The 144,179-nt window shown below is 40.7% G+C and overlaps 2 protein-coding genes across 4 annotated transcripts; one reads left to right on the forward strand and one right to left on the reverse strand.

Moving 5' to 3' along the window:
- Positions 1 to 8,647: 8,647 nt before the first annotated feature.
- On the forward strand, positions 8,648 to 79,325 carry ROS1 (ROS proto-oncogene 1, receptor tyrosine kinase). Its single transcript, XM_088052940.1, has 44 exons — positions 8,648 to 8,829; positions 10,506 to 10,559; positions 12,416 to 12,475; positions 13,152 to 13,178; positions 15,961 to 16,021; positions 16,616 to 16,764; positions 18,005 to 18,143; positions 18,642 to 18,843; positions 19,551 to 19,627; positions 21,940 to 22,062; positions 23,023 to 23,207; positions 24,321 to 24,418; positions 24,954 to 25,465; positions 26,059 to 26,271; positions 27,131 to 27,241; positions 27,731 to 27,912; positions 28,850 to 29,041; positions 33,536 to 33,636; positions 35,196 to 35,410; positions 35,786 to 35,943; positions 36,521 to 36,683; positions 37,436 to 37,698; positions 38,508 to 38,571; positions 39,216 to 39,418; positions 39,897 to 40,108; positions 40,615 to 40,901; positions 41,814 to 41,990; positions 43,832 to 44,049; positions 44,460 to 44,601; positions 50,040 to 50,272; positions 51,090 to 51,266; positions 52,270 to 52,444; positions 52,909 to 53,026; positions 55,055 to 55,242; positions 55,879 to 55,968; positions 56,635 to 56,770; positions 57,192 to 57,354; positions 57,612 to 57,676; positions 60,353 to 60,482; positions 61,483 to 61,580; positions 62,190 to 62,393; positions 63,464 to 63,598; positions 68,700 to 68,863; positions 78,804 to 79,325. Exons 1-44 carry the CDS (start codon positions 8,707 to 8,709, stop codon positions 78,947 to 78,949), a joined length of 6,933 nt encoding a protein of 2,310 aa, XP_087909066.1. The 5' UTR covers positions 8,648 to 8,706; the 3' UTR covers positions 78,950 to 79,325.
- A 9,250-nt stretch (positions 79,326 to 88,575) lies between these two features.
- On the reverse strand, positions 88,576 to 97,967 carry VGLL2 (vestigial like family member 2). 3 transcript variants are annotated; one of them, XM_005518302.3, is made up of 4 exons: positions 97,802 to 97,967; positions 95,317 to 95,608; positions 93,092 to 93,607; positions 88,576 to 92,010 (listed from the first exon to the last, which is right to left on the reverse strand). In XM_005518302.3, the coding sequence occupies exons 1-4, from the start codon at positions 97,880 to 97,882 to the stop codon at positions 91,970 to 91,972; spliced, it is 930 nt and encodes a 309-aa protein (XP_005518359.1). In that variant the 5' UTR covers positions 97,883 to 97,967; the 3' UTR covers positions 88,576 to 91,969. The 3 variants fall into 3 exon arrangements, with proteins under 3 accessions (XP_005518359.1, XP_014119136.1, XP_014119137.1); XM_014263661.2 differs by having other exon boundaries at positions 88,576 to 92,172; XM_014263662.2 differs by lacking the exon at positions 97,802 to 97,967 and adding an exon at positions 96,261 to 96,327 and having other exon boundaries at positions 88,576 to 92,172.
- Between the last annotated feature and the right edge of the window lie 46,212 nt (positions 97,968 to 144,179).

Raw genomic sequence — 144,179 nt, forward strand, 5'->3', positions numbered from 1 at the left:
CACTCGGGAGCACATGTAGGTAATTTCACATTGCTTTCTGCTGGTTGCAGCCTGGATTTGGTGGACCAGGAACCTTCACTTACTTCCTTGCATCTTATGCCCAGTATTTTTTCTTGATGTTCCTTGTTCTATGTTACTGTCCCATATTAGAATATTTTTTGTTGTTGTTGTTGTTGTTGCTTTGATCTGTAGAATTTCATTAATGAAATAAAATGGCAAACACTGAAGCAAAGGAAACAAAAACAGCATGACAGAGATACCATAGTCAGAAAATAATATTTGCAGACAGCCATTCTACCAAGTGAAGGCTAACTTGTTGCTGCATAAAGGAAATATTTGTAGCTGTTTTGTTTTATTAATCTTATAAAGACATACCTAAAGAGAATTCCTCATATGTATTATATTTATCTGAAAAATTCATGTGAAAATGCAGTAAACTATTTTTTCTGGCATACAGACATTGAAGTGTACCTGCCTGGGCAGTCAGTCTGTGCACTTTGAATCTCCACTAAATTAAACATTACTGCTTAGTAGTCCTGTTTGGGCAGAGTCTCTTTCTTCAGTTTAGTTCTTGGACCTAATCTAAGATACCTTGAAATTACTGGGGGAACCTCTGTTGATAGCAGTGCCAAGTGCTCCTTTGGGCCCATGCTTTCTAGATTCTGATGCTGTAATATATTAAGATGTTGCTGTATCCAGCTCTTCACTCTCCTCAACTTCTGCAGCTTGCAGAGCAATGGAAGACAGCATGTGTCTGCACCTCATTTAAATTGCTGTTAGGATGGGTATCCACCAGTACACTGGACTGAGAACACAAATGCCCAGGGAGGTTGAAGGATATGGTCTTAATCTGTGGATTACTACAAAAGGGCACATTAATCTTTTTTCAGAGAATAGTTTTTCTCTGGTTTGTAATTTAGTAGAAATCCAAAACATGTCTGGAAAGTAATTTTTTTTAAAAAAACAACAGATAAAAACCCCAACCAAGCCAGAAGAATCTCAGAAATAATCTTAGTTATTGATTTAAAATAATTCATTCTCTCATTTTTGGTATAGAGATATTCTGGTTTTAGTACATCCCTTTCTTCTTTGAGCTCCACGGAGTCCTTTCAGCCTTAGGAAAGGCATATCATTGTGCTTGTGCATGTAAGTAATAATGGAAAAATAATGTACTTTTTATAAACCAATCTTTATTGGTTTAAATTTAATTTTAATTTCTTTAATTAAATCTTTAATCTTGGGAGCATAAACATATGAACATGTATGACATTCCTTGTTTAATGTTTCTCCTGTCTTAGCTTGCTCTACATTGAGGTAGTGTTTGTCATTACAGCTTAAGCATGTCATTGTTCTGCAAATCTTTTAGGAGTCCAGATGCACTCACAATTAAAGGCCACCTCTTACTATTTGTGTTATCATAATGCAGAGAGAGGTCACTGCTCTGTTGTGCAAGATCACATTCAAACATGTCATGAGCAGCAGACCCTGCTCCCCAGGCTTCCCTCTGTTAAGGGACAATGATGTATCAGACCTAAATTTAGTTAACAATAGCAGCTGTTAGAGTGAAGGCTCAAACCAGCTGGGTCAAAGGGTTCCTTTCTTTGCCTTACTTCCCCTCTTCCTGGAGCTCACCTGATGTTGTGTACAATTGAGTTGGGTACAATTTGCTGAGGTAGCAGAACATCTTGACCACAAGGTGAATGGCCTTCCGCTGTGCTGCGGACCTGAATTAGCTCATTAGAGGATCAAAACAGCACCAGAGCTGCTGCAAGGGGGAGGCAGGGATCACACTGCTAGGACAGGGCAGGAAAACAGATCTGGGACCATGACAGGGAATGTCAGGGCTGATGTCCTTCATGGGTGATAAATCCTCTCGGCATCGGGGTGCCCCTTCACTGGCAGTGTGCGGGTGTAGCTCTGCGTGCCTGTCCCCTCCTTGCTCTGGCATCTGCCCTACTTCTCAGTAAAGAAAACTTCCTGAGGAAGGAAACTTCCCTCAGCTGGAAGGAAATTTCCTCAGCAGAAGAAAATAAAAAAGCTGGTTTAACACCCAAACCACCATCTTGCTGTGATTCTGTCAGCATGTCTGTGCCAGCTCGAGGGTCAGCACATATGGCTCTGGGCAGATAATACTTAGGCTGTTTAAAAGCATTGCAATTAATTTAAAATCAATACATCTAAATCCAAATGACTGCTGCTGTAGTCAATGGAGTTGGCAGACTCAGTTCAGTGGCCTTTTGAGATTCTTAGATGATCCCTCTGGTTCTCAGCTACTGGTCCAGAAGGGCAGGGGTTCCTCCTGGGGGGGTGACACTTGCCAGCCAGGGTCTGAGGGCACACTTGGGATGCCCAGGCCTTCCCCTGCACCCAGAAGGGCAAGGAGCAGACTTGTGTTAAGTCATGGCAGCTGTTGGTGTTCCAGAGGAGTTTGAAACCCTTGGAGGATAAAACCTGTAGTTGACTGGGTTGCCTGTGGTTTTGGTGCATTTTAGCGAGCCGAGACAAAGTGTTGTCTTATCCACAGCATTTACCTTTTTAACTGTTCTTGCAGGTGGAAAGGATGTGCTGGATTACCATCCCCAGGATTTCTCCTGATGGTAGATCCCAGCTAATTATGGTCTTTCCAGGGAATGTTTCCCTCTCCTTCAGAAAAGAAGGGATCAGATATATCTCCAGCTGTTTGCAACAAGCCTGTGTTTTAGATAACATCCTTAATTTTTTTCCTGCTACTATGAGGAGATTTGCTCTTGCTTGTGTGGAGAGGACCAGTGTCAGTGCTTGTACCCAGAGATACTGCCCAGTCAAGGCAGGGAATTTAGGGAGGGAGAAGGACTGGGACTCTAGATACCTACCAAAAGGTTAGTGAGCAGTGCATCCAAACAACGGTCCAGCAACACACTTTCTCAGGCTGGAGACTGAAATGGTCAAATCCAGTCCCAGTTAATTCCTGTCTCCATGGTGGGCACTGTTGCTTCTCAGTTTGTAAGGAACTCAAGGCAGATGGGCTCACTTCTGGGTTGCTGGATAAGCAATTCCTTTTTATGGAACTACTGGGAAATGAAATGTTCAGGTATTTGGGAATGCCATGGAAACCAGGAGGCGTTAGAGGTAGAGATTTTATGGGAGATGTGTATGCAAACTGAACGTCTGACTGTTCTGAAGATCTTTACAAAGATCATGTAATCTGCACTACTGCTTCTGCACCTTTTGTCTTTTTCTCCTAATCTTGATTTTATACCTTACACACTGATCTACATGCCCAGAACCATAAGTCACTCCCTCTGTGGTATGCAATCTTATTTCCTTCTGTTTCTCTCTAAAACCCTTTGCACATCTTTTTCATGCAATCCTCTTCAGACATCCTGCATCAGGCCATTTTACACTCACACTCTTGCACTGCCTGCCACTAGTGTATGTTGAAATTTAGTTTTCTTCAAATTTCAGGCAACACATTTGATTGGTAATAGTCAGGAGATTTCTAATAGATAACACAGTTGAACAAATCACTAAATAGCTTTGCAAATACCTTGCCAACTCATCCTCTTTGAAGCACTATAAAAAGAAGTGCAAGATTTACCTACTTAACAGTGAGCTTTTTTTCATTGTCTCTCCTAATGTTGTGTATGATGATCACACTAATAGTTTTATAAGCCCTAATATATTATTTTTCTTTTAGATTTGAATTTTTTAGCAATATATTTATAGATCCATGTTGCCCTTTAGCATGCCTTATATTTTCTATCCTGGCCTAGCTTTTACATCTCTTCCTGTTAATCTCCACAGCTCAAATTTGCCTGGTCTGAAATCCATCATTGTGCATCGTTTAATGAGACATTTCTCCAGTCATCATTACTGCAGATCAATAGAAGCAAATCCCTGTCTCCTGACTGGTTTAGCTAAGGATCTCATGCATGACTGTCTTTCCAATTTGATCCAGTTTAACAGTCTGTTTCTCCCCCCCTTCCCAACCCCACTTCTTTAATCTGCAGAGATAGATATAAATCTTGAGCCAGACTACAGGGGGTTTCTCTTGTATGGCCTTCCCTCTGTTTGTGCACAGCACTCCCTGACCGACTGGCTGCTATTGCCAGACAAACAGCTGTCTTCGCAGTTGCACCAACAAATAAAAGGGGAAGGAGGGAGGAGTGGGCAGTGGAGGGAAGCTTTTTGTCCTAAGGGTCCTTGTTCACTTACTTGACTAAGAAATTAAAAATCTAATGGGGGCCCATTGCCAGAGGGAAAATGAGAATAATCTATGATCTTTGCAAAAGAGTGAATATCCATCATCACTTAGTGAGTGCTTCACATCAGCATATCTTTTCAGGATGACCTCCCCAAGATGAAGAAGGTAGCAACTGATAAGTAAAAGCTGAGATTTTCCTTTTGCTTGCTCTGCCCTGTAGGCTGGTTGAGGGATTGACAGTCTCTGCTTTCTCACCTCTCCCAGCTTCCCTTCCCATCAAGATAGGACTCATGAATGGTAGTCTATCTTCAAGGAAATTTTGGTGCTGTGTGACTGGACACAAACAGCTCAGACTGGACACAAACATCGGTGGGCTTTGGGTGTCCCCCTGTCTGTCTCAGCCATCCCGTGTTCAGTTTTTGTTGTCCTGCCGACTCCTGCTGTGTGCTGCTGTATTGTGAAACTGTGCACAGATTGTTTAAGTGGCAGCACATAGACAATTATTTCATTTGATGAGATTTTAGGTACCTGACTCGAATGTGTGAGGAGATTAAAATTAGTTTGCTGGAGTGGGAATTACGTTGAGTAGTTTGGTTTGCCTTTGTGGTGGAGATTGCTGTCACAGGGGCAGGAATGATGGCACAACTCCAGGACTGGGTCATCTGGGAGCTGACCATTTGAGAGCTTTTGTCCTGTACTATTTAAATAAGCTGAAGCTGCCATCGGTTTATGTTAATGTGTTGAGCTGTAACCTTCTGGCAGCCCAGGAGGTGTTTTCCACCTGATCTTTCTGGCTGTATGTGCAGCAGCCTGTGACTGTGCACTGAGGTGAATGGTAGAGGAGGCTACCAACCCACCTTGAGCCAATAGTTTTAATCTTCTGCTGTAAGTGCAGCAAAGCACTAAAGCTCAGTGTCTTCGATCCTCAGTCTGCTTACATTAACCATTCATGTATATGTATGCACAGTCATGTGCATGCACATGTACAGGAAAGGTTTGTCTTTATGGATCATGGTAATTTCAGGTATAAAGAAGCTGTTAGTTACTCACTTTACTAGCAGTAATAATTTACATATTTCTCCTCAAGGTATGATAACCCTTATTCATTGCTATCAGGGCTGACCATTTGTCTGTACATAGTTCTATTTCTCTTAAAAGAGACTCAAAAGAACTTGAAAGATGAATCCATGGTTTGTAAAGAGCTCTGATATGTACTTCTGTCTAGGTAGGGAATTGTGATCAAGTTTTCTTTTCTCTGATTTTCTCTTCATTCTCAGTCTTCTCCTTTGCAGATGTGCTGGTCAACAAACACACCTTCCTTTAGCTGGTCTTTGTGATAAGGGAAATTATATTCTGTAAGGAGATTTATAATATAAAGGACAAGGTTTATTAATGATATCTCACAAGATTTGGATCCCTAGTTCCATGTCAGGGCACAGTGTTATGGAAGGGATGTACTTATAAATTACGCTTAATGCTTTGTCATTTACAGATATTGCAAACAGTCCTTTTAAAGTTTGGCTTCTAAAGCCCATAAGTACTCTCTTCTTATAGAAATTCTGAAATTCAGGTTAAAAATCCAAAGAGTCAAGTGACTGTTACTATTTGTTCTCTCAATGTGTTCAGAGGAAAATAAACAAGAAAGGAGATATTTCAGTGCTTTTTTCCATTGAAAGTCGTGGTTTATGGGATGTTAGAGTGACACCTGGTGGAAAACGGTGTTTGTTTAAGAAAAAATTCTGCACCATTTGAGTAGTTCGTTTGAATATTGTGTTTAATATTTCTATTTTATTAGCTAGCTGTAAGAGGTAGAGCCCATTTGTGTGAGGCATGTGTGCACTACTTCTATGTGAGTGTGCAAAGACTCACTGACAAGAATTATCCCTATCAGTAGCAGCCAAGCTTTCCAGCTACAAGGGGTTCCTTATGTGTATTTGATAGTAACCAAATTTCCTTGTCTGAAAAGCCAAATACTGTTTTGTTATTATTATGGTGGTGTGGGCTTTTTCTTCAGACTTTAAGATGCACCACCTGGATTACATTCCTCACCAGGTTCTTAATTTGGTGGAGTCACTGTCCCTGGAAGCATTTAAGAAACTAAGAAACTCCTGGACATGGCATTTAGTGTTGTTATTATTATTATTATTATTATTATTATTATTATTATTATTACTGCTATGGTGGTGTGCAGTCAAAGGCTGAACTCAGTGATCTTGGAAGTCTTTTCCAACTATAATGATTCTATGGTTCTGTGTTTCTCATCTCCCAATGCTTCTCCCTATACATGCTGAAAAAACACCCTAGGTATCCTAACAAGCAAAAAGTTCCTTAAAAAAAAATGAAAACAAATTAAAAACCTATGTTGACTATTTAAATGCCATTGAAAGATTTTTTAGAAAAAGTTATAATTTAGGCATATTTTTTTACCTGCACTACACCTAAGTTAGTAAGTTAAATCCATGCTAGCCAGCATTCTTAATCCTGAGTGACCATGTAGATCAGCTGTTGAACTCTGCCTGATTTTGATCCACATCAGCATAGCTCAAATAATATCCAGGAGCAGTTTGAGATATAGTAAATCTAAGACCCATTGCCCACAAGTATTTCACTCCTCTCTTGGATTATGAGAGATTTTTCAAGTGTAGATGTGATGTGGGTTATCCCATGCCACTTGCTAGGTTACTGATGTTTATATTGAATTTAGTAGTAGATCTACAAGACCTAGAGGCCAAATCCCAAAGGTCCTAAATGTACTAACTATCCAAAGCTAAAGTTCTTTGCCTCAGGAAGAAATTGCAGCCTTCATCTGCCTGTCACCAGCTTCTACTTTATGTTGCTGGTCATGTGAGCTCTGATGAAACTTCTTCAGCCAAGATGAGCTGGATTAGCAGAGACCTACTATTTAAGCAGTAAGACTAAACTGGCTTATTTTGGCTGGATCTAAGGAGCTCCTTCTTGAACAGCTTTGCTTATGGGCTGGAGTGGGGGCAGAATCCTTCTGGAGTGGGGAAGTGAGAAGCAAACTGGGCAGTAATTCCCCCACACCTGCATAGCTGAAAGCAAATCTCACCCTAGATGAGCCTTCCTCTCATCTGGAAGTTCCCTTGAGTAGTGGTGAGGAGACTGAGATAATGCACAAGGAAAGCCCCCAAAGCTTTCCAGGACAACTGAAGGAAAAGGAAGGAATCTGGTCCTAAAAGCCTTCCCTGCCTTGGACCACTTTGAGCGAAATGCTTCCCGACATACATTGTCTGTCTCCAGCCAGTCTTTCCCTTTCCTCATGCCTTAGTGCATTTACTCCTTTCACTGCACGGACAGAACAACACAGGGGATTGTACTAGAGCCCAAGTCAGAAAAAACCAGTATCAGGTTAATGCCAGCAAATTCACCTCTGCTGTTGCTGGATTAGTGTTAACCAGGTTCTCAGCCTGTTTCATTGCAGAAATGTTTCATTGGCAATTGAATGGGGCTTGGAAAGGTATGGTGGAAAAACAGGTACCCTTTCTAAGCAGCAATCACAGGATGTGCTAGCCTCAACTGATCATCAGAATGCTGTATTATTTATAAAGTAGCACATTTGATTTATAGTGAGTAATACACATGCACAAAATGGCATAACATTTGTATACATACATATATACATGTGTATGTAAGCTGATTTTCTACTGCAGAATTACTCTGGTACAGCTCAGATGTGCCATAGACCAGGACCTGGATGTGTCTTAAGCTTGACTTTCCATGGACCTCTTTAACATGAATCTTCAACTTTAGGTAAGACTCTTCACCACTGTTCAAATCAGACACATGATTTATCAGTCACCTTCATTTTTCTTCCATGATAAGGATGCAAATTTACTTTGTTTTGTATGTACAAAGTTGTGCCTCCTCATCTAGAGAACCCCTAGCAAATTGGCTCTGGTTAGTTTGTGTCTAGGTTGCATCTGAAGGCAGACACAGGTCTGTTCTGCATGGAATTTTGGTGTGGAAATGGAACATTTAGAAATAGTCATTCAAAAAAAGTTTAATTAAAATTTTTGCCATGTCTGATATGACCAATGGTGTTCTAACAAAGTTATTCATCATCATCAAAAAATTTTAGTTGCATCCACATAAAAATATTTAGAAATAGCTTAATCTAGTCAAAATTAACATTAGGCTATTTTTTTCCCACCATTTCCCTGTTTCTGTGTGCTTTGGAGCACCTGATTAAAAGCATTGCACTTAGTTTCCTTTTTACGTTAATGATATTTGTGTAAGTAGACACACTGACTTTCATTGGTCAACCCTTTTGTTTCAGTGGTTTAATAAGAAACTATGAAATAGAGGTTGCGTAAATTCAAGACAAGTGCTCCAGGAAGCTGGGAAGTTGTTGAAGGAGCAGAGTGTAAACAAGGATTCAAAAAGTATTTTAATGATCTGACATGCAGAAATGTCACAGTTGCATCTCCATCACCTAGACTAAAAGGAGTTTGTATGGCCAAGTCAAGGGAAGTGTCAGATTAATAGATGAAATTGTTTGAGTTATGAAGAACACTTGCCTGTGGGATTTCCTGCTGAGAAGTCCTGTTGCTTTTTACTGTCTATGGATTTCTGCAGTGTACTGTGCTTTCTCAAGGAATTGTCAGAACTTATGTACAAGTAACCTGGTAAGTTTTCAAAATCATTTTAAGTACAGATTGTTGTTAGCACTACAGGAACTTCGTATTATGTATCAAAATTACTCTACAGAATGTGCTTTACTAAGAGCAGAATTTGAGAATTAATGTTTACCATTTGAATTTATGAAATCTGATAAGGAACAAATCCCACTACTCTGACTCCATGCAATTACTATAAATGATAGACCCTTCCCAGACCCTGGAGGGTGGGGAAGATAAACTTTTATTCTTTCAGTTTATTCACTTATTCATTTCAGTCTAGTCCAGGGCTTTTTTTATATAATTGAGGAAAACTGTAAAGTCACAAGAAGTTTCCTTTCTGTGACACACAGAGCCGTCCTGAAATTAGTTGCAGCTTAATTTTTAAGTTAGCTGGTTTTAATTGTGGCTAATTCTGTAAGTATTAAAATTAGTGATAAGATCCTTAGTTTTATACTTTCTTAATATTCGTTGGAATATTGTGCAAGACATTCTAAGAATGCAAGACAAAGATAAACAAAACCTCTGAAATCTAGACAATTTTTCTGCCTTCAGTAGTTGCCTTCATGTTTTTATTTGCCAGAAATATTGATGTGTTTTAGAATACTGTGTATATTTGCTTTGTAAAAAGGACATTTTGTGCCTTGGTGCTAATTGTGGAAACCTGCTGCAGAGAACTATCACCTGATCTATTTTATTTCATATACTTGCTTGACAGTTCCTTTGAAACTATTTGGAGCTCTTGCACCAGTGAAAGAGTTAATTGCTTTCTGATGGAAGTCTATCATGCAATGATAACTTTAATGGGGATCCTTTGATTTGAGTTTAAATTAATTCAGAATAAGAAATAAGTTGCTCTTCTTTTCAGCTTTGAAAGACAGGGAAATCACATTTATGTTCAGTGAATGTATTGATTCAGGTGTAAAAAATATAATCTTTGAGTCTGAGAGTTGTAAATCTTATTTTTCTCCTCTGGTCTACTTGTGTTCGATTTTTTTTGGTGACAGCTTTGATCCTCACTATTGTCATGCTGTATGCAGTGTGCTGAAAATTTCTTCCTGAGAATTGTTTTATTAAGGCTGCTCTTACCTGGTTTCAGGTCAAAAATTTAAGAGCTGCTATTCAGCTTCCCTAAGGTTGCTGCATACATCCTCAAATCATTTGCACTTCAGTGACAGTGATAGGTTTTGCACACTCTGAATGATGTGAAAAAACAATTTGCTGGAGAGCACTTTTGGTAGGAGAGGAAGGGTGGTGGTGATCACCATATGGCTGGGTAAAACTCCTTCAAGGTGGCCAGACAAAAGGCATTTAGCTTGAAGGAAGGTCCTTCATCTCCCAAGAGGTCAAAGCCACTTGGCTTTGTCATTTAAGCCCAACATATTTGTGAAGCATTTGTTATTGACTCAGTGAACCAGAATGGGGAGGTAAGAGCCAAATTCCTACCTCAGACAAATTGATTCACACCATCTGATTCTGCCAAAGTCTTTGAAGGTATCTCTGAAATTAATCTTGAGTGAGAAGCTACTGGTGGTTCAACAATAAATTTCTCCAGATGAGGAAACATCAGCCGAAGAAAATTTGGTTTACAAGGAGCCAATAATTTAATGTGTTTTAATCAAAGAATTTTGGGGAAATATTTTGATTCTCTTAAATGATTAAAAAAATGATATATTTTCCTATAGGGAGGAGAACTTGGAATTACTAACCTTTGCAATGTTAGTGACATCACTGGAGCGGTGAGTAATGGTTTACTTTGTTAATTACCAACATTTTATGTTCCTGCTATTTGAATACAATGGATACAATTCTATTTTCAAAGACTCCATGAAAATGTGCACAGTTGCCTGTCTAGCATAAGTCACTAAGCTGAGTGGGTAGATTTGGTTCAAATTATTAGAGACATGGCTACATATTTTTTATTTAAAGAAAATGTGTAAAGGATGATGATCTCTGCTGTGAGTTATGTTCACATTTGTGATATACAAAGTTCAAAACCTTTCATTTTTGAGACAATGAGTCAAAGCTAGTGTCGCCTCCAACATGCAAATCATTGAGACTGTCTTATTCAGTTACCTCTGTACAGTTAAGTAGTTTATTTTATTTTCTCAGTGATTCAATGTAAGAAAACTTTTAACTGTTGAACATTTAGAGTTCTCTAGGATTTCAAATGGTTGTGTCTCTCATGGGGGCTTAATGTGAGTTTTCCATAGGAGCATTCTTGGAGGATTTCAGCTGATGTCCTAGTTCATATTGCAGATGCAATTCAAGCTGGTGGTGATGAATGACACAGAGAATAAAAATTTTCAGCTCCCCTGAAGCTGCTGAATAGAGCTTAAAGACTAAGTGGCAAAAAGAAAATATAAAAGTATGTAAAGGTATGCATGCAGGATGATAAGCATGGCTGGAACCAGTGGAGAAGCAGATAAAGAGGACTACAGTGGGGTTTTTGCAAGTTATGTAGCAAGAAGCAACATCACATGGCCAGAGAAAAAGTTCAAGGAAAGGTCACCTTTAATATTGAAGCATTCACTGAATATGGCCACCAGAGACCCCTCTTGATAAACCTTCAGGACCATAACAGGACTTCCAGTAGGAGGCAGATACATGAAAATTAGTTCTAGGAAAGTGATGTTAATGTATTAGATGAGAAACACATTTTAATGAATATGTATGATTATAGTGGATAAATACTTTGTTGTAAAGTCTCACAATACACACAAAAGTATGGAAATGTCCTTCTGAGTGTCCTGCACAGATAAAGAATTCTGGGTTTCTAATGGCTCAGATTGTGTTAGAAAGTTTTTCCTGCCAATTTCAGTATCAGTGATGAAGAGTAGTGGGGAATTCAGTCTTCAGTATTTTCCACACAGACTAGTGGCAAGCAGCCTCTCAGCACCTCATATCTAGTGAGGCTGGGCAATTTATGATGCTGGGGCCATAAAAGTCTGCGTTGTCATGACAATACATAGCAAGGTTGACTCACCTGTTTAAGTTTCTGAGTATCTTTGCTCAGTGTTATCAAATCTTCGCTATATTTTTCATGAGGCTTTGCAACACTCAGTATTAGTCTTCTGCTTGTAAAGTTGTTTCAGCTTCCCTTTAAAACGAAAAACCTTCACAACCACTAAGAAGTAGATGGGACAGCATAAACAAGAAAGGTCCAACATCAAAACTGAATGACATAATATTTATTACTTCTCTGTAAACTCATGGATGGTTTTAAAGCCAATGCCTATTGGCGAGCACATGTGGGACGGCTTGTGCTGAACAGCTTTCCTCTGTGCTCTGCTGTCCTGCACACTGCATGTCTGCTGCTTCTGCACAGAGAACAAGTGGTGAAATAAAACTGGGAGGATGGGAGTGCTGGCCACATCATAGCCAGCTGAGTAAACTCATTCCCAGAACAAGACTGAGTTTGTTTTCCTTTGTATTTGGTTTTGCATTAAGAAGGGCACTATATAACATAATTCTTTTACTGTAGGATCTGACCCTTATAACACCCATATCTTTCTTTAAGGTAAGATGATTCTGGAGTATCCCTTTAGAATTCTGCTTTCAAAGTCATTTTTAAAGCCATCCTCTGTCTTTGCAGTGTACACAAGGATGTCAGTTTTGGAATGCAACCGTGCAAGCCGACTGTCCACTGAAATGTGTGAGTATTACCTGAGCTTTGGCTCTATAGCATTTGTTTCCAGCCTGTTGAGTATCTTATCCAATGGCAGACATTCAAAATCCAATCACAGCAGTGTTGCTACCAAAAGATGTAATGTCTACATTTTTTCTCAGTTCCTTATAAATTCTGATTTGGGAAATTAGTAATTCTTATTATGCAAGTTGCCTGTAATCTCAAAGGTTTTCATTGAGTTTGTCAGAATATATGTATTTTATGGTTCATTAAGCTCAACACAGATTTTTAGACAGTGAGAATGCACTAGTGCTTTTCAGGATTTTACTCTACTGGGGCTGTTTCAGAGTTTCATGCAGATGTAAATGAAGCACATGGCCCTCAATAGATTGATTTCTTGTTTTTACTAAACCAGTTGGATGAGAACTACCATTGGTTTGGGACAACTGCCATGACAACTTTTAAACTTCTCATTTTTCTGCATCTCTTGAATATCTGAATCTCATTCAACCTTAGCATCATGCTAATGCTGACTTTCTGTTTTTTCAAGTGTGGGTTTTCCTTCTTTCATTATTTGACAGTGATAAGGTTTTGTAATGTACTTTCACTGTAAGAAATTCTAATAAATTGGTATTATCAATTTGAAATACTCTGTGATTATATTTATGCTAACCCCACATTTTATTAATTTGTTTCTTGGCAGAATGAGACATACACTAGAGCATGTGAGGTAAGTCAAATACCATCAGAGCAATACAAAAAAAAAAAAAAATCACTATTTCCACAGTTGCTATATCCACACAGTGGTAGGAAATGCAATGTAGATACACACACTTATCAATTCAGATCTAATTGTTTTGTACTCCCTAAAGCTGAAGAATTAATTATGTACCTTTTCAGCATGGTGAGCAAGGCCAGGTTTGCATTAAAAACTGCTGTGTGACAAAGAACGTAGCTGTAAAGAAAGAAGACTTATCTCGGTATTATGAAACAGGACAGACCTATGCAAACCATGTTCTGCACTCTCACAGAGTGTTGTCCATCCAGTTTTTCATTAATTCCATCAAAGACTGTCCAGAGAGAATGCTTGTTAAGGCTGGTATGATACCAGCTTGGTGAAAAGTGGGAACAAAGAGTGGGAGCTAGAAGACAAAACTCTTGACTGGATAGAGAGTCTAAATTAAATAAAACACAATGTAGTAAGGGGCAACACAAGGCCCTTTAGAAAGAGATCTCAAGTGGGGAGTGCTGTAGATGGACTGGGGTTCACAGTGATGAATATGGGTCAACCAAGTGCTGGTAAAGAGATGGGCCCTTTCAGCATGAACAGAGTGCAGGACAGGAGGGTGGGGATGAGATGATTGAAAGATTGTATTTGACACTATTGAGACCAGGATGAAGGTTGCTCCCAGATGGAAGCAACACATTTCAAGGAGGTGATGGAGGAGTTGGAGAGAGTCACAAGTAGAACACAAACCCATTGGCAACCTGGAAATTTGATTGAAAGGATTTTTTTTTTTTAATGCTTTTTTTAGTCTATCAAATTGTGATGATGACAAGGGTTTGCTAATGCACTAAATGGCAGTTTTGGAGTGTAGGAACAGTCCAAGAGGTAACCAAATTACTTTTGTAGAAATATAAAATGAGTGTGGGATTTTGGTGTTTTTGTGTTGGGGGATTTTTTTGCCTCTTTGGTCATGCAATATGCCATTTAAATGTTCTGACTCTGCAGGGGATTTTTTAGGATTACTTTTCCACTGGATCTGACTGACTGACTTGACTACCCACATGTCAGGCATGCACTATGTCACTGCATCCAGAGGATTAGGTCATTGCAGCCTGAAGAGCAAAGGAGTGGGAGTAAAAGTCGGACTTTTTTCTTTGGCATCAGCTCAATTCTGTGGTCTGAATGCACCTTGGGACTGAAATCTAGTAGTATTTCTCCTTCCACCTAGGAACAGGGGATTGCCATTGAATTTCATGGGAATAATCACAAGAAAAGACATCAGACTGTGGCTTATATAGTAACGTTGATGATGGATGGATAAAATATGAGGATTTATTGTTTTCAAGTAGAGCAGCTGGCAAATTTCCCTCAAAATTTAAGGTTAGGAGCTTTAGCAATCCTCTTACCTCAAGCAAAAATTTGATTTATGGTTCAGATTCAGAACAAAAATCAGAAGGTATAACACAACAAAAAACAGATGTTCAGAAATACATGTGTTAAATGAGGCCGAAAGTGTGCAATCTGGGGACACTGCCCCTTAAAACAAATAAATATTAGTCATAAATTAAAGCTCCAGTGTAGATAATTTATATGTGCAAATACCTGAATTTTCACCTGCTAAAAATGGTGATAGTTTAACTGAAAACATTTTATTTCTCTGAATATGAAAATATTGGAAAAACATTATAAGTGCTTGCACTTTGCACTGAATGTCTAGATGTGATATAATGTATATAGGAATATACAGCTAAGCAAGTTTTCAAATCTGTCTTGGTTGCAACTGTGTTGTCTGAAATAACATGTCTTATCAGTTTCCATAGGGTGCTGGAAGTGTGTTTCCTCAAATCATAGGAAGAGCAATTAAAACTTTCCTCACTTGCTATAATGAATTGCTTCTGAATGATCTAAAGTTTGATTATCACTTGAAAGCTCTCTGCTGTATGGAGAAAACTTCAAGACTTTAAAGTCTGAATGAACTTGAAGAATAAAACGAGCCCAAATAAACATCCTGCCTAGAAAAGCTCAAATCACCACTTCTCAAAAGTTTTGGATTTCCAGGAGACTCGATCTTGCATATAATTTTAAAGCTACTGAGACCCACCTAGAACATGTTTCTATTTCTTCTTAAGTTCTTTACATAAAAAGCAGAATGACACATCTTCCCTACCTGAACTGAAAACTTGGGAATTTTCTGTTTTTAGCACATCAGTGTGGAGCTCACTGCCCTGGGGTATTTGTTATGTTTTCAGCCTGTAGGCACAACTGTAACAGAAGGAGTAGCTGCTGAAAAGGAAGGGTGGTTTAGCATGGCTGCTCTTAAAAATTGGTAATTTCAGCTATTTTGAAAATTCACTGGAAATACATTGTAAGAATGTGCCTCATTCATAGGGAATACGTGAAGCAGGAAAGGGTGAAATGTAACATGTGGAATATATTACTAACTAGTCAAAACCTTGTCTTCCTAACTCCATGGTCATCTAAAGTCTATTTCCAACTTTAATGTAGCCCCATGTTCATGCTTTCTACAATGGGACAGTGTGTAAGGAGGAAACCTTTAATTCATGGCCCAGTAAATTGATGAAAAGGCTCTCAAGAAAATCTTTGGAGTGAGTTCATGGTAGTGATATTTTTTAGATTTAATAAAAATATTTCCACAGGGTTTGTGTATCTGCAAAATGTCCACAGAAATTTTATGTTTAAAATGTGTCTGTGTATGTTTAAAACGATTCTGGAAGGAAGTTTGCCTTTACACAAAGCTAACCAGTGGGTTCTGTACCCTACACAGGCAGTTTCCTGTAAGTTTGGCTGTAGCTGTGCAGAGGATGCATATGGAGTTGAAGCATTAAGTAAGTCTGAATAGAGTCCTGTATCCAATTGACAGTCTGATAAATTCATAGTCTTGTTCTATGATCTGGATTTATTTAAAAAACAGGAATGTCTTGAGTATTTTCACTAATCAGAAAACTACCACTCTCTTTTAACAAATACACTGAAGTTCATTTTGGAGTAAAACATTTTTCCCTCTTTCAAGGACATGAGACTTTTTGAATCCAGTCTTAACTGTTTAAGATGATACCTTGGGCCAGTACAGTAATATTGAAACAGTCCCCTTGAAAACCTTTTCAGAAGTCTCTCATGCCTTCTCTACGTTTTTATTCAGAAAAAATTTTACTAAGTAGCTGTAACTAAAAATGTACTTACACAAGTATGGGTTTGTAGTCACAACTGCTTACATTGAACCTGGCCTGTTTCTGTCTGACTTATCAAACTGCCTTTAAAATGCCATGCAAGTTACTCAGCAGCATTTTAATATATTCTTCTATGTGTTTTTATGGGCTTTGCAGCTTTTAGGTGTGTGAGGTAAAAGGTTTATACCTTTGAGATGCAGGGATTACCATGAAATATTTTTTTCTTACTGTTATATTGTATTTTCCCCTCAGACTACTTGAACAAACCTAGTGCACCATTTGCATCTGTCATTGGAAACCACAGTGTCACATTAGGGTGGAAGGAAGCTAACATCTCTGGGGTGAAATATATTATCCAGTGGAAGTTCAACAAGCTCCCTGGTGACTGGAGGTACACAGAGGTAAGGGAGGATACCTCCTTTTACTTTGTAAGGAAATTGGCTTGTCTCTGTTTTTAGGTGTTTTTATTTTTTTTGTTCTGTTTTTGTTGGTTTGTTTGTTTAGAAAAATATTTTTAGGTATATTATGTATATCTATTTCCTGTATATTTCATGTACCTAAGGTGTTAGGTACATGAAAGGTATTTTCAAGATCGTGAGTGGCATGGGGAAGCTGAGAAGGAGTGGATTATTCCCCATTTCTTCAACTTTCAATAAGAACTAGGGACCTTGATGGAAACTAGCAGGTAGCAGGTTCAAAACTAGCAAAATGTATTTTCTCACTGAATGGGTAGTTGAAATTTTCAGTGCTTCCTGGCATGTGTGGATGGTAAATTGCTAAAATTAAACTCCTGAATATTAAAATTGCTAAAATTACTAAATGGGGTTTGAAAAGTGACTGGAAAAATTAGCAGAAGAAAAAATTGAGTTCTACTAAATGCAAATATTCCCATTGTTTCATGTTGAGCCATGCTTGTGAAATGCCAGTGAGAGTATTCAGAAGAAGAATGGCTGTAGGCTTTCTTTTTTTTTTTTTTCCTAATACTTCTCCCTAGAGAATTTTTTTTTTTTGCTTCTTGTCAAAGCACAGTACTTGGCTAGAAAGACCTTTGTTCTGACTCAGTAGAGTTATTCTCATAATTTGTTCTTTTGCGTCATCTGTACACTTGTTATCTTGCCATCATCTCTATCGGATCAATTTACAGGGCATGACAAGTTGGTGCCACAAATCAAAGGTAAAGATAATTTGCTAAGCAGGGAGTTACTCTGAATGAATCATTGATGAAATAATAGGAAGCAATTACTTCAGGCAATAAATATTTCAGTGTAACCAGGATCCTTTGTATCTGAAACTTGCAGTATATATTTAAAATACATAGCTTGTAATATTCTACTATTTTAGTTTGGTTTTTTTTTCTTTTTTCTTAAAATTTACTATTGCATCAATCCCCCTGCTCATTGTTGAGATTTGGTGCCATGTTCTGAAGAAAGAGAAGAGAAAATGTTCTAAAGAGATGGAAAATCAAAGTCTATGCTGCAAATAACTTTCAGAATTTCCTCTTAATTAAATTTGGAATGCTGCCCTTTTTTATCCTGAAATATGTATGTTGTTGTATGAGGCCTCTTTTGCCTTCATAAGATCCTACATAGTAGCTGCAGCTGGAGGAAGGAAAAGCTCAATTGTGTTTGTAAATTAATCTAGGTAGTATCTGAAACTTCATATACCGTCAAAGACCTGCAGGCCTTCACAGAATACGTGTTTCAAGTAGTTTGGATCATTACATCTCAGCTGCAGCTCCATTCTCCACCTAGTCCCAGCTACCGGACACGTGCTTTTGGAGGTAATGAGTTGCACTATTAATTCCATCTTCCAGGACCTTAATAGAAACATTTGGGTTTCATTGCTGTTTCTTTGGCAGAAAACATCGGTGCCTAATCTTCAGACCCATGTGTATGTCGTCTCTTGGGTAGCTGCAGAAGACCAAACTAAAAAACTATAGGTTCTTTTTGTTTGACCTAGAAGATTTAGGGCTTCTCCCTGGTTTTGGTTTTAAAAGCAAGCACAGAAAATTACTTGGTCAAAATAGTGCAGGCACATGGGGTACTTTTGGACATAATTATGCATATATTTGATTGAAACACAGTCCTGTTTTCCTGGACATTAAAAAAAACCCTGAAATGTTGCTGAAATGTTAACTGTCCCTAATAATATTTATTGTATAATAATAAATTTATATGTATAAATGAATTTGCATGTGTAAAACCTAAAAATATATTTAAAAATGAAAAACAGTTAATGTATTCATCAAATCCTGGACTCAGATATCTCTGTCTTGCAGTTCCTGCAACAGCTCCTGTCATTAAAGACATACAGAGTTCAAGTCCAAACACTGTTGAAGTTAGCTGGTCTCCACCACTTTTTCCGAACGGATTGATTAGTGGATATAACTTACTCCTGACCAGTGAAAATCATGAATTGTTGAGAGCCTCAAGAGGGCACAGCTTTCAGTTCTACTCCACCTTCCCAAACACCACTTACAGGTACAAAAAGAAAAGATAGCCAACGTGGCCAGGTATGAGGTCACACTTCTTGCCCAAGTAGCCCCGAGTATGCCTTAATACCTGCATTACCTGCCTTAATAATTCTGCACAATTATGCTATTTTCTTACATTCTTGCCAAAAGCAAGGACACCTTCCTTGAGGTAACAGAGTTCTCCTGGGTAACTTGGCTGCTTTTGCAGAAGTCAGATGGTGAGGAAGGAAAAATAACTTGATATGGGGCTGGGAGGCTGAATTTTCTTAGCTGTTATTTTTAATTCTTCTAGGCTTGTGTGGCATGTTTTTAGTATAGCAGGAGAAAGATAGAGCAATCTTCTGTAGTCCTTTAAGCATCTGGAAAAATTATTTAATTTTTATTAACCACAAAGGTCTGCATTCTACTTGCACTGGTAAATACAGATCTTCCTTGAAGATTTAATTTCATTTTGAAATGAAGTTGAGTTGTTCTTCTGAGTCTGAAAATTTATTTTGAATTGCAACTTAGAAGATTCTGTTGTTCTGCCTTTGGGAAATTCAGACTTTGGTTGGTTTTGTTTTTATTCTAAATTTTCCCAGAGCATCATAGTTAAACAGGCATTTTCTGAAAGTCAAGCACTTCTATAGCAGCTTCCCTACTTGATAAAATGTTTTTAGGTAATCTTTCAAAAGAAACCCACCAACCAAAGCCTGTCTCTTTGGTGTACCCTAGGTTCAGTATTGTGGCTGTCAATGAGGCTGGTGCTGGACCCCCTGCCGAAGCCAACATCACAACACCCGCATCCAAAGGTACAAGAGTAGCAGAGTCCTTATCACCGCCTGTTCCTGGGGACAAGCTCGTGTTCCTTGGCCTGGCCCCTACCTGGCAGAGGACACAAATATTTAGACTGTGAAGGTGTCAAGGAGTTGGGCACTGAGGGGTCAGTAGCACATCAGAGAGGGTCCTGTTCTTCAGCTGTGGACATGTTAAGGCAGCACAACTGGTAGGCCCAAACAGGTCCACATTACAAATGAAAAACACCACAGTGGTCTGAGGCAGCGACTGGAAAAAACATAATTCCATTTTCTAGATGAGATTTTAACAGCCATCTGACAAATACATTTCTTCTAATATAAGACACTTAACATGAAACTCTTTTGTCAAAAATTCTCAATTATCTCAAGCCATATATGTGAAATCATACCAATTTATTTTGCTCCTTCATGGAGGCATTTATTTTACTATATCAACTAATTAATATTGAAGGTAATGATGCACTATAGCTATTGCTCAAATAATTGCAGAATTATTAATTAATTGGCAGAGAAAGATACACGTTGAGACAGAACACAAATAAGAGTGAAATCGATGTTATGGAAATGTTCTTTTAGGAAACAAAATAAGACTTCCCTTCTTGTGAAAAGATTCAGTTGTCAAACACCTGGAAATGCTTCAGTTTTATGAAAACACTCCAAGACTGTCTCTGAATTGCCAGTTTTCTGCTATTGGTTAGAGAAACTGAACTTGCTTCTCTAGTGCTTTCTAAAATATTACTATTTTTTTGTGTGTGTGTGTGTATTAGCTCAGACACACTGATATTTCCTTACTTGACAACTCCACAGAGGTTTGCTCTAGGGTTGGCTGACCCTGAGTCATAAGCATTTGTGCCATTTTTGAAAAGCTCAGACTGTGTTCATTACATCTATCCAATGGCCAAGCAATTAATTTAAGGTAGAAAACAAATGAACAAACAAACCCTATCACCCCCCAAACTCCACCCTATGGGGGTGGGGAACCACCAAACCCCCCTTATTAGTCACCACATAAAATTTCAGTTGTTTTCCCCTAAATTGCACAGGCACATGCTTTCTCTCTTTGCTAACGTGAGCGGGGGCAGCCCTTCCTCATGCACCATGTCCAGAGGTGGTGTTACTGCATCAGGCACTGAGCTGTGTAGGTCTGAGCCCCGAGAAGAGTCAGGGAAAGAATCTGATTGCTGCTGTAGATTGCAAGAAATGTTACTTGAAAAGAGATAAAGAGGCAATATTGGCCTCTTGTACTCCGCTCTGAAGGCATCATTATTGAAATTACTCACAGTGTGTGCATCATGTGAGAAATACATGCAGTTCAATCTATGCAGATTATCTGGAAATAAATTAAGACAGCATTTGATCACAGTTTTGTGATATCCATATGAGGAAATGATATCTGATTGCAGACAGCTGCTTAAACTGGAGAGGATTAAAAAAAGGGAAGGATTGTTTGCCAATGGAAATTAGCCAAAATCATGCTCAAAATAATACATCATCTTTAAGAGTGAAGGTAACAATCAATTTAGCGGGGTGTGTGCTAGATTTCCAAGGATTTGAGATTCAGAAGTGAGGCAAGTTATCTTACCCAGGGCTATGTATAGGCCAGACAGAAGGTACAGATTTACTGTTTGCAGAGGTTTTGATGTAAATTACTTGGGCCTTTATAAGCATGAAGTTAATGTGACTAAACTATCCTTGTTGACTTTAAATTCTGTGACTTTATTAGAAAAAAAAAATTAGTAAGTTTATCACATTTGAAGTAGATGATATTATCCCATTATCATCTTTATCTGTAATAAGTACTCGTTTTTTGAATAAATCACTAATCATTACAACAAAACACATGACATACATGGACTTGCCTTACTTTTCTCCCTCCAGCTGTGGGATAATATTCTAGTTGGACTGGGGTTTTCAAAGAAGTTCAGAGGGGTTAAATATCCTGTTTCTGCTGGATCTTGAAGTCATGTGTGCCTTCATTTCCTCGAGTCAGTAAGGCTTCATTTGCTTCAGTTTACTTTCCCACGCTAGGGAACTGACTATTGTTGCAGGAATGATGACGTGAAATTCACGTGGTGTGTTCCCACTCTCTGTGAGGAGCCAGAATCAACTGCTATGGTGAATAATTCCGTATACTTTCAACACTCAAAGAGTTTAAGTTTTGGTCTGTCACTGCTAATGTAAAAATATATTCATAGGTACATACATACAGACGTTTGGGTACATGTGCATATGCATGTCTGTTACTGAAGTATCTAAGTTAGCAACATGCTGCTGTCATCTAAATTCTGAATTTTTCTGTTTGCTAGTTAAAGAAAAAGCAGTGTGGCTCTTTCTGTCCAGAAAAGAGTCTTTAAGGAAGAGATACACAGAACACTTCCTCGAAGCTGCTCAGTGCCTGCCAAATGGTGCTATACTCCACAACATCACAGGTAAAATCAGATTGGGCTCTCTCCTTTTCTGTCAAGTGCAACCAAGACCTCTTTTCACCAAGGACAGAATTCACCTCACATAGCTTGAGACAGTATCTAGTCTCCCTTTATAGTCAATCAGGAGAAATAGGAACTTTCAGGGCCTGATTTGATGTATTTGAAGTGACAGGCATTAGGAAGAGAAAAATCGTTCCTCCCAGTGCAAATTTTTCTTCACTGTATCTAGGCAGCTGGTTAATTTTTTACATTGTAGGTATCTAAATTGAGGTAATATGAATCCATCTTTCCCTGCAATTAATATCTACTTTTTCTCAACAGGAATATGGGGAAATGAAGTGGTTCAAACTTCTGAATAAAATAATGCCAAGTGTTAAAAGAGAATGCTATTGTGTTAGCATACTGATGAGGCATTTAGTAGACAAAGTCACCAGATAACCAGATTATCTCAAATTACTCACCACTCTAACGTTTCTTATCTACACTGTCCTTGGTGACACTGTGGAAATCTGAGTTTATCTACCAAATTTCACAGAGCCACAAAGGCTCTAGAGAAAGAATGTTGCCACTGACTAAATAGCCTTTGATAGTGCAGAGGTGGCACAGATTATCTCGAGATTGAATTCTAGAGTGAAAGGTGCTTTGTGAGGTGCCAGTTGCATCTGTTTGACCTGTAGAGGGGCAATCAGTGTCGGTTTGCATATTACATGTCCTCTCATTGTCTGATTACCTTTCTGAAGGGCAATTCTCCATAATAATGTCACTTACATAGCACGTGGGAATGTTTCCTTATTATCTGAAAGAAGACTAGAAGTGAGGAGAAAAAACAGTTAACTTTTCTCTGACAAAGACGATGTTGGGTTGCAGACTGAAAAGTACATATTTTTAAGGCAAGTAGAATAATTAACTGATAACTGAAACTTTTTTTGTATTATCTATGTGCACATATCTTTCTGTTTTTAGGAATTTCTGTGAATATTTATCAGCAAGTTGTCTATTTTTCTGAAGGGAATTCTATCTGGGAGAAAGGAGTTGCAAATATGTCTGATGTATCTGACCTAAAGCTCTTTTATGCTGGCTGGGGAAATATTGTATCCATCTCAGTAGACTGGCTTTACCAGAAGATATACTTTGTCATGAATGAAAAGGTAAAAGTCTAGCACTTAATTAATTTCTTGCTTAATTTGAACAATTACATGATTAATTTTACATGAGAAAATACGATTTATGTATAGATATGTATGCACAAATTATAATTACAAAAATATATTTTAATATAACATTAATATTCACATATTTTATAATTTGAAAAAGAAGAAAGGCTTAACTATCAGGTCATATTTAAAGTAAATACCCTATGTGGAACTCTGGCTCCTGGCCTTATTTTTCTCCTTAGGATAGAACTGTTTTGTTTTTAATTTGTTTTTGAGACTGACTTCACACCCTCCTCTTATTCAGTATAGGCACACTGTTTCTCTTGGTTACCCATCTACTTTGCTCATTCATCCACTCTGCCTCAGGAAGGTGGTCAGATAATTAGATAGTGATTTTATTGTCTGTCATAATTGACAAAATATGTTAAGTGTTTCATACAATGGCAGCAGCTCAGATTGTATCTGCTTCAGTTTGAAGTAAAAACGGAGATGGCAACCCTGCACTGGATTTCTTACTCGTAAAACATCAGTTACACTAAGTCAGATTTTGCAGGTACCCATGTAATCCTCTAATGTACAGAGGACTAGAAACTCGCCCATAATGGTTAGTGGGGGATTTTTTTTTTTTAATCCTCTTGCCATGTCTGAGTTTTTACTTACTGCACAGGGAACAGGGAGCAGGAAAAGCAGTAGTGATAGAAAGATACAAATGAGCTGTAGATGAGCAGACCAATGGCAGAGATTTCTGAATTCCAAGGTATTGCTTCCAGGATCAGAAGAGCACTTCCCTTCCCTGCCAGATGATTTTCAAAGTACGGTTTGCCTATAATCCTCCAAATTGAGTACAGGCAGTTGGATATGCAATTTTCCCTCCAGCTTAGAGATATGACTGACAGCTGCAGGGTAAGCTGTCATGGCTTTGTGCTGTCGTGGCTTTGTGTACACGGTTATACGTGGCTGACTGAACACTCAGGAGCCCAGAAGGACCTAGGACTGTGAGCGAGGTGTTTCGCTCTCTCCATCCCCTGAAGCAATCTCGGGTCAGCTTGTCTGCTCATTAGCCAACACCCTATGAATGCATCACCTGCTTTTCTTCTCATTCCCCAGATACATGTCTGCCATTTAGAGAACTGCACGGTAGCTGAAGACATCACTCCTCTTTTCGTGACATCCCCTAGGAAGGTTATAGCTGATCCCTATAATGGGTAAGTGAACTCTTTTGAGTGCTTGGTGACAAAGATGCTATAAAGCTCCTCTCTAATTTTCTCCACTTCATTAGTCATCTAGGTTTCTGTTTCAAGCACTTAAGTTAACAAAATAAAAGTGCAATTGGCAACAAATAGCAAGCTACAAAACAATTGGAACAAGAAAGGTGCCATGCAGTATTGTTTCCTGCATTTTCTTCTTTACGGCGTTAGCAGAAGAGATAAAGATTTTTCAATACAGAAATTTGAGTTTCAGAAATTTCATGCTTTTATGAATATGAAGTTATATGAGTTTTAAATGTTCATGCTTAGCATTTAAGGTATTATAGAAGAATATTCTCCAATAATCTGCTATGCAAATTTCCAAAAGGTAAAAACTGATGTGTCTGCTCCCCCAGCGTATATATACTAATAGTACCAAAAGCATTTTTTTATTGTGCATAAAGACAGGCACATGTCTTAAATGCTAAAATATTTGTGGCTTGTCTACAGACTTGCACTGTAGTTATTTGAGTTTATTTTGGTCTATGGCCAGTTATATTTTCTGTCTCCTGGAGGATGGAATATACAGAGCGAACCTTCCACTCTTTCCTGGCGCTGCCTCCACAGCTTCACCAGTGGTGAGATCCAGTGTTCTGAGAACCTTCACAATCAACTTCCAATCTAAGAGACTCATTTTCTTCAACAAAACAGAACAGGCCTTTGTGTCAGGTTTTCTTGATGGTTCAGAGTTTCACACGCTGCGGTCACACGTGCCATTTAATGACATGGAGAGCTTTGTTTATGAGGATAACACATTTACAGTCACAGATAGCTCGGCAGTTTTCCATGAGGAGGTCTCTCCAGCGGGAGGTTCTAGCTTCAATGAGTACATTGTGGATTGCAATTTGGTGTACCCAGAGTACTTTGGCTTTGGCAACTTGGTTTTCTATGGGCCACCAACTCAGCCCTTTCCTTTACCAACTGCTCCTCGTCTTGTCACGGCTCTGTTTGGATGGGACCAAGCTGTGATCAGCTGGAGGCCACCTGAACCTGCCATTGGAACCAGTAAGTTCAGCTGATTTCCCTAGTGATCCACTCCTTTCTAGAGAAGTAACTTTCTAGCTTCCTTTTTCTTGATTTGGGCTTTAGTGACTTCAACAGCAGATCCTGATGGAAGTTATGGAGTTACCTCTGAAAAATTTAGCCCATAATTTGCCAGTAAAATAGCTAAATTGTCTGTCTAAATCAATAGAAGTTTGTGTTGGCAACTAATCTGTTCCCTGCAAGGATTTTAAGCAAAGCTTGATCTTAAGTATGTTATGGAGTAGCAGTAATGCTGGATACTGATATCACACAGGAGATGCATGGCAGAGATGTAATGACTTTTGATCAGTGACTGACTGTGCTATGGTTTCTACCCTCTGTGCATGTGTCTTTGAATAGGAAAAAATTACTTGGCCAGGGAAAATTTTTTGTTCTGATTGCATTCTTCTTGGGGGATTGAAGCATGGGGGCAGAGGGGAAGAGTGTAGATTTTCTTAATTCCACTGATATTGGCATTTTTAAGAGGAGTCTCCAATATACATCTTTCTCAAAGGATGTGTATCACCAGTTACAGCCATTTACTCTGTAATAACACGATTATTTGCTTCACACAGGTTTATCTGCTTGGCAGAACTGGACCTACGATGTGAAAGTGTCACCCCAGCACTCATTTGAAGAGGAATGGGTTGTCTCAAATATTAGTAACACGAGGCTTACAGTGAAAGGAATGGCCAGCTTCACAGCATATGAGGCGTCAGTCAGAGCTGTGTCTCCTGCTGGTGCAGGGCCATGGTCAGAGTCATTTAGAGGTACAACTTTAGAAGAAGGTGAGAATTGCTTTGTCACACAGGAAAAATGAAGAACAAAGTGTGTATAAATCTTTCCACCCAGTGAGGCACACACTTTGGGCAAAGACTGCAAAATGAAGGGCACAAAAAAGAGATTTTCTTAGAAATATTAAAGAATACAGGATAAGTAAATTTGCTTTTAGTTAAAGCAGTAAGATTCTCCAACTAGAATAATGATATTAAATTTTATTTATGCATTATTACTGGTACTTATCTACATTTTTCTAATGCAAATACTCTATCAAAAACATTATTTGATATGGTAAAAGAGGTGTTATCCCTTTCCATTGCTCTATAAAGAACTTCTTGTGATGAAGTGGTTTGTGCAGTGCCCTGAGTGTCAGTGGCAATTTGTGGAAAAGTGCAGCTCACCAAATGCTGAAAATTCTTGGTTTGAGCATAGATTATCAGAGGATATGGATTTGTGCAAAATGTCTGAGATTTCCATGTCTTTGGAATGTTTTTTTAAACCTAGTCCACCCAAATTAATGTGTGTCTGAGGGGAAAATAGCTTCCCGTTTAGGGCACTGGACTGACTTAGGGGTGACTTTTACCTGACTTTGATAAGGACAGGTCCAAACCCACAATGTTTTTTTCAGCATCTAATACAATTCCAAATTGCCTTATAGCTCCTTATCTGAACCTACCCTGAATGTCTGAGTTTCTCAAATTATGACATTTTCATGCATTTCTTCTTTGTCCTTTATTCCTCAGGACAGGGGCAGTTTTAAAGGCACTTTTGTAACTTTCCAGAAACAGGAACCACTGCTATTGAAATAGAAATACTATACATAAATTGCTTGTTGGTGTGCACAACTGCAGTTTTCTTCCTTTGCAGCTGAAGAGGAGCCCTATATGTTGGCTGTGGGGCCTGAAGGTCTCTGGAAGCAGCGACTGGACAGCTACAGGCCAGGAGAACTCCTCTATCCTCATATAAGAAATGTTTCAGGTACATGCTAAACAAATCGCATGCTGCTGCTACAGGCTTTTTTGGCATTTATTAGCTCTCCATAAATTTCAAGTGTTCTCTAGACTTGAATGTGCAGGGCAGTACAGCAGCTTTACTGAGCTGACCCTTTGGGTTCATCCCCTTTCTTCTATTTTATCAGTCAAATTAGTCCTTACTGAAACACTTCTGACATGACCACAGTTACAGCAGAGCTAAAATCAACCCTCTGAACTAAATAGCTCTGTCTCCAGCATCCTAACATATGCCATGCATTTATAGTAATCCAGGCTATATATGTACAATACATGTACATTATGTCCTATAAAGAAGCATCTACCTTCACATTAGCTGAGACTAACTGTGCATTTGTATTGATTTTTAAAAAGCTGAAGTGCCTGACTGATTTTTATTCTTTAAAATAATGAGTATGTTTTTTTTTATTATTTGCATGTTTGCGTAATGCTTAACATTTTCCTTTTTTTCTTCAAGACCTCGATTGGTATAATGACACTCTTTATTGGATTAATTCCATGGGGGAAGTTCAGACCTGGACATTGAACAAAAGAAAGGGTACCACAGAGAACACTTACGTATCTGACGTCAGAAATGCAAGGATGTTGGCCTTTGACTGGTTGGGTCAGTGCTTGTATTGGGCTGGCAAAGCAAATACGGTAGGTATAGCTGCATTCTTAAAAGAAAAAAAATCCCTTAAGTCAATAATAAAGACTGTAAGGCAGTATTTGGGAAAATAATGCCTACTTCTTGCAACCTGAGATACATTTGGACCTTTGCTATTATAGTGTAGAACAAGGAGATCTTTATTTCCTTAAGTTATTTTCCACAGTTATACAAAAGTTTGGGTAAAATATTCACTAACATGCAATTCACCAGGTGCAAATCAAACATGCTATCAACAGTTCTGTTGGATTCAACATTGTAAAAATAAATGAAGATAATGAAAATGGAGGCTGCCCTGTTGATCTCATCCAAGAAGTAGATGGACTTTATTTTAATCAAATATGGCGATATTTGTTTACACAGAGATTTTCAAGGTTGACCTCTGCTCTGTGATTTTTTGCAGATCACTGCAGTTAAAAAATAATTACAATTACACTTTGTACACTCTCATATCAGGAACACTGACATGTGAATTATTTAAAAGGTATCTGACTTCAAAATTGTAGTGCTAATTTATGCAGTGCTGTCAAATTATGCTTTTCATTTCTTGTAAGTGCAAAGTCAGAAGCTGTTTTAAAAACTGGAGCTAGGAGGCCAGATTTCACACTGCCTTGCACCCTCATTTACACTTGTGAATAGTGAATATGAAGTGGGTGAGAAATTCTGTCAGACAGAAGGCTGCCAAAACTGGGAAAGCGAAGGGAAAAAGCTATTTCAGCTTTTTCCTTTTGTTACTTTCTGGCAAAAATGAACTAATAATTTTGCATTATTCTTCATCCTTTTACTTTGAATGCAAAAGGTTTAGGCTTTGAAAGCTGAAGGCTTGCACAGTCTTTTGATAAACAGCTGTGGAAAAGTCACTAATGTACACTCAGCTGATCATAGCTGATGATTTAGATGTGATGCTAAAGTCAATTCTTTTGTCCCTAGATCTATAGAAAATCACTGTGGGGAGGCCATATAGATGTTGTAGCTCATGTTGTCTTCTCAGTGAAGGATCTAGTTGTGGATTCAGTAAATGGCTATTTGTACTGGGCCACAATGTATTCGGTGGAGACCACAAGATTGAATGGAGAGGAGTATCTCATGTTACAAGAGCAGCAACAGTTTTCTGATAAACAGGTGACTGATTTTTTTACTTTTCTTTCTTTTTGTGAGAGATGGGGTGGAGGGGTGGTGTGTGTTTTAGTATTTAGAACTGTTGAAAATAGTCAGTGTTCACAGCTGTCAAAATTGTGCTTGTAACGCTGCTTCTTCCCACATGTGAAAGGTTCTTTTTTCCCAAACAATTTGTCTAATGGTCACTTCTGGCTTTCACATCAAAATGTGGAACCAGAGCTTCATAGCATCCTGCCTCTTTTGTGATGTTTCCCCAGCTTGCAGGACCTGTCAAGGCCAGTTTTGAGGCTTAGCACTTGCCAGGGATACTAGGGTTGCATTTCAGGCTGCAAAGGTGTGTTCCAGAAGCAGGTTTTACCTGTGGTGATGAGAGAGGGGGAAAGGCATCTGCCCCTGCTGCAGCCTGGCACAGCTTGTTGCTGCTGCTGCTGCCACAGTGCAGCTGCAGGTGCCACATCTGCCACTGACACTCTCCATCTTTCCTGATCCTGTCCCTCATGTGGTGGCAGGAACAGCAAGTTCAACACCCTGAGGCTTGTCAAGGCTCTCCTTCCCCAACTCACCCCTTCCCTTCCCCATCCTCTCTTCATCCCTTGCCCAAACCAGACACAGGCCCGGTCCCAGCTTGGTCCCCCCCTTGCTTTGCCCCAGGCTCACAAGGAGCTCCAGAAGGCTGTGAGGGGCTGGTGCTGAGCAGAGCAGCTCCTCAGAGAGAAGGGGCCTTCTTGCAAGAGTGAGTAAAGACACTGGGCAGCATAGGTGGGGAAAAAGGGATGGGGGATTGCTGTTTTAGCTGTATTAGGGTGGAGAATGGGTCCCATGCAGAAGTAGAAAGAGAGGGAAAATAAAGATGCTGTTTCCACCAGTAGCTAGCTCACCAAAGATCCTGTAGTATGTGGAAGCTCATTAGCTCCCTTTTCCTACCTGAAGACATTTTGTTATGCTCTGAGGCCTGCACAGATAACCTCCATATCTCTGTTGACCTTTCCCCTGTCTTTCTTCTACATTCACTTCTCTCTGAGGTCCTGTCAAGTCTCCCAAAATCTTGGTTCGCTGTTGGCTCCTCACAGGTCATTGTGGTCTTCTCTAAATCCATCCTGCCTCTGCCACCATGTGAGATTTGACTTCATTCTTGATAGGAGGATTGGTGTTGCCAACACAATGGAAGAACTCCAAGTCTGAGTATTCCCATGAAAAAATCTGTCAGGGTCTTAGCATCTTCCTTCCCTCCTTCCCTCCTTCCTTCCTTCACTCCCTCCTTCCCTCCTCACAGCCCTTGCTAAAGAAGTCTTTTCTTTTAGCCAGGTTGTCCATTAAAGACCCTTTCCAGTTTTAGTGTTACTTCCAGTTTTATCTTTCTTAGTTAGCTTTGTATCATTCCCCAGAACATTTCGCTTTCCTTTCCCAAAATAAAAGAATCTGGTGTTTCTCTGATTATTTAAAAAAAAACAAAAAACAAACCTGGCCTAGTTTAGTCCATGAAAGGCCAGCTAATCTCCTGTGAGATTTTACTCCTGTGATCTTTTACTTTCATGAGAGCTTGGGAAGAAGGAAGGCAGGTTCTGGTGTGCCACCTACTATACTTGTAATCCTGCATACAGAAGAATGTTAAAACTTTTGTACATGAGAGACAAGTCTGTGTCACAAAGGACCTATCTGTCTTCCAGTGCTTCCCTACCTCTGTGGAAGCTGGCTGGTGTGAACTGTCTCCGTGGAAAGATATATATTGTCCAAGTTCAGTGGCACACTTGGACTTAGCATACATCTTCTGGATGATCTGTGGCAAAGGACCAACAAGCTCCAGTTTATTCTGAGTGTCAAACCTCAACTTCCTTGCCCTTCTCTTTTGAATCACTACTTGCTTCTCTGGATCACCTCATGCTAACCTCAAATTTCTTGTTCTTGCTTTCAAGAACCTTGGCAGCAATATGACTACTTGTCTGGTCCTGTCAATTTTTATTTTTTTTTTCTGCACCTTTCTCTATGTCAGTGATACCAGCCTTCAACCATTCACTTATTCACACCTCCTACAAGCAAACATCTCCTCTTCTGCTTCTCTGCTGCCCTAATCTATGCACTGACTTCCTGAACTCAGCCTCCTGCTGTGATGCACACAGGCAAAAAGCCAAGTGAAAGTGTCTAGATTGAGAAGTGACCAGTTATAGCTGACAGGTGTTTCTTTATTAAAATAAAACTCAATAAAACTCTCAGAAATAAAAGGACAGCACAACGTTTTTTAATGGTGAAATTGTTGAGCTGGTTGTTATCGTCTCAATATCAAGAGGCAAATATATGTTTGCACAGGTACTAATATGTATTTTCCTTGCACAATGAAATCCTTTACCTGAGAAGAGCATGTCTTACCTCAGTATTAAAACACAGATGCAATAGTTAATTGCTGTTATCCGACAGTTAAAGTGTGTTCTCCACACAGTGGAGTGGTTCGTACTGGTATTCACCATCTGTTTTTCTAATAAAGAATTGCTGTTCAGCTGGATCTTCAGCAGTTTGTAGCTGTACTTCCTTTTAGCTTGAAATCTGAATGCTAGGAATAGGAATAGAAGAGCCTACTGTGAAAATGGCAGGTTTCCTACACAAACACAAAGGCAGAGCTTTGAAAGTGTAATTTCTTTGGCAGGAACTAGATCCTTTTATGGCAATTATTTTATTTTCTGATCAGTTGTTTAGCTCAGCTGGCATGTATTGGCAGAGCTTGATTGATTTTAGCAGAGCTACTCTGATTTATTTTGACTTAGGATCTGGCATAGAATTTCTAAACCACTTAGTTGTTTACACTGTACAACATGACTAGAGCAAAAGTAATTTATAGGGGAGCAGCAAAGTGCATTATATGGAAGTGGGCCCAGGACCCTTTAGGTGTCATTTCAATATTTTTAGTCAAAAGATATTTCAAATAGCTAAGTTCATCCTGCATCTCATGATGTTCAGTTTCATTGCACCACCACAAATTCATGTCATGCCCAGAGACTAATACCTCTCATGAACTGGGAAATGTTTGCCTCTGTTTGAAGCATAACAGAAGGGAGGTGTTAAACTGCTGCCTAACTCCTGAAAATGAATAGTACAAATATTTATCTGCCTTTTAATAATGGTGATACAGGGATCAGGATAAAGAAGATGGACACATTTATAGGAAAATGTAATAGCTGTAGGGGAAAAAAAAATGGGGTGGGGTAGGGTAGAAGGACCTAAATGTTCAAAAAAGCAACATAAATTCAGGAACTTGTCTTTTGGTGTTGAGCATTGGAGGGAGAATAGGTAAATGGGATAAAATATAGCACGGCTGACTAAATATACACTTGGGCACATACACACTGTGAGATATTTTTAACAGGACAACCTACAGGAGCAATCATTCAAACCTTGATTTTCTGACATACAATGTCAACAGAAATATGTCAAGAATGTGATTACATAAGGAGCAACAGACAACCAAGTGATATAGCATTTGCTTTCCTGTCATCATCTTCTGCAGTTTATTAATGAAGAGTTAGGAAAAAAAAGGCTGTTCCACTTACATACATAATGGAAATTTAAGCTTGTAAAAGAATAGTTACAACTAATGTTTGCATGAGAAGTTTGAGAGCTGCTGGAAAACATGTTCAGAGAGGCCCCAAACAACTTGTAAGCTGTGCTAATGATATAAAATAGACTAAACTTGATAACATTTAGCAGACTAACTTATGGAAGCAAATTCTTTTTTATTCACAGAACGGATTATTAAATGTCTGATTCTTATTACTGTTGCATATGGTATTGAATCTGTTGTTTACTGCAGAAACAAGAGAACTCTATTTTGAATATTAGATCCTATTAAAAAGAAACAACAAATCTTTCACCTCCCTTAAAGGAAAATGAAACATTGAAGTAAAGAACAGGAAGATTGTTTAATTTCCTTCCCCCTTTATTTAATGATAAATTATTTACAAAAAAATTAAATATTCAAATTTCCTGCTCAATCAAATAAATGAATTAATATTTTGCATCTATTTTCCATAAGTAATGCAACACTTTAAACTGTTTCTGTATAAAATCAAAGCTGGAAAACAAAGACAAAAGACCTGAAATACTTTTTTCAAAAGGTGATTCTGACTTTCAGACTGGATATCACCCACCTCTTTCAGACAAAGAATGCTAAAATACGAGAGGTATTTTGATAGGTAGTTCCACTAATCTCTTGATATGCTATTGCCATCACATCTGAGGTACTCAGATACTCCAGGGATGAACACTGTGACAGGTGTTAAAAAAATGTTATCTAGAAATCATCAGCTGCTATAAATAGGTGTCCACCAGGGACCTGATTATTTTCTAGTGCTATCTCTTTTTGTGTTAGAATAAACATTCATGGTAGTAATGCTGTTTTTGCCAATGAAGAGCTACTCATGATGTTGTCCAGACAACTATTATGCCTAAGGGCTCTTACCTCAGAAGTGAAGGTGTGTTCAAATTGCTATTTGGACTGTTTTCTCTTAGGTGGTTGGTGTAACTTTGGATCTCACCTGTGGTTTTCTTTACTGGCTTGTGCAAGATAGTCTATGTCTAAACCTATACAGAGCTTCTCTCCGCAAAGAAGGGTAAGTAAATGTATAGCAGAGGTAAGAAAGTCTGTATTTTCTAGTTTTTGTCATACTCTTTAAGAAAAAAATGCCATCCAGTGCACACTATTTACTAATTTAGCAATAAACAAAAAGAAGAGCTAGTGGTCATGGCTAGCTGGTGGCAAACTACATGTGATGGTTGGTAACACAGGTTTACAGCGAGAGAAACATGGTATGGAACCTCAGCTGAACTGAGGTCATGCTTATCAATTTTTAGACTTAGCTTTAGGAAATAATTGCTGCTTATTTTCTATTTTATCTTGGCATTTACAACTCTTGACAGTTTCCAAGTGCCTGGAGCTCTGTAACCTGCTCATCTTTCACGAATCTCAGGACTTGAACTGACACCACTGTCTCACCTGAGCAAACAGCACTCAGCAGGCTTTCCTCTCAATCATCATGAACGTGAAATGGCTGCATTACTCCAGAGAGACAGAAAGTTTAATAAGACAAAACATAACAAACAGTGTTTATGGGTTAGCTTGATTATATACTAAAACCTTGAGAAAAGTGGTGGTTTGTTCTCTAAGTGCAAAGTGTATAATACAAAGTAGTTTGTGAAGCTATGTTTTTCCTCTCTTCCATGTGGGGAATGTGATTATTTTAATTTTCTTTCAAGCATCAGATTAAGCTGCTTAAACTTAATTGAGCAGCATATGTATTTACATGTGCCCATAATGTTGCAGGCTGGCTTTGTGTGGAATCAGATGAATTTTCTGACTGATTTTAGACTTGCTATGATTAATAGTAAACACTTAAATAATCAAAATATGTTGATTAGTTTTAGCTGGAACATGCAGCTCCATTATGAACCAATTGGCAGCCATAAATCATTGTTCCTGGCATGCCAGAATACAGAGATTAGAAGTGATCCATCCTAATGGACCTGATGGCGTGTCAAAGCTTTTCCAAATTTGTTTTGGATGGCATGTGTCTAAGCTCAAAGACATTTCTGAGATGGCAAAATCATGCCTCTTACAACATATTTAATCTCTTGCCAAGATAAATTTGGGCCTAAAAAAGCCTGTTAGTTTTGACATAGAATATACAAGTCGGATTAAATCACCAGTGATCCCAGTGAAGAAAAATGTTAATAGATCTTAATAAATAATGGAAGAAAACTAGCAGGGTCAAATAAATCTGGGTTCCTGATGTAGTGAAGTAGAATGAATCTCATGCTCTGCAGCAGACTTCACTGTTTCAGTGGAATTGTTGAGAGAATGTAGGCTGCCTTTTCAAATTTTTCTGCATCTATGCAGCAGGATCTTAAACCATTTCATAATTGTTTTCCAATGAAATAAAGGGAATGAAGGCCTTTTTGTTCTTTCTGCAATGTTTCATATGCTGAAAAATGTTCTGCTTTAAAGAGCTAAAAGAAAAAAATTTTGATTTCCTGCCTCCTACATTTTAGAATTTGAATTATAAGTATTAAGAACTTGAATTATAAAAAACTTAACAATGTGTCAAACATTGCATAAATCTGTTCCCTCTACATGTGTGCTATCAGTTTGCTAATTTCATACATATTTCCACAGTTGTGCTAAGGTCATTGTCACGGAATTTGCAGCATGGAGTACTTCAGAAGTATCTCAGGGTGCACTGGAATACTACAGTGGTCGTCTGTTCTGGATTGATAGGCTTCAGTTTATTACAGTCCAGGAAGTCAATCAGAGCATTAGCATTCCCTTCTCACAACCAGCAGGGTTTACAGCCTTTACCCTTGTTCAGGTGTCACTTAAACCTTTGCCAGGTACATTTTTTTCTTTATCTAAACTCCTCAATAAAAGTATTCACTGTCAGCCTGCAATTCTTCATTCTTGAAATTCTTTAGTCATTTGACAAAAGATGAGAAAGATGAGGACAAGAGCAACTTATTAATAAATATAACAGGACACACATGATATATATATATACACACCACCTGATAAATATGTCAGGCTGATGTGCAATTATAAAAGCTGAATGTATATGTATGGATAAAAAGAATACATGTTGTTGTTGTTGTTTATTGTTTCTATTTAATGCTGGCTTACAGGATTTACTTTAATGTTTTAAATCACATTTGAATAGTCTACCTTTTCCTCACATTCTTTAGATTATTATTATTTCTTCTGTTTATGGACAGGAAATTTTTCTTCTACACCAAAAGTGATTCCAAATTCAGTGCCAGAGTCTTCTTTCAGAATTACAGGAAATTCCTCAAGTTTCCACATCACTTGGAGTCCCTCCACAAAGGTGGAATGGGGAACTGTCTTTTACTGCGTGGGATCAAAAGCTCTACAAGTGAGGATCTTGATGCAATCCCTCCCTATTATCTACATGTATTACTGCACATACTTGCTGATACATCTATCTTTAAAAAGAAATAGAGTTTGTTTCTTCTCCAGCATTTACAAATTGGTCAAGATCCAAACTAAATTGTAAACAGAGTGCGAGTTGTCCAGTTTCTCTGGCACTGCAGCCAGCAGTGGCTCTGGACCAGTGGCTGTGATGTGAAGAGCCAGTCAAGGAGATCACAGTGATCAAAAATTAATGACAAAGCCTCTCACAGTAACTCAGAGACAGAAGTGTCCTCTGAGGTGACAGTGGGACAGCCTTTGCCTGAATGTGGAATCCAGCCTTCATCCCCTCTTTAGCACATATGGTAAACTTTACTTTAAATTCAAAGGGCAGATTGCTGGCACATCGCTACACATCACTACAGTGCCACAGGAGCTGGTGAAACAATGACCACTCACAGGAAGAGAAGCTGTGTTTTCATTTAGTTGACCAGTTTGGTGAGGGAATTTTGGAAAACTGAAGGCCTTTTGAGTAGGAAAAAAGTCTTGCTTTATTTTCTCCTGTTTAATTTCATTTGCAGTCTCTGGAGAGTGAAGGATGCCTTCACCCCCATAATCTGACAGTGCCATCCTACAGAGTAGACTGGCTGGAACCATTTGCACTCTTTGATTTTACTGTCACTCCATACACATACTGGGGCAAGGCACCAATGACATCTGTATCCCTTCGAGCCCCTGAAGGAGGTACTAAAATTTCACATCCTCTTCCTCTCATGTAATGGGTACTGGAAGCAGCTCAATGTCAGCAAGTGAAACCTGGCAAAGGATGAGCAGCTTTCAGAGCTAATCAGCTGCAGGCAGAGTTAAAAGGACATGTTTCTGAGTATTTTTGGCAATCATCTATTGCATACATAAATGCAGACAATTGAAGTAATTGAATTCAGAACAGAAAATGCAGGACAATATGTCTATGACTATGAGCAGGAAAGAGAAACTGAATCCATTATAATGAACACCAAAGGCTGCATGCAATATCTTGACTACTTAGTAGATTTTTAATAAATGTTATGCATATTTTACTCTTGCTTCAGTGTTTATTTTTGCTCTTATGCATGTCAAAATTAAGTTAGCTAAAATATAGTGTAGAGTGACTGAAGCACTGAGAAAGCTTATGAGATGCAGTAGATTTTGAAATGAATAGGAGAGGAGATAGAATATGCCCTATGTTGTGAAAATTTTTACAGCCTCATAGTTACATACACGACTTGGCTAAATAGATATGTCTCAATCTCAGTGCAGGAGTTCATTTTTTTCCTTATACAGCTCTTTCTTTTGGCTAGGTAAGTTAAAACCAGATAGCCTCACATCAGTGAAAACCAGAAAGGAATTACCTTTAAGTTTTAGATAATCTTCTGTAGAGTTAGTTATGAGGTAGGGTTTGTGTTTTAGCAGGAGTATTTTGTTCTGTGCATTTTATCTTTATGTTTTTTATACAGTTCCTTCAGCCCCTAGGAACCCTAGAATATATGTGGTACAAAAGAACTTACATGAAAGTGAAGGGAAAGTCCTTATGGAGTTCAGGTGGGACAGACCTGAAAGAGACAATGGAATATTAATGCAGTTCAGGGTTTACTATCAGCTGTTGAATCAGAGCAGCACTGCTGGCACTTTCATGGAGTGGACTGAAATCAATGTTAAACCCACCCAGATGCAGTTTTCTCTCAAGGATGTCCTTCCCAACCTCACAGTGAGGTTTCAGGTATGAAAAATTACTAAGCTTGTCTCATGTTAGTTGGTAGATGTTATCTGTGCAGTCTGACATGTTTGCCTGGGAGATGTTCTTTTGGCTTGGGGCAAGAGCTTGTGGTTTCTGCTTGTAGAACTGCTGATTTGCTGACTCACCCATGGATACCTGGCTTAACCTCTCTGTGTATCATGTTGTTCACTAAACGGTGAAGCCCAAAAGAAACTTTGCTAGAGGCTTCCCCACGCCTCTACTGAAAACTGCAAGTTGAACACCAATTCAGCTGATCTGGCAGAGAGTGACAGGCCTTTTGAACTGAGCCAGAGTTTGAGAAATGCAAAGACTCATGGTTTCCATGGAAAGTGACTTCCAATTCAGAACTTGTCAAGAAGTAGTATTTTCACTGGGATAAAAGTTTTGGAACAGACAGGACGTGTGCTTGAAAGACAAGTCAAAAGCATGAGAGTGTGTAATAGACCAGATACTAATAAGAGAGAACACCATGTTGGTTGCAAGGTCAACAAACAGTAGGGATTGTTCCAGGCTGGGAAAGGAAACAAAAAGACTGTCTGGGATACTTTGAGCTCTAACTGTTAGATGCAACATGGATTGTCAATCTCTGTGGCACTGCTTAAAATTCTCTTCATAGCCACAGTCCCAACTTGAATGCAACCTTTGAACTGACCAGCACAGCCTTATGTCAAACAGAGCACATACATTCCTTGATGAGCAGACAGGGGTTTTCTCTCTGTTGACTGTACAGACTCTTATATGCAGACATTTATGCTGTTACTTAACGTAAGTATCAATCTCCTGTCCCACAGGTACAGGCCTTCACCTCTGTAGGTCCAGGACCTTTGTCTGATATGGCAGAGAGGAATTCTTCAGGTATGGATGATTTAGCTGCTGTCTCATGGTTTGTGTGCAATAGCTGCTGAAAATGACAGTACAAGCTTGGCAATCTGATAAATAGCCTCCAACATTTTATGTGACATACAGCAGACACAACAGAGGAAATGGTTACATCCTCTGATACGAAAGATTAACACATTCCTTATCAGTAGACTAAATTTTTGGGAATTTCATGCCTTTCCTCAAAACTATGCTAAGTTAGCTTTTTTGTGCAACTCCAGGCTAGTATGGAACAGTAGGTTTTCACCTGCAATCTGCATACTGCTAGAGATCCTTATACATTTCTAATTAGGCTGTCAAAGTTAACTAGGAAAGTTAGAGCACCACTATAGATCATAGGCTATTTCTAGTTTGGCTGTTAAAGGGAATTAAATGAGAAAATCTGATTTACTATGCTTATATTTGTTAGGTAAGCATTCAAAATAACACTGAAAATATCTCAGTAGTTTGATTGTGATGACAAGAGGGCATCTCATTATTTATTGACTGTGGCATACAACTAAATACAATAAGTTCAGGCCCATCATTTATTTTTATCTCATACTTCCTTTCCTTATGAACAACTGTGATTATCTAGGATTTTTTTTTTTGTTAATTCTGCTGTGCCCTTTTTCCTCCAGAACTTTTCCCTGCCCCAACTCTAATAACTATTTCTGCCAACAAGTTGTTTCTTACCGACATAGACAGTAGTCATACCATATGGGAACTTTCAGCAAAGACTAATGTAAAGGACATCTGTTACACTGCTGATGATGACAAAGCATACCATATCACTGAAGATTCTCTTTTTATTCTCAATATACAGAATGCTTCAATGTTTCAGGTATTCTTTTATTCACTCCTTTACTTGAGAGAATCTACTTTCGTACATGGCCATTATTGCCATTATTTTATGGCCAACTATGCTTTTGAAAAAGTAAAAATGACCAGAGTATGCCATTGTTAAAGTTGTGCTATTAATTAGAAATGGTTTTACTGACATCTGCTTTGTTGATAAGATATATTATCAGATGTTTAATTTCAAACTCATACTAGTAAATACAAGAAGTTTGTATTTTGTATCACACTTAATTATTTCAATTTAATTTAATTCATTCTAATTTCAAGAGTATGTAAGCAACAATTGATATTTTTGAAACAGTAGTTTTGATTTGTCTAAAAAAATTGCCAATCTATGACACATCTTTGTATTTTGACTTCTACTTCCCAAGTAGACATTTTTCTTTTGAAATCAAATTGATTTTCATAATGTCTTAACAACAGGTTGGAAAATTCCGACCTTTTAATTTTTTTTTCTTAAGTTTTTCAAAGATGCGCATCTTCACAATGTCACAGCCATCACAGTTGACTGGATTGCAAGGCATCTCTTTGTTGCACTGAAAACACCACAGAATGAAACTCAAATATTTGTTATTGATCTTGAGCTCAAGAAAAAATCTCTAAAATCCTTGAACTTGCAGCTGGGCAAAAGTAATTCAACTGTATCATCTCTATTGTCATATCCTTTCTTAAGGTAAGGCACATGTTATTAATAACTATTTTAGAGCAAATTTTAGATATGATTTTCATTAAAACTTGAACTGTTAGAGTCTGAAATGGATTTTTTATTGTAGATGAGTTTTGGCATTATGTAAATCTCAGAAATTTTTGGATGTAGTACTACTTTAGAACTGCTAGATGAGCATGGATATATCTAATTTCAAAAAGATGTCTGTGAGCAAAGATTTCAAATTACGCTTAAATACTGATAGGTTCTTCTATATGAATAATGCAAATGAAAGTCAGCACCAGATAACAATTTTTTATAGTAGCCATTTTGTCCAAAATAGTAAGTTATTATAGCCTTCTATACAAAAATAATAATTTGGCACTTGGAATCACTTTGTGATTATGCTGCTGTAGTTAACTGGCTTTAAATGTTTGGGAGATTTGTGACAAGTTATTTACCCAGGCTAGGGTTGCATTTAGATTGGTCAGGTTGGAGTTTTTCTCCTGAAAGCAATACATTTTCTTTGATAGTCGCTTGTACTGGATGGAAGAGCTTGATAATGGCAGCCACATGTTTTATTATGATATTCTGAACAACACCGTGCACCACATCTTGGGACAAGGATTGGTAGAAAAACAGATGAGGAACCACTGTACCTGCAATGTCACAGAAGTGGAGCTAGGAAGACCTATGTGTATAGATTTGTCTGACTCCAAAAACCCCCAGCTGCTTTTTATCAGAGGAAGAGATGAAATATGGGTCTCAGATGTGGATGGTTGCCACTGCTGGAGAACTATCAAAATACCAAGTATTCAAGGTCTGAGAGTCTTTTATTTTTCTAAGTAATTTGTGATTCTTGCTGTCTCTTACTTCAATCAACATTCATTTCAGAAAATAGCATTCATGAAACACTTAGTTTCTAAAACTAAGTCTATAAGTCAATATGAACAAAATATTTGTGTTCTGTGTTTCCAGTTGTGTACTGTGTACAAACTAGGAGAAGGAGCAGTGTGTAGATGTTTACTGATGCAAGTGTGTATTCTAGTAAGATGTAAAAGAAATGCTACGGCCTCAAGTGCTACTTGTCAATAGATTTCACTTAGGATATAAACACATTATTTTGCTAGGGTTTCATATTAGCTACACCTATTGCAGTTTATCTCAGTGAAAAGGTGCGACAACCATTTATGCCTGAAAATGGCATTGCAGACTTCATCATGTGGGGAAGGTACTTTATGCACGTAGGGTCTTGTGTGACAAATTATCCATGTTTACTTCCATAACAGTTACTCTTGGCTGCTCAGTTTTCAGCTCAGTTCTAGAGGCATGCTGGTAAAACTGCACTGTTACCAGAGGAGCTGTCTTAGTGGTTCCTGAGAGATGGCAGATCATGGTGGTCCTCATCTTGCAAAAAAGAGCAAAGTTTCTTTAGACAGCTCTTGCTTTCGTGTTTTATTTCTTGTGTTTGTTAATGGAATAGCAGTTCTCATAATTATGGGTAATTAAACATCTTCAAATCTACACCTGTAAGCTGGAATAACAGTGTCTCAGCATCATGAGACCGACTGGAAAATATCAGAAATCTTTTCTCAAGGGGAGGTCTTTGAGGATACGGTATGGCCAAGATACCTATATTGACTCACTGAGAATACAAGCACCTGCCTGCTCTTGTAAAAATCATGTGCTCAGGGTTGACTATAAAACTTACTTATGCAATGTTTTCCTACAGGTAATAAAATTAGCAGCTTGACTGCAGATAAGAAATTTATATACTGGACCACTGAAACAAAGGAATACGCTGAAATTTGGCTAGCAAATAAAGAAAGCAGAAGACTCGTTCTTCACAAGAACACAAACCATGCACTGAAAATCTTAGCTTACAGCTCAGCAGCACAATCATATCCAGGTAGAGGGGATTTGGTTGTTTTGTGAATGTAACTAATTTCTTTCAGAGCATATATTTAAGTTGCAGATTGTGCTATGTGTATTTATGTAAAGTATGCTTCATGGATTCAGGTGCCTTCTACAGACAAACAATTTGCACATTTTTAAAAGGATGAATATAAGGGCTGGCCTTGTGTTGGATATAATGGAAGGTCATGATGATGAGTATTGTCCTTGTTTCTTAATGCCAAATTATGCCTATTTTCAAAGCTGTGTCAGACCCAGAGATTTAGGAAAGGTGGTGCATGTTACAGCGCAGAAAAAGCGTAAATATGTTCCACAGTGCTGTAGCAAGAGTTTGATAGTGATCCCTGTCATGACACAGATTTCTGAGTTTGTTCAAAAGTATGTAAAACTCAAAAAAAGGTCTGTCCTTCCAAAGACAAAGAGATAAGAACTCTGCCTAATAAAGTGATTTATAATGAAGTATGCAAGAGACAATTACAGGTTACATTACAGTAGACCCAGGCTTCAGTTAAAACTCCTAATATTTTAAACAAAACATTGTAGAATGATAATGAAAGAAATAAAATGTTAGTTTTAATAGAAAATTAGGGTTCAATGTACCTATAGGGATTATCTTTGTAAATGCAGAGGTTTAGAACAGCTACCAACATGATGAATATACTCAAAATAATTATTGAACTCCAGTTTTGCATAAAAAACCTGGAAAATATACAAATTAATATTTTAATGAGATAAACTTCAGAACAAAATCATTTCACATTCTTTTGGGTATTTGGTATAGTCATGCCTGCCTGCAGCTGCTCTGACCAATGCTCAGGCTATTCTTGCCAACACTTTGGGCATGTTTGTTCTCATGAGATCTGTGTGGGCTTGGCATTGGTGCTGCAGCCTGGTTTGGCCCTGGTACAGAATGTGCCAATCCCTCTCCCCAGGGACAGGGTTTCCTGCAAGAGCCCCAGGCGTAGCTGGAGCAGAAAGGGAAGAACCAAATTTCGGTCCAAATGGATTATTTCTACCCAGAGATCCCCACAGAGATTTTCTAATTTACACTGAGTGCTGCAAATACATTTGAAGGAATACGCAGGAGCCTGACTTTTGTAGGCATGGCAGGTTGCTCACTTTGGGAGGGAAGATCTTGACTATGAGGTCAGTTGTGACCTAAGGGCAAGCATTGGTCCTTGTACTTTCTTCCTTGTGCACATGCCTAAATTTCTTCCCTCTTAGCAGGAAGTCCATTTAATATATTTTTATTTTGTTTTTCAAAGTATATCAAGTGATGAGGAACTTTCTTTTGTTACTTTTTATTAACTGTCAGTATAGTTTTCTATTGTTTTCTCCCTCTAGACTCCTTTTCTACCTCCTAAATTTGGCTCTCACTATTTGTTGTCACATTACACATGGAAAGCTGTTTGGAAGGAGTAGTAGATAACACTTAATTGCTAGAGAAAGGCAATGTCTATTCAGTATATATCTTTCCTGTAACAGGCAAGTTTGGGCTCATCACTATGTACTGCCCTGACAACACAGCAACTACAAGTTGCATTTCCATCTTCAAGATGCATTTCCATCTTCTTCTTCAAGAAGAACCTAAATTCTTTATTAAAGTTGTATCTTATTAAAGATAAATGAGAGTTTATTTGAGGACCACTGTTTTAGTGTCCATGAAAGTAAACAAATAAAGTACTTTCAGGTGGAACTTTCTTCTGTTTCTCTTTGTGAGAGCAGTAAGAATGCTTTGTAGTTACGCTTCCTCATATGAATGGTGGTAGAATCCTATGCAAGTTTGGATTGGTCCAGCCATTATTTCAATTTTTAATCTTTTGATGTCTTTTCTAGATAAAAGGTGCTTGATTCTCTTGCCAGACACTGAGAAACCTACCATCCTTGCTACGACTAACACCAGTTTTACACTAAGCTTGCCATCTGTCACACCACAGCAGCTATGCCCTGGCATTTCCCAGCCTACACCAACGTACCTGGTATTTTCCAGACACATGACAAACATCTGCAGGAACTCAATACACTGTGTGTCTGCTCCACAGCAAAAAACATTGGTATGGCTACTTCACACAGAAATGCTATCATCTATAAACAGGCAATGTGATATCACTTCTAGTGATTTTATGAACCATTCTGTAGCTTTCTAGCTTTGTAGTCAGCAAGTTTTTCCATTTCTCTCTCCCAAGGGTAATTGTCCTTTCTCTAGGACAATTTTACAACAGTAATTGTCTTTTCTCTAGGTATTTGGTAAGTGATAGATTTCTTAGTTTCCCTAGTTTTCCTTTGTGCAAGTACCTCCACCCCTATTTTTGGCTTGTTTTTTGATATGTGCTTTCTTTTCTGTAGGGACCTATACTGAAACTGTGATTCTAACATTCTTTTTTTTAAACATGAAATATGATTGGATTGACATATGACTCTTTTTTCTAAGAATGCATGTTTATTATCTGATTTTGACTTACAGGAATATCAGGGTCCTATTGCTGTCTTAGAAAACCTACAGCCATTTTCGAGTTATGCCATACAAGTTGCCGTGAAAAACTACTATTCAGATGAGGAAGTGCTGCCTGTGGGAGAAGGCATAGTTGGCACAACTCTATATGGAGGTTTGTTTCATATTTTATTCCGATTCTGAACTGAGTTCTCATCTCAGTTAGAGAAAGGTTTATGCAAATTTGGGTTGCAAATCAGAAAGTGGACAAATAGACTTCTTAAAAGTACAACCAGTGTAGATCTTTGCAAGGTTTTGGCAATAAGACAAAATGAATTTGTAGGATTTATTCAATATATTTATTCTTTATTCTATATATATATATATGTGTGTATATATATATATTATATGTATATATTTATATATTCTTAATGCTTTGGCTTACTGGCTTCCTGAGGAAAGATAAATTATGGTTAAAAGTGACTAAACAGTTGCAGTTTTTGCCTTGAACCACAACTTTAACTAAATTGTATTTGAATGTAAGTGTGGTTATATATGTTTAAGTATCTGTGTTATGTATTCATTTCACTTTAAGATTTTTTTCCCTTAGCTTGATGTCATTCTCACAATTCCTGTTTTTAGGGGTAATGCAGATTTGTTTTGTTGTGAACCAGGCTGAAAAGACAACGCTTCATTTTTACTTTTGGACTGAATGAAAACAGCTCATTTTCAGTTGATTTCAAGAATTTTGTTGTGCCCTTTCAGTCCTTGTTCTTTGAGAATACTACGATCTGAGCTAGATGCTTCCCGTGCTTGTCAATACCTCAGTTAGGGCAGAAAGGTGCTTCTACTCATTTCCTGCTTCACTCTACCTGTTTGCAGTGGTGGGGCAGCTACTGTGCCAGTTTCCTTGAAGCTCTTGACCTCTTCCAGAAAGAGAAGAATCATGCCAAATGTGCATGTTATGCTTTTGCACGTGTTGCAACCCAGCCCAGTAGAACTACCTTGCTCCTCACTTTTTCTTGTTTTGTGTGTGTAATTTTGTACATGCACATTTGTCATTATGAGGAGCTGCCTTTGTACTCCTCTTCAGGTAACTTTCACAACGCTTCTGCTGAACTCCCTTGCTGAAAACGTGGAATAGCCATTGTGCTATTCCCCATAGAATATGTAGGGCTTGCTCTTCTGTTGTGTCAGTTTTGCTCTGTTGCAGCTGGTATCACCAGCCAGTGTGAGCCTGATCCACACAAACTCTTCCCTTGCAAATCCATCAGGCACCTCTGTTAATTCCTAAGTCAGAGAGTCAGAACTGTAGCCAGGTCTGCATGACAGTGTATCTATGTGTCGTGGTTTTAAACCAATAACTAAGAAAATTACTTATTTCTTGCTGTGAGATATGGATTAGAACAAGAGCAAAACAGGCATAAAACTTAAAAGGAAAAGAAAGTTTATTGACAAACTACAATAATAAGAACACCAGAATAAACTTCCAGAAAAACCTTTTCATCCCCAGTCTACCCACTATTCCCTTGTTCACATGATAAAAGAGACAAAAACTTTGGAACTTTGATGGTTAAAACAGTCCCAATTCTTGCTACAGTCTTTTCACCAGTCTTTGTAGAGAAACAGAAGTTTCTTCCTGTTAATTTATGGAGTTTCTCACAAGAAAAACTATTTTTGTTATAGTTTTCCATTGCCCTAATGTTAGCTGCCCAGAGCTGCTGTTATTAGAGCCCACTCCTCCCATTTTCACATCACTCTGAAGTGTGTATGGGCCATGAGTCTAGGGATGGGATTTTTAAGGATAAGTTATTCAAAGGCAAAAAGTCTTCTTCATCTGTTTCTGTGAGCTCCACTAGAAAACAGTTTTCTCATTGCCTCTCAAGGCTTCAAATCTTCCAGCACTTCACTGTACCATAATTACTCTACTTTTTACTCAAAATTTACACTTTGAACATTCTATTCCTCCCTATATACTGTCATGAATTAAAGGAGTGTTTTCAAGACCTTATTGTCCATTTCCATAGTTTTAACAGAAAGATATTTCAGCTTAATTAAAGCATCTTCTTAATTCTCTACCTTTTCTGAGGCTTCTTTTCTTTCCTGTCACTGGTAGTTTATAAAGTCTCTTTTCATGTTGATCACTCTCTTTTTCTCTCTCTGGATAAAAAGCATAATCCGCAAGTCTCATCTGGGTAATGAAAGAATTAAAATCTTGCCCAGGCTGTTGTAGGTAGTTCTGTGGCCTCGGCCGGTGCAGGAGCTGGAGCCGTCTGCGATGGAAAGTTCCTCACGGCTGCTCTGGAGAGTGTAGTCGCCGCGCCCAGCCCGCTGCAGGTCTAGAGCCTCTCTTTCTTCACTCAGCAGTTTCTAGTGAATTTAGTTACAGCAAAAAACCTGCAGCCGAGCCAGAGATCGGCTCGGCCCGGCCCGGCCGGAGCCCGGAGAAAACTTTTTCCGCAGGGCCCGCATCTCCCGGCCGGGAGACGCTGGGCCCAGCCCGGTCCCTGCCCGGCCGCATGGCCTGGGCAGGGAACGGGAGGCCTGGAGCTCTGCCACCCTTCCCAGCCAGGAAACAAAGAGAGCCAAGAGAGCTCTGGTTTTACACTTTAAGGTAGGGTTCACAAGTTGATCCCACTTTTCAATGGCCTAAACTGCTGTCAATTCTCAGCAATGACCGATAATTGGTCAGGAGAAAAGACTCCAGGCAGTTCCCAGCAACTTAAACTTTCTTAAAGGTAAAGTAACTCCATGACACTATGTTTTGCTGAAAGCCTGGAGAGATGGTACCTAGGGATACTTGGTATTGAACTGGGATGTGGGAATGCTGTGGCCCCCATCTTCAGTAATCTTCTTGTCTGAGTCTTGTCCTGCAGAGTTGGAGCAGTTCTTTTTTGAGAGAGGCTAAGGGAGTGAAACTGAGAGGCACAGCAGCCTCTGGCCCTTGGGCACTGGCTCCCTTCGCCCGGCTGCATCAGGGCTGGCTGTGGCTGGTACAGAGCCGTGCAGGCTGCACAGCTGTGCATGTGGACAGCTCTGACATGCAGTGAGGGAGCCACCACAGGACTGCCAACGTTTTCCCTTACCTCTTTTTACCTCTCCTTGGATTTTGGCTGCTTCAGCAGCTGATAAAATCACTGGCATTAAAGTACAGACAGCCACCACTGTGTTTTTCTTACTTTCCTCAATGTCTCTTTCCCCTAGTGATCAACTGTGCCCAAGAAAACATTTTACTCAGAACACCTGACAACAAGTACACGCCAGGAGTCCTGATTTTCTTTCTTCTTTCATTAGGGATTGACTCTGTGGTTTCTTTAAAGGCTCATTCGTAGAATAATCAGCCTCTCTTTTTGCCACCATTGTCCAGAGGAGACCTGTGAGCCACCAGTAGCTTCTCTTATGCACAGACCATTCCCTGTTTTTTGTCCTGGGAGCAGTCACATTTTACCCGTAAAAAACTTCTGTTTAAGCTGAACTTCTTTTCATCTTTTAAATGAAAGTGAAACAAGAGGTGCAGGCATATTGCCACCCTTCTCATGGAATCCAGACTTTGGAAGTTCTCTAGTTCAACTGTGCTGGATTTGTTTCTCTTAACAGTCAGATCCCTTAGCATCTGCCTCATCAAGCAAATAGGCTCCCATCCTATGTGGATCTCTGAATATTGTCAGCCAGTCTCTTCTAACAATCCTGCAGTGAGAGGGCTGGAGGCAGTGGCCTTTATCTTATCTGAGATGGGAGATTCAGCTTCAATATCAGAAAAAATGTTTACACTGTTTGGGTGGTCAGGAATAAGTTTCCCAGGGAGGTGGTGGAGTCACCATCCCTAGAGGTGTTTAAGAGGTACCTGGTGTTGCGTGATGTGGTTTAGGGGTTACAGGGGTAGTGCTGGTTGACAGCTGGACTTAATGATCTGAAAGGTCTCTTCCAACCTTGATTCTACCTTCCTATGGAGTGTCTATGGAGAAAAACAAACAAACAAAACCCCTCCAAAACACCCAACAATTCTAGCCTTCTATCAGTAGACTTCAATTCTTTGCATGGGATTCCACATCTGTAATATAAATTTGTGTGACATGTTGATTGAATAACATTAAATACTATTGGGATGTGGCAAGAATTTGCACAATTACTTTTTTGTGTGGTAAACTGTGCCATCCTGCAGCAATGTACACCCTTTCTGTGAAGAAACACAAAGGTAGCGTATGAAGTGGGAGACTGGATTGCTCCACTCAAATGGAATTTTTTAGTCTCATGTTAAAATGAAACATGAAACTCAGAACAGGCTTCTCTAGTTGGGACAAAATGAAAAACCTGGATGAAAATCAAGTCTTGAACGAAAAGCAAACCAAACCAACAAAAAACCCTCACCCCACCCCAGCCTACAAACCCTGAGTATTTTGAATAGGTATTTGTATCAGCATTCAGAGCTTTACACAATTTGTTGAAAAACTTCCAGCCAGCTGTAAATAGAAGGTATATGTGTCCTGACACTTATGCTCTCAATTTCATGAATGTAACTGCCAGTTTAAATTGTAATCAGATGCTGCTAGAGCCTCTTGAAGTGTGTGCACTATTTAACACCTCTGAAGCTGTGTGAATTCCCTCTGCCTTTTTCTCAATTCTCTAATGAAGTGAAAGAAGCTTGGAATAATTTATGCTTTCCATCAAATAGCAAGACAGAGGGAATGTAAAAAAGAGGAAGCCAATTAATGCATTGCTCTTGCCACAGAGTGTCACTCTTACTCCACATATGTTTTAGCTAGACAAATGAGAAATTTGTCTTCTTTCTTCGTGTAGTTTCTGTATATTTGATTAAATAATTTGTAGTCTTGATACTAGGATATGAATTAAAACATATGGACTCATAATTTTGATATGTTTGGAACATAAATAGTGTAATGACTTGTTAAATTTTTACCTATCTGGACACTTCAATAAGAAAGAAAGCTTTTTTGTGCAGAGTAGGGACATGCCATATACTATTACAAAGTCTGTGATCTTAGCTTCAAAGGAAGGGTTGATTTTCCCAGAACAATTAGTGAGTAACCAGCTGGTAATGACATCTGACCAGCAACCCAGTTTCTTCCTTACACAGCTCAGCTAGACTCTGTATTTCTAAGGAAAATTGTAAATGATGGGAAATAATGCTTAGTTTTGGATTTTTGGATTTTCTTCCCTCATAAGTTTCTGTTCAAGAAAAGTCTTTTCAGTTGGAATAGCGCACAGGAATATTTTTTTGTGTGCATATTCAAGTAAGCACCATATTAAACTTTCATCTGAGACCCTGATTAGGAAATTAAGAGAGAGTAGGGATTCAGTGATATGACTACAAATGTAGATGTATAGGACAGCAGCTGTTTTCCTGTTGTTGTTCAGCTTTTTTGGGTTTTTTGTCTTCTTGTTTATTAGGACAGCCAAGAAGATACTAAGAGTCCATCAAAATATTTTGAACTTGTCTGCAGCTGACTGACTATACCAGAATATGAGTTTTACGTGTGTACAGTTTCAGTCCTGTGAATGAATCATATTAATACACTTATACCCTTCTTTTCTTTCCTTGGTGACATTTCTTGACTTCTCTGAAAGGGAGATTAATTTTTCTTTCTGTTTCAGTACCAGAGGCAGTTGACACTATTAAAACATTAGTTTTGTCTGACACCACCATCAACATATCTTGGAGTGAACCTTTGAAGCCAAATGGACCTCTTGAATCCATCCGCTATCAAATCTCTGTCAATTTATTGCCTCCTGTCCCAGCAACACCTTTGTCAAAAAGTGAATTTTCAAATGGGATGCTTGCCTGGTCTGTCAGTGGGCTCCAACCTGGAACAAATAATTCATTCAAGGTATAATTGCAAGTAGTTTTACTGGTTTGTTCGACCTGCAAATCTTTAGACTGCTCTCCTGTTAAGTAGACAAAAGTATGTATGCAATGTGGATTCATAAGAACAAAATGTAATGCTTCCCCTTTACAGATGAAGGCTTAAAAAAAATAGTCAATTATGCATCTGGACAGAAGGTCTATGATCAGAGTGACATTTTCAAAAGTAACCAAGTAAACATGTCTGTAGAATGTGCACTGGGTATCACAATTAGAGTGATTTAACACAGTTGGGAGAACATTCAGATGGTGGCAGGAGGGGATCTGTGGGTCCTAATTTGATTCTGGGCTTTTGTTAATGATTTGGATAATATAATGGGGAATATATATATACACACAGATATACCTAAATACCTGTATGTGTGTATGCAAGTATGCATCCCTAGGAGGTCATATTTGCCTGTGGCTTAGTGAAAAGCAATGTGCTAAGTCACTTCTTGACTTTGTGTTTCTGTGGTTCTAAAACACTGCCTAATATGTGATGTGACATCATGCATGTCTGTGTAAGAGTGAGTGGCATTTCAGAAAGATCTAGAAAGTGAAGTGACTTGGTAGAAATCTGAGATGAGAAACTAAGATGATTCTCTGAGGAACTGGACATGAATTTCAGCCTGAAGTTATATGACCTTGCAGCTGTGAAGTGCAGAATCTTTCTACACCTATATCTCTATTGCCTGAATAATGTCTTTGAAACATTAGTCTTCAAAACACTTGGCATTGCTAAAGCAAAGCTGGCTTTCCAACTGCTCTGGTATTGTACAGTTCATCCATTGCTTTACTAGGTTCTTGCTTTTCATCCTGATGAGAACTGGTTTTCTGAAAGTGTCCCTGTCATTGCAAAAACTTTTGAGACTCCAGCTGCACCTATCAACATAGTCCCCAGAAATACCAGTTTCCAGCTAGAATGGAGAGCTCCTCTGCACATCAATGAAACCAGCTTCTGGTTTGAGCTGTGTAAGGTAAAAATACCTTTAAGTTTTGGGGTGGGTTTTTTTCAGAGAGACAATTTAACCTACTCTGTCCTGGTAAGCAGGACAGGGTGGGTGGCAGGAAGTATATGAAGAGTCTCAGTGGATAATTTGGGCATGGTGATGTCAGTCTTAGCTGCTCAGCAGGGGCAGGATGGAGTCAGCATTTGCCAGGAACAAGGAGGAGTGCAGCTGTAGCATTTAGTATTCCATAGTGCCAAAGGACATCCTGGATGACCTCACCAGAATTTCTTCTGAGTCTCCTGTTTCAGCAGTCCTATCCCTGTTTCCTCACTGCCCTGCCCCAACTGAGTTTGCAGTTGCAAATCCTATGTCTGCCCTGCACAAGAAAATGAAGAAAAGAAGCAATAAATATTAGCTACAATCTAGTATCTGGATTTTTTTTTCCTGTGGTAGAGATTGATAGGAGAAAATGCCAGAGAAAAGACCAGATCCAGGGAGTAAGAAGTAAGCACTTGCAGTGAGAGCAGCATGCATGGAAATTTCAGACTTCAACACCTGAACCACTGGACACAGAAAATGTCCAAACTGGATCATGCGAATTCTTTACTATAGAGGATCAGACTCAATAGACCTACACCAAACATTTCCCTGCCCCAAAATAAATGTCACATCACAATTCCACTAACCCACCTCCTTTCAGTTGCATCATGGCAAACTGAACTCATGGGCACGTCACAATGATCCAGAAATATAAGGGGAAAGGCTCCTTTTGGCTGTGTAAAGCAGGCACTTAATCTGCTGTTCTTTGTTACTGCCAAGACTTGTAGGTCTCCAGAAAACAAAGAAGAAAATTAGGGTTTGTGTCCTTGGTCTCTGAGAGGACAAAGTCCCATGGTCGAAAGAGCACCTGTGTCATATTTCCACTATGATATTAAGAGGTGGCAAAGTAGTTAATCTACCCAGGAATAGAACTGTGACACACTTTCAGCAGAGCAAGAAAGTTGACCATAATGATATTTTATTTCTCTAGTGGCCAACAAAAAGTGACTGGTTTTCTCCTGTGAACACGACATGCACAGGAAATCTTATTTACACGTGCAACCTCACAGGAACTCTTCCTTGGACCAACTATTTTGTAAGAGTAACAGTAGTTTATGTTACAGGAGTGAAAAGCACTTCATCTTCAACAAGCTTTAAAACTACAGGTAAGCACTTAAAGCAGGATAACAAGATTTTAAGACTCTTTGCAGGATCTGAATATTAAATGTAGTATTTTCAAAAATTTAGCAGACAATTTTCTACTAAGGCCCAATAGTTCTGTGTGTTTGAAAAATGAATAACACAATACCATACCTTCAGAAGTAATAGGGGGAAAGAAATGAGGTTCATTTCCAAGTGGAAAGAGTGAGGGGAACTGAAATGAAATGCCTATAATGCAAGTGAACTCGTTAGTGGTAAAAGCCTGCATGTGAGTAAAAATCTTGGAATTTATCCATTACAAAGAGAAGGCCAAGGATTCATTCCCTATGAGGATTATTAATATACATCCCCCTTCCTTTTGTATATCTAAACACCCTTGTGTGCATCAGATTTTTCTCTGTGCCTTTAGCCCTTTGTCATGCTACAAACACATTTTAAGGGTTCTGTTTCTTCCCCCGTTTGACTTAAGCTGGTGTTCCCAGTAAGCCAGGAATTCCTAAAAGAGCAGAAGACACCAAAAACTCTCTACAGTGGGAAAAGGCTGATGACAATGGAAGCAAACTGACCTACTACATCTTAGAAAGCAGGTAAGCTATGCATGAGGCACTCTTCCCATAGGTAGCAGCCCAGAACAAATCTGGGTGTGCAGGGCTTTTCAGGCTGGCTCCAGTGGGAAGAATGAAATACATAAGATGCAAAAGGCCTTTCCCATTGGGATCTCTTTCTTAGATAAACCAAGACCCATAATTTCCAGAAATTCTGGAAAGCACAGAAGGAAAATAAACACTAACAGTATTTTCAAAGCAATCTTGAAATACAATCATATAGTTGGATCTATGTCAGTGAATTAGAAGATTTGAGATAATTTCAAATCATAAATCTCAACTAACATGTAGTATGTATTTTTGGCTAAAATATATATATAAATATATTAATGCTCAGAGGACTCAAAGAAGGTGTTGTAATATGGCCAGAAATAAAGTATTCCCACCCATGTGGGATGACTTTATCGTTTTTAAAGTGCTCTGTCATCAAATACCGATTGCCTGGGCTATTGATATCACACTAGAGTGCCAGCTCACTCTTATTTCTGCACTGGCATTGGAAGGGCTGATTGGGCAGGTTAGAGTATTTTGCTGTGGGCAGTGACTTTGAACTTCTAATTTTTTGACCATGACTCTGGAGAGATTTCTTTAAAGCCGTCAGTTTAAAGTAGTCAGCAGTCAGTCAAAGTTTAATTAATGCATTATTTTAAAATTAGGAGAGTCCATCTTCTGAAATAGTCCAGTGATTGTTTGAAGTCATTACTGATGAAGGAAAGCAGTTTTCCAAACTCAGCCATTATTTCATTCTCTGTGTTTATGAAAGCTAAGGACTGACAGCACTCTGGAGCTGTAAATGCTTTACCTATATAAATTTTCACCCAGACATGTTTTTCTGGTGCTGTAAGCTTCCTACAGTTTTCATTGCACTGACTTGCATGCTCTGAGAAAACAACTTTGATATACCAGGAGACAATCTGTACCTGACTTGCTGCAGATGGGAAAGGAAAGGTCGGTCTGTCTGTGCCACAGCTGTGCATTAACTGCTTTGTTCTCCAGACTCCAGCTTCTTATTCATCTCTGGAATCATAATGCATCTCTGAGGTGGTCCTCTAACGAAATAAGATTTTCTCTTGCAGTTTGAATGTACACATGCTGATGTTTTTGACTGAATTTCGCATCAGGGAGAAAAATAGGTCAGCTGCATAGCATTCTAGAAAATGTTTGCCTAGCCCTTTTAAGCAACCTCTATTTTTCCTACAGCCCTGGTGTCAGCACATACACACCAAGGGCATGAATATTTAGTTTTTCCAACTCCTAACTTTCTGGTTTAGGAGTGTTTGGCCTTTTTCCTTCATTAAAGTGTGTTGGGAGAATGAGTGACTTGCTCATGAAGTCATTTCACATGATGTATTACGGTGTTGTGTGACATGAAATGATATTTCAGATATGGCCTTTCAAGTTTAAGTACGTGGTCTTCTTTTGGTTGGTGAATAATCAGCTCTGAATTTATTGTGAGCAATCAATCTCAGTCCAATGGGGAAAGGAAGAAATACACCCAGCAGTCAGCAGATACTATGGGAAAGTGGCTAGCTAAAGAATGGTATCTTCACTGCCAATGATTTGTATCCTATTTAGCTTCTGAAACCTGATGCACAAGAGACACTGAATTACTCTGGGTCTGGAAGGGTAAAAAAGTTCTAGCACAGTAGAAATTTTTATTTTTTTTTTTCCCCAGAAAGCTAAATTAGAACATTTTAAAATCTTGGATGTGAGGCATATACTGAAACAGGTGAATCAGGCATATACTGAACAGCTTTTTGCATCTAAAGTGTTCCAGTATTTCATTTCCAGTGCCAAGATAAAGATGTTTGGTTCCTAGCACTGCTGAAATAGCGCAGCACAATTTTCTTCTCTGTAGCCAAAATCCCATGACCAGGTTGTGCTTTTTTTGCAGGCAGAAAGATGCTGCAAAAACCATGAAACTCAAAGCAAAGGATGGGGTGGGGGTGAAGCAGTAAACTGCCCTCATGGCATTAATGATATTCCTGTGCTGTGCTGTGCATGTTTCAGGAAACAGTCTGGCAACAGCAGCGATGTGAAGTCCACATGGGAGGTGGTTTACAATGGCTCCTGTGGCAGTGTTTGCACATGGAAGGCCGAGAACTTAGAAGGAATTTTCCAGTTCAGAGCAGCAGCTGCAAATATGCTGGGACTTGGTGAATACAGTGACATTAGCTTGGATATAATCTTGAGTGAAGGTATGTCTTGTATTTCTGTATTCTGTTGATCTCTTTTTTGTTATTCTAAATAGTCATACCAATTTAGGAACAATATATTCAATAACAATATTCCTGCAAAGGTAAAGTAATATCTCTGATGGGTAATAAATGATGCTTTTTGTATGGTGACCCCTACTGCTAGTGCTCATCCAGGCTCTTTTGCTCAGAACAGGGGGCCTGAAAAGTACTTCTGCTGATTTATACCACTTTGTCTCTGTGAGTCTGCCACTCTGCTTTATGACGTGATTCTTGAAAAAAGGCAAGTTTGCACACTGGGTAAAGACATCAGAATTACTTCTTGCCTTCAGCCAGAATGTTAGATTTACAGTTTGTGGGTGCTTTTGGAAATCACACCTTGAGTTTGACCTTGAACCAAACAGTTCAGCATTTTCTATTTCTGCATATACATTAAGTCACAGGAATGGCCCAAGTCTGGGGGAGAAGGATTAGTCTGACCAAATGCACATCCACATACAGCCTACAAGAGAGCTTTGTGCAATGGAAGACTTTTACATAGCAGGCAGCTGAAGGGTTCTCTCAGGTGCACTCCACTTCCTGGGGTTGACATTGCATGCATACACAGTGATTAAGCAAATTTCCCTTTCTCTTTAACAGATAATATGATTTCCATGGGCACCATCACTGCCATTGCTTCTGTGATTGGAGCTGTGCTGTGTTTGGCTGTGGTCATGCTATTCGGCTTTGGTATGTGATGGAGTTTTTTGTTTACCTTTGGTTTGCCAGGCCTCCGTGAAAGGCAGTTCACATGGTGGGAAATGATTGGTCTCCAGATTCAGGGAAATTCTCCCTCCCTAGGGTGGGAGCTGACAGGAATTTGTATATTCTCATTCTTTGAGGCCCTAGAGATGGCTAATTATATTTTTAGTATCAAGGATAGAAATTCACTCCATCCTCAGGCGTTTCTTGCTGTTGATTACCTGCAGGGAGAGCACAGGAGTGCTTAAGGAACTCTAATTCTTGAGTGTATCCTTATAAAAACTTGCATCTTACAATTCTCAAGTTTATTCACCAGAGGGTCCCATTTTTTTTCTCTTACGCTTTGTCCCTGAAGAAAGGATGTAATGATTACTCTGAGATGCAAATGTCCACATGTGATGGTCCTGTCCTCTCAATCCTCATCCTTTCCCCAGGGTCTTGTCACACACAGGAGAGGATACCTGAGTTGCCATCTCAGTGAGCAGTTGTCTGTGTTTTGTGGGGAAAAAATTGCCAGATGGAAATGACTTGCTTACCTGAGCTGCTGGGGGGTGATGTTGAACAAAATAATGTAAAACCTGTAGCCTTTCAGCGTGCTCACACACTGGGGTGCTCTCGGACTGAAACACCTAATGATCTCCTTTTCTATTCCAGTATGGAAGCAAAGATTGAAATCCAGAAAACAGGCCTTGCCTGGACAGATAGTGTTCATCAAGGAAGATAAAGAACTAGCTCAACTCAGGGGGATGGCTGAGACAGTGGGACTAGCCAATGCCTGTTATGCTGTACGGTATGTCCTCAGAGCAAATGTATTTTCAGGACAAAAACATCTAAGAGGTTTCTTAGATGTTCCCTGGAACTGCTTCCCTGGAGCAGTTTTTATCAGGGCACTCATCCCTGAAACCTGAAGGCAGAGTTAAGAGCTGCATGTTTTCTGCAGGGCAGGTCTGCTGTGAAGGATGCCCTGCCGTGTTGCCCCTCTGGCACACAGCCCCAGCCCATCCTTCATGTCACTCTGGCAACAAACACAAGTGCACAGGGAAGGAAGAAGACCTGGTGTTTTCCAGTAACTTCCAAAACACCCAGACCTTACCTGAGGTCCCCTTAAATATACCTGATGAGGCAAATAGTAGTACTGGCTTCATGTGAATTTTAGTAGAATTTCAGACATCCTTAGGTATGAGCAAGTGACTACTATTGCTGTTTTGTAGCACTCTTCCTTCTCAAGCAGAGATTGAATCACTGCCAGCCTTCCCTCGGGACAAACTCAGCTTACACAAATTGTTAGGAAGTGGAGCATTTGGAGAGGTATATGAAGGGACTGCAGTAGATATCCTGGCAGATGGAAGTGGAGAATCCAAAGTAGCAGTCAAGGTAATCACAGCTGTATATTTCTCTGGCAACAGAATGGGATGGGCAGAGAGATCTGTCTCAGAGGTTTTACCTGAGAAATGGGTGTTGAGCTGATCTGGGTATTTCCTTGCAGAGTTTCTTCGAAATCTCTTAAAACTCAGCCTTGTAATGATTTCTGGAATATATTTAAGGCCACATCTATGGTGGTTTTACTTAGCACCATTTGATAACAGTGATGATGACCAAATGTTACTTCACTTCTGTTTTCTGTTGAGTAGACTTTGAAGAAGGGTGCAACAGACCACGAGAAGAGCGAATTCTTGAAGGAGGCACACTTAATGAGGTAGGGACAGCTTTGTCCCTGGGCACCCTTCAAAGCTGGTATCATCTGAGGGCGGTGGCTTTCCAGAGGAATGAAAGCAGCACTTTCCTCTAAACAGATTATTGTGGCATTTTTGGGGTGTTCTTGTTTTTCTGTCATACAAGTAAATCGCTACTGATAAGTATAATGGAAATAAAGCTATAAATATGATAAGCCAAATTTAAGATATAGACTGCATATTCTATATGCTCATATCACAGATTTATTTGGGATTGTACTGGTGTATTTCAGTATCTTTGCTTCCCTAAACCAAGTTAGTTGCTAAAAGCAGTTGGTCAGAATTCAGCTAATCCTATTTTACTGAAAGAAATCAGAACAAACTGATGCCTTAAAGTTGTAATTTACAGTGGAAAATATTTTTTAAAAATGTGCCACTAGGGGCTGCCACATACTCCTTCTACTGAGGTTGTGTTAAATTATGCATCTGTATGCATATCACCATGCAATTACCACTGCAAGAATTTCACATAACAAAGTTTGTTTGTGTTTCAGTTAAAAATCTTGTTTTCTAGAGTGTCCCCAGAAACAAGAAATTCAACTGAAATTTTCAGCTGGTAGTATAAGACTCAGAGTGGAGTTTAGTTTTCCGATGCACTTTTGCACTTCTTTGACTTTCATTTCATGCATGCAGAAGTAGAAATAATTTTTTTAAAAATTAAGGATTTATTTCTGCACAGAAAATGTGCTATTAAACTGGAAATTGATTTTCACAACATTCAATTTTTTTTTGTGGTTACACACTTAAAAATATATCTTCCATTTTTTGCCTTTTATGACTCATGCAGCTGAATGAGGTAAAAGGCTTGTTATGACCAAAATTCAACCATGTCATTGTAGCGCAAATTAAAAATAAATAATAAGAGTTGTGTGTAAACTCCTTATAATCCATCTTCAGTCTACCTAGCAGTCATAAACACAGTTAAGGTCTTTTTTTCTGTGTACTATGGAAATTATATGAACCCATAGTTAAAGTTTCCGAGGCTCTCCCAATTCTTGTTGCAGACAATAATCCAGACCCAGAAATCCTGGAAGAGTATATAATTGAAAATTTTTTGCATTTAAATATAAACACTGACATGGGCCCATATGTACACCAATACAGTGAATCAGAAATTAAGAGAATAGAAAAGTTTAAGTATTATATAATCCCCATAGTAATTTATAACATCAGCAGCAACAACAACAATAATAATGTATATTTTATATTACTTGAATATTTCATTTTTTAATATTAAAAAATAAGTATTTAATTCCATCACAGAGGGTTGAATGATTTCACTTGATGTTCATCGGTTTATCTATTTCATAAATTAAACCAAGGGTAGAAAGGAAAAATAAGTGCATCTGAGTGTTTACAAACAGATAGATATATAAGATGCAATATATGCAACTTGTATCTTACTTGCCTTTTTGGATGTTCATTAAAATTTGGCTTGTTATGTTATGCATGCTGGCTCAGTTAAGCCAGAATTATTTGTTCCTTTTTATTGCTGTGCAGCAAAAGGAAAACTGAGTTGCCTCTATTTCAAAAACTCATTGGTTGTTGGTTATTGGTGAGTCATTTGTGTGCAAATACATGTAGGAAATTCTTGTGTCTGTCCCATTCCTTGGGAAGTTAGGAATGACAGTTCAGTGGAGGAAGGTCTGCATTGGGTGCGAAGGAAAGTGCCAGGTGTTCCTTCCCCTCTGTTTGTTCCTGAAAGTGTCAAAGTTTGTCTGATTGAGAGGTATGTGCTAGGGGCCGGGGGGAACTGTCAAATTCTAAATCACACTTTTTGCAAGAGTCTTTGCCCACACCTGAGATTAGGTGAATTGAAAGAGATTAGAAGGAAAATGTCCCTCTCTTATTTGTTTGTTTACACTGCTGAATTTGACAGCATTTTGGACACCACCAACTCTCCCAATAGAATCAAGTTTCTCTGACTGCTTGTGCAAGTGCTTTCATGCAGCAGTGAGAGGGGAAAACCATTTTCTAACACAAGTAAAGTGACTGAAAAAAACACAGGCACTGACAGAGACAATAAATATTCCTCTTTGAAGAATACTTGCAGTACTGAGAGTACTGATTGCTCTGTGGTAATCCCTGTCTTAGACACACACAAACAATTTCTAGTATACTTAGAAGTATTCCTCATATGTATTTTGTTCCTATTGCAAATGTGCTATGAAAAATTGTCCCCCTCTGAACTGTGAAAATAATATATTGCACCTTGTGCTTTTACTTCTGTGTATTTCTCTGAATCAGCAGTTCTACTGTGAATATAGTAGTAAAAATACTCTATTAAAATAATGTAGTTACCTTTAATGTACAGGTGATGAATCGTCTTATTTTTAGAAGAAATTGCCATTTGGCTACTCTTTTTTGCTTCCTGGTAATGCAATGAAGTGTGCTTTTTAATATGTGTGCGTGCATTAGAGTGCCTGTCAAAGACAGTGCCTGTGTTTTGGAAGGATGTCCCTGAACTCTCCCCATGACTGAGCAAATCCGGGCACTGAGAGCTACTAAATCATTGTTCATAGAAGTGGGATTGTAAAGGCCAAACTGCTCATTGACTGCTTGCAACTATAAACACTCTGTGAGCTATCAACCAGCTGGATTTCTCCTATGTAATCTTACAGTTGTTTCCTTCTGTTTAGCAAATTTGATCATCCCCACATTCTGAAGTTGCTTGGTGTGTGTCTGTTAAATGAACCTCAGTATCTCATACTGGAGCTGATGGAAGGAGGGGATCTACTTAGCTATTTACGAGGAGCAAGAAAGAAAAAGGTAAAGACCATGAGACTCTTATTTTTAACATGTAACTGCCCACAGTTTCTCACTTTTTCCTTTTCTAAAAGTCCATGCTGATGTTCAGCTGTTTCTGTACTTGCAAAGTCTGACACAGCTTTTCCTTAACACCCTGGGACTTCAGTCAACAGTGCTGATCTTGCAATCAGTGATGCTGTGAAGAAGATTGAATGTCATTAGATCACTGACCAAAATTGTGCTTTCAGTCATGAGATGTCTGCTGGATTTCTCTCTGTGAAAATCATAAACTGTTCTTTTGAAAGTGATGATAAATAATGGTGATCATGTATGTGGTCTACTAGGAATCATAGAGGGGTTTTTTTTTGTCTCTGAATAATAGTGCCCTTAATGTGAGAGGCATAGTCCAAGCATATAAGAATATACTGTCCCTGTGTCTGTGTCCTCAAATTCTTTAGAAAGAAAGAAAAGAATAAAGAATAAACAATTTTGAGTAAATTTTTCTCCAGTTAGTGTGCTTATTAGGAATATGGATGGTGTGACTGGAGGTGAAAATGAAATTTTACAGCATTATAGCAATTGTATAGTTCATTTATTTGCATAATCAGATTGAATCCACAGTCAGTGTCAAATTTAGTGAAATGCATATACACATGTTCTATGAGAAAAAATAGTACACTGATTAATACAGCAACAAACAAATCTCATCTGAGAGGGGGAGGAAATTTTCAGGGTCCCATTTTTTCAAAATTCTGAAGGTCCCAGGGTATTCTGAGCTGCAAATCAAACAGGATGTGTTCACCTTCCTTACAGCACAGTGATTTGACGATTTACCCTCCTTCAAATTAGCACTCAATTGGAATACAGAGATTTTGCACCTGTGCTTTGACACTTTTGGAAAGATCCTATACATTTCAAATGGGGAAATACATTTCAATGAGGAAGTCTTGCATGGAGAGTTTGTCATTCTGAGCTGGTAAAGCTGGAAGAAATAGCTAACTTCTGTCTTTGTTTCTTGTAGCTCCAGAGCCCTTTACTGAGAGTCACTGACCTCTTGGATATATGTTTGGATGTTTGCAAAGGCTGTGTCTATTTAGAGAAAATGCATTTTATACACAGGTACAGAACTTACTTCCTTAGTCTTCCCAGGTTTACCCATGGTATTGGGACTCATTATCTTACCCAGGAGAAAATGTCTAGAAAGATGTCACAGTGTAACACAACAGGAGAGACCACTGGAATAAAAATCTAACACTGTGCTTTTCTGCTAAATATCACTCACAGTTCTCTCCCAAACTGGTGGGCTACTCTAAGATCTGAACTGAGGACTTACTGCACCCTAGGCAAGAATCATATCGTGTGCAACAGAGAGAAGGACAAGTGGAAGATCCATCTACTGTCTTTGCCTAATGAGTAGCTTTAGAGGACCCAGAGCCAGCTTTTCTCAAAGAGGTACAGGGAAAAGATGAGAGGCAACAGGCACAGCTTAAAGGAAAGGAAATTAGATAATATTGTTCACAACATCCCAGATCAATCACTGAAACAGGTTGTCCAGAAGGGCTGTGTCTTCTCCAGTCTTGAAGATATGACAAACTTAACTGGGTGAGGCCCTAAATCACTTGATCCAACCTTGAGGCTGGCACTGCTCTGAAGAGAATGTTGAGCCAAATGACTTACAGACCTGAGTTTTTCTGCAATCCATCCTCTTTTCTCTGCCTTACAAATCAGGGACTTGGCTGCTCGCAACTGCCTTGTGTCTAAGAAGGAATATGAGCGTTCATCCCGGATAGTAAAGATCGGTGATTTTGGACTTGCCAGAGATGTCTATAAAAATGATTATTACAGGAAAAGAGGAGAAGGTCTGCTCCCTGTCAGATGGATGGCTCCTGAAAGCCTTATTGATGGTGTCTTTACAAGTCGCTCTGATGTCTGGTGAGTTATAGCAGCCACATAGCTGTAAGGATAACCATAGTAAATTCTGCAGCAAGAAAATATTGGTTTAGAGGAGGAATTACAGGGTTGTATATTGTCATCTCTAATCATTTTTAGGCTAGGGCAGATTTTCTCCTAAGTGAAATTTTAAGGATCTAATGAAATATTTGACCCCATGACAGTATATTTCATGGATATATTTCTTTATGCTTTGAGCTCTTTGGATTTTGACTGGAAAGAACTAGTGTCACTCAAACAATTTTACAGTTGTACCAGGTCCACAATATTGTTTGTGATTGACTGGTGAATTGACTGCCTGCATGCTCTTCCATTTTGTTTTCCATTACGTTTACTGACATTTCCTTCCAACAACCAAATACTTTGCCCTTAGAGTTTCACCCTCTTCTAGTGACCTCTTTATTTTGAAGACCAGATTTTGTGGCATCATCAGGGGAAGGTCGCAGTACTTTTTTTGTGGAGGTTTGCTAAAAGTGTGTATTTGAGTGGCTTTTAGTTTGTGAAGAAGCAGAGACCCACTGTCAGGAGACATAAAAAAATACCCCAGTCTAAACCAGACGGCTGAAACCTGATATTCACAAAAGTTTAGATTTTGGTGGCCGAAGGTACTCATCCCAGGCATCTTGTCCAAGTCCCCAGTGCCTGCACCCAACTGACTGCTGCTCTTGCACTTATCTAAGAAAGTAGCTTAGTACTCTGTGCCAAACCAAATGAGGTGCCGATTGCTCCACAAGTGGTGCTTAGAGGAACTTGTCTTTCTCCATTTTAAACCACACCTCTAGAGATTTCAAAACACTTGTTTCTATAAGGACCTGCTCAACCTGAGTGTTGCCCGGGGAAGATGTGGGCACTCAGTGTCTCCCAAGCTGCATCTCAGTTCTACGCAGCTATTCCAGAGGCTGGCTTAGGGACAAAACTGAATTAAATCTTTTTACTCCTAGTTTTTCTGAGTCTTATTCTTAGGTTAGACACAATCCAACTGTTAATAGGGAGATTTCATCATGACTATGGTTATTAATTTTCCTCTTTTTTTTTTTCATGGTGTTTCTCAGGGCTTTTGGAGTACTAGTGTGGGAAACACTGACTTTGGGTCAACAGCCATATCCAGGTTTCTCCAATACAGAAGTTTTACACCATGTACGATCAGGAGGAAGGCTGGAATCTCCAAACAATTGTCCTGATGACCTGTAAGTTAATTTTGTTTAAATGTTGCTGATATTATTTATAAGAAGCAAGAGGCTTTTTTCCAGTTGGTCATCATTTTGGAAGTTAGTCATGCCCATGGAGATCCAAACATCTTCAACTTTTGTTTCCAATAAAACTCGCCAACCTGCTACTAATTCATCCAATAGTCCAGCCTGTGAATAAGAATTTGAGGCATGGATCTGGTAGTACTGTGAGAACAGGCTGAGAGTACCTGAAGGTATTGGTTAGAAGTTAAGATGGCTCTAAGAAAGATTTTATCGGTCTCTGTACATCATGTGTCTGTGACTATGGACAAAACTTTTTCTTAATGGTAGGTGCAGGAATAGGCTAATATTAGAATATGTGTGACTAATAAACTCTGCCCTTTGTAGAGAGAACTCAAAAAAGCCAATAGGAATAGGTTAAGCAGTACATGAAAAGGAAAGTCTGCACTTCTGTTTAGTCTTTAGCTGGACTGGATAAATCCTTCGATAACTGTTTGTGTCTTGAGCACAAAACTCAGGTTTAATTGCAAAATTCTTGCAATTAACAGAATAAAATAAATACTTGAAGTGGATCAAACCCATACTGACTAGAGCTGTATAAAAGAGGAAGCAGAACATGAGCTTAACAATCAGTATTGCTAATTTCATGTGTCAATTTCTTTATCACCGGCTCGGCAAAAGCAGTCACAGCAATGCACATGACAGGTGGTCCTACAAATAGGAGAAGCTACTGAAAGTGAACAATTCTTACTCACAGGGCTGAGGAAGAGACTTGACAATAATTCTGTGGTTGGCAAGCCAATAACTCTGTGATACGTCTTACACCAATTACCATGTTCTGAGTTTAAGAGAAGGTGATTACTTATCATTATGTAGATATAGCTGAAATACCATGTTAGCAACAAAAAACACAAAAAAGAAAACCAAACCAAGCTTTTGCACTTGGAGGAACTAAAGAACTGAAGAGATTAGAATTTTATTTTAATAACAGAGGGAGAACTGGAAGTCACAGAACAAATGAAAGCCCAAAGAAATTTTAATTGCAATATTTTCTGCTGAGAAAGGTTTTCTCAAAAAAAATTATCAAAAAAGCTATCCTGTGAATAAAAAAGCACTGGAGGCAGCTATAGCCATGTACTAGTCTGACATCCAGATTTAAGCAAAGGCTCATAAATCGCCTTAAGTGACTCGATCTTCAGGAAAATCAAGAAGACTTTGCTTGAAATAATTTTTAAGGTCCCAGATCCTGAATTTAGCATAGCAGATAGATCTTAAATACTTGCCTGCCTGTTGTAACTTGTAGGATCAGTGCCTAATAGTAGTTTCTGAAAGGCAAAGAGCTGATGAGCTTAGACTCTTGTACCATCTTTTATCTCATTTGGTGAACACTCAGCACCTGCATGCAGCTTCTGTCAATAGGTAAACAGCTTTTTGCTGCTTTGCTAGGTCATTAATGGCATGCCGGAATTCTTGACATTCCTGCTTCCTTCCTTGTGGTTTTGAACCTGTATCAGGACATCAGCAGTCAGTAATTGTCTGCTCGGCACTTTGGCTTGCTCATTGTCATTTGACAAAACAAACCATCACTGATAGGAAGAGAGTTCAAAGGCCAAAGTACTTCAGCTGAGAAGTGTTTAGGAATCTGTGGTAGGCTTACACTGCAAGTGCAAGTAGGGCTGGCATAGAAACCTTGGGGTGTAAAGGCGTGAAGGAAGTGGGTTGTTTAGGTGTTTTTTTGTTTGGAAGGGGGAGAAATTCTTCCCCTTGCCTCCACAGTTGTTACTCCAGGGACTAATCATTTTTCCCCAGAGAACTGTGGCTAGGTAAATCTTGGTAATGAATTGAAAAAGGGGTTTGGGGATGTATAAATGAGACACATAAATTGAAACATTAATTAGATCTATGAATGTAACTTCATTTGCAGTCAGAGATCCACATCTGGCACAGCCACCTGGGTATGAGGTTTGCATGCAAGAGAATGCCAAGGTTTGGACTGAACCGAGATATAATTTAACACAGATCCTCAAAGGCTGTGGATTACAGTCTAGAGAATTTGTACAAGCACCAGGACGTTTGCTGGCTTGAAACTGCAATTTCACTGAATGCTCAGTCCCATGCAAACTTACACAACTGACTTTGATAAGAAATTTCAGTCTGGTAACTAAAGCTTTTCGCTGTTTGTTTCTGGGAATGATCCCCTGGAGGGATTAAGAGAGTGAGAGAGAAGGCAGCCTTGAACAGAATGCATCAAATAAAATCATGGGCTCGTCATCATGACAAATTTTCTCATTTTCTAAAAAAATCACACATCAATTGTATTTCCCATTTCATGTGAGAAAAAAAATTGGTAATGCCTACAGCTTCTGTGCATTGTAATGCATTTCAGGAATGTTCACATTGTGCCTCCAACATCAGATACCGAATATTAGTTCTTAGCTTTTCCAGGCTCTTGAATTCTAACTAGACCCACATAAGCAGCTCTGTTGGTTATTTGGTTGTCGCCCCCAGATAAAACACAGGTGTGAAATATAGGTGTGTAGGTGTTCATCTAGTGTAAAGGTTAGTTCTTAAACCTAACATAAACCTTTAGCTAATGTTGTGTTTGGAACTGTCATGTTTCATTTTTTCCTGACAGGCTTTGCCCATGAAGTAGGGGAATCCCCTGGGTCTCTTTCTTACTCTGAAGTGATGCACTATTTGCTAGCCCATGTATGGGGGCATTGGGCTATGGTGAAATATAGGAACATGTTCAATCTCTTACTTACATGTATCTTGGTATGTTAAGCTATCTTTCACCCTCTTGACTTGTCTCATACATTTCTGAGCTAATGAAAGTTTGAGCCATATGACTTAAAACTTTGGATGTCACAGCGTGCCTTAAAAGCTAAATGCCATGCCACAGATAGCTGTACGTGTAAAATTTGCAGATATGTTCTGAAAGAGCATGAACGTTTTTGTCATTAGAAACCTAAAGCCTATCTGAATTAAACACTTAGTGAAAAATACCAGTACTGATATTTTAAGCCAATCACCAAGTAATTTGATTTAGGAAATAAAAATATGGAATATAATTAAAATGAGAAAATTACAGTACTGAATTACAGTTTTGGCAGAAGTTAATATCCTTACTCCATAGCAAAACTGAATGGCGTTATAAAGCAGATTGACCAATAAAAAAATTGTTATTTAGAAAGACAGAGATTGGTCATAGGAAGCAAAACAAAAATATTCACAATCCACGCTAGCAATGTTCATAAATGAAAGGAGGGTAATTTTAGATTGTAAAACAGAAAGAATTATTTTACAATAAGGGTGGTGAAACACTGAAAAAGATTGCTCAGAGAAGTTGTGGATACTCCATCCCTGGAACTGTTCATGGCCAGGTTGGGTGGGGCTTTGAGCAACCTGAAGTAATGGAAGATGTCCCTGCATGTGGCTGGTGGGTTGGACTAGATGATCCTTGAAGGTCCCTTCCAGCCCAAAACATTTGAGGAGTCTTTGACTTATGTATCATTTCCTGTTTCTCTTTTGGTCAGTGGCTGGCTCTTTCTTCCATAAGGCTCTGCTCACGAGAGCCCAAGTGCAAACCTGATGAAGTACAGCACCTGAACTCATGTTTTTTTCCTGGATATCCTACCAACAAGCATGACCAGAAAGAAGATTGTTTGGCTTCCAGCATCCAAGGCTTGAATTCAGCATGACAGACACTTTTCTGGCAGCAGAAGGAAAAACAGTTATTTAACCTTATTTTGAGTCCTATTCAGTCCTTTTCCTTCTATATTTCCAGAGTCATCAATAACCAGTGCAACTGAAAGTAAGCAGATTAAGTGCTCCAGAGTGTTAGGAAGCTACTACCACTTTTTAGATTCTTAAAACAAATTTTCAAAATTTCATGGAATCCTTTTGAAAAATCACTCTGTTCAGCTTGAAAATCACAAGAATACAAGTTGATGGAAAATGGTTTTGAAACAATTTTTCTACTCACATTCTCACTTGACGCTAATATTTTAATGAAAAATATAATTGAAAAATCAGAAGTCAAGCGATTCCTCCCAGCTGTCACTAAGGGCTTTTTAAGATGCCCAGTTGTGGTGAAGGACAGCAGTCATCTTTTTAAGATGGATAAGCGAGGATCTGAGCAAGCCAATTCATTTCACATTACAGATTAATGCTTGGTATCACATAGCAGCAGGTCTGGGAAGATGTTTGTCAGGGGAGGGTTCAAACTTAAGGCTTAGAGGTAAATGCTCCACATTCCAGATGCAGCTTCCTGAACCAGCCTTTCACTGGCTGCTCCCTGGTTTTGAAACTCTAACATCTCTTTCCACTCCCAACACTTAGCATGTCCAGGTGTTGGCTGTGTTTTGGTTTTCAGCCTGTCTCTCCCTGGCTTTTGTAGGATTTGGTTTTGTGTAGCATAAACTCACCTTGAGCAAGGAGTAAAAACCAACCCTATCATTTAGACAAACAGGAGCTAAATTTTCCACTAAATGGTAGCAATATTGTTGTACAAGGTGGTCTGGAATCCCTGCACCCAGAGGAAATACATACCATTTTTGCCTTTGGAAAACTAATTCCTATTTGTTTTGGTCTGGAGATAGAAGTTGAAATTAACTCTCCCTGTGCTGGAGGGTTTGTCTTGAACTTCTCATGAATGTGAGGTAGCTTGAGTTGAAAGTTGAAGGAGGAATAAATAAGTGAAAACTTCAGGTTAATTTCTGATTTTACATTTCCATTTTTTTAATTTTTTTTTTTCTTCTGTGAGAGAATTTCCTCCTTGTCTGCCTTCTTAGAAAGTATTCCTGACTTCTTCAGTAAGAGTAGATGTCTATGGCAAATGTTTCTTCTTTTTTTTAAGTGTTATGTCTGCTTCCAGTCTCAAAAATAGCCATCTTTGAAAAATTAAAACACTTCATGGTAAATATTCCCAACTTTAATTTGATCTTTAGTTTGTTTTTCATTGTCTCAGCAGCTGATGATAATCTTTGTACCACACAGAAAATTTTTAGGTCAAACTTGCATCTCAGATGTTGAATGGTAAGTGCTGAGATGAATGATTCTATTATCATTTTTGTTTTCATATAATTTTTTTTTCCAGATGTGATTTAATGGCAAGGTGCTGGTCCCAAGAACCTCACAGCAGACCTACTTTTTCTTATATTCATGACAAACTGCAAGAGATAGTACACTCTCCACTATCCTTCACCCACTGCCTTGAAGACAAGGAGTCATCAACTGGAGTCGTCAATGAAGCTTTTGAAGGTGAGTCTGGGCCAGCACCTGCTATTCCTGTGTCCTCTGCCCTGTAAGCAAAGTGCTTTTCATTGCATTTGCCACTGCCTCAAATTCTCTGGCTGTTAAATGGAAGCAGCAAAGATTTACCTCTATCATACTGAACTTGAAAAGATTCATTATGTGCCTGCTAGGTAAAACTTAGATAAAGGATGTGTAAGATTACCAAGCAGAAAGGCCCAGATGAAGTTTTAATAAAGCCTGGCACACAGAGACATCCAATTTGCCTCTAAATTTTTGGTAGTTCACAACCCTGTTCTTCTAAAATAGATGCTTAAGATCCTTGCAGAGCCAGGAGATCCTTAGAAAGCTTCAGTGTGGAAATCTGTCCCAATTTCAAAGACTTCTATGGCTTCTCCATGATCTAAACACGGCCATAGGCACTTCCTCTAGGAGTACTGATTCAACAGCCACCTGAAAATGGGGCATAGTTTCGGTACCCTAGTAAGGTAGCCTTTATCCAAGCCCAAACCCTGATCAATTCTGGTCTTGCCTTTGCTCTGCACTCTGTGAGTGAATAAAGTAAGTGATGTTAGGGAAGACATGCTTAAGATATGTGACACAACAAAGTGCAATTATCTAAGAACGTTACTAAGGTTGTGAAGACGGGAATTAAGAAAAAAGGCAATGCTAAATTTGAAGTTGTCTGTGCAACTGGGATGTAAGTCATCTAAATATGGAAATGAACATCCTGGCAGGGCCAGAACAGCAATCTATTCACATCCTGCAGTAATTCCTGACTAACTAAATATTGAGAAAAAGTGAACAATATTAGTAAACAATGTGATGTGTTATGAATTCTATGAAAATAAAGTTTTTATTAGTTGAAATATTTCAGTTTTGTTTCACAGATTAATTTTTTTTCATTTAATCTGTTTACATGCTATGGTTTTATAATGTAAAATATTAAATGGCAAAAGAACTACTTCCCATTCTAGAAAAACCAAACCTGACTGTTTCTAAAATATCTAAAGGCTTAGTTTTGGTGGCGAATTTTTGTGTTTGTATTTTTTTTTCCCTGTCACAAATTGTTACTGAACTAGGAAACTCACCCTGATTCACAAACAGTTTTGATACTTCAGTACTTAATATTTTCCTAAAAACTTCCTGGTCCATCCCAGGAATGACACAGTATTCTGTTACACAACTCATTAGACATTTTTCTTCAGGATATTACATATGTTCAATTCACTGGCATTGTTCAATTGTCAATTTGATATTTTGCTAATCTTTATCAGTTGGTGAAGGTTTACAAATGTAGGTTTATTTCCACTGTGGTTTCTCTTTACCTCAAATCCAGTCTGTTCACAGCATGTTTACATTACAAGACCAAAAACTTTATAAAGACATGAAGGGGCCAGCACAGAGAATTTCATGTTTTTTGAACAGCTGATATTGTACTCTCATTCTATAATGAAAAACAATTTGCATATAGTGTAACTCTTTAATTTCTTTAAGGGTATCCTAGCTCTCAATAACAGCATTCAGGAAAGAGACACGGAGTCTGGCACAAATGTAAGCCTGGCATTAGCTCAGGAAAGGACTACAGCAAATTAATTAGACACTATGCCCAAGGTAATAGGCCTTATGTTTTGGATGGACTTTATCTCACCTAAGTGCAGCTGTCTACAGGCTAGGAGTCTCATCTAGGATACTCTTCTAGGTAGCTCTATAGGCAGAAGCAGAAAGTGACAGCTCCTGTTTTTTGGCATCTATCACAGCAGAAATGGGGTCACCTTTTGCCTTACTCTTCAGTGATGATGGCTGGCATCCAGGTGATTTGCCATATTTAATTTGGTTCACATAGAATCACAGGGTGGGTGAGACTGGGAGGGACCACTGCAAGTCACCCAGTCCAACATCCCTGCTCAAGCAGGGTCCCTCCAAACACATTACCCAGGATAGTGTCCAAAATACAACATCTCAGCTGCAGTATCTCAGACTAGATGTTTTTTCAGACAGCTACAGGAGCATAACATCCACTGGACACAGGGCTGTACTGATTCAATTGCTTGCACCCACTCCTGAGCTAGTTTGGTTTCCTAGCTTAGACATCTCTTGTGTTCCCTACCTCCACAGGCAGCAGAGACATGAAAACGAATGGACTCAAGAAGTTCTTGTGGCATTACATCAGTATCTGTCAAAATCTTTAGCAGGGCTGAAATTTCTAGAGAAACCTACCTTTCTGCTTCTCAGGGTTGGGGAAAGAGGATGGAGTGTTGATTGCTGTATTTGTGATGGAGCAGGCCTGGCACAGATGTAACATGAAAGAGTTTTCGTTTCAGTGCAAGTCTCTGCTTAACATGTGTCAGATAAGCCTGATCTTTCTCCAGCTGCTAACTTGCTCAGTCTAAGCAAATAATTACTTTCACTGTGATGATAAATACATGTTATTAATGTAAGAAACATTATTTTGCCAAAATTTCAGGTTCTACCACACAGCAGAGGTCACAGAGAAAAATGGCCTTGTTTTGTTTATTTGCCAGGAACAAAAGTTACATTCTTAGAAATTTCCAAGTTGCAAAGGAGAACATGGATTGAGGCTTCCATGAAAAGTGTCAGTTTAAAGGATAAAAATTTGAAAAAAATCAGTTTAGTAGAGAAAATATGGTAGTAAATATACTTTAAGGGTGGTCTCATGACAGCAGTCACTTTTAAAATCATACATCATTAAACCTGTTTATAATAACTTAGTTGGTAAAATCTGGCCCACTGTAGTAGGCAGGGAAATCAGTGTAGGCAGAGCTTTGTCCCTCAGAGCTTCTAGTTGGCACACTCTTTCTGAGCCTTAGACTTTTTCCCACCAGTTGCCATGTTCTCTCTCCCAGCTTGCCCCTGTTCTTCCTTTCCATAGGTTCTGCCCAGCTGCTGCTCCCACAGACCCATTGCTGGATCTGCAGTGGGAGGAGAAGACAAAGCAACTGTTTTCATGCTTCCATTCAATGTTTTTCATGCTTCAGCTCTCAAAAGTCCTTCTTAACTTCCCCTCAGGTTCATCTGGTGATTCTCATATAGGAAATATCCATCAGGAAAGAGGGTAGCTTGAATTTTATTCATCTACATGTCATCCTTCCATTTAAATGTATTTTAAAAGACTAAACATATGACTAGCTGTTTACATGTCTCCATAATGCACATATTTATAATTCACCTGTAGGTTATCTCCCTCTTTCCCCATCCATAGGCCCATTAAAATGTTGTGCTCTTTATTTGACTGAAGCTCTAGAGTCCTTCTGATGTCTTAATGTTGCTGGATTATCTGATCAGGGACACATGCACATCAGTTTTCTGTAGCTTTCCAGCCTTGAATTAATTAGACAGTTTTCCTGCCTGCTGTGTAAGTCTCATGCAGTGGAATTCAGTGAGATGTGAGCTACAGAAGTGAGATTGATTCAAGCAAGAAAAGGCCATTCAGGTACTACTTGAGTTTCCAGACTAAAATGTGTGCTCTGCTGTGACCCTGTCGAAAACAGTTTGGGGCATGGAATATGTCTCAGACTGTAATTTGTAACACATTGTATAATAAGTTAATAATTTTTAAAATTTGTAGTCATTTCTAGTTGAGACTAAGTGAACTTGTGTTCGTAGTAGTAGTAGTAGAAAGATGACAGCCAAAACAAATAATCCAAAAGTCTGTTCCATGATGGATTGTCCTCGATAACATTTTCCAAAAATGCTACACGGTCATTGGCCTTTGTGTGTAATGAAACTCCAGCCATGAACCTCCAGCCAAGAAATGCTTGCTCTCACCGGGTGACCTAGTTCCAAAAGAAAGACAAATGTCAAGCAAAGTGAAATTACATGCCTCAAAATAGCTAAGATACTTAGCCTTACAGGGAATCATACATCTTCCAAGTTCTGTTGAGTCTTACCTGCCCATGGGTAGCCACACTTCTAGCAGGTCCATACATGCTATTGATGATTTTTATAGGTGGGAGTGCTGAAAAACATTAGACTTTCACGATTACCTTAATGCCAGTGCAGTATGATACAGAGATGGCAAGTGTGGGTAAACCAATACAGTCTGCTAGTGGACAGCATGCTAACAGGATAGCATGGGGATGGCAAAAGGGGCACATGCTGTGTTATTGCAAGAGTTACCCTTCTAAAGTAGGCATCAAATGTCAATAAACACGCCTCAGCAATACCAGCTCCTCCTGACACCGCTGTACTGGAAGGGAGGGAAGCAAACTCAGGACGGGGGTCTACCAGTTTGGGGTTTTTCCTTCTTGCTCTGACAGGCTTTCCCAAGACATAGATTATGGGCTTAAAGTAGCAGTAACAATGTTTATTTGAGTGAGGGCAGAACTACCTAGCTGGAGGACTGAGACACCAGTGGGTTTTGAATTCAATGGGAATTTACTGACCCTGTCACCAAAGTTTCCATTCATTGTGGAAAGATAGTCTGTTCTTCCCCCAGTTCCAAGAAGTGCAGCGTGCTAGGACGGCCCTGCGTTGCTGTAAAAATAACTGGACCATCTATTCTCAGGCATCAGTTTTTACATTTGCACATATAAGACAGCACTATAGCTTTTCAGGTTCTGTGAGTGCCCCTTTACAGATGGAAACAGCTGTTTGATTTGGCAAACGCCTTTCCTGACATCACACAACTGGGTATTAAGCAGCTGGAGAGACTTCTTGCCTTTATAACCTGTAAGGACTATTCTTATCAGTGCTGCTCCTCACAATGCCTTTTGGACCTATATGGAAAAGATATCTAATTGCTCAGAAAAAGAGGCTGCTCTGGCAAGAGGAGATGCCAGGCAGTTGGAGAAAATCCAGGCTAAAAGACTAAAGACTGAAAGGAAACATATTTGGCCTCAAAACCATGATTTTAAAATTCCTAAACTGGAGATATTGCTTGAAAAATGTAGGAAGATACAAGAGTTAGAATTTAGTAATTTCTTTCCAAAGCCAGGGTATTTATTTCTTCAGCAGTTCAAGTACTTGCTTAAAGTGTCATTTGTATTTTTTGAAATTTCTGCAAAATTTTGCACTGAGAGGACTTGATATTAAAGCTAGAATCAGCTATTTCATTATTAATTATATGTTCACACTCTGTACTAGCTGAGTACCTGTTTTCTATTGCCCATGTAAGTCATCAGTTTATTTTCCTAAACCCATCTGCCTTTTAAAAACTACTCCACACACCTCAATGAACGTAATCACTTGGGCAAACGGAAGCTTCTCTAAAGCAGATGTGTTGATAAGAGACATTTTTAGAACCTTGTATCTAGTCTCCTTTGTATTTTTCTGAAATTCAGTAATCCTCTTCCCCACTTAGCTTAGTGAGTGGCTGACCCAAAGCCTGCAGAGGTCAGAGAAAAAGCTGCTTCCAAAAAAGAGTGAGTGGTTACAACGCTGCAAGGAAAGGGGAACTTGGTGGTGTAATCATTTCTTCTTTGCACTCCAGACAAATGGTGTTTGATTCCAGAGAGTGCACATGAGCTGTATGATGCTGCAAGTGAAGTCATGCCGATACTTTGCCATAGACCGAAGGAAAAAATCCAATGGTAGAAGACTATAAGAGGCACATTTGTGTAGACAGATGTGGATAGATGCAGGCAACTAAAACATAAAAACTGCATTTGCACTGGGTGTCTAGGCTGTTTGACAGTCACCAAAGACTTGTAGACATATTCAGGGGATGTTGATGTATAAAGGCAAGGATCAAGCATCTCCACAAAGCGACTCACTCCTCCTTTCTCTGTTGATTGTAAAAACAGTCTAGGCAAGGAGCTTAAATTGGATGTGTAAGACCTGGGTGGTTAAAATGTGGTAAAATGAATCCTGTTTTGTAACCTGGAGAAAGGGAGTGCTTTCCTATTTGTATAGCCTTACTGCATTGCAGCAAATGTGGAACTGGGAGGGTTTTTGTGCATGTATATTATAAATTTTAATAAACTAGGTAAGAAGCAGGTTTATATCTGTAATTACTAGGACAGTAACTCTTGCACGCAGAGATTTCAGTACATAGTTCTCTAAAAAATATATTAAAATAAAAAGGCACTGCTTTGAGCAGATTAATGCAGGGGAAATGTAGGGTGAACAAAATTCTCACTTTTAGCACCTTTAATGTCTGACAGAATAGCAAAGCTCAGTGAGTCACCCTCAAACCATGCAGGATCATATGCTTCATTAGGCAGGAAACACAGATATATCTCCACTGATACATAATACAGAGTAGAGTATTAAAACGGATATATATTTGTTCTATTTATATTCTTACTGGCTATGTGCAGAAACTGAAACACAGCCCCTCCAGCTCCAGGTGGCCATCAGGTACCAGGAAAATACTCTCTTCACAGGAGCTGTCTCCTTGAGCTAACCAACGTGGCTGAGGTAAAGAAGTCAAGGTTCAATAGCCACCTTTTTCACCCTTAACAAATATATGTCATCAGGTGTTTCTCTCGAATGTGCTTGCTTTGGGGTATATCTTTCATCCTTGCCAGTAAGTCAGCCAGTCTCTTGTTTACTGCCACATACATTGTGTAACAGTGACAAGGGACAGAGTATGTACAAGAAAAAGAGGAGGGTGTTACTGAGAAGCAACAAATGTGGCTAGACTTCTAAATACCTTACCATACTGAAGGTGCTAAGCATCATATGGGATTATGTCACCCGGAATTAGTAACGTCTCAGGCCGGCTACTTAGCTGGTGTAAATTGGTGGCAGCCCACTGGTTTCAATGGAACTTCATTAATTTATGCTAGCTGAGGGTCTGGCCCTGAAATAGCTGTAATACAAGATCAGCATCTCTAGATCAGTTTATTCAGTCTCAACCAATCAGCTTTTCTACTGACATTCTTTCTCTTCTTAAATGTTGTCACCTTCTTGAATTTAAACACCAAAACCCCCTCATCTGCTTATCAAGACATCACAAAAATTTGCACCCTTCCAGGCAGGACTTCAAAACATGTTGTGAGCCCCCAGAGTTTACCAAGCCGGCAAGGAAAGGCACTCTGCGATCGTGAGGCAGGATCCATGGCCCAGCTCGGCACTGTGGCTGCCCTGCGGCAGGAAGCGGCCGACTGAGATGCTGGGATCGGGAAAGGGGAAGCACAGATTTTATCAGGTCAGGGCTGGTCTTCTCAGAGGAGGCTAAGCAAGCAAACTCTATTCCTCATTAGTATGAGTCAGGCGATCATTGTTTCTTGTGTCAATTAATGTGGGGTTCTCTAGAGTAAGCTTCTGCCTGTCCCTGGAGAGAGGTGCTGTAATTAACTTACCTGGAATTTGGCTCAGATGTGGTTTACACACAAGTTCTAAGCACAAGCTTTAGCCTTTAAGCACAGCTCTACTAGGAAAAGTATCCAGCAAGGTCAAAGCCATGTGCATTTAGGACCTGAGATGTGTGTCTGTGCAAGTCCAGTGTTGAGCTTTGAGCTTGCCATTTTAGCTATCGGAAGTGGTCTGCCCAGGACAACACAGCTCAGTTGGATCCTGCTTCTCGGTGCTGGGGTACTCCTCAGCCTGTACAAAGCACTGGACTGACAGAGCAAGCCTGCCTCATTCCCTGAGATAGGTTGTTAAACCATGCAGTAGTTCACAGTGTAGACAACCCTTTAGAATTTAAGCCTGTAGAGCTGACTCTCCAGCATGACTTCAGATTTCATGAAGGTGCTCCTTGGATGTCTCCTCTTGGGGTGTTTTGTTGACTCAGCCCAGCTTTGCTTGTGAAATCTGAGGGGATCACATCACATGGTTTATCCTGCATTTACTCACGTATAACCCAGCATGACTGTACATCAATCAACTAATTTTAGCGATGTTAAAACTGAAAAGAAAATAATGATATCTCATAAATATACTGACCTGCCTCACCACTCCAGTTTCTCTCTATCTTCCTTCATTTTCTTAACATTTTTTTGGGGGGGACCTTCCAAAGATTATTCGGAATTCTCTGAATTGACTTATAGCTTCCCAGGGTGCTGGTTGTGCTTATAGTCCTCACATTTCTGGGGGAATTTCACAACATATCATGAATTTTTTCTTCACTCACTCATTTTTAGTATTTTCTGTCTCCATCCATTCTTCTGCTCCAACTAAATGAGCAAAAATAATTTGCTTGCTTTGCTGACTTACCTAACAGTTAAGCATTGTACTATATAACTTGAGATCTTTGTGTAGCGTTGCCTTTTAGAGCAGAATGGTACTAAAGTTTTGTGAGCACTGAACACTGCACTAAGAGATGACTCAACAGTGAAGGAAAGGGCTCTTACAGTCAAAAATGTCACTGTGAAATTGGCATTGTACCTTACACATGTCATGTCATAGGAGAAAGGTCATCAATATTATATTCTTCCTCCATCATTGGATATGGTAAGAATATTCTGCAAAAAAAGTATTTCTTTCTTATTGCATTCCCACAGCTCAAAGTAAATCCAAGGCAAGGTGTTTGATTTTTCAACTCCTTTTTTCTGTAATGAGAAACACAGAGGCTCATAAGCTGAAAGAGGATTATAAAATTTTACATATTCTGTAGTTCTTCAGACCTATTGGGGAAAGAATTAGTAATGTATCTATATATCTGGTAAAAATATCTCAGTGACCTCATACTCACATTTGTGTAAACATCACCTCATCAGTTCCAGATACTTATACAGGAAACAAATCTGAATGCTCCTCTAGTGTTCTATACTTAGGCAGGTCAGCCGGCATATGTCTGGTCTGTAAATACCCAGTTTTACTTGAGTCCTTATTTTAAGGTTTCCCTCTTAAGAGTTTGCTGCAAATGTCCCCTCAGCATTTGCCTGTGTGCCTTTTCCAAAGCAACTTGTCCCTGAGGGCTGCCATTAAATTAAACAAAAAATCAACTACAAAGAGCTGAATTTGCTGGTAAAGTCTTAGTTGGAGCTGAATTACTAAATATGGCCATAATAGCCCTGAACTGACAAAGTGAGTATCAAATGATTTCCTATTGCTGTCAGTCACTGTGGTATGTGACCACAGTTTGCTCTGTGTCCCAAATCCCATCTTGCAAACAGGTTTCTAAAATCAAAATTCTTTTTCAGACTTTTCCTGATAATATTTCCTATGATAATGGACTCTTACATGTGGAAAAAATTTCCTACTTTATAGCTTGGGGAGATGTGATTATAATGACATAATAAATTGTGTGTTGCCTGGTGGAGTAGCACAATACTTATGATTCCTTTGAAGAGATAACCCTAAATGTCACACTCTTTATTTTTCAGTTGCGAAGTAAAATAAGGAGGGAGTGTAATAAAAGAAGGTGCATGCTACAAAAATAAATGCAAAAAAATAGTAGCAGTTATAACTTAAGTGTTAAAATTTTTTATATTTTTAAAAATTTATATCACCTGCACTAGATTTGAAGCAACTATTATATATATATGAACTGCATCAAATTAGAGAAAAAATGGAAAGTTTTTAAAAATGTGAAAAACACAGTGGATTGCCAAGTTTAAGTTTCTAGAAGGGCAGAATACTGGAGAGACAGAAGTCTAGACTAGTCATCTAGAGAGACAGTATATAATGATTTTGTAGATAGAAAACTGCCAGTGTTACAGGATTACTACAGCAGGATTGCTACAAAGGTTCAGATTAAAATCACTTTAGCTTTGTGCTTCTTCACAAGGAAAAGAAACAAGTCATGTATTCATGATGGTATTGCTGCCTCTGGAGGTATGAACATTGATAAGCAACATTCCCAAAGGGATTTGCTTCAAGTTCTGGTCTACACAGACAACATCAGAAAATAAATTTGAATCATCATTCTTATGAGGCCACTAGACCAACTTTCTCCAACAGCTGTCTGATTTTGTTTGCTTTCTAATACTACATGTATATAACTGGCCTGTTGCTTTTTCCTTTTTTTGTTTTTTTTTCTTTTTTAAAAAATATTTTTCCCTTTTGTTTTCTCTTTTTTTATTTTTTTTTCATGCAGATAATGATATCCCATGTGCAGATTCAGACAGTGTTCTTTCAGCCACACTAACGGAAACAAGGAATCAAGAGGGTTTAAATTATTTGGTACTAGTCAAAGAAGGCAACTCAGATGAAGAAAGCATCAATTCTGCTGAAATTAGTTAAGTCTGGTTGCCACTGTTTAAGAGAGTGAAAGAAGAGAAAAAACTCTTCAAAGAAGACATAAGCCAAGGAAAATATTCTGCATGTCATCACATTTACAGAGGTGTCTGGAAAAAAAATAAAAATGCAACTCTCTAATAAAACTACCAGAAAACATTATGAGGTACAAAGTGGTATGTATTAGGATAACACAGTGATTACATAGCTTTTGATTTTCTATGTGTTATTGTTTGGGTGCTTCACATGAGATAATTTAAAGCAAAAAACCCCTATGTATCAGAAAGTAAGGGATTTTACTGTTGTATTGATCAAATTTATGGAATCACATATGCCTCAGGCACAAGGCAGCTCTTCCAAAAAGGGAGTACTGATATGCTGCTTCAAAGAACAGACCAGCTCACTCATGAGTAAAACCAAACAGTTGACGTGTAGCTTCACTGTGCACAAACAGGATTCTACAAGCTGAAAAAACGACATAAATACCAAACTCCAAATCAGAAAGCAGTTGAAGAAGGGTGACCAGGTTGTCCACTGCTGCAGGTGGTCTGCTTCCCTACTTCATTTAAACAAATGTTTGCAATCATCTTGCATACTAAGTCGCACAGCAATTGATCTGTGAGTCTGGACAGTCCTTACATTTCTTCTCCTTTCCTTTTTGAGTGTTCATCATCCTAGTGTATTTTTTATCAGACTGGGTGAAGGGAGGTACTCTTCCTTGGTGTGTTTGGAGATCAACTCAAAGTATATAATAAAATTTTATACAAAGAATTATTGAATAAAAGACAGCTATAAGCTTTTCCTAACCTTTCATCATGAGCAGTAGTTTGCAAATTATACAGAGCTATTCACTGACATCTTTCTGGAAGCTGGAAACATGCTATAATTTTATGCAAATATTTGATAATGGGGCACACTGGAGAGTAGTAAAGGTTTTATCTGATGTCAGAATGTATACATTTGTAAGAAGCAACTCCACTGCAATCAAGCTTCAAAAGTTTCTTAAACTGAGATTCAACACAGATGAAAAAAAAAGTGGAATCTGAAAGTTTCACTAAAATATAAACTGAGATATTTTGAATTAGGGTTCTTCAAAGTCCCTGAAAAAGCCCTTTCAAGCATTATATAAATATTTTTCTTCATTTAAAAATCAGTGCAAAAGACAAATATGCTAATAAATACAATTGCAGCACTTCACTATGCTCACCAGACCGTGAGCAATGGATAAACAAATAAATATTGTATTACGTTTCCTTCCTCTTTGAGTGCTGCTTGACTGGTTGTACGGCGATTCCTTCCATCTCAGCAATTTAAAAATTACTAACGTTTGCTAACCTATGGCATGTGCTGGCCAGAAACCAAGAGGATCCCTATTCTGTAGCCAGCACACCTGAGTGTGTTCTGTGTGCATAGTTTCACTTAAGTCAAGAAGACTGCTCAGTCAGCAAGCCACAGACAAAGGTTTTGAACAACAGGACTCCATACAATAGCTTTTCCTCTAGCGGGAGAAACCTTCAATCCTCCCAAAATTTTGTTAGGACAATACCTTTCATGGGCCTTGTGAGCACCTGTGATGTGATATCCCAAGTCAATTCAGTTTTGTGTAGGTCTGAATCATGGGAGAGCCTAACCAACATGTGTAAACTGAGTTAGTGGACATGAGCATCAGTGACAAAGAGCAAAAAGGAGTAATGCCCTCTAAGTCTTGAAGCAGTCACAAATATACAAAGCAGCACAGAAGGAAAAAGGGGAAGGTAATTCTTGCTGTATTTACATTTTGTAAATGTTGCAAGACAAGCCTAGTTTTAATGAAACATTTAGCACAGAATGATGAGAAAAAAGAATCAAGTTTAATTCATTGCCAATAAAAGAAACCTTAGGATATTGACCAGTGATCTATGCCTTTTTTACCTAATAGTATGAAAAGTGTATTGGACAGGATAAAAAATTAACTTATTGATCCAAGTTTAAGGATCCTGATCTATAACTTGTTGAATTCAGTGGAAGACACAATACCTATCCTTCCCAGTAATGGTAGTCATCATGCTCAGTGATACAGAGTGAGCTCTGAGCATGGCCCTACTCCTACACTGGCCAAAACTCCATTGTCCCTCCCTCATTTTCCTGCCTTAGAGAAGTATGCAAATGCAACTATTCCACTGAGTTATGGTAAAGCTGAATTTGATGCAGGAAAACTTAGCCTCACTTGCATTCACCCATGATTCTACTTGAAGAGAGTGTCTTAATCCCTCATATTTCTGTATCACCCTTCTCCTTACACATCTTCATGATTTCACTTTCTCTGTCTTATTGAAGTGTTGATTCCTCTCTTTATTCAAACTCTTCTTGATGATTCACGTTTTTCTCAGCAACACTCATTCGCTATCAAGAGGTCATCTCTTGCCTTCCAGCTGACAGGCCTGATGGCAATTGTGCTACTTTTTGATGGAGTAGGGAAGATACACATATAAGGGGTGAGGAGAATGAAAGACCTCTTAAGCACATTCTCTCTTGGGCAGGGAAATGGGTACTACCTGGCCTGTGTTTGCCTCTGTTTTTACCCACTCCTATCACAGATCAAGGGCATGAGTCAAAATACCCTTGATTTCAAATGTCTTGACTTCCATGGCTACAGATCTTAAGTAGAGATGGATTTAAGGGTGATAATTATCATTTAAAGGCAATAGATGTTTATCAGAAAGATTATAAGTGAGATAAGGCTAGTATAAGGCATGCGGACCCAATTTTCAGCTGCTGTAAATCAGATTAGATATGTTAAGCTAAGATGATGTACAGCAGAATGAAAACTGTCTCCAAGTGTTTAGCTTAAATTTGTCCTGAGACAGGTAGACCTATGCCCTGCCAGTTCCTGAAAATAAAAGAGGACTAATCTCTTTAAGTCTCCTCCATTTTATCACTAAGCATGACATTACATGGCATGGAATATCTCTTTGGTTAATATGAGTCATCTGGCTGGTTATGTTCCCTCCCAATGTCTTGTGCACCCTCAGTCTATTCACTGGGGAGGGGCACAGAGTGAGAAGCAGAGAAGGCTTTGATTTTGTGCAGGCACTTTTCAGCAATATCTAAAATATTACTTTGTTACTGGTATTGTTTTGGTTTAAAATCTAAAATACAACACAAGATGAGCTGCTGCGAATAAACTCCAGCCCAGTACAGTCCCCAAGCTGCTGGGGAGAAGAGAAATGTACCCCCAGGCACTGATCAGAAGACACCCCAGGTGAGTCTCTGGACCATAGCCAGTTCCTGTCTCAGGCTATTCAGTGTTCCTCGATGCCAGCACAACAAACACTGAGCACCAATGATGAGCACACTGCACACATGATGCCACACACACAACCCACGAATGCTGAGCTCCCAATCCACTGTGGCTGAACTCTCAGCTCTGCTTGGATAGACATGGATGTAGCTGGTTTGTCTAGTCCTTCAACTACAGACTTGACATTCATATGAATAGAGGAAAAATATTCTACTTCTGCCTATGATTAGAACTTCCTGCAACCCAACACAAATGCTGTGGTGATTAATTAATGTTTGTAAATAATTTTATAAACGTGGAGGGCCATGGCAGCTGTTACTGATTTACTAAGACAGCGTTTTCAGTGGCATCAGACCTAAGTCTTTTATCTTCAGGTCTACAGCAGGTGGTAGCACTCAGCCATCGGTGCATTTCTGTTTTTCAGGGTTGCTTGCAAGAGTTAAGCAGGCACACAGTGATGACCAGAGCTATCCAAAACCTGTGTACCTCATGCTTTCTACTTGGGATCCATGATCAGGATACTATGAAAGAAAAACCAATGTTTTATGAGAAGAATATTGAGTTCTTATTAGAACAAAGATAAAATTATGAAAATGTGCATGCAGCTGAGAGATATGCCAATAATCATTGGCATAGCAGGATCATTCTCTGATCCCCACATGCTACAGAGAGAGTGCCCAGTGACATACCAATGGGAATGTGGCTGTCAAGAGCTCTGAAGGGAAAATTTATACAGCTTGAAAGATAAAATTTGTTGAGATATGAAAGGCAAAAGACATCTTTGGTTTTATCACATTGGACAGAAATACTTGGGGTGTCAAGACAATTTCTTTGTCTTTTTTATATTTAACATTCAGGTCTCATCTTCTCTGGAACACTTTACTGTCATTCACTCAATGGCATCATCACAAGATTTGGGAAACTTGAAAATGACCACCAGAAACACAAAAGGTTGTATAGCTACACTGCTAACACAAGTTTTTTCTGTTAGTCTTTGTTACCTGCAGAAACTCATAAGTGGTGAGGATAAGAAAGGCAAGGACTAAGTTCATCTCAGCCTAACTTATCTGAGAACCTCAAGCCAGGGTCCACTAAGACTAAAGTTGTTGTTCCTCAGCTTTCCTGGTACCCTGGATATCAGAGACTAGTAACACAATCTAGATCACAATTCCCTCAAAATATGCTTCTGTCACCACTTGTACAGAAGGGCACAAAGATCCTGACAGCAGAGTCACTGCTTGCTTTCCATGATGGTTTTCAACAAAAAATTTTACCATCTATTTGAATTGACTAATATCTCCAGGTTATTTCCTTTTTTTTTTTTTTTAATTTTCTTTGACATCTATGGCATGCTGTCGGTGATGATTTGAGTCCTCAGGTGTGGCTTTACTGAGCATAACCAGGTGAAACTGATCCTCTGTAATTTTGGTTTAGGACTATGCATTTTCATGGTAACTGTGAAGGCAAGTTTTGCTCTAGATTCAAATGTGTCTCTTTCTACACAAAGCTGATATTAATTCAGCTAGACCTGAAAAAGGATGTTGCAGAAAAGAATGTCTGTAAAATAGCCTGGCAGGTCTGTTAATGGTTAAAAAATTCTAATTCACTTTCATTTAATTCATTCTTGAAAATTTTTGTTAAACACACACTTCTAGTTGCAGAAGCTTGTATACCAGCTGGATTTTTCAAACAGTCATGGCTCTATTTATAATGACACTTAACAACTCTGACTGATGTTATAATTCTAAAAAATAGCCAGAAACCCAGGGTATCAAAGCCAAAATATTTTTGTTATTGCTACTGACATAACTGATACTGCTGTATAAATAACCTTTTTTTATGATGTGTTAACTTCTTTGTGTGACATCTTCCATTTGGAGGATGTTCATCGCTGCCTTCTATCTTTTACTGTAAGAGCAGAGTTGTAAAATTACCACTCCCTGTTTGGATATTAATTCCTTCTTTTATTCTGCTGACACAGCTGGATTTTTCTTTCTGGAATAGAATAGAATCATTTAGGTTGGAAAAGATTTCTAAGATCATTGAGTCCAACCACCAACCCAGCACTTCCAAGTACACCAGTAAACCATGTCCCTGAGCAGCACATCTACATGTCTTTTAAATTCTTCCAGGGATGGCGACTCCACCACTTCCCTGGGCAGCCTGTTCCAATGCTTGACAGCCTTTTTTGAGAAGAAATGTCCCACAGAAACCAATCTAAACCTCCCCTGGTGCAGCTTGAGGCTGTTTCATTCTGTCACTTGTTACGTAGGAGAAGAAACAGACCCCCGTCTTCTTACAACCTCCTTTCAGCTAGTCATACAGAGTGATGAGGTTACTCTTGAGCCTCCTTTTCTCCAGGCTAAACAACCCCTGTTCCCTCAGCTGCTCCACATAGGATTTGTGCTCAAGACCCTTCACCAGCCCTTCACAGGTTCACAGAATCAAGGTTGGAAATTACCTCCACAACCATGAAGTTCAACTTTTGACCAATCACCACTTTGCCAACTAAACCATAGCACTAAGTACCATGTCCAGTCATTTCTTGGACACTTCCAGGGACAGTGACTCTGCCACCTCAGCAATCCATTCTACTGCTTGACAACCCTTTCCATGAAGAAATTCTTCCTAATATCCACCCTAAACCTCCCCTGGCACTGCTTGAAGATATGTCCCCTTGTCTTGCTGCTTGTTGCCTGGCACCTCACTACAGCTTTCTTTCAGGCAGTTGAAGAGAGTGATAAGGTCTCCTCTGAGTCTCCTTTTCTCCAGGCTAAGCAATCCCAGTTCCCTCAGCTTCTCCTCATAAAACTTGTGCTCCAGACCCTTCCCTGTGCTCTGTTGCCCTTCTCTGATCGTGCACTTCAATGTCCTTCTTGTTGTGAGGGGCCCAGAACTGGACACAGAATTCCAGGCATGGTCTCACCAGTGCTGAGTACAGAGGGACAATCCCTTCCCTGGTCCCACTGACCACACAATTTCTGAGACAAGCCAGGATGCCATTGACCCTCTTGGCCACCTGGGCACAGCTGGATCATGTTCAGTTGGATGCCAACCAGCACCCCCAGGTTCTTTTCCTCTTGGCAGTTTTCCAGCCACTTTTCCCCCAACCTGCCTGGGGCTGTTGTGACCCAAGGGCAGGACCTGGCATTTGGCCTTGTTGAACCTCATCCCACTGGCCTTGGCCTGTGGATCCAGCCTGTCTGGATCCCTCCACAGAGCCTTCCTGCCCTCCAGCAGATCAACACTCCTGCCCAGCTTGGTATTGCCTACAGGCTGACTGAGGGAACACTCCATTTTGTAATCCAGAGCATTGATTAGGATATTAAACAGGACTGGACCCAATACTGAGCCTTGGGGGACGCCGCTTGTGGCTGCTGCCCACTGGATGTAACCCCATTGACTGCTGCTCTCTGGGCCTGGTCATCCAGCCAGCTTTTTACCCAGTGAGCTGGGTAAAACCCCAGCCAAGCCATGAGCAGCCAGATTATCCAGGAGAATGCTGTGGGAAACAGTGTCAACGGCTTTTACTGAAGTCCAGATAGACATTATCCACAGCCTTCTCTTCATCCACTAAGTGGGATATTTTGCCATAGAAGGAGATCAGGTTAGTCAAGTAAGACCTGCTTCTTGTAAGCCCATGCTGCCTGAACCTGATCCCCTGATTGTCCTGCACGTGCAGTGTGATGGCCCTCAAGGTGATCTAATCCATTCAGATCTGTTCTTCAAGGAATGCTTTCTGGAATGCCTACCTCTCTTCAAAAAGAAATACATTTCTGGGGAAAAGTGTTGCTAAAAATCTCTTCAGAATTCTTTGATTCAGTTTAATATTATGATTAAAATACTTAATCTTGATGGAAGCAATATAAGAAAAAGTAGTGAGAAAGTGACTATAACTGTAAATGCCCTATAGTTACCATGTTTACACAGTTGTGTTTTGACTCAGATCAGAGTCCTGAAGGTCCTAAGTGGAATAAATGTTTCTGGGGCATAGGAAGCAATAAATGATACCTGAGTTATAGGATGGCTTTTAAAAAGCAAGCCTATGTGCAAGGAAGTTGGACTGTGAAAAAAGTCTTATAACTTATTCTGAGGGCTATGCAAATATAAAAATTGCAAATTCTTATCTGATCTACACTTTTATTTTTAAATGGCAGAAGCGTCAAGTGGCAAAGGAAAACAATAACATTCTCTTGGAAATACACTCCGAAGGAGCATAAACAAAATTAAATAAAAGTGCTCTCTTAAATACAGGATTTGCATTTTCTTAGCAGAATAAACTCTGCCTTGACTCTCTGTGCACTCACTGAAGTGGAGGTCATGGCTAGTGACAACTGGGAGCCGTTCCTGGAGCTTTCTTGCCTTTTTAGGTTATGAGGGTCTCTGTGTGTTTAGGATAATATGATTGACGGCTCCACTCCGGCCCCAATTAGCACCCTATAATTTATTAGCTTCTGCTTTCAGATTATGCGCTAACTTCACAAATATTTCAACCACGGAAACAGCAGCTATCAAGTGTCTCTTTCCTGATCCAGCTCACTTGGACTGCAGTTAAATACAAGGAGGGAGCTGTGTAGGTCTGTCAAGAGAGAATAATCATTTGTGTCTGTGCACAACTGGGGCTGTCACAGTTCTTGGGGACTCAGCTTCTGGGAAAAGGAGTTGCTCCACTGGATCAGAACCAGGGCTTGGGTCCTGTCACAGAGGTTTGGTGCAGGATTGAGACGAATGCACTGGCTCTTCCTGAAAAAGGCCCATGTTTGTCCAACTCTGTTTATCAAGTAGATACTGACTCCATACAAACAGCCTTGGCAGGAAAGTTTGTGTCCCTCCTAACACTGTTTCTTTGCTCCTTGCTGCTGTGGTGTGAGGCCAGAGTACTAAGTGCAGGAGGGAAGAGCCTGGGTGAGGCAGAACAGAGGGGAGATGAAATGCAGGGTCTGGACTGCAGACAGAAGTCAAGGAGAGGGGTGGAGAAGTTGGGGTGGGTATGATGAGGGAGGAGGGGCATCTTGCAGCTGTATCTGGGCCAGGTAGGGCAGAAGGAAATGTGCCATGCTTACAGGGAGATGGAGTACCCTCAGTAATGTTCAATGTGGTATTACATCTCCTAGTGGGACAGCACTCCTGCCAGGTGTTTTTCCTGCCTTTACCATGAATGAATAAGCAACTGGCACATACCTGAAGAAATGCTTCCATCCTTGGCCAGTGCTTTTGTGGGCTGCAGCTGAGCATGGCAAAAGGAAGTGCCCATGCGTGAGACTGGGGCCCAGGAGAGTGCACACCTGTACCCCTGCAGCCCAGTACCCCTCCACCCCTGCACCCCTGCACTTCTGAACCCCTGCACACCTGCACTCCTACACTCCTGCACCCTGTGTCCCTGAGCCCTGCACTCTTACACTCCTACAGTCTTGCACCCCGCACACCTGCACTCCTGCCCATCTGCATTTGTGCTCTCTGCATCCCTGCATTCCTACACTCCTGCACGGGCTCCTCCAGCACCTTCACTATCTCTTGTGGGACCTGACAGAGAGAGCACTGGCAGGAGGATAGGGACATAGCTCCCCAGGGCTTCTCTGCTCTTTTTCTTTTTTTTTCTTTTTCTTTTTCTTTTTCTTTTTCTTTTTCTTTTTCTTTTTCTTTTTCTTTTTCTTTTTCTTTTTCTTTTTCTTTTTCTTTTTCTTTTTCTTTTTCTTTTTCTTTTTCTTTTTCTTTTTCTTTTTCTTTTCCCTTTCTTTTTCTTTTTTCTTCTTTTTCCCTTTTTTTCTTTTTCTTTTTTTATGATCTCCTACTTGCATTTCCCTATGCAAAATTGCCTAGCATACAAAATCAATGTCTCACTCCTGAAAATAACCATAGGACTCTCTCCTTTCCCTGCTGCAACTGCTCCTCTGGGTGGCAGGCCCGGGAAGACGGCCAGGACACTACAATCCTCCACAGGAGCTGGCTCATCCTTCTGTAATCAAAAGGGCACGTTAATTACAACACTTGCCCAGAAAAAGATGCACAGCAACTGTCAGTTAGAGAGCGCTGCTCCATCCTAAGCCACCAGCAGCATTTTCCTCCCTTCCAAGAAGGGCCCAACATTTAAGCCCTAGCTAGAGCTTGTCTTGTGAACCTAAATATGACTTCAAAGGGAAGGCGAGAAGGGTCGGCAGCTCCTGACCCAAGGAGGAGACAGGGCAGATACATTTCCCCAGAGGCGGCAGCACACGATCTAGGGGCCGCAAAAGGGATTATTCAAGCTCTCTTTCACCCTCTCTCCCCTCCCTTCCTCCCTCCTCCTCCTCCTGCTAGGGGCTCCTATGGAAAACACACTGGAAAAGGAGATAATAAGAAATCAACACTGCCCTAAAGCTCAACAACATTAGACTGTATTTGTAGGGGCACATACAAGCATTTAAGAGTTTTATGCTTCATTCTTGCAAATGAAGCCATACTGAAGCAAAAAAAACTCATTAAAATAAAATGGAGACTGCACCCACAAATACCATGCCCTATCCCCACCTCCATCATTCCCTTGACAGATCACTTTTAACCTCAGAGATCATTAAAGCAGTACTACTTCAGGCTTTGCTAATTTTCAGCTATTTTCAGAAAGAGAAATAAATATCTGTGGTGAATACATCCAGAGCTCATTTTGGAAACTCCTTGTGGAGAGGACACTCTTGCTATTGGGCAGCAGCAGATACCTTTGCTATGTCCAGCACTGTCATGCTCTGCAGCAGATGTTGTCTCTCTACCTCCTTCTCTGGAAGCTGTACAAATGGGTTTGAAGCTGTTTGTGTCTGTTTGTCTGTCCCAGCTGGGCTAGTCTGTTTATCAAGTGGGCAGCTAGAGAGCACGGTGTGGTGCATGACATTCAGAAAGGGACAGCAGGAGGATTTGCTCTTCACGCTGCAGAGATGGGGACTCACATCCCTTTCAGCACATGACAAGCATGTGACAGGTAATATTTATGTAACATCTAAGAAGGGTTTCTTTTGTAATTCCAGATTTTCTGCAAGCATTCATGACTAAGGGAGTAATAACCTATGATACAAAGAGGAATAAAACAGACTTGAGAAACGGCAGGGAGATCATGTGCGCTGTTACTGCACTAGGAGCTGTGGCCCCAGCCCTACAAAGACTAATGCCCAAGCCTTAAAGGTTGGTGCTGTGAGTGGTCCTTCAGGAGTCAGAGTAACCCAGTGAGCAAAACTGCAGGGATTAGCCAAAACAGGGAGTGTGTGCTTTCAAGCTGTAGTCCACCCAGAGCAGGAGCATTTTTAAAAAGTTGTTTGTACTTTTAGCACCTTGAGCCACCGTCTTGGCTTTTATGTTTAAATGCTTTCATAATATAACAATATGAAACGTACCCACAGAACAAATGCCAAAACCAATATTCACGGATTCATTGCATAAATTCTCATGCTTGACTACATTCACAGTTAAAATGAATTGCAAATGCCAATGTAGTAAATGACTCATTTATGTTTACATGAATATTTCTGAATGTATTTGGGCTGCATCACTCAGCCCTCCTCCTTAAGAATTGCAGAGAAGAGAGGAGGAAAAGAGGAAGAAAAAAGAAATAATTGTGGTGAAGGACAATCAATCATAGACTCAGATTTATATTTTTAAAAAAAAAAACAAACCAAAACCTTATAAACAGCCTGAAAAAGCCCTCAGGAAAATGCTCATTAAGTGACCCTGCTAACTTTAAGCTCCTGCAGTTAAATACCATTTTCAGTTACTTTTCCTCTGCAAAAGGCTGGTGACTTCTTCCTTAATAAACACCTGGGAATGTTTTTGGTTTAACAAATAATGTAAATTCTGGGGTCATTCTCTTGCCCTTTGCAGTTGTCTGGGCTCTGGCTATTTGGAGGCTGAGAGAAAAATGCCCATTGGTTTGTCTGGCTGAAGGAATCATGGCAAGTTCCCCCTGCCATTTGCTAAGCTCTGGCCACAGGTGCTCCTGATCAGCTTCTCGCAGTATGTACTTGCACTGCTTTGTCAAATTCTTTCTGTTAGGATTCCTATTCTTTCCCAGAAACTGAGTTATCGCCAAACCTAGGAGAAGCAACTTTGGGTTATTCATAAATCCACTTCTGACACACAATGAACAATATAAGAGTTTGAAAGGTAAAAACTCTCATCACAGCACAAAAATTCATTTTCTGCTGCTTCTCCCAGTGTCAGGGGATAATGTTAGGAATTTCCTGCTATATGCTTTAAAATTTGTCAACTTTAAAGACATTACATTAAGAAAAAGAATGAAATAAAACAGAACAAAACAGGAAGAAAACCAAAACACAGTAGTATTTGGATCAGATGTTTTGTCTATAAAAAGTCAGCTTTCAAGTATAGGGTAAGTGCCATTTCTGCCTTGTTTCATTAATTATTCATCACCAGGTAGTAACATTTTAATTTACCACTGCAATAGCAATTCTATATGCAACAGTTCCCTCTTCTAGCAGAAGAAATATGGAGCAGCTCCCTTACTTTAAGTAATCTTACAGACACACCATACTCTAAAATGTAACACAGTTATGGTCTTATATTTTCCTATCTTTTATATTTATCTCTGTGTGTTTTATTCACCAAGAAAATATTTTCAGCTGTTAGGAATTTCTATATATCTTTCATGCAAAATTATAAAATAACTCACTTCATCCATGTGAGAGATATGTTTTCTGCTTCATCCTGAAGTTTCCAGTTTGCTTCATTTCTCTTACTTAGCTTTAATTCTTCATTAAAGTACACAGGGTGAGAGAAGGAGATACTTTTAATACAGCTTGGCTACTGTTAAATATCTAGCTGCCTCTTTCAAAATACCCCAAACAAAACAATTACTAAAGTGGCAAAATGACAGCAACAAGTAGACAAAGGGAAGTGTTAGAGGCAATTCAGAACTAATGTCCATCATGTGCTTTTTGCTCTGGTGTTCCCTTTAAAGGCAGTTGGGTTGGAGGTGAGCCATTCTTCATCGGATTCCTTTCTCCCCCTGCTTTAAGAGGGTTTAACGTTCACCAGAAAATGTTTATTGTAAAAAGAAAAAAAAATAAAAAAAGGAAAAAAACCCAAAAAAACCAAACAAAACCAAACAAACAATCCCACCCCCAACCAAACAACTGTTACACAGCCAATGCAAATGTGCCAAACTCTGAGAAGTGCCACCTTGGTTTTCGTCTTTCTGGGATTTAAGCAGTTGTGAGGGGAACAGCTGCATATCTGTAAGTCCAGGGCAGGTGGCCCCACTCAGACACTTGCCACTCACAACCACAAAGTCAAAAAATTTGACCAGTTTCTTGATAGTCTGAAAATGTTCATGAGTTCCAGTTTCTTCTCCTTTTACTTTTCTATAATGCAAAATAAAAATCCAGTTCAAAAATGCTGATTAGCTTTCCCATGGTTGCATTCAAGAAATTACTTTCACTGCCATATAAAAATATTCACACCACTAAAATCCCCCCACAATTTCCTCTGTTGCCTCTATGAAGGCCAGTGGTTTTGCATCACCATCCATGATGTCGTTTGTCTCTTTCAGAGTAGTCTGGCTGCAGGTCTGGGCGTGGGGTCTGCTTAAACAGGAGTTCAAAGGCTCTCCTCTTGCAACAGAGCAGCTTTCCTTTCCGGAAAAGGTCTAAAGTATCACCCTTGCAAAGCCAGCTCCTTTTAAATCCCGTTGTCTTTCCCCGAGCAGCAGGGCCATGGTGGGCTTGGAAAAGGGCAAGGGGGGATCTGAGAGTCTTTGAGTCAGCACATCAGCTCAGGAGGGATCCACCACAGAAGGAGTAACGGCGAGCTGCAAACCAAGATCAGAAGCTGTTACAAACTGACCCGATTTCAGCTCTGAATGCCACCATGTCTAACGGGTAGAGAGCTACAGGGGACAGCCAGGGGAAGAGGATTGAAGGACAGCTCTAAAACCAGTACAGGTCCTTGCTTTTATCCTGAGGTTGCAAACCTGAGAACGGAGAGAAGAAAAAAAAAAAAAAGGAAGAAGAAAAATAGGTATAGGCATTTAAGAACAGAGGAAAACAAATTGCATTTCTTGCCAGCTGAGGTAATTTTAAAGCATGGGATCTCCAGAGCCCCAGAAGGCTGTGAAACAAGAAGAGCCCAAGCCAGACTGGAGAAAGGCACACGCCCCTCCTGCTTAAAGTGAGGACACTATAAGGGGCCATTAGTGGCTGCAATAATGAAACCAGCATGGAGCAGATTTTCCTTCCCTTCACAACCACTGTCTTAGGAACTGTCACTGCTGACTGTGCCTGTGTACCCGTTTTTGCCATCACTGCAGCCAAACCCTTGGTTCCAGACGCCCCAACAGGCACCATCGGGGAAGAAACCTGCCTTTTTTGCTCAACAAATGCAATTGTGCTTTCATCTCAAAACCTGGAAGGAAAAGGTAAATAACGAGAGGAGCTAGTTCATGAACCTGCATGGTGTCTAGAAATGACCTCTCAGGGCAACACATGGATGGGGCCAAGCAGTGACCTTTGGGGCTGCTCCATTCTACTCCCAGCTCTCACTGCTCCATGCAGGAGCAAGACCAGGACCAGGACAAAAGTACATCAAAGCAACCTGTAGCCTCAGGGCATGTCTGAGGGCATCAGAAATTCAAATAATGTTGTGGAGATGTGATGTGCTGGCCTGTTCCATCCTTCCTCTCCCTTCCTCTCTTGCCTGGCCTGAGAGCCCCAAGAAGAGCACCCAGGACAGAGCTCAGCACACATGGGGCTTCCACCCTCACTTCATTCCTGCACAGCAGAGCCTCAGCCACCTCCCATGAGTCCTTCCCTACTGCTGTGGACGGTGTGGAATCAGGGAGTAGGGGTGCAGCTGAGCCAGGGGACCTGGAGGGACCGAGAGCAGCTCATTACCTGTGTCCACATTGAGGCCAATGCTCTGTGCCATGTCTCCTGTTGCATTGGGGAAGGGGCCCGGCGTCGTCCAGGCCGCAGCAGCACCCGCTTCGCTCTTGCCCAGTTCACAGGGGGGGCTGACTGGTGTGGATACGGAGGCGGGGGTGAGGCGGTGGGGGCGGACGGAGGCGGTGGGCACCAGGAGTGAGCCGTAGCGGGGGTCAAAGTGGGGCCCATAGACTTCGTGCATGGCGCTGGGGCGGGGGTAGGCAGTGCTCTGTGTCCCAATGTAGGGGTGGTGGTGGTGGTGGTGGTGGTGGTGGTGGGCGTGGTGCCAGGGCTCGGGGCCGCCCTGGTGCAGGTGGCCGTGCAGAGAAGTGGGTGCGTAGGGGTCGGTGGCAGCGGCGAAGGGCAGCTCGCTGTGGGCTGCAGCTCCAAGGGGGCTGCTCAGGCTGGCTGGGACCGAGGAGGGCTGGTACGTGCTGTTCCAGAAGGATGGTGGGAAGATGCGCTGGCTCATTGGGAAGGAACCATCTGGGTGAAGGAAGTGGGAAAGAAAGTCAGCAATGAGCACACCCCACAAGACTTGATCTCCTTTCCCTAGGGCTCTGTCCCTCCCTGATCCACCCAAACCAGTCCTTTCATTCCCTTTATTCCACGAAAAGCTGGAAAATATAAGAACTTTCTCCAAACAAGTACAGATTCCTCCCCAACTAAAAATCCACCACACCTAGCCTATGGTTTATCCATGAAACTGCAACTGTATCCTCCATCTTTCTCCTACGGTGTAGATGGGCAAAAGGCTGTTACCTAAGGTGAGAGAAACATCTCTTTTCTTCAGTAGTGGAACCTGAGTGAGAGCTACTATATGCCATTTACATTTTCAGGATTGGGTTTTTCTTGTTTGTTTTTTCAATAATCTCCTTGTCTAAGCATTTATGCCCAATGATTCCTAAAAAGTGGCTGCTGTCTCAGTGCAGTTACAAAGTGGGCAGGAACAGTGTGAGATGTGACTAAAGGCATGTTTGAGTTACTCAAATATCTGAGGAAAATTCTCCATCTATTACAGAGGTCTGTTTCTTAAGTATATTGTCAACATGTTTGGGAAGCCCTCAGCAGAACTTTGGAGATTGGCAGGGCAAAGGACAAGCACCCTACATTTTCTTAGCCTAGTTAGCAACATGCAAAATGGACTGGTGATAATTAATAGCACAAATAGGTGTTATGCATGATTAATTGGGAATGCATACTGTTCCTGAAAGAAATAAAACTGTGTTCCTAATACTTCCTTGCCAGGGAAATATGTCAGCTCTGAACCTTGGCATTTCTTGGGAGATGGGGTAGCAGTTCATGATGAGCAAAAAAACCTCATCTACTGCCATCAATTCCAGCACTGAATATATCTCACCCATGAAACATTCTTAGACACTACAGACAGCAATCCGTGCAGGGTCTGGGAAGCCAGCCCTGGCCGAGCAGATGGCCCTGTGAGGGAGGGTTACTAAGACTGTCCACAAGGAAGTGCCAGCCCTAACTCTCTGGCAGATGGAGTGTGGGGAAGTTTACTCCCTCTGCCCTGTGGGCCTGTCCAGTGTGAATCAGGCATGGATACGGAGAGCTGTGCATAAGCCACCGCCTTGGCCTTGACAGCACATGGCTATGAGCAGGTCTGGAAGCCCTTGTGTTCAGAAACTTCAGAGTCCTTGTTAGCACTCCATCAGCAATCAGGGTGATGGTACATGCAGGGAAAGATACAGGGACACACATATTTGTTTAGAGGTGGGAAGCTGATGAGATGGTTCCCACATTTGCTTTTTTCTTTGCTCCCATCACTATGACCACTCTAAACTGAAAGCTGGGGTCAATGGGGAACACAGTCACAGTTTGGGAGTCACTCCGTGGCTAGTTGGGTGGTATCTGCCTCCAGGTAAAGCACCTGCAGTGAAGAGACAATTTGTTTCCCCCGACTGCCTCTCAGGCTGCTTTCCCCCTGGACCATGCCCCCCCCTACATAATCTGAAGGGCTTTATTCTTTCTTTTTTTACTCTAAAAGGGCCAAGTATCCTAGCCTGGGATCTCAGGGGATGCCCTCCGGGCACCAGCCGCTGGTGGGAGGGAGGAGAGAGCCGGGATGCGCAGCCAAGGAGAGGACGAGGTGCCGGCCCAGAGGGAGCCTCCTCCGCCCCCGCATCCCCCGCATCCTCCGCATCCCCCACATCCCCCGCGCCGCGCTGGGCGCTCACCCCGCCAGGAGCCCGCGTTCCGCGCCGCCTTCGCGCTGCCGATGGAGAAGCTGCTGGGCTGGCTGAGTGCACGGCTGAAGTGCTCATCCACCACGGCGCTGATGTCCCCCTGGAAGTAGGTGAAGAGGACGCAGCGGGAGCTGATGTACTCGGCCTCGGGAGGTCGCTCCTTCTCGGGGCTGCAGTCCTCCTCCTTGATGCTGGCCGCGGGGTGGCTGGAGAAGGAGCTGCCGGCGCTGGCGCTGCTGCCGCTCTCCGGGGCTTCCTGCATTTTGGAGTAAAAGGCGAGTTTCTGCAGGGGAGGAAAGAAAACGGAGCCGGTCACGCAGCACACCAAGGTGCGCTGGCCCGCCCTGTGCCATCCGGCGTGCAGCGCCGAGCCCTCTCCCGCGGTCCTTCCGAGGGGATGCCAAAATCTGCTCCTCGGCTGCCCGCCGTTCCCTCAGCCTACACCGCAACCCCCACACCCTCCTATCGCCCTCTGTAGTCCGGGGGCAGAGAAGGGACTGCAAATAGGGCTGGGGGACCGAAACCCACAGGTGCTGAACCGGATGGATCAAGACAGCGGCCGGCTGGGGAAGGCGCGGCCGGGAGGGGTTCACACCGCCGGGTACCCCTCACCAAGCCCCGCAAAAAAAGGCTCTTTGCAGCTGGCTCATGAGGGGACGGCAGCTGCCAAGGGGCTGCAATGCGGGGGCACGGCCGTGCGACGGCCCAGCACCCACGCAGCAGCGCCGGCAGCTGGGAGGAGGCGAGAGCCGCTCGGTCCCTGGCTCCGGAAATCTATCTGGTGCGAAAAGTGTCCTGTAACCCGTAGCGGCGAGGTAGAAGGAAAGAGGGGGAAAAAAGACTGACAGCCACAAACACACTTCAGGGCAAAACTCAGCATTTCCCTGGACACCAAGAAGCTCCAGGTATTTACTACAGGATTAATCCCATTTTACTTTACTCCGCCGAGTGGGAAAACGGCGGGCGTTGTGAAGTTTGCCGGATGTTTCCCGTCTTTATGCGCTTTAGCGTGTCTGCAGCTGCTGGGAGTTTCTTAGCAATAAGCGCTGCGACGCGGAGCCACGGCTTGGCCGCTGCGGGCAGAGCCTTGGGGCGGCCGGCGGGGGAAGAACCGAGGGGACGGGACAGAGTCTTGGTCCAAGACACGCGATATATATTTGATAATGTCACTCGTCGCGACGACCGCCTTTCCGCTTGGCTCCCTGTTCGGCCATTGAGGTAATGATCATCCCCCTTAATAATGTAATAAGCCGGGGGTTGAGGGGGTGGTGTGAAGGAAGGCAAGGTAGGGGAATACACATCATCTGCTATTTGTGACGGGTCCTAGGCCCCTCTGCGTGGCTCTGGAGGCGGCGCAGGGACGGCCACGCCGCTGTCCCGGGCCCGGCACTGCCCCCGCCTCGGGCCCGGGGCGCCGTTCTCTGTACCCATCCCCTTTTCGTTATGCTGGGGGAGGAAGGAATTAATTTCTGAAAGGGTCAGGGGAGAAGGAAAAACTAGGACAGCAGAGGGGTGAAAAGGAAAGCGGTGTGCAGCAGGTGCAATGCCGGAGGAGCCGAGCCTGACCCACGAGAGACCGTGCGCGTCCCGGAGCCAGCCGATCCCCGCGCACCGCCGGCCGTGCGTGCCCGAAACATCCCCGCGGCCGGAGGGATCCTTTTCTTGAAACCTCGGGATTAGCTGACACCCGCGACCGCCCGGGCGGAGCTACACGCAAGGAGGCGGCGGGACGTGGCTCCAGCTCACGAAGCACCCTCGGCTCTCGCAGGCGACGGCAGCCGCCGGGAGCCCGGGGGGCTGGGGGACGTCCCGAGGTCCCGCCGCCGCCGAGGGGAGCATCCTGCAGCCCCTTGCTCCCCTTCGCGGCCGCGGTTTCCTCCGCCACCGCCAAACCGGGGAAACCCCGCAACCTCCCGTCTCTCTCGCCTCCCCCACATCCAGAGCGTAACTCCGGAGCACCCCTCCGAGTCGGCTGTAAAATCTCTGCACCAAGCGGGTTCCGTGGCAGCGGCCGGGATGCCGGCGCGCAGGGGTGAGCGATGCCCCGGGAAGCCCGGCCTCGCAGCTCCCGACGGTCGCCACACACCGTGGACATCGCTGCCACACCCGCCGCGCTCGGAAGCAGCTCGTCCCGGTAAAGAAAACAAACAAGCAAACATTTTAAATCAAACAAACAAGCAAACAAACCCCCCTAAAAAGCCTTCTGAGGGTTAAAATCGCGACCTCTCTCCCAAGGCATCCCGTAGCCCGTCGTTTGCCGCCGGGGTACATACCCTGCCGAGCCCCGCGCCAAGGTGGGATGCGGTTCTGCTCCACTCACCATCGCAGGCTCCCAGATCTCCCCCCCCTCCCGCCCCCCCCCCTTTCCCCTCCCCTTCTCCTTTTCCCTTTTCCCTTTGGTGAGGCCCCAGACGGCCATCCTCCAGACGATACCCCTCCCACCTTCTGCCTCTTCACCGCTGTCCGCTACACGTACCTGGTGGTAGGGGCTGTAGGCTGCTGCGAAGTAGGGCTGGCCAGGACCGTAAACTTGGTACATAACATCCAAACAGCTCATGGCTGGCCGGGGCCGAGAAGAATTTTTCTTCTCATCAACTCGTGTTCTGCAAAGTGGAGTAATGCTTCGGGGGAGGGAGGTTCCCGGGGGTTAAGAGGCACCACGCGCTGGTGGGAGGAGTGAGGGGGGATGAGGCCGCGCTGGGCTGTGCTGACACCCCCTCCCTGCCTTCTTTCCCGGCCTTCCGTCCTTCCTATAGCGTGGCTCCCTCCCGCAAATTCGCCGGGACTGGAGGGGCTCCCTGGCCACCGGGGGAATTTCAGCCCCGAGCCCGGCGGGTGGCAGAAGCGGAGGGAGCAGGGAGACCCCCGTTCCTCAGCCGGGACTGCCAGGGAGCAGCGGGGCGGGAGGCGCAGGGGGAGCTCCGGCCAGGCTGGAGCCTGGCGGGGGGAACGGGGGTCGGCGAAGATGGGGGCTTACCCAGCGGGTCAACCCATCTCCCGCTGCTTTTTTTAAATTTCATTTATTTCGTTACATTCCACGCGCCTCCTGTGCCGGGTGCTGCTCCCGGGGAGGGTGTCCCTGCCGACCCCCACCTCGTCGGCCTCCGCTCCTGGCCCGGGCGAAGTGGAGCTCCGGGAAAGGCACGAAACTGGGTGACCCCATCCAAATCCCACCAAGTCCGGCGTCCGCCGGAAAATGCCACCACCAAAACCAGAGGAGTTGAGAGGTCTGATAAACCGAAGGAGGAAAAACCAGTTGCTCCCGAGGAGGAATCTCCCCAGAAACTTTTGAATCATTACAAATCCCGGGAACGGCGATGCTTTTGCACTTAATAGAAACTAAAACAACGCCGAGGGCAAAGTCATGTCAAAACAACAAAGTATCGTGAAGGTAAACTGGATTTACTCCCTGGCTTTCTGCTGAGTACGACACGCAAAGTTGTAAATAGCTGAATGTATCTTCACTGCTAATTTTAAAGGAGTTACATAGGAGGCAAATTATTTTTTAACAGAGATGTAAGTTCTCATTTCAATATCAACTCTTTGAAATGTTCAACTTCATGGTACGGGTCACAACCACTGTGAGAAGAGACCCATTTTGTTTTGATTTAAGCACTGGTAATGAAGCAGAAAAAAAATATAGAAAATACAAGAGAAAGAATATTGCTCAGTTTTCAAATGCTGATTGGTTACAAAACTATTGGGGAAAATCTGAAAAGAATGAACACTTTGAATTTTGAAGACCTGGAAATATTTAAACTAATTTTATCACAGACACATCATAGTTAAAACTAAACATTTACTCTATTTTGTTTTCTTCAAAATGCAATTTTTATATTCCAAATGCTAGAAATTGTTTTGAATGCCTGTTGTTCACCAAAATCATATTTCAGTGCCTGATGAGCATATTTCAATGTTTTCTGCACCAGGTGCAAGGTTTAAAAGTCATATTTAAACAAGTTTCTTTCTCCCTGTTCTAGTTTGGGAAATTAGTTTTCCATACTGCAGTGCAGTCTGAAACACTGTGGCTGTGGGTTCTGCCTCAGTGTTGCTCCTTCCCCCATCACAGTCAATTTTGTGTAGGTGGACAAGAAAATGAGGGATGACCTCTGGGTATTAGGCTTTAAAATAAGAAATGTAACTTGTATTCTATAATTTTATTTCTCCTGAGCAGTAAGCAAATAGTCACAGTAGTGGGAAGGACTCACTCTGTGGCCGGTGTCCAAATTAAAGCAGTCAGCTAAAGAATAGCCCTTCCCTCCTCACATCGAGAGACTGAGGAATCTCACTTGGGACATTGGGATCTCACTTCTCCTCTGTGTCCTGCTTGTGAGGGGTAGGGAGCTTTCCCAGCACACACAGACCTGTGCCTGTTTCACAGGTAAGAGTGTGCTGGGCAAGGTACCAAAAAAAGCCCATTTCTCAGAGGGTAAGTCCAATTAACACCTGCTCCAAAGACACAGCATGCCTTCCTGCTCTTTGGAGCAGCCCTTCGCCAGGACTCTGTGCCATAGCAAAGGTAGGACCTGACACTGGCCAAGGCTCAGCATTCACTTGTGTGGAAAAACCCAAAGTGTAACAGCAGCATGTGTGACTGGGTGCTGAAATGTGGCAGATGGTCTAGCTTGTGTGTACCCTGCAGAATCTCTCCTTGAGGGCTCACTTCAGGGGTTTTACCTCACTCTCAGGTATATGCTAGGGGAATCAGGTCTGATGTGGCTTGCAATGAATTAGATCTCTTTTACAGGCAGTTACTCGACTGTAAACCTGTGCAGTGTAAGACACAAGTAAACTTCAGTATCTTAATGCAGAGCAATAAAAACATTCATGCAAAAATGCTGGAAGTATTTTGCCTCTTTGGTGCATCTGTGAAATTAGTCCTGGTATAGGAAATGATCCTGGAAACCAAGGGTCAGAAACTATATTCACTAATGATCTCACTGTGTATTTACAATTATATAAAAACAGTCTTCCATGGTCCTAACTAAAGAATTTTTGGTGGGTTGAATCACATAAGGAATTACAAAAATGGAAAGAAACAGCTGTGTTACCTCAGAGAGAAAATTATGACAGCAGTAAAGGAAGCACAGTTTTAGAAAGGACATGGGTTAAGAACTGAATGTGTACCATTGCAGCACTGGCATGGGCCAACTCCTAAACCACACACTTGTAAATATTTCACAGCAGTAATGTGAAAAGAAAATCTTGTTAGGAATAAAAAATGATTGGTTCTGATAAACAGCAAGATGCAGAAAGTTACAACTTGCCTCAGAAAACATTCCTATAAAACAAGTAAGTGTTATCTTCTAACTAAGCTGGAACTTTTCACAAAACAAGAATTGGGTACTGCTTCAGAGGGTTCACCAGACAAGCAACCAGATCATGAAACAAAACATCAACTTTCAGGAAGACTGTGACAAAAACATGGTAGCACTGACCACATTTGTTGCTCACCTTCCCTACATCCTGCATCCAGTGCTAGCCTGCCAGCCCCTGGTGTGTGAAGGTTTGAGCACTGAGTATTACGTCCAGTTAAAGGATTAAGTATTTATCATCCAGAAGGGGCATTTCTGGTTTTTCAATCATACCACATATAACTTTCTTGCTGTGCACAATATACTTCTTCAGAAGCTCAGGGACACTTTCAGTTTCCAGTAAGGCATGCTTTTCCAAACAGAAGGTACCACGAGGTGGGTGGAGAACCCAGCCCTCTGCAGCCGTTTGCCACGCTGCTTAGCAGCCTTCAGTGTTTTTCACTTCCAGCTTGGGCTGGCTTGGCTTCAGCCTCCAGCTGTTGGTTCATGTAATGCCTTAGTTCACTTATCTAAACAGTCCTTTTGTATGTAATATTTTCTCTTATGAAATTGATTTTATTCCATATAATATTTTTTCTGCCAAAATAGATGGAGTTCCTTAACTTTCCTCTGCAATTCTTCTAATAGTTTTTGTACCATTTATTTGCAACTAATGCAATTTTTAAACTTTGTTTTAAAAATATTGAGGCAAGAATTTGTTATTTTTCCAACATTGCTCTTTCTGAAGGCATAAATGAATACCTTCTTTGCAACTGATGCTTAAAACTGTTGCCATAACACAATTTTAATGTGTTATGTGATGTGATGACCACTGTATTTTCAGTTTTGGTACTACAAGTACATGAAAAACATGGACTGTTTGGTGGTGAGGAGACAACGGTATTGGGAGCCTCCTGGAATTTCTTCTAAACTCTTAGATATCTGACTGAGATTGCATGTAACTTGGCTGAAAAATGTGATGATCCCATGTGAGCCTATGACACCTGCTCACAATGCCTTGTACAATCATCCTTTCTAAGACATTTTCCATCACTTATCTTCCTTGGTCATAGATGTGCAACTCTTCAAACAGGTCCATTCATGTGCTGTTCATGAGAATGCCACAATACTCAGCAATAGGCTCAGGTGTTGCCAAAAGTCCTGAGTCTCACTTTACTCACCAATCTTCTTGTTACTATGTTACCTGCTAAATTTATTGGTGTGATTTCATATCAACTTTCAAGCTACAGATGATCATCTTGCACAGTCCACAAATATTCCTATACAGTGTTCATATACTGTACTCCTATGTGGTAGTATTTGTATTTCTAAACGCAGGAAGATTGTTTGTTGACTTGTTTCTTGTATTTTTTTTGTCTATTTGCTGTGTGTACCACTTTTATTGTGCAGTGCCTCCTCCAAGAGATGATAAATTCAGTTTCACTGGTCTTCTATTCCTGCTCTCTACGTTACTCTCTAATGTCTCAATCTGTCTGTAGGACTCAGCACATACTCAACTTTCAGCTGAATGCACTACTTGTGAGTTTACATGGGTCAAATTTGGCTGGAATGAATTAAGATGGATAATACTGTTCCTCTTTCGTATCTTGTTAGTCTTTGTGATCCACATCCCTAAAAGCTTTTTGTTTTTTTAGGGCTTGGCAACTGTTACCATGGTGTTCTCAGGGATGTTTTTGAGGTCCAGCCTCTGGGTCTGTTTTAATGCAGAAGACTTTAGGCTCAAGAGCTTCTGGCTTGGTAGTTTTTGCGGATTCTGAATTAACTGACATTAAAGATAAAAATCAGTATTATAAATATAGTAAAACACAAAGTAAAAATCAAGGGACACATGACACAAATCACTGACTCCATTGTCTCCTTCACTGTCCTGAAAAACCTGTGTTTCAACCTCAGAGAGGTTATAGTTAATTCTGATCTTCCTTTGAAGGTATGACTTTTCCTCCCCTTTTCCTTTCTTTCCCCTACACCTCCAAGAACTGGCTGTTAGCTGCTAATTAACCACACATACGGACACTGTTTGGTGCACATTTGCCCATGTGACATGCTGTGCAGCAGCTGGAATGTACATGGTGATTTTTACTCCGTGATGTATTTCCAGGGGAGCCGCAGCCCAGCTCAGGGTGCAGCATCTGGCGCGTGTCACTCACCCGTCCTGCCCAGCCCTGACGGGCCAGAGGCATCACCTGTCTCTCCTCTACTGATGGCGGCAGATGAAGAGATCATTATGCAGGGCTGGAAGGGAAACCCAGAGCTGTCATGAGGGAATACATTCACACGCCTGAGAACACACTGAATGCATTGAATTTAGGGCTTGATTTTGCAACAGGAAAGTTCATGGAAGTTTTTTCCCAAGTCAGGATAGGAGCAGACTCAGTTTTGCCCTCAGAGGCAGAGGCAGCAGGTTTTCTGATGCAGGTGTTTTGGCACATTCAGATCTGAACTGAATCAGTGTGCACCTCTTTCCCCCTCTCAGCACTGAGCCACCAGAAGATGAATCTGGCTTGTTCTGAGATTCATTCACCAAAATATGTATTTTTTGCATTTGTATATAACACCTACAATACATATTTCTACTGTGCTTTGAGCAGAAAGGTAATTTCAGTGAAAATTTTCCTTAAAATCACTTCTGTGCACAAAATAGGGGGGATTTATGTTTTACTTTTTTTTAGGTAGCTTTCATGTGAAAACAGAAAAAGGCTGTGTCTGCGCTCTTTTGAAGTTTCTTAATCACCAGCCTTATTAATACAAGCACTAAACTCCTGATGTAATTATGATATATAGATCCTCTGCAATGTCCAGTCTCGGTGGTTTCGATTGTACTGTCGCACTTTTGCATCTTTTGTTTTGAAAAAGAAAGTGTCTTTATACAAAGGCTTTAATTCCTGCAAATGTTTTCATTTTAGAAGCATCTTTTCACTCTTTCAGATAATATTTCAGACAGAGGGAGGTAGGTGGCAGAGGAAGACTGCAGCTTGAGAGAGTAAGTGTCTCGATGCAAGGAAACCAGAAAATCATATTTTCAGCAGAGCACAAGCAGGTAAGGGAAGTGGCTTCTAATGCCTGTACAGACTTTAGTGTACTAACAACAATATGAAGCTGGGATGAGGAAAAGAAAGGCTCTCATTTACTTCCATGATTAAGTCTTCCTCAAGTGGAAACTTTAATTGCTTAGAGTGGACAATGTTATACCATACAGGAGGGGCTCACTGCTTCACTTCTGTTTTATTCAGTGTGTATTTGGCTAAGCTTTGAGAGAATGCCACTAGAAAATGGTAACAGAGTATATTTTAAGTGACAAAATGGCAAAATAAAATAAAAAGAAAATTCATAGCAAAATACTGGAGGTGGAGCCATGCTACAGGGAATTGTGTTCTGATTGCCTGGAATTGCCCCAAATAATGTAGCTCATGGGTTAAATGTAAATAGGGGTGATTTCAGGGCCTGGAAAATATCCTGACTTTATGAAACTGAACAGTTCCTATGTTTAATTTCTTCTTTTTAATGATTATATTTAATAGAGAACTTAGTCCTCACAGCTGCAAAATCCAACTTCATCTTCAGAAATGAGGCTGGAAAAACAAACAAGAAGGAGAGAGGAAAACAATAAGGAAGGAATGAACAAACATACTAACACCACAGGTATGCACAGTGTGAGGAAGAAGGGGACAAAAGAATATATAATTAAATTTTCATAATATCTATATATTGCAGTCCAGTCCATGAAAAACAGTCATATTGTAGCCCAGATGGGAATTCTGACTTCGTTTCATATTGGTATCTGTGTAAATTTACCTCTTTTAATATGGAAATATAAGATATTAGTAGGCAGGTGACTTATTTGTAATAAATAAGAATGCTCTAGACTCTACTGAGGACATGTAGCTTGTGCCCCATGCCCTTGCTTCTACAACAGTATTAGAATAAAGATGAATGGAATGAAATCCCATGCAAAAAGCACACCCTCAAAGGCAAATCATAATGCTCATATCAGGGCTCGTGTGCTGGGATCTTCATGCTGGATGGTCGTACTTTTTAAGAAGAATCTCTTCTCATGCTGAAGGCGGGCACTTCCCTGAACAGCAAAGAGTTTTACCAGTACCTATGAATCAGTCAGTGAGCTGGCACAGGAGGTAAGAGCCATGAGCTTAGAGAAAGTCAGCCAGTCTCATACCTCTGCTGAAGAAGGCTTGTGTGCAATAAAGAACTTCTTGTCTATTGAGTTAAATTGATGTAGATACTATTCTAAAAAATCAAGTTTTTGAAATGAAGATCCAATTTTTATAGCAAGGTAGCAGAATGCAATTTTCATTTCAGAAAGACAATCCAATTGAAGAAAAGATTAAAAATTATCTTTCCATGTTTTTATGTATATGGCTGGTAAGAGCCAAACACATAGTTTGGCACATACTTGGAGTTGCTGCTTCACAAGAAATTAATACACAGGACTCATTTAGCTTCAGAATTTGGGATAATTTTTGTATGACATTTTTCAGAAATTGATACTGACAGTTCTCTGGCGAGATGGGAGCATGGTTAATTGTAAAGGAGAGTACGAAAGCTGAGGAGCTGGCCTAATGCAGAGGGCAACAGGAAGGTAGCTCAAAGCCATTTCTGTGTGTCTGTTGAAAAAATACAACAGCTGCATTAAATAAACTGGCTTGTTCACCATTAAGGCATCAATTTTTGTTATACTGCCTACTGCTGATCACATGGACAATTTTACCGGTCTGTGTGTCTCTTGTCCTGATTTGCTCCTTTACTTCCAGCCAGGGAATTGGCTGGGACCTGGCTTTACTGGTTTTGCTGTGCAGAGATGCTGCTGCCTTCAGGAGCCCTTGTGCACGTTCCTGGGGTAAGCAGGTAGCTGCTTGCCAGGCAGCTGAAGCAGGGGCTGAGGGTGATTTCCAGGGAAATCAGAAACACTCAAGAAAAAGCTGTCGGGGAAAGCCTGCCATCAGCTCCATGCTCCAGATCTCCAGAGGAAGATCAGGATACTCAGGAACCCCTTACAGCTCTTTTCTCTCTAGATATTATATATAATAATATATATTTATGCTGTGTGCTTTGTCCCAGCCCCCTGCCCTCCCAAGGACAGAAGTTTGTCTTTCAGCATGTCCCTCCAGTCAGCATGTGGCAAACCATGTTTCAGACTCTCGCCTTCCAGCACCAGGCAAACTCCACGGTCCTCGCATTCCTGCCGCATGGGACACCCCACTCCTGCCTCTTCCCACATGGAGCACAGCCTGCTGCCATTCTCAGGGGGAAAACACACACTGATTATTGGGTGCTGTGCTCTTTCCCAGGTGAGTGTGTTCTCATGGTGGAGGACAAATTTTATCATTCAGTAAAACACACCAGGTGTCACGCTCCAATGACCTGCAAGTGCAGTTACAGCGTTTGAAGCCCGTGTCAGAAAAAATGTCATATAACCTATTTTCTCCTGTGTTCTCTCTTGCCTGCATTCTGCATGTGCAGAATTATGGTTACACTGCTTTTTATCTGCTTGCAGCCAGGTTGGGGTGTGTGTCCTGCTCTTCACTGGAGCTTCAGAAGCTGGTTGCAAGTTCTTTCGTGTTACTTTTGTGCATTGCCCTAGCATAGTGTCAAAAGTCAGTTGCCCCAGAGAAATAGGGTCCATCAGTCTAGCGTTCTCCAGTTTGCCCTGCTCAGCAATCCTTCCATCAGGATCCTAAAAGCAACTGCCTTGTGGCAGTCTTCTGTATGCTCCTCTTATTTGAGAAAAGCAAGATGACTCCTACTCCATGAATTGTATGTGTTAATCTCCTAAATCAGTAATGGTGCCTGACAGCTTTTGCATAGATGAGAGAAAGCTGGCACAAGGGTAAAATGTATTTTCCGAAGGGTATTCAGGGCATCCTGACACTGCATGTTTTTGTCCAACTAGTTATATGTGCTCTAGCCAGAACTATGTTTTCTTCTGCATCTCAGAGAGCACACACTAAAGTAGTGATTTCACACATACATGAAACACTAAGCAGAAAAAAATACCATCCTCACTGACTTAGAAAAAAGGTAATTATCTCTTTTCCAACACAGTTGTTTCTTCAACTGTGTTCTTCTGTACTCACAGTTTGTCTAAAATGCAAATCGGTTACAAGTTCTTTATCAACAAAGAGTCAATAATTTTACTTTTAAGAAATAAAAAATATTTAAAGTATGTGTGAAAATATGCCCAAAATATATACCGTATTTTTCAACTGAAGAGCTCCAAATGCTATGAAAGGTGTAGTTTATGTGTCTGCTAGACTATTCCTACCAAGATTATTTATCCATTTAATATCTACCTACCCACCTATTAGCCTATTATACAAATTTCTCAAAATTATCAAATACCTAAGCAGAGGCAATTTGAGAGTGATATCATGGAAAGAGAAGTCTGAGCAACTAATAACTATAAGCCAAACTTTCAGTTCTAAGGGGTATGATGGTGGAACTTCTAATCCAAGGACTGGAAAGAGCACTTTGTCTTTTGGGGGAGTTGGGTAGCCTGATAATGAATATGCAGCAGTTTCATGGACAAAATTCACCTCCAGTCTCCTTGAGTGACTCATGTTTCCAGGTTACTGTTGTCTTTTGTAGAAATACTTGATCGAACCCTAAAACACTGATTTCCCACAACCCTACTGAGTTAATATTTTCTCTCACTTTTAAGAAATTCATTTTCAAGAAGGACTGGAAATCTACCTGTATTTGGAACTTTTGGAATACCTTTAAAAATCCCTATCACATGTTAAGTGTTATAAGCGCTATAACTGATCACCGTTTAGTTCTGTTGTATTTGATAGTTTTGACAGAGATTTCCCTGATGCAGTTGCTTTTTGGTGTTGATTCTTCTGTCACAGGGGGAGCTTTAAGCTTATGCCTCCCTTCTCTTCCAGAGTCCTCCTTTCTGCCCTTTTAACTGGAGCCAAGTGCCAATTCCAGTGTGGTTCCTTCAGTTTCTGTGGCGAGACTTCACTCTGTGTGTGCCTTCAGCAGATGTCCTCCACTTCTGCAGGCCCAGTTTGGATTTGGACATTTTCCTAGGAAGCTGCACCCTCAACTCAGCCCTGCATAAGCAGCATTCCTGGTGTGGAGGGCCAGCTGGCTGTTACAACCTTTTTTCACACCATGCTATGTAAAACTACACAGGGCAGGTCTTGTTGATGTGTGAAAAACGCTTCTAACAGTCTGCTCCCATGTGCACTGAGATTTCCAGCTTCAGAGACTCTCTGACCCCCAGTGAGCAACAGTGCTGGAAACAAGGAAATGACTTTCTATTGGCAGGGAAGGGAGAAGAAAATGAGTTGAGGAATAGGCTTGGTTTTCAGAAGAACAGAAGTTTCCAGAAGCATGCTGATTGAGGGTCGGCACTGTGGGCCAACAGCAAGTGCAGTAAGAATGAGCCTAAAGAAACACTTGTTATATGCACAGCTCTTTTAAAAGACTAGTTTACTGATTATTTTACATGTATTGACTACTTTCCACTGGTCAGTTTGCATATAATACATGTACAATTGGCTTTTCTGGGTAAATGGGGCTTGTGACTGCTCAGAATGGCACACCACTGGTGTATCAGTCACACAGGACATAACACCAGATAAACATATTCTGACATGTTGTCACAAATGGACAGCTCGTTATAAAGGAGGCAGTAAAAGTGGTTAAAAAGTGCATACATATTCATGTATTCAAATATTCATGCACACACATACATGTATATAAACATAATAGATAGACACACAAACAAAACTTTTTAAAAATATTTTTAAAAACCAAAAATATTATTTTTCTTTCTTTGACAAACATAACGAAAGTCTGAAGATGAAGATTTTCAGAAACTATGTACTTATTATTTACAAAAAATTGGGAAAGAGGTGCTTTTCTTAAAAAACTGTAAAACATAACATCCAGTTGAGGAACTGCCTCAACATGGAGAATGTGGCCAGGCTAGCAGCTGACACTTCTCTGAAACCAGAAGATGCCAGAAGCAGGTCTTTCTTTCTCTCCTAGAGAGCAGGAAAATAGGTGTTCCATGGAAAGTAGGCGTTCCCAGAAAGCCCCTTCAAGGGAACACTTCCAATCCCCTCAGTCTGCAGCTGCTCCTGCACCACATACTACTGGATGATTAGAAACTTTAGTCAAAACCTGTGTGGAAAAACCCAAAAGCACTGCTCATGTTCATGTGGCAATGTCTGGTGGAAGTGTAACAGTGGCACACATTTTGGAGGAAACATAGTCTCTGTCTAAATCAAATCAGATGTCTATGCTGTGAAAAATTCACTCATAAAATCTAATTTTTCTTATTACAAAATCCAAGGCAACTGGAGCTAGAAATATTTGCATCTGTTCATGAATATTCTGGACTTTAAAATGTTATTAATCTGTTGTGATGAATTTTTGTTTCTTTTTCTTTAGTTTTTGCTTACCTCAAGAGCAGCTTGGAATTCTTCAATTTTTTTCCTGGGCCAGATTTTTGAACAAATAGGAAAATACTGAGCAAATATGGATATGTTGTGGAAAAAACCATTCCACTCTCATTTCACCTCTGGAAAACTCTTCCACTGATCAGTCTCACCTGTGCTAGAAGATTATATCTTTTAGTGTGTGAAGTTTTTGGAAATAAACTCTCAGTGCATATGGCATAACATTAATCTAAAAATGAACTGTTAATTGAGACAGTCACAGGGTTGGGCTAGAAAAGAAATGGGATTCATTGGGAAAGGGATCATTTTTAATGCAGTGGATGGTCATCCAGCTATAAAAATAGTTTTTATTCACTTCTTTCTATATTTTTCTGAACCTGCCTGTTTGCCTCTGGTGTGGTGTGAGTATGGTACGAACAGATCTCTGGATGCAAAATAGAGTGGCTGGGCAATTGGTCATGGCACAGGACAGCCCTCAGGGAACTGTTCCTCTGGCTAAGCTTGTTGGAGAGAATATGTTTGGATGACAACCTCTCATGGTTTATGGTAGCACTCTTGATTTGATCTCAGCTGCTTCTCATGGTGGGAAAACCACCAGAGCCAAAGAACCATGTTTTTGCAAACCCCCAGGTCCAGAGGAGGCTGTGGTAGGGTAAAGGATCTACTCCAGGCATCTAGCATGGCATCCCCAAATACTCATGTGTCAGCTGGAAGCTGTGGAACATGATCCTGTTACATTTGGATATGCAATGCAGACAGACCTATCAAGGACTGATAGGGAGTACACTCTATGGGCCATAACTGTACCTTACACCAGGCTTTTAAAAAAATTATGATGAGAGGAGTTTTTGTTTCATTACTAGTTTGGAGGTGTTGAGAATAAAATAGTTTTGTCTCTTTGCTCTGCTTTTGCCATTGGGGCAAAATCAGGAGCAAAGAGAAAAAAATTAATCTAGATGTACTTTAATTCTAGATACTATCCCATGGTTTATGAAGTCCTGGTCCTAGAAGCCTGGGTGCAGACATGACTTGGAAAGCAAACCTGTAGGCCTGGATTTACCCCCAGTGAGCAGTCTCATCCACTGACTCCCCAAAGGCTATTTTAGAAAGAAATGCTTGAAGCAAGATATAGAGATGGAGATCTCTGTAAAAAATACTCTTAAAGATGATCTTGTGTACATTGGTTTCATGTTATATAATGGCATGTCAGACACGGTCTGTCCCAGTCTGAGGACTGAGCCCTGTTCACTCAGCACACACAGTCTTGGGCTGGTAACAACTCCATGCTTTGCATGGATGACATATTTTGGAAGACAGTGAGAGGCTGGACTCAGAACTAATATAGAGAAAATAAGAGAGACATAACATGTAAAAGAGTATTTCACGCACGTCCAAATTATGCCTGTGAAAAAATATTCTTGTGAGAAAAATAGCACAGTGCAGGGAGAAAGGAGAGTGCAGTGTGGTGGTGTGGACAAACAGGCAGCTCAGGCAAGCCTGCCTGAACAGCAGTTACTATGCTGTAGAAAATGGACATGGCAAATGTACTGCATTTGCTAAAGGCTCCATGAAACTCCAGGGAAAACAGAGCGTTCACAGAGTGGCTCTACCGACAGCAAGAAAGTTTCATTATTATTAGTCATATGCTGAGGATGTCAAGGAATTTTAAAGCCGCACTCTTTGCATTTTTAGAGGTTATTAATGAAATAGCATAGCAAGGTGAATTACATTAAAATATTTTTCTAACCATTCCAGAAATCTTGGTCCAAGTTGGCATAGGGGGCTGGCAAGTGGTGAACTTTTGACCTAAGCTCAGATTGCTGGGAGACACATCCTCCTTGTTAGTTTCAGGTGACAGTTCACTGTACTAGAGGGATCCACTTGTGTGTAAAGAGGCGAGTGGGGGAGGAAGATTTAGCACTGCATTTTCACAGTGGCAAGAAATTCCATCCAGCTCAAATGTGTTTTGGCCCACTGCCCGGCTCCTTGTCAGACATATGACCATCACTCGGCTTCCTATTTCTGGCCCAGAATAAGCAAGCCTCACTAGTGGTTAAGATTAGGCAACTGACCTGTGACAACACATGTTGACTCTCCAATAGAGGGTAGGCATATTTAAAAACCAGAAAAGAGCTAGACACACCAAGATTTAATGTCAGCGCCATGAGTAATTCATCAGTTTGGGCTACTATAATTCAGATAGCAGCTGATCTACTTCATGGAGAAGACTTAGCAGGATTTTCTGGCTTCCTTCTGACCAAAGACTTCCTATAATGATCGCTAAAGAGAAGATTATGCCATTATTTTTTTCATGGTAGAAATCCATAACCCTGTCTCCTCACCCTGTCATGATGTATTTGTATGGTGGAAAATTTCTGAGAATAACAAACCAGGACATCTGGTTTACACAGAGCTATACTTTTGTTGGGAAAGTTTATTTCCAATTGAAACAGCAACAGACTAGGTGGTTAACAAGGAGGCATTTTCCATTTGTCAAAAACAGGTCAGTCAAAATGTTTGTGCACATTTGGATTACTTTCTTGAGTGCAGTACACTTATAGCCATTATACTTGTTTCTGCTGTTATCACACCTACCTTCATCTGCTTGGCCAATGACACTGGTCATGGCAGCCTGTCTGTCAAGACCTCTTACAGTTCTCTGGGCTTTACTGTACTTCCCTAGAGCCCGAGATATTCTCCATGAATCCATTAATCCATTGGCTGTCCTTGAAAGCCTTTCCTAAGCCTGTTCTACACATTGAGGTATAACCAAGAAATCAGCCAGGGAATATTAGGCTGGGTGAGTAGGCTACGGTAGTGGTTGATGTCTTAATGATTGTGGAGAGCTTAAGAAGTGAACATGCATTTTCGTAAAGGCACTGTAGTCTTCCTTCATCAATGTGTGTTGCTCAGTAAGAACACTGAACCAAGGAGTCTGACGGTGATATCCTGCAAACTGATCCCCTCTGTCTTGTAATGGGCCCTTGCATTGCACAACTAACCAATCAAGTCAGCCTTTTAAATCTTTTAATAGGTCAATTTAACACGTCTCTCCTCCTCTCCTCTCCTCTCCTCTCCTCTCCTCTCCTCTCCTCTCCTCTCCTCTCCTCTCCTCTCCTCTCCCCTCCTCTCCCCTCCTCTCCCCTCCTCTCCTCTCCTCTCCTCTCCTCCTCTCTCCTCTCCTCCCCTCTCCTCTCCTCTCCTCTCCTCTCCTCTCCTCTCCTCTCCTCTCCTCTCCTCTCCTCTCCTCTCCTCTCCTCTCCTCTCCTCTCCTCTCCTCTCCTCTCCTCTCCTCTCCTCTCCTCTCCTCTCCTCTCCTCTCCTCTCCTCTCCTCTCCTCTCCTCTCCTCTCCTCTCCTCTCCTCTCCTCTCCTCTCCTCTCCTCTCCTCTCCTCTCCTCTCCTCTCCGAGATAAATTGCTCAAGCAGTAATTTCAAGTTCAGTTATTAACTTCAGCTATAGCACAAAGAAAGATACTTGAAATTTATAAGAAATACACTTAGTATACAACAGAGCAGTAGCAAAATGTGCTTTTGCAAATGTCTGTTGCTATTAAGAGTCTGGTATTTCAAATTATTCCAGTCTAACAAAAGCTTTGAAGCCACAGAAGTGCATCTGTCCATAACTCATAAGCTGCTTATTCTTTTTGGACGTAAGTGATGTTGCAGGGGCAGAGAGACTCCAGGTGCCAGCTCAGGTGTGACAATGTGTACTACCCTTTGAGAAGGATGATGCTGAGGCTGATCTATGTCAGACATTTCAGCACAGTGTTCCCAGCCCTATCTTGGGCTCAGGGCATAGTGAGGTGCAGCTGACTCCAGGTCTACACCCAATGTGTTTCTCATGCTAACTAAGCCCAGATAGAGCCAGATGGAAGGGTCTGGGGACTAAAGCACTAGCCACAACCCCAAGGAAGTAATTTAGACTTTTTGATTATCTGGGATATTCCTGCTTTCTACTTGGCACCATGGAGAAGTGGCTGTGACTTGACACCTGAATTTACTTACTGTTGAGTGTAAGCACATGTGTGAGTGTTTTATCACCTTGCCACTGCAGTCAGGTTCATCAGTATGGTACAGGCAGAAAATAGCTCATGGGTTGGTTACTATCTGGACAGAAAATAAAGCATTAAACCTTCAAGGTCTGGTGGAAATCCTCCTCCCTTTTCTTTCTCCTTACAGTGCTCTTCACTCTCAGTTAGCAGGATCTCACCTGGCTTTTCTGCTCTTCTCCATCATCTTCTCTTTCTGACCCACAATATGCCAGCAAATTCCCGTGCTTGCAGGGTGCCAACAGCTGTCACTCAGGAGAGAAGATCAAGAAAATGCCAGGCAAGGCAGAAGCAACCTGTCTGGTTGGCAAAGGGACTGTGACCAAATGGAGCAGGGTTCAAGGACTGACAGACCTGGGCCCGGTTTGTGATTATAAGTATATCTCCATTGGTGAGATGTTAAATACTGTGATTAAAATATTTTTCTCTGTATGTTTCAGTCAAATCATACAAAATGTTTTAATAGAATAGAATTTAATAGAATATAGAGTTTCAAAAAGTGTGTACAAATGGATATTGTTGGAAGGGACCACAATGACCATCTGGTCCAACCTCCCTGCTCAAGCAGGTTAATCCCAGAGCACACGGAACAGGATTTTGTCCAGGTGATGCTTGAATATATCCAATAAGAAAGACTCCATAACCTCTTTGGGCAACTTGTTCAGATGCATAGTCACCTGCACAGTAAAGAAGTTCTTCTTCATATTCACATGGAACTTCCTGTGCATCAGTTTCTGCCCATTGTCTCTTGTCCTGTTGCTGGGCACCACTCAGCAGAGCCTGGCTCCATGGTGCCTCTTGGAACGCCCTTCAGGTACTGACAGACATTGATGAGGTCTCCTCTAACTCATCTCTTCTAGAGACTCAACAGACCCAATTCTCTCAGCCTTCCCTCATAAAAGAGATGTTCTAGTCCCTTTTGTAGTTCTCTGCTGGACCAGGCCCTGGAGCTCCATGTCCCTCTCTCATACTAAGGAGGCAAGAACTGGACACAGCACTCCAGATGTGGCGTCACCAGGGCTGAATAGAGGGGCAGGTTCACCAACCTTGACCTGCTAGGAGTGCTCTTCATAATGCAGGATGTCATAGTCCTTCTTGGCCACAAGGACACACTGCTGGCTCATGAACAACTTGTTGTCCATTGGGATCCCCAGGTCCTTCTCCTCAGAGCTGCTTTCCAGCAGATCACCCCCAGCCTGTACTGGTGCATGGAGTTATTCTTCCCCAGGTCCAGGACCCTGCATTTGTCTTTGCTGAGTTTCAGACAGTTCCTGTTTGCCCATTTCTCCAAGCTGTTGAGGTCCTGCTGAAGGGCTGCACAGCACCCTGGAGTATCGGCCATTCCAGGTTTGTGTCTTCAGAGAACTTGCTGAGGACACATCTGCCCCTCCATCCAAGTAATTGATGGATAAGTTGAACAATTCCAGGCCCAGTACCAACCCCTGGGGGACACCACCAGTGACAGGCTGCCAACCAGACCCTGTGTCACTGACTGTGACCCTCTGGGATCTGCTGCTCAGCCAGTTCTCAATCCACCTCACTGTCCACTCATCCAGGCCACACTTCCTGAGTTTGCCCACAAGAATGTTGTGAGAGTGTCGAAAGCCTTGTTAAACTCGAGGTACACAATACCCATCCAATCCCAATGTTCTGCCCTCATCCATCCATCCAGGTAGCTGCCACATCACAGAAGGCAATCAGGTTGGTCAAGCAGGATTTACCTTTAGTGAGCCAATGCTGACTACTCTTGATCAACCTCTTGTCATCCATATGGATAGAGATGGCCTCTAGGATGAGGTTCTCCATCACCTTTCCAGGGATTGAGGTAAGGCTGATGGGTCAGTAGTTCTCTGGGTCATCCTCCTTGTCCTTTCTGAAGGCTGGGATTACATTTTCTTTCTTCCAGTCCTCAAGCACCTCTCCTGAGCTCTGTGACTCTTCAAAGATGATTGTGAATGGCCTGGCTATAGTCTGCCAGCTCTCAGCACTCGTGGATGCATCCCATCATGTCCCATGGACTTGTGGATATAAAGTTTGCCTAAATGTTCTCCAAACCAATCCTTCTTGACCAAGGGAAAGTCTTCCTTCACACATTCCTTTGCTCTGGTTTCCCGAGTCAGAGACGCCTGATGGCTGGTCTTGCCAGTGAAGATCAATGCATAGAAGGAGTCAGTAACTGCTACTCACCATCCTCATTACCAGACTCTCCCCTCCATTTATCTCACATTATCCTTTGTTTCCCAACTAAGATTAATTCTTCCTTAAATATATATATTATATATACATGGCCTCTACATTAAGTATTTAATTTGAGATGCTAGATAATTTCATACATACAGGGTTTAATTGAGTAGGAGAGCTTTATACATTTTTTTTTTCATCCATTCTTGTTGCTTTTGGGTGTCACTTTTCCCACTTTCTTTTACCAGTTGACCTGAGTAGTGTTGGCCCAGCTGCTATTTCCTGATGACTCTTCCTGGAATATTTAAAAATGTCTACCAGTGTAGACAAAGGCCAAACTGTCACTAAGGTGCTCCTATGCAGACATGAAGATCCTGCTCACACACAGCTATTCATCTCAGTCTCCACAGTAGTAACAAATGTCATCTATATACAGAAGCTACTCACATATCTCTTTTGGCTGACATTATTGATGTTTGTCTTTCTGGATACATATATTGACTAATTGCAACTGCCAGTGTTTTAAGAGTCAGATCAAATAATAAAAGTTGATGGTGGCCAAGTGATACTCTGAACTCCCAGGGCCACTTTGAAATATGGGAAAATTATTTCCATTGGTACATTTTATCATGTTCTACCCATTGGAACAGTGTATTATACTTACCATGGAGTCAGTGTTTTAAAATTGTGCTAATTTTCTACATTTGTTCCTGCAAACATGCCATCAAGAGAACACTTTCCTGAAAAAAGCCCTTCCCTGCATAATTCCTGCAAAAGGGAGCTGGTGAAATGGAGGAAAGAAAAGCAATTTTAATACAGCACCTGCAATCTGCTGTGAATCATTATCACAGTTCTATTCTTGCTTAAATCTTGCGCAGAGTGGAGATCCTTAATCAATTTTTCACCTTGCCAACTTCTCAAGGAACTGTTCCCAAGAGATGACAAGTTTAGGTTGACCAGAGGAACTTCTTCATGTTCAGATGCTGGTGAACCTTTCTGGGACTTTCACTACTCTGTAGCCCTGAAATGTAAATGTGATTTTTCTCCTTCTTGAGCTCTTCCAAAAACAAATTCATGGATAGGTAGCTAAATAGTATTTTCAAATGGATCAATAAAATCTTAGAATCACAAAATCCTAAAGGTTGGAAAATACTTGTAAGACCATTAGTCAAATCAAATTGGGATCAACTCCCCTTTTAGAACATTTCTTTCAGAAAACAAGATCCAATTGTATGATGAGAGGTGTTGGTTATCCATGAGCTTACCATGGTAGTGCAGGCTTTTTGAAGGAACATTAGAGCATTGCATCTTTGGTGTTAGAGAACAGGTAAAGATGAATGAAGAAACAATACAATTCTAATGAGCAGAAAGGTGAGCCCATGAGGGTGAGGTGATCATGCCCTTGGCTGTATTTTGCCTTAGGGGAGACATGGTGTTTCACCACCCATCTTTCTTTAGACTGCACTCACACACTACATTTTACATCAGCTTTGCCTTTTGGTACATTTTCTTCTATTACAGAAGTCATTCAAGCCAACAGTCTGACTACATTGATTTCCTGTTCTGCAGTTGACCTTATTTTCAGCTCTTGCTACAACAGAATGTACCTGATGAGATGTTTGGGAAGGCACTAGGTTGAGCAACCCTTGTCTTTCTGTGTTCCCCAGACTACAACTACAACAGACAACAAGGCAGTTGTTTGTCAGGCAGGCGCAGAAATGGGTCCACTATCACTGTGACATGACTTTCCTTGCCTCTACATCAGTTTTGATCCACAGGATGGCATTCTGTGAAAGGCAGGGTCTTGGTCTCTGCTTATCAATACAGACTTTTTGTTAGCAGAAAAGAGAGATGGTGTGATCTTATTCTCCCTCCAATTAATCTGCAGCAGTAGCTCATTAGTATTACTTTTAAATTTCGGAGTAGTAAACATGGAGAGACTTAATTCATTTTTTAACCTATTCTTTCTTTTCTCTGACCACAACACTGGCAGTACTTGCATTGCTCTTCCAGAATGAGTGGAGTAGGAAATAGGAGAAAACAGGAGACATGGATGAGGGGAAGAGGCACTGTCTCTACCCTCATCTGTTTCTGGAGCTCTTCCTGGTCCACTTTGGCTATACCTCCAGGCAGCACTCTCCTTTCTAGCCTGCAGTCCAGGGAGTTCATACTTTATTCCAAGTTGAACCTATTTAAGTAGGGGTCTCCATCTCCCTCTTCACAACGAATTTGTCTTTTCCTAAAGCAGACAGTCTTGATCCTGAGCTTATCTTCCACACATTGCCACTGAGGAATCACCACCAAAATTCAAATATCATCTTCAGATTTGAGGGTCTTTATGAAAAAGTATTCTTTCCTCATCTATCTGGTAAATTAAATTATTAAAATCACAAGTACTTTTTATTTGCCCTGCTCTTTCATTAGACCTCATGTAGGCTCTTCACAGCACCAAGGATTCCACCAAGAGGTGAAACTGCAGTGTAGTTTTGTGCAAATAACTCTGGGCTTACTCTAAGAAAACCTTTGTTTTTCAAAAGTGCTCTCTAAGTTGGCAGATGCTATTTGTTTACCTTCCATCAAGCACCTGACTCAGGCTCGCAGACTGGAAAATGTAACCTCATGTTATCCTTTGTGGATTGCCTAAAAACCTGATATTCCTAAACTCCTTCTGCAACCAAGTCATGAGATGTCATGGTGGTGACCTACATTTATTGCCATATAAAAAGGGAACACAAAATAAGAATTAAAAACTGCCAAGGAGGCTGTGCCTCTGAGACATGAAAGAGAAGCTAAGGAATGGCAGAGTGTCTGTCCTCCCATAAAGATTACAGAGGACTCTTCTCTCCTATTCATCATGACATAACTTTCCTGCGAGGATTATAGCATTTGTTGATGAGGAAATGTAATAGTAGGAAATTATCTGATGCATTTTGATATGTCTAAGTGATATCTAGCAGGTGGATACATGAACAAAAGCCTCCACGTACAAAAACAGAAGTCCCATGCTTGTCTTCTGTTGACAGCATTTTATTATTTATATTCTGCAAGGACAACATGTAGAAATGTCAATTCTAGACCAGGGCTGAGAAAGCCAATTCATGCAGCTGGACAAAGGGAGGACAGAATACTTTAGCAATCAAAGATGGGGAATAGGAGTAATGTGTTGGGGAAAGTTTTCAAGCAAAATGAGAAGGAAGAGAAACAGAGACATGAGATGTATCAGGAAAGGAAGGTAAATATACTGTTCTGTCCTGGAAAAGACAAAGATTATGACCCTCAGTCAATTTAGGGAGTGTGTAAGCTGCCTGCTTCATCAAAGTGAAATTACACCTACATTCACAGTTCAAAGGTCTTTCATGAAGGACTGTGGCACAGCACCTCCCATACTTAGCACGTCCACTACCAAGAGTAAATATTAGACAGCAGTTAGGATCTAATGCCCTTCTCAGCAATCTTTTTTTGCTTTCAGATTCTGACTAAAGTTAGGACAAGACGTAGAACACACAAACAGGTGTTTCCAGGTCTGGAAGCAGATGACTATGGGACCTTGTTTTGGTTACAACAGATTCAATGGTGATGTCTACAGCACACTTTGCATCTGAGCAGCGTGTTTATTGCTCACAGCATCAAGCACTGACATATCAGTGAAGCCCAGATGAGATAGGACCACCTTTTGTTAGACATGTTAGCACATAATGACTTGCACCTTTCCCTGTTTAACCTCATAAGTGGCATTGTCACTGTACATTGTCTTGCCTTGTAAAATGCAAATGACAAAATTCGCTTTCATTCTAACCTGTCTGAACACAAAGGACATGTGAGGTCTGCTGAAAACAATGTAACTCAGCTACATCTTCTTCTTGCTCAAAATCCAGGAGGAATACCAGATGATTCAGGTGAATCTAGGAAAGTAATCAATGACATCTTTATTATAGGAGGAGTGCTTCATCTTTAACAGTCCTGAAATCCTGCTGTTACATACCTTGCTCTGCTTCTGTTTTCATAAAAACGGGGCTTACCCGTGCTGAAGACTATGACAAAGTGGTCTTTGATATGTGCATTAAAGTCATAAAGGTTGGTGCTGGCAGCTTCTGTACTACAATGTAACAAGCTCAGTTATTTCAGGACCATTTTCAAAGAAGATCATGTAGGTTCTTCTAATACTTCATGTTCAGGCATAATTGTAACCTGTCGCTACAGAATGAGTAATTTTTTGCCCAGATTTGAGCTTTATTTCGCATTAAAACTTCAACATTATAACTTTTTATTGAATCAGTCTTGAAGATGAGTTTGATTAGGCAAAAAAAAATTTGAGCATGTGAAATAGCAGGTTTCTCCACAAAGAATGACATCACTGACTATGCATGACATAGCGGTATGATGGCAATCCCCCACCCTCCAGACTCACAGTAATAGAGGAAGCTCTTTCCACTGCAGTAGGTGGGTGTCAGCTGACCTCCTGAAAGCAATCTGTCACTTGGTTTCCAGCAAAGAACTTTCCAGTACTCAGTAGCGTTGATGTGCAACACAAAACCACCCTTGGAAAAGCTGGCATCAAGCAGGGGCTATACCTGGTATTAGGGAAACTGCCTGTACCTTCAAAAATACAGGAAAGGCAAGAATCCCTTGTGAGAGATGGTTTGTTTGCTTCTGCCTCAGGATTCCCATTAATGTTGCCACAGTATTCAAGATCACAGGTATTCCCCCACATCAAGTGGCCACTGTTCAATTCTGTCTGTAAATTTGGGACTGTTGCACATTTTCACATTTAGACAGGTGGTTCCACCCTGAATCACACCATAGCATTTGCTCTTCTGGTCATCAGGCTAATTCTCCCTTTTTTAAAATTTTGACCAAACCTGTAAATGTTTTCCCCAAATTAACAAAATTGTACAAACATCCCAGTCTTTGCAAACACATGAATTGTTCTTGTCTAACAGCAAACAGCATTGGGGTGTATCCAGTGTAGAACTTCTCCTATAAATACAATCGTATAGGTTGAAACTACATAACTAGAGATTATAACCCCAGTTCTTCAGAGGGATTAGCTTTCTCTCTGCAGACTCTGACTGTATGTCCTGGCGTCGCATCACAATTTATTCACCCTGTTCATCATGTTTAAAATGCATAAAATCCTAAGCATATCTTTCCTCAAGTATGTGCATAAACCAAACCACAATTCGTCTGGCACCGCTCACATAAGGAGAGGCATCTCTTTGTGCTTCCAGTGTGCACTCAATATACTATGGGTGTATATTTCACTGTGAAAGTGAAACTAGACAGAATGCCATTTAAAGAATAAAGTGAGGTGACATCACTCCATTTGCTTACTTGAATTAGAAGATTACTCACTGCATCTTCAAATCTCAGCTGACTTGATTTGGATTTTAACCAACAAGTAAACAAGCCCTATTAACAACACTATTCAACACTACTTCTAGCAAGATGCCAATAGGTTTATAGTTAAACAGTATTTCAGACCATCAGCACCCGGTCACTAATTTAAAAACTGACCTTTCGAATTCACCACGTGGATGAGCCTGGGAAGTCAAAGGACAAGGAAAAATCTTATAAAAAAGAAGAAAGGCAGCTGCCAAGGGTGCAATTGGATCAACTTCAGAGTAAGTCTGTAGAACAGAGTGGCATTTGCAGAGGCACTGAAGAGCTCTCATGGCATCAGACTGGTGGTGGTGACAGAGCCATCTGTCCTGTCTTTTTTGCCCTTTCCTGTCTGCCATTAATTTTCCACAAAGGCTCCAAGCGACAGTCCCCTCATAGTGACCATACTTGGAAACAAGGTGTATGACAGGCAGGGGGAGAATGGCAATAATCTCCAAGAGCCCCCGTGTTACGGCTTGGGAAAAAATAGCTGAGAGTTTGCAAAGTAGCAAAGAAGAAGTGAAAACCGAGAAGATCTGCTGACAGGAGGATTGGGCAGGCACGCACCCCCTCGTTACACGCGGCGCAGGAGCGGAGGCGTGCGCTCTTTGTGCGCGCACTGCCGGCAGTAAACAAGGGAGTATTTCTGGAGCAGCTGCCTGTGTAAGAGGAGATGTGCCTGTTGCTGTCCTGCAAAGTTACACTTTTATAGTAGTATGTATCTCATGCTCCTGAAACTCTCTCATTTCTGGCACTAATCATGCCAGGCTTTCAATCAGCAAACTGTTTCTTGGGGTTGAAGCCTGTGCTTAAAGATAAGGCATTTTGCTGAGCTGGATCTGTAAAACATGAGATTACATGCCACGCTTTGGCTTTTAAAATGAATAACTATCAATCTGGTCTCTACCACAATATGTGAAGAAATTAATATTGCTTGCTTTATGTTCATATTGGTGCTGGTTTTAGCAGCAAGCAAGTCTAGACATGTTTTACAGAGTTTAATTACACAAATTCCAGTTTAGAGGTTTAATGCTAAAAATCATTCCTACTCCCAATATATTCAGATAATCTGTTCATCATTAGACTCTTACAGTATTGCTATGTGCAATGCAGTCAACACAGCCCACATCCACTCTCATCTTTTTCTCCATTAGGATATGTGCATTTGAAGGGTTTTGTTTTGATATCTTACAAGCAATATGCGTGCACACATGCACGTACACACTGCACATAACTGAGTGTGTATGAAGTGAGCTGCGTACTCAGAGCAGAGACTATTCCATTTAGTGTTGGTGGGCAGCTAATGAGGGAAGTTGTGCAGTCTGCCTTCTGTGGAAGATCTCACTCCTGCTATTGCTTAGGCTCTTCCCATATCCAAAGACTGACTCCTGCAGTTTCTGCCATTAGGCTTTCTCCAAACTGGTTTTAAGACAGACATACCTTACTGACTCTTGAAGATTTTAACCCCATGACTTATTGTGTGTGACTTATCCATGGAGGGGGTGAGAACTGAGGGTTTAATAAGACTGTGACTGTACCAAATGATGTGTTCTTCCCCAGCCCTTACTCCTTTTCCAAGGTACTGTTCTCAGGACCCAGTAGGATAACTGAGCTCACGTGATGAGCTCACTTTTATATTTTACATTATTTCTGTTACATGCAATTTGGCAGAACACAGTGACCTGCCTCCAAGTGATTTGTGTAGATATTCCTGAGAACAGATAAGCCCTAGTGGTTCTTGGAATCAGTGACTTAAGTCTTGTTTTCTTCCTTTCTATCAAGAAATGGAGGGAGATTTCTAAGTTCTATTACCCTGGCAATGGCTGTTTTTCTTACAGGAATCTTTGATTCCTCTTTCATTTCAACTTCTCAGATAGCTCCTACTTAATAAAATAGGACATTATCTCCCTCTTATATACATGGTTAAACCAAGAGGTCAAATCAGCTTATTTGTTCATCAGCTTATTAAATGTATTTTTTGATGTCCTGGGTAACTTCTACTGGCTTCTAGTTAGAGTTGGAGGCACAAAGTTTCTGTAAGTTTTGAAGCTCCAGGAAGTAGCATGCCTCCACGAGGTTTTTCAGGTTTTCTTGCAGCTACTTATTTTCTAATAACTGAAGGCTGAAATATCAATATGGGCTACTTACTTGTTACCAAAAGAACTTTTTCTTAACTTTGAGAGTGTGAATTATACTGTTTAGACAGAAGAAAAAGTCTATGTTTCTATGGGAAGTAGTGGAAATACAAGTGCTTAATTCTGGCTGCTTTAAGAATACAAGAGATTAAAGTTTTGCAAGAATAGTAATCTCTTCTATGTGCTTGTCTAACTACATCACCCCTTCCTAAGAACTTTGTGTTTGTGTATGTGTTCCTTGGCTTTAAATAATGAAAATTGATCTAACACCTAATACTCAGCTTTACTCCATGAACATGTATGTGGAAATGTTTTTGTATTGCTAACACTATACAATACTAGCCATTTGACCCAAGGAATAGAGGAATTTTAATAACTCAAAGCTGCAAGATTTTCAGAGCAGTAATGTCACATGGAAGGCTTAATTTTTTAGACAGATTATTGATTGCTTGATGTTCAGCAGCTACATCCTTTAAGAAAAAGGCACTAGAGGTTTTTGTACTGTTTCTTCCAAGAGAAATTACCATTTCTATGTGGAATATGTTTCCTTTGAATTTTTTCAAAGCTTTCCAATATCTTTTCACAGACATTCACAGAAAAAAAAAGTAAAGGTAAACAAAATAATTTTTTTGCCCTGTAGTTTTCAGGTTTTCTCACAGACCTTCTAACCTTTAAGCAGCCTACAGGGGCCCAGCAGTTGTGCCATACCTCTGTGAAGTTATTGTCAAAGAGGATGTCACTGGATGGAACATGTGGCAGCTGTAAGAGAAGGAAAAAACCAATGGTGTGGCCTTGCCTCTTCCCATTCACTCATGGGAAAGCTCCTGCACCCTGAAGCAATTGTGACTGTGCTTCTCTAATGTTCAGGATTCACTCAGGTGAGAGTTTTTTTGCATGATCTTTATGCTTGTGGACCTGCTCAAAGTTTAGATCTGAAATCAAGCTTTGGGAATGTTGAGATGTGCCATTTTCTTCACAGCTGATGTCTGGGGATGCCAGGGACTGGACAGCTTTGTAAGTAGCCTCCAATGGAAATAATTAAATTGCAGATGACTGCTCTGCCTGTGCTAAGGTAGACTGCGCTTTGAACCTTCTAACTTTTTTACAGACATGTGAGAGAAGTTCAGGGTAGAATCAGATACAAGTAATGTGCTTGCTGCTGGTTCTGGGCCAGAGTCGTTACTGCTAGAGCAAAAAAAGATGTCTGGATGCACAGAACTGGCCCGAAAGATGCAGGCAGGTTTTGGTTTTATGGCCATATGGACAAGCATAGGCACATTGCACCTTATGCTCTGGACTATGTGTTGGCTATCGGCTAGAGTGAATCACTTTGATTTCTGAAGGGATTCTTGATATTCTAGAGCATCCAAATTGTTTTGAGTGGTTCTCATCAAAGATAGAATGTGAATGTTCAGAGGAAATCTCTAAAGGATGATCTCTGGAGAGCATAGTACTTGGATTTACTCTTCACCAAAACAGCTTACTGAAATCAAAGACATGGAGAGTTCACAGAGTTCCTGCAGCAGAACTCCTCACATGACTTGTGCCAAACTGAGAATTTTGGACTGTTTTGATCCAAAGAGGATTTAAAAAATTAATTCTTAAACATTTTGACTCCGATAGATATGTGTAAGGAAACCCTGTTGCTTGATTGTAATCTCTAGGGCTCTATTTCTTTTGGTAGAATTAGAGCAGCAGATTAGCCTAAGGATGGTGGAAGTGCACAGTGAGAGGGTGAAGATGCATTTGCATAAAATGAAAACAAACTTCTGGTCAAGGCTATCCATGTTCATACCATATTCACTTCTTGAGCTGGCCATTCAGTCAGCTTGAAGCACCTGCATGGTTTGAGACACCAAGAAATTGTGTTGTGTGGGTGGGTTTAACACATGCAGGATCATAGCCTGGTAACTCTCACGTACAAGTGAACTGAAAAGAGATTTAGATATCCCAGGTGGATACAGTGGCATCACAAATAGAAGCTCATGAACACATTGCTTCATGGCTATGTAATGGAATTGGTAGCTGTCTATAATTGTCCAGCTGGACTGCTTAAATGAGCTGAATAACCTATTCAATTATTCAACCTGAAAAATTGACCCTATCTTGTGTTATAAACTTTTTTCATCTGGACTTATTTTTTTTTTCTATTACATCCCTGTAATGTCATTGTGGCCAATTTTAGCTGCCATTTTCTCCTTGAAGATATTTACCAACACAGTGCTCTCAGCCTCTTGTAGTACAGGAAGTTGGCACTGCAGGATATCTCTTCAGCCTGAATGCTTCCCTGTCAATGATATCAAATTATAAGTAGCTGCACTAATATGTTTATCATCAGAAATAGCCAAAGAAAAATGCACAAATGTAAACATAAAAGGGAACTCTCATCATTTACATACTTGTCATAGTTCACCATAAATCAATGTAAATGCCAGAGGGCTTGTTCTTTTTGACACAACCTGGAGGCTAGTTTTGCCTGTTGACATCTTATCTTCTCACAAGATACCATTTATTAGCAAAGTTAATTGACTAATCATTTTCATCACTGGAAGTGTAAGTAAATAATTCCATCTATTTCTACCTAGGCTTCTGTTTACGGTCCGAGGGTGCCAAGCATTCAGACTAAATGAAAAGATACCCTCTCGTAACCATGCACGGCATCCCCCATAACAAGCTGCAGAAACTCTCTGAAGCATTGCTGTTATGCTGTGGGGAATCCTGAGAATCTTAGGCTTAACTCACCATGCTGGCCAGCCTCCTGCAGGGGCAGCCAGGCAGAGGCTGGGACAGCAGAGGGATGGGTCTGGGCAGACCTGTGCTAGACCACCGTCATCTGTCATTTTTAGGGAAAGGAGGCAGGTCTGAAAATAGTTAGTTATTGGTGGCTGGGAATGTGCATGAGATGATGTGGGAATACGTGCTTCAGCCAGAGGAGAGGAGCTGAAGGGTTATCCAGTAGCTGGTGGTTTAACTTTTTTGATTGTCCCTGCATAATCAGCCATAACCATTTTGTTTCTTTCTGATAAAAGAAACCAGTTTCCCTTCTCCCTCCGTGGGAGAAAAGGAAATACCTTTCAAGGGAAAGGAAATTTTCTGCTGCTTCTTCTTTCTATATCTTTGTTATCTAGTGAATTAAAGAAAAATTGACTGTGAGTTATCCTTTGCAGTACTTATGCATTTGGTGACAAGACTTCAGTGGGGATGAAAGTTAGCAGTCCTGAACTTTTGCTTTAATTTGTGATGAAGTTTCTTTAGGGACAAGGTATTAAGTCACTAGCTCCCTATCTGTCCCACAGGAACACAGGACCATTTTTTTTCTTCTTGCAACTTTACCTCAGAATTAGTTAGAGAATGCTTAATATTTCCAGAGTGCCCATGTAGTGTGCTGTGTTCTGTTTCTGCCCTTGTACAAAATTTAACTTTGTCTAGAGAAGTGTCTCACATTTTCTTTGGGCATTATGTACCTAAAAAATACAGCCTGGACACTGTCACTGATTCCTATCCTGCTGACTCATTTATATGACCTGCTACAGAAACTTTTCCCTTTACTCCTCTCCCTCCTGTTTAGAAGAGAGTGGGATCCTGCACTGGCCTATGTGTTTTCCTACTTCTGCACAAAATGAGCATGTATTTTAAATTTAAAAAGCTGAATGGCAGTTGGGAAAAGGACCTAACCATATGCTTAATTGTCACTATATTCAAGTGCATTTAAGGAAGGGCTCTTGAATAGGTAGGGACCTAAACAATTAAATGCTTCTGGTAGTGAAGATTGTAGTGCACAGAACCAGGGAATGTGCAACCTTGTGCCTTTATTTAAATGGTGCAAAACATTTTAAATGTTTAAAATATATTTCACCCAATAAAAAAGCCACTTACACTTTTATTTAAAAAAATAATTGCTTCCATATATGTTATTTCACATCTATAGCTGTTCCTATTTCCAAAAAGCTGTCATATTAATTCCCCAAATGAAGTTTTATTAACATCTTTTTGTGTTTACCTTATGGATGGTACTAATTTGTGAGACCTTCACCACTGGTCTTCTCATTGAAACATGCAAACATTGTTTTATGTGGTCATGTCAAAACACAGTCTTGTATGCAAGTCATATTTGTTTCAGATTGAGTTGTCCTCTGAGGAGTAGTGTGGCATAAAAGGTACAGGGGAGGGAGTTAAATACAACATTTATAGGGAGTTAAATGGAACACTTAACAGGAACTAATCTAGCAACTGGAACTGATGGGAACAGACAGGGTTGTGAAATATGAGCCTACAAGATGTCCACTGAGAGGTATCCACTCCACTTCGTCCTCCCAAGCCTAACTTCCCAGAGATGTATGCTTATTTTTTTTCTTTTTCCAATTAATTCACATGTTTATGAGAAGAAGTAGTACCACAGTGATTTCTTTTTAAAGGTATTTCTTGAATTCCCAGATATCTTTCCAAACAGAGTTTCTGACAGCATTTTAGGCTGCTAACTTTCTGAGGAAACATGTTTTCTGTTTGCTACCCAATGCAGTGAATGGATCTCTAACCTTGATTTGATTCCCACAGAAAACAAAACAACTTTTGCTTATGTTTCCTCAATGAAAAGAATTTTAAAAATAGAAGTTTGTTGCATTAGAATTGGTAATAGCTTACATAATCCTTAGGAAGTGTTCAAGAGTAACAGCACCCCTGGCAAACCTTTCTGTAAAAGAACAGTGTGGATTACTGTAGTTAATAAAGGAGAGGATATTTTAATGAAGGAAATATCTGCAGATGAGCATGCACTGCAAGTTTCTAATTCTGAACATCTGACCTAATTCTGTATTGGACACTGAACACTGTACCATATTTGTGGTACCACTTGGAACATCTGAACTTTATATATTGGGGATATCAGGTAGAAACACTTCTGTATGTTCTTCCTGGTCAAAATTCAAATTTTGAGATTGGTGTAATCAGCCACCTCTAACAATTGAAAAAATGATTTTTTACTTTGTTAGTACCAGTGTAATTTTTTGTCAAGCTCATTATGATCACCCACTGCAACACTGCCAGCCTAATTCAGGTACTGAGCACCCTGCAACTTCAGACACAGAGAACCTGAATCTACTAAAAGGGAAAAAGTAGCTTCAGAAAGCAGACAGGAGAAAGAAATTCCCTGGACTGGCAAAAAGAAAATCATTTTACTTCAGAGTGCTGGAGAAAAAGGAGAAGAGTAGGAAAAATAAAAAGATAGTCCATTGATGCAGCCATGAAAAACTGCAAACATTTGTGAGTGAAAACTATGGAGAAAAGCAGTTTCTTGGGATGTCATGAGGATTTTGTGAATCCCACACTCACTTGTGAGTAATGAGGCATTCCAGGTCATCTGCTTTACATGGATAGATTTACTATTTTCTTGGCCACCTAAGTGGCTGGAAGATGTCTGTCATGGTATTGAGAAATCTTCTGGACATAGTATGGTGAACAGCACCTTTGATATTTATGTTGTATCCTTCTCCTCATAATAATCTGAGATGAAAATATCCCTGATTGCAATGGTAAGGGGAAAAGAAGGAAAGAGTATGGAAAAAATATGATAGGCCAGCAAAGGAATTTTCACTATGAAAAGCACTTCCATAAAATTCTTCCTTAGTGACTAGGTTCCTTCAGTGACTACAGGAGCAACCAGGGAACTGGAATGGTAAGACTTAAATGAAAACTGGGAGCATTTCTAGGGAACCTGAAGCTGTGGTTCCAAGCAGAACACTTTCAGCCTGTACTCAGTTCAAACCCAGTATTACTGTTTCATTGGCTGAATTCATAGCAAGGAAAGATGTTTAAGAACAAGTTGGGAAATTTCCTTTAAATCAGTGGCACTGTTCTCATCTGTCCACTGATGTTGCCAGTCAATGAGACATGGAAGGGAAAAATAAGCATGGACTACTGTAAGTTTTCACTTTTGTACAGCAGGTTTTAATCAACATACCCACAGCATATAAACATTATGTCAGCATACAGTTAGAAAATGGAAGATGTGTAAAATAATTCAGATGCTCTTCTGCCTGACACAGCTTGGAAGTGTTTCCACCAAACAGTATCTTACTTCTATGATCATCTTTGCTTTGGAATACCATGCCCTTCCAAAATGAAATCTCATGCTCTTTGAGTAGCGAATGTATATTATCGATAAAAATAGAAAGAGATGGAATCCTTCCTTTCACGTAAATTTTGGTATAAGCTTAACAAGTGTGTCAGGATCATGGCAACAGCTTTTCTGTGACTGCCACAATACATGTGCTGCATAGAATTAACTATCAAGAAGTAAGCTGTGTGGGTGATTTCAGCCTGGAAATAGCTAATCGAGATGTCTGCTGGTAGGTTGCCTTTGAACATGTAACCTACTTAACCTGTAACATAATGAGAATAACTATGAAGCGTCAAGTGGCTACCCAGCAACTCTGGCTATTGTTTGGAGATTATTTATGTTTAGGTAGTCTGGTACAAACCTCCAACATGCAATGCTTCCACCTGCCTGGATGGTTTACTGTTGAGTCACAGCTGTGATCAGGTTTAGCAAAAATCAGCTATTATTTGTATGCTTCTTTAGTGAATTTTCCCAGAAATCATTTTTGGACATTTAAGAAAGCAGTCCAAACCAAATTTCACAACCCTGCCATCCTTTTCCCTGGACTTGAGATAAAGAAGGGCTCACTGAGTACTGGAAGCACTGAATTCAGTCCTTCTCTACTAAAGAACTTTGGTAAATTGTGGAGTTGCGCCTGGAGAGACTCTGTGTCCCTACTCTCCCAGGGTTGCTTTCCTGGCTATGGATCAGTATTGTGAGAACTACTTAACTGACCCCTCCTTTGTGCATTTTTAATAAAATTATTTTGAAAAATTTTCCCTACTCCCAAAATTCTAAATAGTTAATTTCACCTTTTGCTAAGCAATTTAGAAGCACAAGTCTAGAGAGGTTCAGGGATACTTGTTCTTCTACTTTAAGTAAGAATATAGAACCTGTTAGGTGCACATACATGGGAAAACTACACAGCCAAATGTAAGCCAAAGATTGGAATTTAAAAAAAAACCACATTGATATTGTTTTTTATCCAATATTTGGAAAGCTAATACCAAACTAAGTGGCATTAAAACAGTCAGATGGATATTATCTAGAGAAGTAATTTATTTACTCTCATGGAGCCTTGGACTAATGGGTATTAAGTACAAGATTTGATCTTCCTGTTCCTAGACTGTCATCACCACCAAATGTGTCAGTAACTTGAAGAGTCAAGACTTTAATATACTCTCTATGTCTTGTTTAATTGCTTCTCGCTGCAGGGTCAAAAACACTTACCAGGGTTATTTCAGCTGAGCTATCAAAGCCCAGTTTAGTTTTATTTCTCTGAATGTAACATATGCAAGCCAAGCAGCTAAATGATCATTTGAAAAATATATCTTTCTGAGACAGATACTATGAGAAGTATCTACTGATATGGCTAAATTGGCAAATCACAGCTATCTCCCAATGCACATTGCCTCCACCTTGTAGACTCTACTGTTACTCTGTGGCAGTCTACAACAGCTCTCTGACATGCCTAGGAATGCCATTTATATAGGGTCATTTTTTTCCCCAATTACTTATCCAGAAATTACAATCACTTGGCTAGTCAGCATAATTCTCAGCTGTGCTGCAGCAGGGAAAACACCAAAGAGGTTTGCCCCAACTTAGAACAACAGCACCATGGCTTCGTTAAATCTCATCCACAGTACACTGATAAAGAAAGGATCTGTTATATTGGAAAGGTGTTTACAGTCAAAATGAATGAAACAGGACATGGATAATTGGGAGGGCCACATTACTGGAAAAGAAACATGGAACAAGCTCCTAATTCCATTTGAAGCTAATTAGGTGGCCTGTCACTTTAATAAGATGTTTGGGCTCACAGAATCTGCTTTGTTGAGGGTATTTCTTCTTAATTTGGCCTGTCAATTACAATTTGTCATGAAATGCTGCAAACTCCTTAAGGCCTGTTTTCAGTCTGCCTTATAAAATGGGGGCCAGAGAAGATTAAAAAAAAAAAAAAAAGAGTTAAAATACATACTGGTTGTTATTCCCCAGATTAATTTTAAATATTTTTTGCTACTCACTTCAATGCTTTCAGGGCTCAGCTACAGAAGTCTTCCACAACTGAAAAGATAGGAGTTATGCTGGTCATGCAAGTTGCAATGGAAAAATTAGATTTAAATTGAAAATGGCACAGGGGACACAGTGCTGCCCTTTGTGATGAGCTGACAATGCTAAAGCTGAACTATCAAAGCAGCAGAATAGGTGTCTTACTGAAACAAGATATTTTTGATATTTTTAAGCCTTAGTTACAAAATTGAAAATTAACGAGTTGCTTTTTAGAAGGAGCATGGAAATAATCAAGCATGAGATAGCAATCTATTGACCTCTGGTAACACGATGTCTTGATTTAGAAAACTGCCTTACAAGCTGGACAAACAACTTAATGCCGACGATACTGGACTTTTTATGGTAGTTAGCTAGTTACCCAGATGAGGAATGGTCACCATGTGACAAACCTTTAACAGCTGACTCAAAGGCATGCTTGGTCAAAGCAAAAGCAAGCATTTTCCATGTTGTAATTATTTGTTTCTCTTCTCCTGGCTGAGAAAAACAGTTTGGCTGAATACACGGGTGCTGTAAGCTCTTGCTGAGGAGCTGTTTTCCTTTAGGAAGCAAAGACTGAGAAGAGTTTGCTGTCAACTTATACTGTTGACAAAAGCAATATTGTTAACCAGTACAGGAATTTAATTTTTGTGCTCCTGAGCATGTGGTGACTGTATTCTCACAGAGCTGGAGTAGGAAGTCTAGTCTTTGTTCTTGTCCTCTCCCTCTGCACTGTTCAGGTGGTATGAAAGACTTATTGTAAAAGCATTTTCTATGAGAAAATCACACTTTCTCTCCAGTGACAGACAGAGCTGAAGAGGGCAGGAGCAGCAGTAAGCATTCTTCAGCTGTGTGTGGAATTAAATGGGTGCCAGAAATCCAGGAATAGGCGATTGTGGATGGAGATGTCAAAACCTAAGTCATTACTGGCCTCGTAACTCTCATTATTACTGGAACTATTTGAGGTTTCTGTCTAAGCCAAATCTTGTTCTTTCCTCTTAGGAATTGCAGCAAAATGCCCTGATCGTAGGAGGTGTGAAGTGTGTTTTGCAAACCAGCATTTGTCTGAAAGCACTCAGCCCCACCTCAAATCTGAATGGAGAACAGTCTGCTTTAAGATTTTTTCCAAAGCTTGTATTAGGTAAAGAAATAGTAATTTCCTCTCTGGATTTCCTCTCCTTTTTTCCTAAGGCCAGGTTCTATTAACACATATTCACTGACTTTCCTCTGCAACAAAATGTTTATTTGTTTGTGACCTTTGCTTCATTTTTAGACCGGAATAGTTCAGCTGGAAGAGGCCTATGAGGATTATCTAGTCCAACTGTCCGTTTCAGATTTTTGCCTTGACTTGGATCTGAAGTGGCTGCAGCCACAAGGCAGAGCAGTGACCACTCTACAACCGCAGATGCCCCGGTGTCTGTGCTGTCACCACTCACGGACCTTGAAAGCTTGCCTTGTTCTGATGCTATGTCCAGTGGTGCCTTAGCACTCGATTTGGGTAGGAGAATTAAAAAAGCTAAATAAAATAATGACTCAAAATACTACTCATTTGTTCGACCCCTTGAATAGCTGTTTGCACTCCTACTTTTACTATAAATTGGTACCTCATGGCTTCTTTGTATAAGACATGGAGCTAGTCTAGCGGGATGACCCAGTTATTTTTAAAGCCTGCTTATGTCAATACTCTCTGTCCTGTGACCATGTTGGCCACCATTATTTCAGGGTGAGGTCAGTCTTTTTCTTTGCTCAGGCCCCCTGCCAATTTCTCAACACCTGCCTTGAAAGTGACAGCTCTATGGGTGTCCTCATAAATTAAAAATCATGTGCCTCTGCCCTGATGCCTTGGGACAGGCACAAAGTTAGAAACTGTCCTGTAACCCAAGCCCTGGGGCTGCTGCACGGGACAGCTGAGCAGCAGGCAGCGAGCCCCAGCAGCGGGGGGCCGGCTACACAGCAGACCTAGGGCAGCACCCAGCCTGGTGCCAGCGGGCATGTGGCTGTGCCAGTGAGAGCCAGGGATGGCCCCCAGGTAGAGATCTTCCCCCATGGGAAAGGTGGAGAAACCAATGTGCATACAAGGGGCTGCTCTGTGTTCTGTGCAGCACCTTTGCCTTTGCGTGCCTGGGATGAACTGAGCTGGCAGAGACAAGATGGGGAGTGAGGAGTGGGGACCAGGATCTCTACAATGAATGGGCAATCCTGTGCACTGTTGCCACCTCCCACCTCCACCATTACAGCTCTGGCACATAAATGACCACAGCACTAATTCAGCATGTATTTTCCTCCTTCCAGTGTGCACTATAGACATTCAGACATCATACATGTTCTCCATAGCCTGACAGAGTCCTAAAGCTTCAATTCAGCAAAGCACTTAGTTGCCCTCCCTTCCCCCAAACCTGGCTTCTCAGTCTGCACCTCTCACCACTCCCACCATGAAGGGAAACCCTTAGACAAATCAGAGAAGCTGCAACACCCCACTGTGCTAATCTGTCTGCTCCTGCCCCAGGTGTGTGTTGTGTGTGTTTCACGACCCATGCCTGGTAGCGCCCAGGGTCTGGGGAGCTGCACCTGCAGTATCACAGCACCGCAGTCACCTCTCAGCTCCATAGCTGTGGGTGCTGGACACGAGTGCTAATGTGACCCTGGATATGGAGTGAGGTCTGGGCAGGACAGCTCCTAGCATAAAGAGCAATAATAGCAGTGAATGGAGCAGAAGCTGATCCGGCATCCTTTTCAAACCACCTGGATGCTGCCTTCAGAGGCACAAGCAAAATCTGTTACCCTGTTGGCATAGGATCCTTAGCTGGATGACTAAATTACAGTGAAGTAGAACTCTCAATCTTTTTTTAAATGATCCATGACTTGTGTTTTAACAGAGACTGCTTTTTGTCTTTCTTCGAGTCTTCTGGAGGGTATCTTTTAAGTTCCTTCTTACAAATGGGTATTGTATGGTTGATGCTCTTTCCCATTCATCAGTAAAAGGCTGCAGATGGGTGCTGCTCCCTGTTTCTACAACACAAACTGAACACTTTAATTATAAGATCCCAGTCCCATTTACTGCATCCCATCTATCTCAAAATAAATGCATAAGCATCCGCTGGAGTGCTACTGGTGGTGATGTATCCTGTATTTTGGCAAGCCTCTTGGTATGTGTTTTCCTTGCCTTCCTTTCAGGTATTCTTTGAGTTCTTTTCCTCTCCCAGCCCTGTTGGCAACTGACAGTATTGAGGACTCAATGTCCCTTTCTTCAGCTGGTAGCAGCAGCAGGAGTGGTAAGGCTACGGGCACACATGCTTTGAGGCCTTCTGCCTTAAATGCATCTATCATCCCATCCCCACATCTGATGGCATTTTATAGGTAGATAGGACACTCCAGACAAAACTGTCTCTGGGGGAGGCTGCCCTGCTGCTGGCACAGTGAGGCGCCAACTCCTGCCTCTGTGACATCCCAGTTGCCCCACCTGGTGAAGAGCTGGGCAGCGTGCCGAGCAGGGAACATACCTCCTTTCTTGTGGGTCTGGTGGTGACAGCAGCTCCTGGCCCCTGGCCAGGGTGGCTGGGGCCTGGGAGGAGGCTTTCAGAGGTCTGAGAGGCATCTGCTGGCCCAACAGCTGCTGCCAGCAGGCAGGAGGGGACTGGGACAGAGCATTGGAGCATGGCCTCATGGAGGGGAGGGGAAATTGTAGGGCAGCAGGAGAGATCAGTGGGGGCTGGGATATGATGATACTAGGGAAAAAGAAATGGGAACGAGCCCATTAGCAATGAGAATAAGTAAAGGTAACTGTTTATCACAGGACATAAGTTTATCTTGCCATGTCACGGTTTTGCTTTCTTGTCTTTTCTCACAAAACCAGTGCTGTCAATAAACTCTGGAAAAATATCACCTTGCATCTTTTCAAATCTTGAGGCGATGAAGCCATTGCCAAGGTGATGATCTATTTGTCACCCACGAGTGATGCTAACAAATATTTTAAACCAAAGCAAGACATCACCCCAGTGACAGAAGAGAAACAAGAATTCCCCATGCTTTTGCTGGACTAAAGTGCTGGATATGTCAGCAAAGGTTGGTCTCAGATTGTCTTGGGGAAAATAAGGCAGTCCTAGTTTATGGATCTATTAGCACCTACAGCTGCCTTGTCAGATTAGCACTGACATGGAAACATGGAATATGGAAATAAGGAGCCATCCACTGGAGTAAATTTTTCAGGGAAAAAAAGTTACGGTAGTTGTCAAAGAAGGTAGAGATTATGGTATTTCTGCAGGTGAGATGACACAATTGATATAAAACATGGTGCTCTAAGAGTTAATACTTGAGCTTTTTGCCTTTGTGAATAACTTTCGGACTGAGTCAGCATTGTTCTGAAATCAATAGGCAATAAACTATCAAAGTCATGATACTCTGCACTTGCCTCCTAAAGTCAAAGATTTGTCAAATTAGAGCATGACATCAGGTGACAGCTAATTTTATTTTTGCTCTGTGACATACCTTTGCTTCTAGACACCTGCATATCCTTAAAAAAGTAAACTTCCAGAGTCTTTTATTCCTTTCTCTGTGTTCCCTTTTCTCATCAACTTCAGCCTCCATTTACTGGGTATGAGGCCTCTGTCTCAGTTTGAGCTTCTCACTCCTCTGGTGTTATGGGGACATAAATAAAAGCAGTGCTGTGTAAAAACACAGAACAGTTCAGTATTGCAGAAGAAAAATGCCAGTTGTGGGAATCATGGTGAGTTGACTGCACAAAACTGATTTGTCTGCTAAAAACTTTCCTAGTTGTTCTTCACTGGGTGCAGAGTGTGGTTATGTTTGAATTTCTGCTGTTGGTAATGCAGCTAGGGCTGAACACAAAATAAAAGGAAGCCTGTCTTTCTCCTGAAGGACTGAAGGTCCTGAGAGTGGCAACACACATGAGCAGGTTTTATTTCAAGAACATAAGTCATAGAGACTTACTTGAGTGTATATATCTACTTTTCAACTACAGCTACTCTGTCAAGAAAGGTCTTGGCAAAGAGTTTCTACCTATTGGGGTAATTTTTATTTTTTACTCATTTTCCTATCCACCAGTATTAGGTTACTTGATTTGATTTTTGTGGGACAGTTTTGTGAGACAACGAAATAGCTTGAGAACCAAAAAAAGTCTTGGTAGGATCTGGGATGTTGAACATTGTGGCTTTGCTTCATCTTGTGAGTAGCTTTCATCACTTCCATGTTTAGCCTACAATGTACTTAAGAATTCAACTCAGACTGTAACTCTAGGAGGTAAACATTTTGTTTAATCAGGGTCTCACATATTTTCTTGGCTGTGTTCATCAGGGGAAAACTTCTGAACAAAAACTTGTAACAAGTTAAAGAATTACCTTCTTATTTCATTATATACTCAGGTTTTTATGAAGAAAAATTAAGTAGAAAGCACACTGGTGTTTCCAGGTCAATTTCATAATGTCAACACTTTTAAAAGCAACAATTACTAATTAGTCTTACACTGTGACAGAGAAGAGAAATAGTTTATGTTGTAGGGATCCTTGCTCAGAAGAAGGGAAAAACTCAAGAGCTGATTTCTTTGCCCACCTATGTACAGATGGGAGACTATGTGAAAGAGAAATGTTCATGGCTGTGCCCACAACGTGCCAGTGGGTGTCAGTTAACCTTGTGTCCTGGTGGCTATTGATGATGAACCATGAATCTTCACAGCATTTGTTTTATATTTGTTTTATATTTGTTTTATATATTAAACAAATATATTTGTTTAATATATTTGAAGAGATGCACAACTGTCACCGGCAACAAAACATCTCCTGATCATTAATCTCCCATCAAAACTCTAGGTGTTTTCTATTACAATCCAACAAACAGGACTGGACAATAAAAAAGATTCCAGAATGTGTAAAAAATACTTCTGCTTGTTAAATCACTGCACACTCTTTGCAGCATTCAGAGAGTTTGGTATTCAGGTCTTGCCTGAAGCTAATGACAGAAACACCTCTCACCCCTATGAAATCTGAAGGCCTGCTTTAAGTGCTGTGGAAACAAGTTCAGCACCTCTTGATGTCAATTTGATTATACATACATGGATCTGCTTACACTAAATACATACAATGCCTTAATACCCTCCAAGGCCGAGAGAATTCAAAAAACGGCACTTGCTGAAAGGTTGCTTTCCTCCAGCTTACTCCTCTGAACTCAGCACCTCCTTGGGAAGCCTGACAGCAAGATTTCTGTGCTAGCCATATCAATAAGGCACAATATATCAAGATGAACTGGAGGCTATCCAGTACTCCCTGTTCTTGATGTCTTTATCACAGGACAAATTTAATACCTATTTGATTTCACATGCTACATTTTGCCTGATTTGTGCAACGAGATGGTTGGCATATTCATTCACTGTTCTCACATATGTGTTGCCTAAACACTGTGCTGAGAATAGCAAAACATTTGGGGGACTTCTCCTGCCCTCATTCTGCCCTGGAAAATACTTGCTGTTGAAATGCACAACATCTTAGGAGTAATAATAAATAAAAGGAAGGATGTCTTGCTGTTATGCAGATTTCTGTTGGCAAGCTATGCTAGAGCCACTTCATCTTTTTCAGTGGAATTAGTCTAGACTTCTCCAAAGGTTAGCATTTTCACATTTGGCTAAGGAAAAATAAGAATATGTTTTCTGTTTGCCTCTGACAGCAGCTTCCAGACTGACATCTCCATGGAGGAGTAAGTATCCACAACAGAGGCAGGCTGCATGCTGTGTTTTCCATGCTCCAGCTGCACAGGAGCCATTAAGGCTCCATGTAACAGGGTGCACTGATCTAGCTTCTTTCTCCCTTTGGAGAATCAGATTTTCAAAGTGCTTAATGGTAGTGAAGTTCTCCTGGTGACCAGGCTGGTATTGCCTTCCTTACACGGACTGTTAAAGCGCACTAGCTATTATTCGCCTACTCAATTAATTGCCAAGGAGACCGAGGAAATATGTACCCAGAGGAGAAAATGAAGCCATTTTTATTTGCTGGCTAATCAAAATCCAATGGCTTTTGAAGACAGTGTGAAATGATCATTAATTAGGAGGGATACCTAAATCTGAAGTTGAAAGAACCTTGTACAAGCCAAGGAAACAAGGCCTAGAAGACAGAAATTGTTCATCCACTGGGAAAGGGTGGCTACATGGAAGTGCATGAGTCTCATGACCTGTGGAGTGGGACCTGCCTAGCTGCATAAATTTTTCATGCTTTCTTGTTAAACTTTATCCCAGAAGGGAGATGGTCAATGATTTCTACCAACACAAATCCTATTCCTCCAAGTAATGTTGGTTGCTTGTCCTGCTATTGTCTTGGGCACGGCATCTCTGAGTCTCTGTGGTGGCCTGAGCATCGCCACTGTCATAAACCAGGTGGGAGGTACCTAGAAGGTACTTAAGAGTATAGGGTAGTAAAATAAAACAAAATTCATTTCCAAACTAAGATAAATCTAGAAGTTTGAAAGTCTCCCAATAGTCAGTGCTCTTCTATTGCAATAGACCTTGGTTTGGTTTCCACTCAAAAAAATTGCTGATACCAAAATTTACTGCCAATTGAGCGCAGAGGAGAAGATCTAGGATTCCTATATTGCTTTTGAAAAGGATGTATATTCAAAATATTTCACCTGAAGATATTAGAGAAGATATTCTGCAAATACATAGGAAAAATAAAACATCTAATAATGCCAAGGCCACAGGTTTGATCCCCATATGGGCTGTTCACTTACTAGCTGTACTCAATGATCCTTGAGGGTCCCTTCCAACTCCAGAATATTCCATCATTCTTGTCTGTTTTTTTCAAAACAGTATCCCTGAAATACTTTATGAGTGAAAACCTGTCTTCAGACTCTAGTCAGAGTTGGACTGTGGTTTTGAGAAGAACTTTTGCCAGCATTGTGCCCATTTATTAAAATAATTATGAGGTAATCCCAGCCAGCTATATAGAAACCTGAGGATAATAGAACAGAGCAAAACTAGAGAAATTTAGAAAATAAAATACAGTTTTCTCAGAGTCAAGAGGCTGGGCTATTTCTCTCTCTTGGGAAATAAACGCTTTAATATGCGTAGATTGACCCTAACCACTATCTTACAGATTAGCCTGAAAGACTGTGCTCTGGAAGGGCATGCAAAGAACTCCATGTGATAATTTCCTGGAATTTCTGGATTGAAACAGATAAGACCTGCATGTTGACATCTGTGAATTGATGTAACCTTTTGTTTGCAAGATGATCAGACTGTGATCAACAAAGAAACATGATCAAAAGCTTTAGATAAAGGATTCAATTAGTTAAATTTGGGAAAAAGAAGTTTAAAAAAATTCTGACTTAAGTTAGACTTAACGGTGACTTAAGTTCCACATACATTGAAGTGGTATTTGCAGACTCCTTTACAGAAGGGCTGCTTCCTGGTTAAATTTACTGTCTTATTTCTAAATGCTAAATCATATTAAAATATGTATACTGGTCAGAAATATTCAAGAAAGAAGTATACGTGGTCCCAAAAAGTGTAAACATGTGAAAAAAAATAGGATCATTTACAAATATGTCATATTGGCACCTTCTCCTTCCAAATGAGGAAAATGAGGCAATATGGACATGATAAAAATAATTTTAAATCCTATGATTTTGAAGAATACTATACTAACCAAAGTTATATTATCAGTACTCTTCATAGAGAAAATTGGAACAGATCTTCAAGAATAAGTACTTCCTCTGAATTTATAAAATCTAGGTATTTTCATTGGGGTGATCCTTTGCAGCAATAGTTATACATGGAAGTTTGTGAACAAGGTCAGAAATGATGTTTAGACAAAAAGTGGAATTTTGACATGGATTTTAATACAGTCAGATTCAGGCCTTACTGTGTCTTCTTTCCAGTACCATGCTACTTGCCTGTGACAGTCACAAGCCCTAACACCAACCTGCATCCGATGTAGTTCAGTGTGAATAAAGACAAAATATTTATGGGAGAAAAACTACCTAGACCTGTTATTTAAGTATTTAGGTAAATAGTTAACTATTTAGACCTGGAAAATTATTTTCAGGCCTGTATGGAGAAATTTTTGTGAGCTAGTAGAGAAGTATTGAGCAAGCATGTGGCCAAAAGCTGAAGGCTTAAAGTTCATGCAAAGCACAGTGAATGCAAAACACATTGCTATGCAAAAAAAAAAAAAACACTTCCTCTCAAATGACTCTCAAGATTTGTCACTAAACACACATGTGGACAGCTTCCCCAAAATTTATCAAGCTAAATTTTCAAGGATGGAGGTTAACCAGCTTTTCTGGACAAGGGCATCAGTGCTTGTCATAAAAGATATTTTCCTCAAGTCCACCCACTAGTTCTGTTGCTACGACTTCTGACTGCTGCCTCTTGTCCTTTCATTTCTATCTCTGCCTCTATCATCTCCATAGCCCCCTGTAAATAAACTGCTAGGAGACTGCTGTTAGATTCACCTTCTTGCTTTGTCTTCTCCAGGCCAGAAAAACACATCTCCCTCAGTTTTTCCTTTTTCCTTGGATGCTCCATACACCTAACTGTTCTGCTAATCCTTTGCTGGACTATTTGCAGAATGACTGCACCCAGCCATTCCACACTGTTTCTGGCTGGGGCTGTGGAACAACTCGGGCTATCAGGTCCTTCCCTATCACCCTAGGGGAGCACTTGCTGCTCCTGGTCCCAGAGGAGGTCCCTGACAATTCCATGAGTGCACTCACACGAGCAGAGGAGAAGGGAATAGTTCCTTCCCTCAGGCTACTACTTAAATTCCTACTATCCACCATGACCACTGGTGTCCAGTGGTTAATCCTCTGAGCCACTTCTCCAGCCTTCTTTTAGGAGACAACTCTAACTACCTTTACAAAGCCTCCCTGTTGAAATGGCTGTCATAGTGGGGCCCACTTTCCATCATTTCTGTACAATGACAATTGCAAGGTATATTTTGGGACACAACATACTTTATCTTCCTGTTTCTAATTACCAATATGCTAAAAAGAATGTGTAAATTGCTTGATAATAATATGTGTGTTTAAAACTGGCTGGAGCATTTATTAGAAGAGCATTTCTTTGTTCTTTAGCATGTCAATGTATACAGGGAGGATGTTTTTCCTGTTCCTTTTAAAAAGAAAAATGTTAGGCTTTGATTCTCTGGTTTCTTTTCATCTTCATCTAGCATAAAAAGCTTCAGGGAAGGAATACAAAAAGACAGAATAGCAAAGAAATCACAAAAGGAAGATATCAATAAGAAGCACCACTGACTATTCTCTAAGCAGTTTCCAAGCAACTTTTAATGGAAGGTCAGGCACAAGCAAGATAGAGGGAGGAAAACCCAAGACATTATTTCATACAATAAAGTGACTGTGAATGCTGCCAGTTACAGAGGAAATAGATTGGCCAGCCTGAGCACTTATTTATGTTATTCTGTGAATACAAATGAAAATCCTCTACAAAGGGTACTATCAAATTTGAGCGGGAGTGTTAATTCCAGCAATAGGTTTGCAATACTCCTCGGAGAGGCTTTCATCACTGAATATGTGATGTTGACTTTGTAGTAATAATAATGATCCTGCTGGACTCCCTCAGCTCCTTCTGTCTGAAGATCTGTAATGCTTTTATTAATTAATCAATCACGCCTTACACTTGTAGCTCCCAGAATATTTGACATGAGTTATGTGGCTGGGGCAATTGAGAGATAGAGACAAGGAGTGTCTTTACCAAAACTGCTGTAGCTGTCTACAGACATCCTAACACAGACAATGGAATGGCCAGAGGTGTGCCTTCAGTCAAGGAGAGACAACACTATGTGCAGACAAACCTCACTCCCAGCACTGTGGGCTGGCTACCACAGTTACAGGTGGGAAGAGACAGAGGTTGCTACCTGAATGTATAACTCATGTGTGACATTTACTTCTTTCTTCATCCAACATCTGGCAGCTTTAGACAGTTAACAGTGGAAATAGTCCTTTTGAACCTGAGTGCTATAACAGGCTGTCTGAATGTATCACTTTGGTCCCAAAATCATAGAGCATAAAGCATCCCTCTGTGCTCTGTGGCTTGTTATCATAGTCAAGAAGCAAAACTCCATGTGTCCATGCCAAGAAAAGCCCTAGGAAGGGTCCCAGGGGTTGATTTGGAGGCCTGAAATTGAAGAAGCCAAATTATTAGTTACTTTGGGAATGCTGGCCTACTGAGTAGTAATAGCAAGTGCAAAACAAAACTTTCCTCTTTTAGATTCAGCCTTGGAGTAAAATGTTTAGGTGACAAGCCAATAAAGTTTGGTTTCATAAAACTTTGCTTCTCATGGCTGGATGTTCTGATGTCAACACCAGGATGATAATACAGCCTGTCTCTTCACGTGGCACTTCTCCTTCCCCATCCAGCCTATCTTCAGGTTAGAAAAAAAAAAAAAAATAATAAGATAATGGAAACAAAAGTCTGAATTTGAATTTTTAACCACAGAAAAAACTTTCGCCAGGAATTACTGAGGATGAGGTTCTGATTCAGTATCCTATATGCTCAGGAGCCTGAACAAGAGAATGAAGAATCCTTTACACTGGGAAGTCCTCAGCCTCGATCCTGTGTTTAATCTGAGAGTCCCATGTAGCTATCTTGGATACCCCTGGGACATGCCAGATTCATGTACCACCTCCATCTAGACACTGTTAGATCAGAGATTTAATATTGTGGGGCTGCAAAGATTTTTTGTGTGGGAATAAGGGTCACACACACACATACACAGACGAGAGAGAGGCTGTGAGGAATTGTTGCAGCTGAACATGAGGCTCTGGGGAGCACCTCTCTGCACACACACTTATGTGTGCTTTCTGCAGCTGAGGGGTGATGCTGAGGCCACTTGTCTTGCTCCAGGTCCTTGCTTGCCAGGCACAGCTGGTTCATAATCCAGTCCACTGGGACCCTAAAGTGGAAAGAAGTGGCATCATGCCCTTGAAATACATGAGAGCTAGTGGCCAGATAGTCCAGTATTTAAAGACTGAGATTTGAGTGTGTGGTGGTTTAGGTTAAAACCATCACAGAGTACAAGCTTACAACTGTGATGCCAGTACTATATTTTGTTTGGAGAAATTGATTACAGATTTTAAAGGGAACAGACTACCTTCTTAACATGATTTCAGCTACTGAAATCTGCTCAGCTTTTACTTTCAATTTCAGGCATGTAGATAAGAAGACTTTCCAGAGGGCACAAGAAACAATCCCAGAAATTATATCTGCAGCATGAATGGGTTAGTTATAGTGCATTTTCCTTGTCCTAAAAATAGACTGAGTGAAGGTTTGAAGGTCAGTTTTTGATAAACAGATCTGTTTCTCTGTTATGAATAAGACTGCTCTTTCGGATAATCAAGGGTAGCTCATGAACCAGGGTACAGATGTCTGACAAGATACACTTTTGGAAGAAACTGTTACAGTTCAGAAGAACCTTGTCTGTAAAATGCACTCAGATGTACCCGAAAAAATGCTGTGAGAATCTCATTATTTTTACTGTCCTTCTCCTATTAGAAATTATTTTTTATTTATTATTTAAATCACAGCCCTTTCCAAATTGCATGTAAACCACATGCATCCCAAGCTTCTTCCTGCAAAGAGAGACACCAGTAAGGGCTAATTGCATCCTTACTGAATGTGCTGAATTTGACCTGAAGCAGAGGACAGATTTTTCACAAGACACACTCAGCAGTGGACATGGCAACTAATTATCAGGGGTGCAATAATATTTTAGGGCTGGTGCAACTGGTCTACAGAAAGTTGAAATGAGACCTTGTGCAGTGTGATTTATGCTACATATAGACTGATACAGGACCAACAGTTGAGCTTCCCTCTATTGTCTTCTTCAGCTGTTCTAGACCAGCTTTCTGCTCCAGACCCACTTGGCTGAGGTCACCTCCTGGGCTGAAGTCAGCCATGCAGCTGCCAAGTCTAGGTCAGAAGAGGGTTGTGAGAGAAGATTTCTACCTCAAAGTAGGTTGATACTGGTTTTATCTGGGCTGCCCTGCTGTCCTCTCAGAAGTGTGGTCCCAGCTCTGAGTGTGTGGGTTATGCTGTGAGTAGCTGGCTGAGAAGTGCTTTGGCAGGGCAGCAGCACATGTCTCCGTCAGAGGTTTGTGGCTGGTGTCTCTTCTAAGGCAAAAGGTTAATAGAATTCCAGTATTTTACTTAGAAAGCCATTGTTTTCTAGGTTTGCTTTTAATTTAGCATTGTGAAAACTTCTTCAGACA

Source organism: Pseudopodoces humilis, chromosome 3 (assembly GCF_049639895.1).
Source record: "Pseudopodoces humilis isolate 2021_Gansu_Grassland_sample_001 chromosome 3, ASM4963989v1, whole genome shotgun sequence".
NCBI lineage: Eukaryota > Metazoa > Chordata > Aves > Passeriformes > Paridae > Pseudopodoces > Pseudopodoces humilis.

Excerpts from the sequence above, each read along its gene's own strand:
- VGLL2 (XM_014263661.2), bottom strand. The coding sequence starts at position 97,882 with ATGAGCTGTTTGGATGTTATGTACCAAGTTTACGGTCCTGGCCAGCCC. Across the intron at positions 93,608-95,316 it reads GAACGCGGGCTCCTGGCGGG|ATGGTTCCTTCCCAATGAGC; the intron begins GTGAGCGCCCAG and ends TCCTTCACCCAG. Across the intron at positions 92,173-93,091 it reads TGGCCTCAATGTGGACACAG|GTTTGCAACCTCAGGATAAA; the intron begins GTAATGAGCTGC and ends CTCCGTTCTCAG.
- ROS1 (XM_088052940.1), top strand. The coding sequence starts at position 8,707 with ATGAAGAACACTTGCCTGTGGGATTTCCTGCTGAGAAGTCCTGTTGCT. Across the intron at positions 23,208-24,320 it reads ACTTTGTCATGAATGAAAAG|ATACATGTCTGCCATTTAGA; the intron begins GTAAAAGTCTAG and ends CTCATTCCCCAG. Across the intron at positions 29,042-33,535 it reads AACAGTTTTCTGATAAACAG|GTGGTTGGTGTAACTTTGGA; the intron begins GTGACTGATTTT and ends GTTTTCTCTTAG.